Here is a 136893-nt window from a genome sequence, read left to right on the forward strand (position 1 = left end):
ATGATTTCATTGAACAAACGATGCGTCCCTTTCTTTTAAACAGATTATCCATATTACATGGGGAAGGAAGGGTCCGCAGATTTTTCTTGCTGTTGAGAAATCCTTCTTAGTTTAAGGTGATGCTCACTACTTTCCACGTTTCTCCTGCTGCTTTTATTTATTTATTTATTTATTTATTTTTAAAAGATTTTATTTATTTATTTGACAGACAGAGATCACAAGTAGGCAGAGAGGCAGGCAGAGAGAGGGGGGAAGCAAGCTCCTTGCTGAGCAGAGAGCCGGATGCGGGGCTGGATCCCAGGACACTGGGATCACGACCTGAGCCGAAGGCAGAGGCTTAACCCACTGAGCCACCCAGGCACTTCCTGCTTTTATTTTTTAATTGTGGTAAAATACACCCAACATAAAAACGTCCATCTTAATCATTTCTAAGCATTCTGTAGCGTCAAGTATATTCGCAGTGTTGTACAACCGACCTCCAGAGCACTTTGCATCTTGCAAAATCACAGCCCTGTCCCCATTAAACAACTCCCTGTCCTCTTTCCCCAGTCCCTGGCCGCCCCCATGTTACTTTCTGTCTCTATGAACTTGACTCCGTCAGGTCCCGCGTGTGAGGGGAATCATACAGCATTTTGTGGCGGACTTCATTCGGTGCCATGTCCTCAAGGTTTATCCATGTTGTAGCTTGTGTCCGAATTTCCTTCCTTTTGAATAATAATCATTATTGATGGCTGGACAATATTCCATTGTACGTGTGTATCGCATTTTGTTTATCCATTCATCCGCTGATGAACTCTTGGGCTGCTTCCACTTTTTGACTGTTGTGAATAACGCTGCTATGAAAACGGGTGTATCCACGCTTCTTTTAAGAGTAGAGGAGAATTTGTCCTGCTGCACCCCAGATGAGGTCAGAGAGCGATGCCTGGCCCCTCTCACTTCTACCCTGGGGAAAGGTAAGAAAAGAATAAGTTGCCCTTCAGAAGCCCTTCAGAAGTCGGGGAGGTCCAAGGGGTGCCAGAACAGAGCCTGTGCTTGGCCTCTCAAGGCCCAGGGTCCCGTGGAGGGGGAGGCAGGACTGACCACACTGCATTAGCATTGTGCTGAGCTCCAAGCAGGAAAACAGCAGGGGCTGTGAAAGGGGGTGACCCGCGGTTTACACAGGAGCAGGTGCAGGGGAGGGCCAGAGGGCCCTGTGGCTGGAGAGGGACGGATGGTTCCCCAGAGCACGTGGCATCTGGGCCACAGCAAGGGGCATGGATTGGTTCTAAGCGCACTGAGAAGCCACAGCAGAATTTTAAGCTTAAAATGTTAAGTTTCTTTAAAGAGTTAATCCAGTTATTATTTTTTTAATATTTTATTTATTTGAGAGAGAAAGAGCACGAGAAGGGGGAGGGTCAGAGGGAGAAGCAGACTCCCCACTGAGCGGAGAGTCTGATGTGGGGCTTGATCCTGGGACTCTGGGATCATGACCTGAGCTGAAGGCAGACTCCCAACCAACTGAGCCACCCAGGTGCCCCCAATCCAGTTATTTTAAAACACAAATTTAAATTATGAAGCGCATCATTCATACAAGAGCGTATGCAACATCTGTACACAATTCTAAAGGTAATAGGGAAACAGAAGTGTGTTTCACTCTCAGGTTCCCTTTCTCAACCCTACCAGTCCCTCAGAAGTGCCCTCTGTTCCCCTCCCTGGTCGCATTGCCGTGCCTCTATCCTGAATCATGTAAAGAATTCTCTGGTTTCTGTAGTTTCACCATATATGTACGCATCCCCACACACTTTATAGCTTAGCTGTGCCCGGCGGGGGGCCGCATACAAAGGTGTCGCGCGGCAGCGTTCTTCTCTGTGACCTGCTTCTCTCTCTCAGTGTATTTTGAAGTCATCCCCGTCGGGCCAGTCCCCGTGGTTCCTTCATCTTTGCTCCTACGGTCAGAGCACATTCTGGTTGTATGGGCCTGAAGTGTATACCATCTGGGAGGTCCTTTTAAAGATATATAAGATTAGAATACAATATTAGGTAAAAACTATATTTAGAATGAGAAAGGAATTCATAACAATGACAGATTTTTTTTTTTTTAAAGCTGATAAATTGGGGCACCCTGGTGGCTCAGTCGTTAAGCATCTGCCTTCTGCTCAGGCTGTGACACCGGGGTCCTGGGAATGAGCCCCACATGGGGCTCCCTGCTCGGTGGGAAGCCTGCTTCTCTCTGTCCCACTGCCCCTGCTTGTGATTTGACCATCTGAGTCACACTGCTGGTGGCTTTCTCAGGCCTCGCCAGGGACTTGGGGATTCCCTCACAGGGCCTTGCCAAGGAAGGGGCCCTAGGTGTTCAGTGAGATCAGTTGCCCAGGGAATCCGGCCCAGGCTATGCTCTGTTCCACTAGAGGAAAAGACCACAGTTTGTCTCTGTTCTCCTGTGATAGAATATTCCTGAAGACGTCCATGTCCTCATCCCTGGATCCTGTGTATGGGTTCTGTTACATAGCAAGGAGGAAGTAAGGTTGGAGATGGAGTTAAGGTTGTTGACCTTGAGATGGGAACTGGCCTGGATTAGCCGTCACTGCAGACTTTAAGACGGAAAGAGCCCACAAGCCTCCGAGTTTGGAACAATTTTTTTTCTTTTCTTCCTCCCTCCCCCATCTTTCATCTTCCTTCTTTCTTTCTTTTCCAGAGATGAACATCTGTTGAATCCCAGGTGCATACATACACACACACGCTCTCACATTTAACACTCACACAAAAACCTGTATAATGGGTATTATTAGTGATTTGTAAAGGGGGAAGTTCAGGTAGGAACTCAGGTCTGTCCGTCCCCCACACTTGTCGCATCTTCCAAATGTCCAAACCTGACAGAACCCAGGGTGTCTGTGAGCCACGGGTCTTCTGAGCTGCCTCTGTTGGAGTGCTTGGTTCCTGGAGGCTTCTGGAAGCTGGGAAAGGCGACACTCTTCCCCGAGAGCCTCCAAGGAACAGATGCCTGCTGACAGCCCAGTGAGACCCATTCTGGACTTCTGACCTCCAGAACTGTGAGGTAACAAGTTGTGTGGGTTGAAGCCACCACATCTGGGGTAATTTGTTATAGCCGCCTCAAGAAACTCATACGCTACTGTACTGGTCGGAGAGTTGGGTTGTTTCCAGTTTCTTGGGTCTGGCTTTCCAGACAATGTTGTGGTGACTTTTCTAGAGCAAGTGTCCTGGGGCCAACAGGAAGGAGTAGTAATAAGGGGAGCTTCCGCTGTCCCAGCTCGTGCTGGCTGCTTCCCACGGGCTGCAGCATGGATGGTGTGTTGGGGAAGGGCCGAGTGAGGGTGGTCAGGCCATGCAGGGCCATCTCAGCTGGGCAGGGACTGAACTAAAGAGGGGCCTGGAAGGGGAAAGAAGGAGCACGTGTGAGAACTATTTAGGAGAATCAAGCCTGCAGGGTTTGCTAAAGGGGCTGTGGTTAGGGGAGAGGGAAGAACCAGATAGACTCCCAGTTTCCTGAGCAGAAGCAAGGATGGGTCCCGAGAGGGTGGCGGCCAGGGGTGCTGAGACTCGGACCCTTGCTTGGCTGGCCTTCCCTTTTCCCGCCCTGACAGCTCTCCTGCTCCCTCTTTCTGCTGTGGAAGCTGACCTCTCCCTAGCTTCTTCCAAAGGAGGAGAACATGGGCAACCCCACGGGGACTGAGAGCCAAATGACGGCGAAAAAGACAAATATTCACAGGACAAAGGAACAAAAGTGCAGGGGATGGGGTGCCTGCTGGCTCATCAGTCAATCACGCAACTCCCCTCCCCACCCTGCCCTGCCCTTTCTTTCCCCTTCTTCACTTTCTTTCGGGAGGGTAAGGACAGAAGGAGGGACTCTTAAGTGGACCCACGCTGAGTGCAGAGCCCCAACGTGGGGCACAGTCCCACGACCCTGAGACCATGACCTGAGATCCCGACCTGAACGGACATCAAGAGTCACAAACTTAACCAAAGGAGCCACCCAGGAGCCCCAGAGCATAAGACCCTGAATCTCAGGGTGATGATGAGTTCAAGCCTCACACTGGCCATGGAGCCTACTTAAAAAAGAAAAAAAAAAATGCAGGTGACAGCTTCGCAGTCAGACTTTAATTTTCTAAGATGTAATGCAATGGGCGACATCACCAAGGAAAAGACCGAGGCTTTTGACTTCACAGAGATGGTGTAATCCGCTGTGTGGACGCCATCCTTTGGAGGGCTCTGCACCTCTCTCCCGGGAGCAGAGGCTCCCCCATGCAGATATGGGAAGTGCCTACGGTGTGCTTGAGAAAAGCAAGCCAAGAAAAATGGGGTGTGTGTGTCTCTCATTTTTATAGAACAGGGAAATTGGAGAGTTCCCATGTATATTAGGCATAAAATAATAGTTCACACTTATCGAGAGTTTCTGTGTGCCGGGCGCTGTACTAAGGGCTCTATCCATTGGTCCTGGTGCGTTGGATCTTCTGCTGTTGTTCTCACTTCCTTGGACGGATGGGGAAGGAACTTTCCCGAAGCGGGTCTGGCCCCATGCTCTTAACTCCCTTAATCTGGGAATGAGGCTGGCAAATTTGTTGTTGCCCCGGGGGAGCCTCAGGAGGGATGAGCTCTGGTCCCCAAGCTCTCCCTTGAGCAGGTCAGTGGGTCAGATTAGCCACCATCTGAATTGGGACAGTCCTGAGCACTTATACCTCAAAAGAGGGAATTTGCTCTGTGGGAAAAGGGGTGTGGCCAGGTAACTGGAGCCCAGGGCGAGAGGCTGGGCATTTCACAATGCCTCATGGGGGTGGGGTTGGGGGGAGACGCCATGGGTGGCTTGGGCCAGTGGCCACAGCGGACCCACCCATTCTGGCGTCATTCCCACTTCCAAGAGCGAGGACAGACGCTGGTATGAACGAGCGGGCTGTAACCTTGGGGCGCAAGGGCAGGCAGGACTTGGCACCGTGGAAGTGAGACTGGCCTCTGGACTGAGTGATCCCCTGGGACTCTCAGACTATTCTGGAAGAAACCTCAAGAGGGAGGCACTGGGCTTCTTACCAATAAACGCATGCCGGTGCGTGAGAGATTGGTTTAAAAAAAAATGAACCGCGCAGCGTGAACCAGCGTGGTTCTCCAAGCCGGGCAAGTGAGCCAGGAGGTGTGCGCACTTACCCTCATGTTATTACAGACTGTTTCCTCTGACAAGGGGACCTGGGTCAGGGTGGGCTCTTAGTTTTTACTTTTTTTTTTTTTTAAGATTTTATTTATTTATTTGACACAGAGATCACAAGTAGGCAGACAGGCAGGCAGAGAGAGAGGGGGAAGCAGGCTCCCCGCTGAGCAGAGAGCCCGATGCGATGATGCGGGGCTCCATCCCAGGACCCTGAGATCCTGACCTGAGCCGAAGGCAGAGGCTTAACACTCTGAGCCACCCAGACAGCCCTAGTTTTTACTTTTATACAGTTCTATTTTGTTAAACTTGTGATTTAAGATAGTTCTATATTGTTTTAATTTGGCAAATGATAAGCACATATTTTATAATGAAAACAGAACCTTCACAATGTCCAAAAACATACATAAGATGAAAAGACAAAAAATAACATAGGAAAAAACCCTCCAGAGGAAACATGATGAATGGAAACTATCTGTGGCATACAGAAGAGGGCTTACAGGTCTTTTTTTTTTTTTTTTAAGATTTTATTTATTTATTTGAGAGAGAGAGACAGAGTGAGATAGAGCATGAGGGGGAGGGTCAGAGGGAGAAGCAGGCTGCCCATGGAGCTGGGAGCCCAGTGCTGGACTCGATCCTAGGACTCCGGGATCCTGACATGAGTCAAAGGCAGACGCTTAACCAACTGAGACCCCCAGGCACCCCTGGAGCTTGCATTCTAAAAAGAACCAATTCTAAGTGACATCACGGAAACAGGTGGGGAAAATTTGAATGCGGGCTGTGATTTAGAGCCTCTAGTACCTGGGTTCGAGTTCCTACACGAGCCACAGATGGTGATGACGTAGGACAGTGTTGTTTATGTGGAGATGAACTTGGAAGGGTTGAGAGAGAGTGTAATGATGTCCGCAACGCGTATGTATGCGGGCACAGGTGTGACAGAGAGCCACAGGAGAGAAACAAAGGGGACAGACTTTCCACAGCTGGTGAGCTGGGGCAAAGGATGGGGAAGTGTTTGTTGCCCTCTTCTAGTGGCTCATATGGAGGGTGAAAATGTAGAGAGTAAGTTGGAGGACCAATGTTCAAGGCCGAGTCCAGCATGGTGCCTGTTCTCAGCCCTATACCTGCGGGAGAGAGGCAGGGTGCCAGGAAGGCCGCCGCCCCTCCCCACTCTTGCTCTCCCTGGTCCTTAGAGCCCCACCCCGCAGGACCCTCTCTGGGGGTTCCTGCCATGGGCTGCCTCCCCCACCCTAGGGCCCCATTCCGGACCCCTGGAACAGTCCTTTCTAACCACCCCTCATCGCCCACATCAGACTCAGGATGAGGCCAATTTGCAATCCTGTCCTGGAGCTCAGCACTCACACCTGCTTGTGTCAAGGACAGTGGCTCTCCATCGTGGCTCTGCCCGGGGTCTTGCCTGAGCCCCTGCCTTAGCCCAGCTCTGGGGCCATTTCGTTGCTGGACTTGCCCCTCCATCTTCCCTAGTGCTTGGGGTGTGTGTCCTTTCCCACCACGGACAAGCTTTGGCTGGGCAGTCACAGCCCAGAAGGTCATGGAAGGCTCTGGAGGTGGTGGTGGTCGGGGGGGTCCCCTGGAGGAGGCCCTGCTTCTGTCCCTCAGCATGTGGGGCCTGCTGATGATGCCCAGGGACCCATGGAAGGTCCATTTGTGTTTCTCTTTTATTTCCCAAAAAACTGTAATACCAACATCGGCACCAGCTGTTTTCCCAACCTCAGGACACGTGCTCTGCTATCAAAGCAGTCAGCTGAGCTTGACCTTGGGGCCCCTCACAGAAGCAAGAGCCCGCCTGAAGAAGGAGATAAGGAGAGGGGCCTGGGTCGGGGGGGCCTCCGGCATCTGAAAGCAACACACAAAACAAGATCAGAGGTTCCAGGAAAAGATGGCAAAATACACGGTCACGGCTCCTTTCCTCTGAGAGCCCCAAGCCAGCTGTCCCCCGCTGTTTGAGTGTCCTCCAGGCACGCCCACTTCCTGACTGCCTGGAGGAAGGAGCCATGGCCTTCCTTCACCCCAGCTTTTGGGAATAAAAGACAAAGACTCCTAGAATCCCAAGAATACCAGATAATCCAATTATGGAAGCTGGGAAATCTGTACTCCCTTATATTAGAATTCTTTCTTAATACTAGAATTCTAAAATGTAGACTAGTAGAATCACAATCTCTTACAGCCAGAAAGCATGTAGGCAGATAAGCAAATACTGTTTTTCCACCCCGTGCACCACACTCAGATCCACGAACTGGAGCCCTGACCATCACCAGCGGCCAAAGGCATCTGGAGCTGAGGTGGGGATGCCGCGGGTGGAAGCAGGCCCACGCACCAGGCCTGGCGGCTAGCCAGCAAGGGTCACGCCCACTTAGGGCCCTAGCAGCTGGCACCGAGCCCCACAGGTGTTCGTAGAAAGCAAAGCCCTGCTCGCAGGAAGGAGTGGGTGCAAGCTTGGGTCACCGGGGCTTTAGAAAGGTGTAGGCCAATTTCCCATGGGCACTAAGGGGGTTCACACCCTGTGGAAGGCAAGCAGGGTGGGCAAAGCCCCCAGAACTGCTGTGTACCCAAAGCAGCTTTCCTTTTTAATTTTTATTTTTTTAAAGATTTTATTTATTTATGTGACAGAGAGAGACAGTGAGAGCAGGAACATAAGCAGGGGGTGGGAGAGGGAGAAGCAGGCTCCCTGCTGAGCAGAGAGCCCGATTCGGGGCTTGATTCCAGGACCCTGGGATCATGACCCGAGCAGAAGTCAGATGCTTAACAACTGAGCCACCCAGGCGCCCTCCTCCAAAGTAGATTTCTAACCCTCTCTGGGCCCATGTGCTCTCTTAAAAACTCACGGTTTGCTGGATGCCTAGGTGGCTTAGTTGGTGAAGTGTGCTACTCTTGGTTTTTGCTCCGTTCATGATGTCAGGGTGGTGAGATCGAGCTCCGCAGGGGCTCCTCCTCCTCGCACAGCAGGGAGTCTGCTTGAGACTCGCTCCCTCTACCCCTCCCCCACCCCCAGCTCGCACGTGTGCACGTGCACACCCTCCCTTTCTCTCTCTCAAATAAATAGATAGATCTCTAAAAATAAAGAAACAGGAGCGCCTGGGTATGTATACAACATAATGTGTATGATATATATATATAGAGAGAGAGAGATAGATAGGCCTCTCTCTCTATATATATATAGATAGGTCTGTCTATCTCTCTATATATACAAAATGATATATAGGGGCGCCTGGGTGGCTCAGTGGGTTAAAGCCTCTGCCTTCAGCTCAGGTCTTGGTCTCGGGGTCCTGGGATCGAGCCCCATATCGGGCTCTCTGCTCAGCAGGGAGCCTGCTTCCCCCTCTCTCTCTGCCTGCCTGTCTGCCTACTTGTGATTTCTGCCTGTCAAATAAATAAAACCTTTTTAAAAATGATACTATCATATGATGTGTATCACATGTATATCACTTAGAAGAGTGACTGACGCATGGTCAGCATGGTGTAAATGTTAGCTGTTGTTCTCACTCTTGGTATTTCAGACTCCTGGACAGAAACTATGTGTTTACCCAGAAGCAGGCTGTAGAGACTCTCAGACGTGTTGCGTGTCTTTCCGTTTGGCTATGATTTATGTCAATTCCGTGTGGGAGCAGTGGATGTCTCCTGCTGATCCAAAGCTCTGTTCCCTATGGCTTTGCTTAATTTTTTTTTTAAATGTAGGATTTTTTTATTTCTGAAATTGGTTTGTTTGAGAAGCCAAAACTTTTATTTTATTTTACTTTTTTAGATTTTTAAATTTTATTCATTTGACAGACGGAGATCACAAGTAGCAGAGAGAGAGGGGGAAGCAGGCTCCCCGCTGAGCAGAGAGCCTGATTCGGGGCTCGATCCCAGGACCCTGAGATCCTGACCTGAGCCAAAGGCAGAGGCTTAACCCACGGAGCCACCCAGGTGCCCCGAGAGGCCAAAAATTTTAAAACATGGGGAGAGACCCACATACGGGAATCTAACCTAAGGAAATAAGGAGAAATTCACACAATATTTGTGTACAAGGATATCCACCACTGCATTTTTTTCTTTTAAGATTCTCTTTATTTGAGAAAGAGAGAGACCAAGTCGGGGAGGCGCGTGGAGGGGCAGAGGGAGAGGGAGAAGCAGACTCCCGCTGGGCAGGGAACCCAAGGCTGGGGGCTCCATCCTGGGGCTCCCAGACCCTGACTTGAGGCAAAGGCAGACACTTAACTGACTGCACCTCCCAGGTAACCCTCATTTTGAGGTTTTGAAGTAGCCTGTGTGTAGTGCAATCCTGTCAAAAGTATATACATTAAAAGAAGTGTATAAGCGTGAGTAGTTTTGTATATACATAGGGTCGTAAAACAGACTGACACACTATTTGACAAATGAATAATGTTTAGCTCCAGGTGGTGGGTTTTGAATGATTCTTTTTTCTTTTAGCTCATTTGCTCATCTTTACTTTCAAAAAGTCACGTAGCTCACGTGTATAGTAAATAAGTTTTTTAAACTCACAGGGACTATAGTAAAAGTTATAGTAAAGTTATATTATATAATTATATATTGTATTATATATAATTATATTATATATAATATTAAGTTATATTAAAAGTGGCAAAAAAAATTGGTTTCTGCTATACTCTGAGAACTCCAGGACCCGTGGTGGCTGAACCTAAGCCCCACCTCAGTTCCCCAAGATTTGCCTGATCGAGGAGCCCCATTCTGCTCCCCCCAAAGGAATTTTCTGAGGGTCCCCTCAGGGTCTAAGAGCCCTGTGTTCATGACACTACTGCATCTTCACGACCTTCCTTTGAGGAAGAGATGATTCTTTCTGTTTTATAAACGTGGTAGTGGAGGCTCAGAGAAGGTAAGGGATCCAGCCACCGGCACACAGGTGACAGGTGCCAAAGTCAGAATCAAAACATGTTGGGTCCTAAGGAGAGTGTGTTTCGCCATTATCTGGCCCTTCTCACTCTTCCTCTGAGCTCTGGGTAGCAAGAGTTCCTGCCAGCCCCTCCGTGCACAGGCGTATGTGCTGGGCTACCACTAGGCTCCCTCCTTCTTTGACTACTGTTGATGCGTCCCCAGCCTGACAAAGAATTCCCCAGGTGCCCTCTGCATCTCAGACAGCTGAGTTAGCAAATCCTGATAATGGTGGCGCCAGGATCCGTGTCCCCCTCGGAGCACAGCGATACAGCGTTGGAGGTTTATCTTGATGCACGACCACCTAAAGTGGAGACTGCCTTTCCCAGCTTCTTTGCAGTTAGAAGTGGCCATGTGCCCAAGTTCTGACCAAAGGAATGTAAGTGGAAGCGTTGTGCTAGAGCTTCCTTAAGAGAAAGCTGGCTTACGTCCTTTGTCCCTCCTTCATTTCACTTCTATCTGCTGGCTGGGATGCAGATGTATTGAATGGAACCAGAGCAGCCATCTTGGACCATGAGGTGCATTTGTGAAGGGAGGCTTTGCATGACAGAGTCTAAGTCCTAGATGTAAATATAGAAGGAGCCTGGATCCCAGACACTGTGGCTCAGCCTGGGAACCCTCCCTTCAGACTTTTCTGCCTAAAATAAATCTTTCTTTTTTACTGTCATTTCTTCTCACAATCAACTATACCCTAGCTAATCCACTCATTGATGACCACTCTTTGCCAGAAGCTGGTTCTGGGGACAAAGACAAGTCACGCATGAGCCCTATTTTCACAAAACTCACAGCTCCGGAGGTAAGATGAAGATGAAATGGACAATCCCAAGGCAACTCTATTTTCTATAGAGTTCTTGCCACGAGCTAGGCCTCCTGCTCAGCACCAGGAGCTGTGCTGTGTGCAGGGACACCTGTGCTAGCCTTCCAGGGGCTCCTTGGCTAAAACACACCGTTGAATCTGGAGAGTCTTCTCTCCATCCAGAGCAGCAGCCTCTGACCCAGCAGGTCTCAAATGCCATCCCCGGCATCAGTCTGGGTCCGCCCTTCTTAGTGGGTCTGGGAAGGCAGCTGGAACCTGGGGGACTGGCCGGGCTCAGCCTGGGGAAACACGGGGGATGACCTCTCCCACTGCTCTGCGTGGACGTTCAGCTCGGCAGGAGAGGGCGGAGGCAGCGTGAACACATGGAGAGGGTGCATGTGTGCATGCACATATGTGTGTCTGCATGTGTGTGTGTCTGATAGTATGTGTGTGATGGAGTGAGTGTGCACGTGTACACACACTCACGCATGTGGGTGTGCATGAGATGTATGGGGGGTGCATAGAGGCTTTTGTGTGGATAGCTAATACGTGCACACTTGGCATGTGCGTAAGAGAACGTGAACATATACTATGAAACACGAACATACGATGTAGTGATACTACGATATTTTTTTTTTTAAAGATTTGATTTATTTGTCAGAGAGAGAGAGGGAGCGAGAGCGAGCACAAGCAGACAGAATGGCAGGCAGAGACAGAGGGAGAAGCAGGCTCCCTGCCGAGCAAGGAGCCCGATGTGGGACTCGATCCCAGGACGCTGGGATCATGACCTGAGCCGAAGGCAGCTGCTTAACCAACTGAGCCACCCAGGCGTCCCGATACTACGATATTATTAAGTACTTTAAATGTGTTAATAGGAGCCTTAGAAATCAGACCAGTGAACAGCCATGAACCGTAGGGGAACCGCCTCATGGAGACCTCACGATGTCCCTGTGAGGTCGGTACTGTTAGGATCCCCAGGTTAGGGGAGGGAACTGAGGCACAGAGAGGTTAAGTGACATGCTTGCTGTCACACAGGCTGGCTGAAGTCTGTTCCCAGCCCCCGGGATGGCGTGGACCCCACGGTGCCCCGCCCTCCAAGCACAACCTGCTTGCGAGCCCCAGGAGCCCCCGCAGGCCAGTGCAAGGGCCATGTGTGGGACGGGCTGGACGTGCATACAGGTGCTCACAACCACGTGTCCACTCTCTTTGTGTGGTGTGGCTACAGGTGTGTCCAGCCTGTCCCCTCTCCCCCTCCCCACCCCAGCCTGGGAAACACTTCCTCCCTTCTGTCTCCAGATCCTGCCTACTTATCTCTGGAGACCAGGCTCACGTGTGTCGCCTCTGCCTGTGTCCAGTCCTGGCTCCTCCAGCCAGATCAGGAGCGTCATCGGCCCTCCCTGGTGCTGTTGTCCTCAAGCAGGGTAAGGGTGTGTCCCTTCACATCTGTGTTACCTGGTGCCAGGAACAGGCCCGACCATGACGTTCACGGTAATGACAACAGCTGCCAGTCCGTGGGCGTGGTGGCTGTGGCAGCCGTGTGTGCAGGAGTGACACCCTCCCAATCTCCCCGAGTCCCAGTCATCAACCCCATCTCCCGTGTGCAGGAAACAGGATCTCAAAGGCTCAGTGACGGGAGCAGGGACACGCGGAACCAGGCTCCAGCTCTGTTTGCCCCATACAGAGCTCCCTTTGGGGCTGTTTCATATATTTTTTTAAACTTATTTAAAGATTTATTTAGGGGCGTCTAGGTGGCTCAGTGGGTTAAAGCCTCTGCCTTGGCTCAGGTCATGATCTCAGCCCGCATGGGGCTCTATGCTCAGGGGGGAGCTTGCTTTCTCCTTTCTGCCTACTTGTGATCTCTGTCTGTCAAATAAATAAAATCTTAAAAAAAAAAAAAAAAGATTTATTTACATGAGAAAGAGAGAGAAAGCAGGAGTCCAGGGAAGAGGAGCAGAGGGAGAGCAAGAATCTCAAGCAGATGCCGTCAGAGCACAGAGCCCAACCGGGGTGGGGTGGGGGGCTCGACCCCATAGCCCTGAGATCATGACCTGAGCCTCGAGATGAACGCTTAGCCGGCTGAGCCACCCAGGCGCCCCAACTTCTACTGATTTTGGAGTAGGTGTCGCATGCCCCCGAGAAACAATTCAGGATCTATGAAAGCGTGTCATCTTGAAATAAGGGTCCCTCCGCTCCCCTACCCCCGCAGGCAACCGCTATGCCCGTCTCCCGTATGTCTGGGGCCCCCTTCCCAGTGGGTTTGCTCGCCCTGTGTGCGTGTGTGTGTGTGTATGTGTGCCCCCCCCCAGCCCCTAAGAGGTTTTAAACATCTAGAAACACATATGCCCCCCTGCGCCTCCGTCTTTCCCTTCTCACACCCATAGCGCCACATCCCACAGCTGCTGGGCACCTGACTTTGTTTCCCTCACAGTTCATCTTGGAGATCTTGCCGGGTCAGCATCTGAGAGCTTCCTCACAGGCTCGTGACTGCGTGGCTCATGTGGTGGTGAATTTACTTAGAACGCTGCCTCCTTCCAGCGCGCTACTGCGTGTTCTAGTGCAGACGCCGATGGTCACTGAACGAGTGAGGGAAGATGTGACAGGGAGACGTTGGGGCCTGAGTCCTGGGGCACCCCGGGCCTGGGGCTGGAGGAACCTGCCCCCTGTCTCCCTAAGGATGCAGGAGAGCGTGAGGATCTGCCGGGCTAGCTGCCCTCCCCCCCGCCGGCCCTCAGTCCCCTGCGTCACCCTGCTGGTGAGGGGCACCCACTGTTCGGTCTCGCTTGGCCGGCACAGCCAGCTGCCCCACTCCGCAGGTAGGGCCATGCTCTGGAGAGGCTTCGACTCAGGGCACAGGACCAGCGAGGGGTCAGGCCAGGACTCAGGCCCGGGTGACCATCTTTGGGAAGTAGGCTCCTGGTCCTGCGCTGGTAGAGGGGGTGGAGCCCCAGAGATGGCCACCGGCCTTAAGGAGTAACAAGGGAGCTTGGAGAAGGCAATGGGCTGTATCTAGTCACACTACCCTCTACCCAGCTGGGCAGGCCTGGCGTGGGAGAGGAGGGAGCGAGGATAGAGGTCAACCCTGCAGGAGCTTTTTGGCACCCTCCATGGCACCTAGGGTGGGTCCAGAGCTGCAGGATGGCGAGGGCGTGAGAGCCAGCCAATGACGGGACCACCGTGGGAACACCACCCTGCCCTTCCCGGGGGGGTCTCCAGCCTTTCTGGCCCCCATGGGACGAAACTCTTGCTCAGCTTTTCTAGGATAGCCATCCAAGTCAGCCCAGCGGAGGCGCACCCAGACCTGTCCCCACACCTACACCCAAGTAGGGGACCCAAAGCCTCAGGGGTCTGGGCAGTCTCCAAGGAGAAGACCTCGGGCAGATCAGGAAGACCCCGCCCCGTGCAGCGACACCCACAGACCTGACCAGCTCTGTGACCCGGTGACTCATTTTGGTGCTCTGAGTCCCGGTCCCCTTCACTGTAAAGTGGGGACAGTCGTGTCTCGCTGGGCTGTTCTGGAGAAGAAAAGAGATCAGGAAGGCAGAATGTTTGTTGCAGGGCCGGACACACAGCCGAGATCCGCCAGCAGCAGCTGTTACCACTGTTGGGGGGACCGTGTGAGGCAGGAGATTTGGGGGCTGGAGACAGATGTGTCAAGAGGTGAACCACGGAATTACTGACCTTGATGAGTCATGTCCCCTTTCTGAGCCTCAGTTTCCTTATAAAATGGGCACAGCGGTGGGTACTTCAAAGTGTTATCGTGGGCAGGAACGGGGATGCCGTCCAGAGTGTTTGCTCCCGGCAGGAGCTCTGTCAGAGCCGGTCCCTCGAGCCCTGCGGCGGGGGCCCTCGTAAAGTCCAGACGGGACGCTGGCATGACAGGGATGACTCAGAGTTCCGCCCCAGCCCTTTGAGGTACCAGAAGCCGCCATCGGCTCCCAGCCTCTCAGGCTGGCTTCCAGGCTTCCCAGTTGGTTTATGAGGAGACCCAGCCCGTCGCCACTTGGCATGCCGGGGAGGCCGAGGCCATGGCTGTGCCTGGTCTAGAGGGCGCCCGGCTGGGTAGACACTTGTTTCTGATCCGTCGGTCAGTCCATCAGTCAACACACACACAATCAGCAGAGACCCCATGTGCTCCATTCAGGGCACCTGGGGAAACCGAAGAGAATCAGAGCTGGACCCTGGCCTCGGGTGGTCTCACAGTCTGGGAGAGCCAGCGGAGAGAACATATTAAGTGGAGAAGCTGTGGAAGCCAGAGCAGTCATTCAGCCCCCTCTGGGGTATCTGGGAGGGCTTCCCAGAGGTGGCAGATGATGACCAGTCTGAGTCCGGACTCTAGCAGGGGAGGGGCGGGGAGTGGGCAGGCATGTGTGGAGCAGCGAGGACAGCTGGATGCGCGGCTGGGAGTCCTCGGGAGATGGGGGCGGCTTCGTGGGGAAGCCCGGAGCCCAAAGGGGCAGAGAGAGGCGCTGGGGCAGGCTGAGGCGCTCCTGTGCCAAGACTGGAGGGGACTGGGGAGGCCTTCGTGAAGGGAAACAGCAGCCAGCCGGCTCCCTGTTTTAGGAAGACCGTGCTGTGGGGTGTGGGTCGGACAGGAGGGGAAGAGCCAGAGACTGGGGCCCAGCTGCATCCAGGAACGAGGGGCAGGGGCTCAGTGCAGAGGAGGTGTCAGGCACTACCCGCTGGCCAGGCTGGGCTCCCCCCAGACCACCTGAGGCCCCCCACCTGCCAGCGGTCGAGATGGCGCAGAGCGAGCTGTTTTGAGTTTCTTAATAGGACACCCTTCGAGAGGATTTTTTTTGCACTGAAGGGTCTGGCCTTGTACCTGGTAACACATCTCGCCTTGAGAGAAAGGAAGTCTCAGCAAACCCTGAAAAGCAACAGGTGGGAACCGGCCAAAACAGAAGGCAGAGATCTGGATTCTCATGGGCCTTGGAATTGGGGTTTGGACCAAGTTTAACCAGACCTCCTGGGGAGCGCAGGGGCATCCAGCTGGCTTCCGACTAATAACCATAAAATAATAGCTGTTGTTTCTCAAATATCCACTGTGTTCCAAGCCCTGGGCCCTGCATTTTCCCATTATTTTGGTGACTCCTCCTGAACCCCCGTAACGGTGACGACCAGCACGTGAGAGCACTGGGCACCATCTGTCCTGGGCTACGAGGCCCTGTCCCTGTATTAGTTCATTTCAGATCTTCACATAGCTCTGGGAGGTATGCACTACGATCCCCAACTTACTGGTTGGCACAGAAAAGCATGGAGGTGGCACAGAAAAGTTATGGAACTTGCCAGATGTGGCAGCGCTGGGAGTGAGGGGGCGATGGAGCCTGGCTGCCGATGGATGGGGACCTGGATTGAGATCTCACTCCTGCCTCCGGAGGAGGGAGGGGAGTCCAGGCTCGAACAGGGGCAGTTGGGAGGAGAAAGAGGCTGGCGGTGGGAGGGGGCGGGGGGGGCGTTTCGCACCAATAGTGCTTCCTGAGGGGGCCACTGTGGGGTGACATTGTCCCATCAGAGCAGTGGCAAGTCCTTGGGGCTGAGTGTGGATGGAGGTCGCAGGGCCCCGAATGGGGTGTGGCTGGGTGACTATAGCTCCATAAAGGGAGGCAGGGTCTGACTCATTGGCGTCAAGGAAGTGACAAAACTCTGTCTTCCCTGACAGCACCCTGTAGCCCATGCAGCTTCCCACCTTCTGTGGCCCGACAAAATTTCGTGGCCTCTTTGTGGGCCTTGACCTCCAGCCCCTGCTGGCCACTCAGTCCTGGAGTCCTGCATCCTCTGGCTGCTGTGGATCTAGCTTCTGCTCGCCCCAAGAGTCCTGTCCTCCGCGCTGCTCCATGCTACGTACCACCCCCTCGGCCAAACCGCAGCTTTGCTACCCTCCGGATGTGGAGGAAACTCACACCCCCGTCTTTGCCCAGACCTCTGTCTTGAGCCAGGGCACTGCCCGCCTAAATCTCCCCTGTGGCTCCCCACCGGGTTAAGAATCAAGTTAGAGCACCGGACCCCTGGTCCCCACTGTCTTTGCAATCAGATTCGAGCCCTGGCCTGCCCCTCTGGCTTCATTTCGAATCCTTCTATGCATCCTTCTAGCCAAACCACCCGTCCTGCCCCTGAATGGTCTTTACTTTCCTAAGTGCCTTTGAAGATGCTTTCTCCTGACCTGGAACATGCTCTCTGCCCTCCTAGCCTCACTAGTTTCGGCTCAGCTCCAGCACCCTCTCCTCCAAGAAGCCTCCCCTGACCTCTCAGGTCGGGTCTGCTGCATCCTCTGTGCCAACTGTGGCTCCTTGTAACTAACCATAGGGCAGCGGGTTGGAGGGAAGAAAAAGCCTTGACAGTGGCCTTGAGACTGAAGCTGCTCAGGTCTGGAGTTCCTGCGAAAGATCTGGGCTGGAGACAGACAAGAGGCAAGGATTTGCTCATCCGAGAACTGCAGTCAATGTTGTCACAGGAGAACAGGTAGAAGGCAGCAGGAGAACTGGGGACAGACCCCGGGGAACTCCAGAATTACAGGGCTGCACGGAAGAACAGAACTCTATGGAGACGGAGAAGTGGAAGATGGAGAGGGAGGGGGAGAAGTGGGAGGCGGGGAGAAAGATGGAACCCAGTGGGCCACTGCCAGCATTCACGCCCTGGTACTGTCCCCTCCCCTTGAATCTGGGCTGGTCCTGTGACTATTTTTTTTTTTTAAAGATTTTATTTATTTATTTGACAGAGAGAGCACAAGCAGGGGGAGCAGGAGAAGGAGAAGCAGACTCCCTGCTGAGCAGGGAGCCCAAGGTGGGATTCGATCCCAGGATTCTGGGATCATGACCTAAAGAGAAGGCAGCCACTTAACCGACTTAGCCACGCAGGCACCCCTCTATGACCTGTTTTTGGCTAATGTGATAGAAGTGATACCAGAACACTTCCAAGCCTCAGTCATAAGAAGTTTGTAGGTTGCACCCGGGTCTCTTGAAACGCTCTTTCAGAAAAGTCAACTACCGTGTAAGAAATCAGACAGCAGACTGCCTCTGAGGCTGCCATGCTGTGAGGAAGCCCAAGTTAGGCACGTGAAGTGGCCATATGGAGAAAGGGCGAGAGCTGTCAAGTGCCCCCTACCCCACCAGCTGTCCCAGTCGCTCAGCTGAGGCTGTAGACCTATGAGGGAAAAAGCCATCTTGGATGTCCTACCCAAAGGAGCCTTCAAATGACTCCAGCCCAGTCACCGCTGGACACAGCTGCAAAAAAGACACCATGACAACTGCCCGGTTGAGCCCAGTCCATCCCACAGGACCACGAGTGATCATAAAAAAGCTTTTCTAAGCCATGAAGTCTATAGTAACTGGTTAAACCACAATGGATCATTGAAACCTTGGGTAATTTAGTACCGGAACAGCCCTCCAGGGTAGACATTATTGTCCCCATTTAACAGATGGGGAAACAAGGCCCAGAGAGGGATGTGACTCAGTGAGGTTCCCGCAGCCCGCCGGAGGCAGCGGTTGGGGTTTGAAGGGCAGGTTTGTCTAGTACCTCTGCCTCTGCCCTTCCTGCAGCACGTGCCTGGCTGCCAGACACCACACCCGCAGCCCCACCACAAGGTTTGGCCCAAATTCCCTGTGTGACAGGTCACTGGGGTTTTTTCCACTGAGACATGAGCCACACACAGTCAAATGCATGAACTGTTACACATACAGCAGGGGACGCTTTACATGCATCTACGCCCCTGTGACCACCACCCAGATCTAGAACATTCCTGGCACCCCAGAAACGTCCCTTGTGCTCACTGCCAGCCCATGTCCTCCCCTGCCTGGGCCCAGAGGTCCCCAGTGTTCTGATGCCCATTACCACAGTGACTGCTTTGCCCGTTCTTGAATTTCACACAAATGCAATCGGACAGCACGTGCTCCTTTGTGTCTGGCTTCTTCTCAACATGATCTGGAAGATTCATCCCCATATTTCGGGTTCTTTTCTATTACCATGTAGCATCCTGAGGGAGGACTACCGCACAGTCTACTCATTCATTCGGACATTTGCCTGGTTCTCCGACCTGGGCTACTGTGAAGCTGATAGGAATATCATTGTACGAGTCGCTTCGCAGATTCAAGTGCTCCTTTCTCTTGGGGGCATCTGTGCCCCCCTGGCACAGAAATGCCAGGTCACGGGATGTGTGGACGTCTGCGACCCTTCCTGAAGGGACCGCCAGGCTCCCCCAGCCGTCAGACCACCTCCACGGGCAGTGCGGGAGAATTCTGGTTCTCCAATTCTGGTTCTCGACACCCTCACTGACGCTCCGTATGTTTGGGCCCTTGTCATTGCTCTAGTGGAGGGACTGCTGGGCCACTGTTTTTAAATGACTGAGGTGGAATGCCCTTCCCCATGTTGGTCTGATGTTTTAGCTTGTCCGGGCCACGGAGGAGCGGGTGGGTGGGAGGCGGTCACCGAGGGGGATGTGGCCACAGCCCGGGAGGTGTGGGGGAGCGGGAGGCGCGAGTGGGGCTGAGGCAGAGGATGGAAGCCGAGGGACGTCAGGAGGGCTGGTGGGAGGCAACAGAGCATGGCGAGGATGGGCAGGGCTCTGGGGTCAACTGTCTGGATCCTGGGGTGGCCGGTGGCAGATGTCCCCTCTCCGAGTGGCTCAGGGATGCTCCTTCTCTCATCGATACAGGGGGCAATGCCACGCCCGGCCCTTCCTTCTACTTGACCATTTTTTTTTTTTTTTTTAAGATTTGAGAGAGTTCGAGAACATGGGTGAGTGGGGGTAGAGCCAGGAGAGAGAGAGAGAGTTGTAAGCAGACTCTCACCCTGAGTGCAGAGCCCGATGCAGGGCTCAGTATCATGACTTGAGCCGAAATCAAGTTGGACGTTCAACTGACCGAGCTCCCCAGGCGCCCCTTCTACTTGGCCATTTTTAGCAGATCGACAAGGCAGAATGGTAGCAATATGGGAACTTCACCCAAAGGCTGGGAGAGACTGCCTTTCTTGTAAGAGCAAGGAACACTTCCCAGATGACCCCCTCCAGCCCTCCACCCCCACTCAAGGCTTCCCCCAGCATCTCAGTGACTGGAACCACCCCGCAGGCCCATTCATAAACTCATCACTGGCTGGGGGAGGGGTACATTTTCCCCATAGCCTACACAGTTGCTCCCCTGTGGTCTTTCCCTAAACACACTGGGGATGTTCATAGGGCATTTGCTCATGCTGTTCCCCCACTTGAAATGCTCTTCTGGATTTTTCTACCTAGAAAAGATCTTAGAGTCACCTCCTGAAGCCCTCTTCTATCCCCAGCATGGGTCGGGGTCTTCTTGGGGTGCCCACAGCCTCTGGGACCCCACAGAGTGTGGGCCCCAACCTGTGTCTGTGGCCTCGGTGGTGGCAAGGCCAGTCCTTGATCAGCATCCCCAGGGCCCAGCCTGGACTACCAGGAAAGGCAGTGAGGGGCAGGCAAGGCCGGGTCACTCATCATCCCGAATCTTGGCCACAGCCCTGCAGATCGCACCACCTGGCCTGGCCTTGCCGGGGCTCACAACCAGGGCCAAGGTTCTGAAGCAGCACAGCTGGCAGCCCTGGGAGGAGGCTTCCAGCCTGGTGGGCCTGGGGCGGCCACGTCCACCAACCCCCCAACCTTGCCCGGGGCTGGCCGTGACCTCTGAGCACAACCTCAACATAGGACTTGGGCCCGAAAGGCACCCATCTGACACGGAAGCAAATGAAGGCTTAGAGAGGGGGTGTGGCTTGCCCCATCAGGGACAAAGCTGGTTGGTTGGTTCCCGACCTCTCTCTGAGGCCTGGGCCCAGGGCCCACCCTGGGCCTTCTCAGACATAGAGACACACATGAATCACCGCGGGGTCCAGACCTGGTATTTCTAACCGGCTCCCTGGGGACCTGGCTGTGACTGGTGGTCCACGCGGAGAGGACAAACTCGATTCTCGCCTCCGCGCTGGGAGCTCCCACGCCTCCTTTCAGGAAGGGTGGAGCACTGGGGGGGCGTGGGTGGTGGGCCCCCACCTTCATAACCCACCCTGCCCCAGCCAGCCTGGACACCAGAGGTGCAGGAACATTTTATTAAGTTAAGAAGGCTCATGGAGCAGGAGAGAAGCCTTCATGGGGCGGCTCGGGCAGTTCCCTGTCCAGCACCCCACCCCCGGATGAGGAGATGAGAACTTAGGGACAGCTGCCGGCTCCCTCTGCCCGTCTGTCCCTCTGTCCAGAGTCCCACGCTGTGGGGTGCCTCAGGGCAGGAAGTAGTTAGTGGGAGGTAGGGTAGGAAGAGGGCGGCTGGCTCCCTGCCTCTCCCACCAGAGTCCACCCTGCCACGACCGCTGCTGGGCGTTTGCTAGGCCCCTGTCCCTGGGGCAGGCCCGCGGGCCCAGAAGCCCGGGCAGGCGGCTAGAGCCGGAGGGGCCAGTGATGGAGGCACACGGCCTCCAGGAATTGCTTTTCTCAAAGTATAACATGTTTTGGAAAAAAAAAGGGAAAAAAAATCTATATAACAATCTCTTCACATATAAAATCCTGAAGAAGGTGCAAGGTAAGACCCAGTGCGAGGGGCGCGCTCAGATATGCAGAGTGTGTGTGTATGTGTGTGTGCATGTGTGTGTGTGCATGTGTGTGTGTGTGTGTGTGTGGTGGGTATGAGTGCATGTGCGGCCCACAGAGGGTGGCGAGAAAGCTTGGCTTCTGACTTCCATCCAGCAGGAAGGAGGGCGACTGACTGGTCCCCTCAGGCCGGGGGAGGGTGTGCTGGCACCGCTGGGCCACCAGGACCTGGAAGACAAGAGTTGGGGAGCTGCGGGCTCAGGCCGAGCACGGTGGCCCGGAAGGCTGGGCCAGACCTGCTCCTGTTCCTCTGGGCTTCTCCCTCCCGAGCCTGGCCCCCAGGGCAGCCTCTCCCAACTGCCTCAGGAAGTCCACAGGGGTCGATCTGAAAGCAGAAGCCCCGGTGGCAGATCTGGCATCAGGAGAGGCAGCGTAAGAAAGCTCTGGAGTCTAGGACATCAAAGACGGCCGTGAGACTGTCTCTAGGGGGGGCCCAGCCCCGACCGTGACATCGGCGGCGTGGAACTTGGTGGAAGGAACGCCATCATTGATCGGTGACATGGGCCATGCCACCAGCTTGAAAGGTGGGGCCGGCAAGCTGCATTTGCTGGGGTTCCCAGGGGGCCCTGACAAGGGGTATGGGCTCGGCAGGCTGCAGGCGGGGCACTGCGCTAAGTGCCTGCTGTGGCGGGGGGCACATGGCCACAATCGGGCCCCTGGAAATGCCCTCCTCTGAAAAACACGCCCAGGTCCACTTCCCAGCCCCCCGGCCCCCAGCGGCTAGTGCCACCGTCCCCGCTTACAGAGAGGGAAACCCAGGCCACAGCAAGGGAGAGTCCCAGGGGAGATGGCGCCACGAGTCAGGTGAGGGTGAGCCTTGAGCTCCCCCCTCTGGGCCGTGCCCCACCAGGCCTCCCCCCAGCTCGGCCCAGCCTCTCCCCTCCTCTCCCCTCCCCTTAGCACTCACCTCTACTCAGCCAGGCTGTTGCGCATGGACTCCTTCTCCTGCAGCGCGGCTGTGGCGAGGCGCAGGTGCTCCTTCAGCTGCTCGATCTCCCGCTCCGACCGCGTCTTGATGTGGTTCAGCTCCACGTACACATCCTGGTACTTCCCGGAGGTGAAGCGCTTGTCCTGGGAGGGCGTCCAAGGGCCATGAGGGTGCGGAGGCCCCTTTCCTGGCCCTGCCTACCGGGCCCACACCCACCGTGCCCCTGCCAGCCAGCACGAAGCCTCCAGGCTCCTCCACGCCCCGGTGGCCCGGTCCCTCCAGATGCTCCCTCGGCAGCCCCCCGGCCCGGGTGCACCCTCCCGGCATGGCCCAGGGATGGCGTCCAGCATCACTCAAGATCAGTCATCCCTCAAGATGGGAGCTGCGGCTTAGGGAGGGGAAGCTTTTGTCTAAGACCACATGGCAATGAGTGGCCAAGGTGCGAACCTGGTCAGCCTGGCCCGGGGCTGGGGCCCCTTCTTTGAGTGTGACTCACACATCCTCCCAGAGCCACCAACACCCGGGGGTGTCAAACCCACAGGGCCACAGCCCTGGGCCCAAATCCTGGCCCTTCCCACTGCCCGCCGCACGGCTCACTCCTCACTGGAGCGTGGGTGCCCCTGCACGGGGCCTTGGGTCTTTTTCATTCACAGCTGTCTCCCCAGCACTGAGCACGGTGCCCGGCTCACAGTAGATGCTCAATTAAGTATCTGCTGACTAAATAAAGCCAAGTGTGGCCATGGGCAAGTTGCTTACCCTCTCTTAGCCTCAGTGTCTTTGTCTATAAATAGGGGCAAGGACACGTATACATAGGGAAAGGACACCAGGAGAGCCGTGAATGAGAGGGAGCAGGCCAGGTGGCAGAGTGGGTGCTCTAGGGATGGGGCACTGAGGCGGACCGGAGGGCTCCTGTCCACCAGCTCTGAGTCAGACCCTACCTTCTGGAGCATCTGCAGCTCGTCCCGGAGACACTGTACCTCCTTCTTCAGGTACTGGAGCTCGTTCTCCTTCACTCGCAGCAACACCTAGGGTCATGGGGACTGGGCTGACCCAAGGCCACAGCACCCTGAGAGCTGACTTCTCTGCTTCAGGCCCCCAGAATGTAACTCCCAACCTGCACCAAAATGCACCACACCCCAGGGCCAGGCTCCTCCAGGAAGCCCTCTCTGATTTCTCCTTGCTGTCTCACCTCTGTCCATACTAGCAAGTGGGTGTCTCATGATCACTTCTGCTGCTGTCCTAACACAGCACCCCACCCTCAACTTGAGGGCAAAGAGGGTGACCAGAGTGTAGCCCCCCCAGGGAGCCAGAGAGGGCAGGCGTCCCTACAAAATACTTCATTAACCCCTCCCCAAACCCCAAGGGGCAGGGCTTGCTATTCTGACTTGACCAAGTCAGAGACAGGTTCGGCCAGGACTGGGGAGGCTTAAAAGCTTTGACGCCGAAGCCGGACTGCCAGGTTCAAATCACAACTCTGCCGTGACTACCTGCGAGAGATCTGGCAAGGCACTTGACCTCCCTACGTCTCAGTGCCCTCATCTGTAAACAGGGACAGTGATAATATCTGCCTTGTATGACTGTCACAGAGATTCAATGAGTTAACAGATATGAAGGCCTTCCAGACGTTCCAAATACAGAGTAAGGCCATAAATAAATATTCATAAAATAAAGTAAAATAAAATAAAATAAAATACTAGGGGATCCTGGGATCACACACATTTTCTTACTCCAGCTTCTCCTAGTAAGGGGGATGCTAGCCTCCTTTTACAGATGAGCTCCTGGGGCTCAGATTGGTGGGGTGACTTGTCGTGGCCACCAGCAGCTGGGTGGCAGGCCCCGGATGGCAGGGCTGGACTCTGGCAGGAGGGTTTTGTCACAGATGGCCGTCCCAGCAGCAGTGGCTTCTCCCTGGGGCCTGGGCTGGCGGGGCCATGCCATTCCCGGCTGCAGGGCACAGCCAGCCTGCCGGGGGGGCTGAGAAGCAGCCAGGCCGCCTGGCATGCGGGTAGGCTTACCTCCAGCTCACAAGAGCTCCGCTCGCTGCCTCGCCCGCAGCCATCCCCGGTGCCCTGCGAGGCGATGAAGCTGCGCAGCCGGTCGATTTCCTCTGACAGGCGGGCGTGCAGCTCCTGGGGGGCACGGGCGGTCAGTGCAGGGAAGACGGCCGCCGCACCCCCCACCGCGGGCCGGGCTCACCTGGTTGTGGCGCAGCAGCTCCTGGCCCTCCTGCTGGCAGCGTCGCAGCGTGTGCTCCCGCTCCTCAGCCTGCCTTGTCAGGGCCCCGATCTCCAGGCACTTCTGCGAGTACTGCTCCGACAGCACCTGCAGCTCCCGCTTCAGCGCCGCCACGTCGGACCTGTCCCAGGGGCAGAGGAGGGCACGGATGGCGTGAGACTCAGCTCAGGAGAGACGCAAAGCAGCTCCAGACTTCATGTTCCCCGCTCTGGTTTTGCCTTCAGCCTGCTGCAGGGCTGGGAACTGGTGACAGGCTCCTTGGGCAGCAGGTGCCCCCTCCACGAGGTAGGGGTTAAGCCTCAAAGGCCTCAGCAGCCCTAACGTTCCAGAACCATCCTCTGTGGTGGGGACACCTACTGGCTGAGGGTGGTACTGCAGCCCAGCTCTAGGGGACACAACCAGAAGCCGCCTGAGACCAGTTGGACACCAAGGGGCCTAATGAGGGGGCCTAAGGAACTATCTTGGGGCACTGGCAAGGGGGTCTGGCTGAGGGCCCCCTGCCGCTGTTCCCTGTGTCAGGTGACTGGATCAGGAGTCTCAGCTGGGGGCAAAATGTCATGTCCTCTGTCAAGGGACCTCGGCACAGGTTCCTGCCTTGACACCAGGGTGGGCAGCCCCTAGCTCAGAACGAGGACCAGCCCGCAGACCCCGGAGTCCGGGTGCCATCTTACTGGTGCTGCTTGCGAAGGCCATCGGGGCCCTGCTGGAGACTCCGTGTCTTGCTCAGTTCCCGGCTTAGCTCCTCCTGGTAGGCCTTCTTCATGGCTTCGATGGCTAGAAGCAGGGCAAGGGCATGGGGGAGCTTGGGGAGGGGTCAGAAGCAGCAAGCTCCACCTCCTCCAAGCCCCCACCCGGACCATGCAGACAGGGCCAAAGAGCACTGAGCCGGCCTGTATCAGGCACCAAGTGGCTTTGGGGAAGTTGTTTGACCTCTCTGAGCCTGTCTATCGAGGGAAGGTACCAATCACGGTCTGTTGGGATGGGACAGCCCTGGGGAGACACCTCAGTATCTGACCACTGGAACCTCTTGTCACTGACGTCCGGGTGGGGCCCCACACAGCCCACCAGCCCTGCAGAGCCTGGGCTGAGCTCTCCGGCCCAGCCTGCTGATCGTCCTCAACACAAGGACTGCAGCTGGTACAAACGCGGCAACCTTTCACCGGGGACTTAAACCCCCGTGCCTTGGGTCCTTTGTTGGAAAACGGGGTGAACAACAGCACCTTCTCTTGTGGGTTACGGAAGCTGTGCAGAGAGCATTCAGAACAACGCCCGGCCCAGAGCGGATGAGCAGAGAGCTCCCGCTGGCTTATTTTCCAGACTGCCAGCAACCAAGGACCAAGTGTTTTCACACTCACACAGGGTGGTTGGGAGGATTAAACACGCCTCGTCCATAATCTTATCCATAATTCTAAAATCCAAAGGCTCAGAACACTGGAAGTTTTTCATAACTCTTTCGGTGGCAAACCCTGACCTGAACAGACGCAAGGCCATCTGTGGTCATTCACAGCCCACTTAAGCAGGACTCAGAAGTTTCTTGGTGAAAACCTTTGCACTAGATTTCACAGAAAAGCCCAGACTCTGCTGGGAAGGATATCTCATGGTTGTACTAGGTTATCTCCCTAAAGTGCAGAACACACTGGCTCCAGGGTTTGGGATGAGGGGCTGTGGGCCTGAGTGCATGAAGCACGTGGCTCAGTGCTGGCAGGTGGAAAGTTCTAGATCAAGGGACTTCTCTCATCACTGCCGTGGTTCTGGAAACCCCACGGGAGTTCCTGGGATGTGCCAGACCCACAAGGGAGGTATGCAGGGAACACGGGGAGGGAGGGAGATGTTCAACATCTCGGGCGTTCCTGTTTCTGGCTTGGGAGAGCAGAGGGTGGGGTTCAGGGCCCGGCTCTGCAGTCAGGGTGCTCTGAGTTCTGACTCCCGCTCTGCCATCTCCAAGCTGTGCCATCTAGGACAAGTCACTAACCTCTCTGAGTCCCCGTTTTCTCATCTGTGAAATAGGGTCCCTCCGTCAGGCACCGCAAAGAGCTAGGGGTGCTTGCGTGGGGAACATGGCTTAGCAACAGCTCACAGCTTTGCTCCTGCCCTCCCCAGGGTCCAGCCCGCCCCACTCCCAGGGCCCCAGCTGAGCAGTCTGTGCCCCAGCAAATGGTGCGCACCTGGGCATGGAGTTGGCGCCAAGTGTGGGCGTGCACCTTAGGGTGAGATCCCCAGTGGCTGTGGGCCCCTGAGGGAGAGGAGCTACAACCCAGGAGGACGTGGGGGGTTCAGGGGGGCTTTTGCTGCCTCGGTTTCCCCTTCTCATGTAGAAGCAGAGGCCAGTTCTGGGGGCTCCACCCCCTCCTAGACCCCTTCCCCAAGTTTGGCCCTAGACTCCCCCCACCTTATTTAAAGTTCTCCCCGATTTCAACGTGGACCCGCCGCGGGAGGCTGGTGGGGCCCAGGGTCCTAACCTGAGGCCGTGGCTGCGGTCTCCTCGGCCAGGAGCCACTCCTTCTCCTGCTGCAGCCGCTGTAGCTCGCGCTCGTGATGCCGCTGCAGCTCCGCCATGACCTGCTGGTGCGAGGACTCCATCTCGGCCAGGCTGCGCTCGCACGCTTCCTGCGGGCAGGAGTCCAGCTGGGTCCCAGAGCTGCCCCCACTGCCAGGATGGTGGCCATTCCCCAGCCTCAGGGTCACACCCGCCCCAGGCCAGTCCTCTCCACCTCTCCTCTCTGGAGCTGGGCCCCACCTACCACACCTGCCCCTGCTCTAAGAATCTACAAACCTCACCCTGTCACTCTCTTCCCAGTCCTTCAGGGGCTCCTGTCCCACGGGGTCAAATCCCTGCTCCTGTGTCTAACCCTCGTGGCCTCAGGCCAGGCCTTTCCCCAAGGAACTCCAGTTAGAAGAAATCCTTTGTGGCATGGTCACAGCTCTGAGTTTTGGCTAAGGCTAAGCCCTCTGCCTGGAACATTCTTCTGCAACTTTCTCTTCCAGGGTAATGGACTTGGCCTGCAGTCCAGCTTAATGTCCTCCCTGCTCTATCTCTGGACAGCCTCTGCCCTGGCTCCGCCAGACTATACATTCTCCAAAGACAAGGAAGACCTGATCCAGCTCGGAGCCCCGCAGGGTCCGGACCAGAGCCTGACAGGTGACAGGTGCTGAGGGAGCTGACACTGGTGACATCACAGAACAGGGCCTGTAGACAAGGCCGACAAGTGTTTAAAAAACTGATACACACACTGCTTGGGAGAGTCACCTGTGACAGGTGCGTGGAGTGGGGGGGGGCAGTTGGGTGTTGTCACCACATTTTTAGTAACCCCCCATTGACTACAAAGAAGTCACATGTGTACAAAGATTCTCGGACAGGGGTATTCCCTACGGGAAGGTTGGTAAGAGATGAAAACCAGAAACGATACCTAGCAAGGGAGCCCTTAAATAAATGATGGGATCAAACCCTACAAAGGCCCCTGGGCAGATGGGGAAGGGCAGAGCTGCCCACGTGGACAGCTGTGGAAAGGTGTCCCAAAGTTAGGTGACTCAAGCTTGTTTCTTACAACACGTACTGTGTGATCCCATTCACCGAAACAACACAGAGGCACACATCCCAGTCCACACGTGTCAAACACAGTGGAACGTGTGGGGGACGCCATGGGGGTACAGCAGGGGTGCCCAGGGATGCCCATGTCCTACTCCCTAAAACCTCTGAATGTGTCACCTTATGTGGAAGCCGGGCATTAAGGTTGCTAATCAGCTGACTTTAAAATAAGGAGACTATCAGGGATTAGCCTCTGGACCCCGTGGAGTCACGGGGCCTCGGATGCGGAAGTGGAGGCAGGAGGGCAGTGACAGAAAGTTAAGGGGCCTGACTCTCCACTGCGGGCTTTGTAGATGGGGCCAGGAGCCCAGGAATGCGGGGGGTTAGAAGCTGCTGGAAAAGGCGAGGAGACAGGTCCCACCCAGAACCCGTGGAAAGGATTTGAGCCCAGTGAGACCCTGGTTAAGCTACCCCACTTCAAGTCCATGACAAAATACATCCTTGTTATAAGCTGCAGTGATTTGTTCCAGCAGCAACAGGAAACTCCTGGGATGTGCACCGATGGGGAGCAAGTTGACCCCTGGAGGGGGCAGAGCAGGCAGGGGAAGCAGAGCCCCCGTGGTCATTTCTAACCTTTTGATTGGATTGAATTTTTGAAGACATAAATGTATTTTTTATGTAATGAGATTTAAGAGCACTAAGGAAAGGGGAAGAGCCCTGGAGGGAACTGAAGCCGAGAGCCAGATAAGAGAATATATCCCAGGCCACAGCGTACCTCGCGGTGTGGGGGGGACTGACCCCCACCTCTCCAGCAGCCGCACCGGGGGCTACAAGGACCGGTCTGGGGGAAGGGCCAGGTGTTCTGAGTGGGGGGACAGGTGACGTCTGTCCCCCTCCAGTCAGAACAAGGGAACATGGCTTTGGAGTTTCACAGACCGGGTCCTGATCCTCGCTGTACCAGAGTGAACTTGAATGAGCCCCTTCCCCACGGAGCCTCCGTGTCCTCCTCTATAAAACAGGCCCATAAGACCAACTCATGAGGGTCCCTAAGATAAGCCCACCTACAGAGATGGGCCCAATGACGCAGGCCGACCTGGCAGCTAACAGGGGGTCCAGAGGCAGGAACCAGCCCCTGAGGAAGGAGGGGCTCCTAGAAGGCCCAGTGCGGCTCTCTCTGATCTACCTTCAGGAGGGCCCGAGGTGTCCAGCGGCCACCTCTGATAGGGATCCAAGTAGACCAGGAAATGCCCGTTACTCTGCAGGAAGCTGGGGGAGGGGGCATAGAGGAGACACAGGAGCCCTGGCCGGCGAAGCCCCAGAACAGCACCCCCAACCCCAGCTACTGTCCTATGTGGTCAGCTCCACAAGCTGAAAGAGAGGCGCCCACCCAGACAAAGATATCAGGTGCCGAACCCCTCCCCAGCAGTCACCTCTCCAGGGTCCCCTGAATCCCCAGCCACCTCCTCCCGGGTCGGAGGGGATAGAGATGGCTCAGCTCCTCTTCTCCGGTGCCCCCACCTCTGGGGCCCCTCCTCTACCCGTCTTTGGCTCTGTTTTCTTATCCCTTCTCACCTGCACCCCTCAATTCCATCTGCACCCCTGCCCATCCCAACCTAATGGGATGAAATGGCTGACAGCCCTTTGTGTGCCCAGTGGCCCCCTGGGGACCAGGAAGCCTGGACTGCAAACACAGGTCTGCCTCTAGCTTGAAAGTCTCACTTCCTATGCCTCAGTTTCCCCACCCATAAACTGAGCAATCAAAGCAGTGCTTTCCAAACTTCATTTAAGTGAGAAATCTTTTCCCAAAGGAAATCTAATGTAGGTTCCAACGTAAAACAGATAAGGCTGCTCTGATGCCAGATACCGATGGCTGTGAATGGGACCACCCAGAAAGGCAGCTCCTGGGGCGTCCAGGGGCTCCGAGTATACTTTGAAGCCCTCTGGGTGGGGGTCTCTGAGGGTGTCCCAGCTGCCTGGGGCACCAGGGGCATGTGGGGCCTCGCGCAGCCTGAAGAAGCCCCACCCACTCCTCCCGCCTATCCTGCTCCATGCCCCTCTCCACATCAGGTGACCCCCAAAGCTAGCTCCCCTCCCCCAGCCAGGTCCCAATTCCCCTTGACCCTGGTCTCCCTTCACCTGAACACTCCACCCACCACTCAGTCCCATGGGGCTCCCTGGCCTTGCATAGTGGCCCAGACTCAGGGCCCCTGGGAGGCTCCCCACTGTCTTCCTTGGGCTCAGTCACCCAGGCCTCCCTGTACACACCCTCCTGAAGCCCTCTCTCCCCCAGCCCCCGTCCTAGGCCCTGACATCACCTTTGCCCCCTCCCAAACTCCCCTCCACGCCAACACCACTTTCCTGATATCATTGTCAGACCCCAAACCCCCTCAGGTCTGCGGAATGAGATCCCAGCTCCTTGGCTTGCTGGACGTCTTCACTGTAGATACCTACCAGCCCTCCACCTTCTGCCCCGGCCCGTGCCCCCACCCCAAAACCGCTCCGCACAGCCACCTCCAACCCTGAAACTTCTAGAAGGCCCCGCGCTCAGAGCCCAGGACCCCAGCAGCCTCTTCTACTTCAGGCAACGGTGTGCTGACTGGAGGCGACCGACGGTCTACTCTTCACAACTCTGTCACATATTTGTTAAGCGAAGTCGTTTAAAAAATTAAATTATATAAACTTATAATTTACGGAAAACAAAGGTGATACTCAAAATTCATCACTTCTTAATTATTTCACTGCATTTTATTATTGTCTATGCTCTTGAGGTTTTTGTGTTTTGTTTTTGTTTTTGTTTTTGTTTAAGATTTTATTTTTAAGTGATCTCTACACCCAACGTGGGGGCTGTGACTCAAGGACCCCGAGATCAGGAGTCCCGCGCTCCACGGACGGAGCCAGCCAGGGCACCCATGTGCTCTCAGGTTTATTTACATCTTCTGCATCTTGTCTGGTGGAAATGCTCTACGATTCTGTGCACATATCTCTTCCCATATCGGTGTTTGGGGACATCAGCCACAGCGGGAGTATTTACACCATGGAAGTTGGGGAACATCACAAATAAAGGCTTGATATATCGTTTTGTGATTGTCTGGACGTTAGCAAGGGCTGAGAAAATGCTAATAATGCAGACTAAACTCCTATGTCTGCCAAATTTTTAACCATCACACTGGAACTAGAATACAAACCTGAGAACATACTCCTAAACGGAATTTTCTCAAAAGAAAACTATTATCCAGTTCGGTCAAGAAGTTACTCATGACATTGACCAAGTAAAGTTCTGACATATGTCTTCGCATTTTACTTAATGACGTGAACAAAACTGTCAAGCAACATTCACGTTAAAACAATCCTCATTTGCCAATTAGCTGATGATACAAGCATTCGGAAACACTAGTGAAAAGTATTCTGACACGAGTCAGCTCGCTATATATGGAATTCACAAGGAAAGGGATATATTTTGTATTTGTACACTGTATCCTAAATGTCCTTTATATCAGTAAAATTGATAGTAAGCCATGGCCAAATGTCCCCAGAGGAACAAAATCAGCCCTAGCTGAGAACCACTTGTCCCAGGCAGAACAGGTGTCCCCTGGGGGCTACCAGAGGGTCCCACATCCCGCAAGCCACCTGCCGTAGGGTCTTGGCCTGACAGGCACGAGCGGGATCTCTCTGGCCTGAGGCAGCAACCCTGGAGGCCTGCCCGTTGGGGATCCCACTCCCCACTGGGTCTCCTTCCTGGGCGGTATGGGAGAAGGGGTCCAAGTGCAGAGTGTCACGGGGAGCTCACACATGGGCTCTGCAGTCAGCCGGAACCGAACTCACATCCCACCTCTGACCTCTGCCGCTCAGCTGACCTCGGGCAAGTCCCATAACCTCAGTGGCTTGTCTGTAAAATGGGCACAGTCCCATAAGCTCAGTGGCTTGTCTGAAAAATGGGCACAGTGATCACGTCTACCCGAGGGGCACTTTTAATGAGACATTGCAGGTCAAATGACACCCATGGGTTTCAAAACACTCCCAGAACATTGGCTGTTCTCCGAAAGCTCAGCAACCAGAAGCCTGCCCGCAGCCCCCACCAAACAGCCCCTTGGCCTCACCTGCGAGATGTAGCCTGGGGGGATGTGGCCATCTTCCTGGGACCGGGGTGCACCCTGTGGAACTTCTCCCTGAAGACGCCATGCCTCCAGCTGGGCACGAAGAGACTGGACCTATAAGGGGGTGGGGGTGGGGGTTGGTCAGTGAGAAGCCAGAAGCTGGGAAAGGGATGCTGGGAGGCAGTGAGGAGCCCTGGGTTGAGCAGGGGAAGCAGCCGGTGGTGGAAATGCAGGTAAAGGGGACATTTCAGCTGCTTCCTGGATGTCCAGGTCAGTGACCCAGGAGAACTTTGTCCCAGAGAAGACTAAACAGGGTTGGGAGCAGGACACTGTGGTCACAGACACTGATCACATTACATAGGAGGTGGTCTCTGAGCCTCAGTTTCCCACCAGTCCAACCGTGACGAGGTCTACCCTCTGGGACTCTGAGACTGCTCAGGGAGCCAATACAGGTAAAGGAGACCGAGGAGGAGGTATACAGAAGGTGCTTAATAAGTGGTCTCTCCCTCTTCCTTTCTCTGTGGTTGCTGAGGACAAAACGAAGAAGGAAAAAATGCCCCAAAACAAGAAACACCGAGGTCCAGGAAAGAAGACTTCAGTTTCTAAGAGTCTGCGGTCTCAGCGAATCAGGGCTGAGCTCCCCCTCACTAGGTATGCCAGATAAATGCCACAGTGTGACCGCAGGCATCGGTGGGGTGCTGGTGGCACGAGGGGGCTCCCGGAGGCCAGCGATGATGCCTACCTCCTTCTCCAGGGCCTCGTGGCTGTCACCTGGGGGCCCCCGGCGCTCCCCACGGCTCTGGTTGAGTAGGGCGGTGAGAGGCACCCGCTTGTTCTCCCGCAAGGGCAGCTTCTCCAGCTCCTGCCACTTCTTCTCAATCTCCTCACTGAGCCGGTTCTGCTGGTCCTCAGTCAGCGGGGCGCCCAGACCCCGGCGCGGCCCCTCGCCAGCGGCGGTCTCCGGGGGCCGGCCGTCCGTGGCCTCAAACCACTTGCGTCGCTCCTCGGAGCGCTGGGCCAGGTCCCGCTCCAGCTCCTCTTGCTTGGCCGGGCGGTCGAGCGTGCGGGCCGGGCCGCGGACCCGCTGCGGGGCGCCCTGCGTCAGCGGGGACAGCTCCACGTAGTCCAGGGCCTGCCGCTGCCCGTCCGCCTTCCGCGGGCCGCCCCGACCGATGACCTCAGAGCCCCCCCGCTGTTCTCCCGCCTTCAGGGAGCCCTTCTGGGTGCTGTAGCCGTGCAGCGCATTCTCCTTGTTGCAGTCTGAGAGCCTGGGGGGGGTGGGGTGGGCAGCAGAGCCTCGTCAGGGGATGGAGTGAAGCACAGCCCCGCTGCCCACCCCCGGCCAGGGCCGGACCCCCATCTAGAGGTTAGGACCTGGGCTTCGTCACTAACAGACCCTGGCAACCATTCCAGGGCCCACGCTCAGCAGCAGAGGCACCAGGAGAGCTGGGTTCCCTGCTGGGCCCCCAGGGACCTCATCTGTAACATGGGCCCACAAAGCCGCTCACAGAACGGACACGAGGTCCCGGGGAGGGCAAGTGTGCAAAGCAACCAGGGCCCTTGGCCAGTGCTGGTCATAGAATCGTCACCAGAAGTGTGGTTTAAGGCATGGTCCGGGGCCCCAGGGGCTCATGGGAGGAGAGGGAAGACGAGGTGAATGGTGGTGAGGAGCTGGACGGTGACCGGAGCGCTGACTGCGGCAGGCTTCCCCTTGCTCCATTAGTAACAGTGGGGCACATAAGTGAGCCAGCCAACCCCACCCCTAGCACCCCTTGCAGCTGCGGGGCCCCGTGACTACATTCTGGCCAGGGGTGTGGTTCCCTTTAAAGGACGGGCCATGCCCTGGCTGGACTCCAGGCTGGGACTCCGTGAGAACCAAGCCAGACGCAAAGGTGTGAGCTCTGGGCCACGGAGCTGCCCCACCAGGTCTGGATCATGCACCTCTGGATTGTTCTAGAGACAGAAAGCAAGTGCTCCCTTATTTTTGCCTCTTTGTGTGTGTGTGTGTGTGGGGGGCTTCTTTGTTAGAGCCGCCAGGCCTACAGACTAACTGAAAGTCCAGCCACGAAGCCCCCGAGTCCACAGGGGGCTTCTGCGCACATCCCTCCTATGAAGCCGACGTCACACTCAGCACAACAGATGAGAAATCGGACCCTCAGACAAGGAAGTCACTGGCCTGGGGTTGAATAGCTAAAGTTTGGCCCAGGAGTGGGGCTCAGACGTGGGTCCCCCACCACCACACGCCGCTCGTGCTATCCAACTGCTGTGGTTCCCAGCCCCCTGCAGGGAGCGAGCGTTTATACTGTGTGGGGGCTCTCCCAGCAGCCCAGTCCCCCTACCCCCCTGCACGGCGACCTCGGGTGGGGTGAGAACCTCACCCAGATGACCTAACCACACATTCTCCCCAGCACAGGCTTAGACACGGCTCCCACGGCTTCCAGACAGTCGGCTACCTCTCGGGGGCCTTTGACTCACTGGCATCTTCTCCAAAGAGTCAAGGTCCCCTCCCCTCCTTTCAGGATGTGGGGACCACAACGGGATGGCAGGCAAACCTCAGATCCTCCAAGTATTTCCAGGTGAGTGCCAACAATGCTCACTGCCTCTCTCCATTCTGTTGATGGAGGAACTGAGGCCCCGGAGGTACAACCACGGGGCCTTCAGCTGGGTGCCAAAACCCCACTCAGGGACACAGGGGTGGGTGCCTCCCTCAAGGTCCCAGGCCGGCTTGGCACATACTTGGTGACATCCGGGGCCGTGGTGGGTCGCACAGTCTTCCTCAGAGCCTCAATCCAGTTTCTCCGGATACCCGAGGTCATGGCCGACAAGGTGTAGACGGCATCCTTAGTCTGCAAGTCCACCCCGCAGGCAGGTTTGCCACATGGCCAGCCCTGCCCCCCACCCCTGCTCCCTCGCCACTGCGTACCCCACGGAGGGTGGTCCTTTCCCCGCAGGACGGAACCTGAGGTCCTGCCCCAGGGAGGAGCTGGGGGGGCGGTTGCCAAAGCTCCCTCCACCGGTGGCTCCAGGATCTCCCCAACATCCCGCCCTCCCCCGCCACCTGTGATCTCTGGGGCCTCCCCAGACACGCCAGGCATTGGCAGCAGAGCTTCTGACCAGCTCTGAGGACCACCTCCGGGACAGCAGGTGACAGGAGCCAGTCACGAAGCCCGCCCCCTGCCCCCCCATGCCACCCCGGCTGCACGAGGCTCACGTGGATCTGGAAGCCATAGTTGCGTTGCACGGCGTACTCGGTGACATCCGTACAGGAGCGCAGGTCGATCTCACCATCCAGCTCATCGGCCTGCCACAGGGAGGCCCACGATGGTCCACGCCCTCCACTGCCCCGCCCCGGGCCCCCCGCCCCGATCCCCTTCCAGGGCCCCCCAGCACCTGACAGGGGCAGAGAACGCCCCTACTCGGTCTCACCTCCTCAGCGGTGGAGTCCCGGTAGTACTTAAGGCTGGAATCCGTCAGCACAAACCAGTGCTTCTTCCACTGCGAAGGAGAGGGAAAAATGAGCAAGGGGAGAGGGGCTGTGGGGCGGGGGATGACAAAACGGGGGGGGTGTGAGCACCATTCTGCAGCTGTCCTCAGTGCTGCTGGGTTGACGGCACCTTCTTCTGCCCTGCTGATGGCCCAGGGGGCAGGGGACAGAGCAGAGACAGAAACTCCAGATCTGAAGCCTGGCCCCTCCAGGGGCCGCATCTATGAAATGGGTTGGCTTTTCCTCAGTGCCGACACCTTCCCTATCCTTCTGGGAGCCCTTCTCTGATGTGCTGGCAGTCCTGTAGCCCTCCTGACCCTCTCCATCGAGATCACCATGGTTCCTACACGCAATCCCTCCAGTGCAGACGAGGAAGGGGCTGTGACCTGTGTAAGGTCATTCGCCTGGCAAGTCAGGGAGCAGAACTTTACATGTCTCTTCCCCTAGACCCCTCTAGGTCACCTCAGTAGCCAAGGTCAAGTGTCTCAGAGTGAATGGAAGGTGGCCTGGGGGGAGGCGTCTGAACGTGGGTCCTATTCTGTTCGCTGAGCCGGGTGTTGGTTACACACGTGTTCAGCTTGTGAGAGGATATTCTCTGCACATTTATGACTTGGGCCCCTTTCTGCAGTGCCTGTCTGCTCCAGTGGGGTGAGGCCGGCAGGCAGGCCGTGGAGGGCAGGGGAGGGGTGGCAGAACAGCTCATTATTAAATTCTCCAAGCTCAGCCCATCCCTGGGCTTCTGGCCATTGACTGGAATGCCAGTCGAAGTCCGCCCACTCCCAGGGTCAGAACATGCCACCCCGTCCTCGCCCCCCCAGGGGCTCCCCCACACCAACAAACTCTACCCAAGTCTAAGGCTAAATACTTAGTGTTTTTTCCTTAAGAAGATGGCAAGTTTTCAAGGATGTGCCAGAATGACACTTCCGACTTCTTTGCACACAGCCTCTCCTAAGAAATAGGGTTTAGTATCCAAGAGACCTAGGTTACAATTATTTTATCCCTTGCTAGCTGTGTGTCTTTGATCAGGTATCCTGACCTCTCTGAGTTTTATTCTTCTTGGCTTGGCAAGCGGGACTAATAAGAAGTCTCCTAAGCCCTCTTGTGAGGTTAGAAGTATCTATCCCTTCCTTGTATGTCTCTCATGGCACTTAGCATAGCGTCAGGCACTAGGTTACTGGGGACTGTCCTAGCAATGGCCTGAGTTGCCACTCAGGACCTCAACTGCCCCTCTACAAAGCAGGGCAGGGCTTCTGTGCCAAATCGTCTCTTTGGCCCCTGCCTAATTTGGCCTAATTTACAATGGCTGAGATAGGAGTCAGATGGAGTTCCGTGGCCTTAGGCAGCCCTAGTTCTAGGCCTGGCTCTACTGCAGGGGCTACTAGGCCCAGAAGAGCTGGAAGCTCAGATGTGGGCCTGTCCCCTGTCTGTGTACCCAGGGGCTGAGCTGGCTGAACTCCCAGGGCCCTTCCAGCTTGGACATTCCAAAACCCTGCGAAAGAAGATGAGCAGCGGCCAGTTCTGGGTGGGGCCCATCATCTCTGCCCTCCAGAGACCCTGGGTGGGGAGGCTGAAAAGGGTCACTGGCAGGGTGCCAGGCCTTGTGTGATCCTGGAGCACAGCCAGCCGCCGACTGGCGAGCAGGCAGCAGGAACGGAAGGCTGTGGGCTGGAGGGAATAAAACATGTGGGTAGGAAACACAATGAGATTCCCTTTGGCTCTGAGCCCTCCCAGGCATGCGGGCTGCACGCAGGCCGAGCCACGGGCGCATGCAGGACAGGGGCGGGGAGCCGTCCCCTCCCGGGCTGAGTGGGCAGGAAGCCAGTTCCAGCTCCCAGACTCCATCCAGCCTGGCAGCTGAAAGGGCAGAGCCAGCGAGAGGCCGCTGTCCCTCCTCGTTCTAAGGATGGACGCATTAGACAAAGGGAAGGGTTACTGGCTGAGCTCTGTCAGGGACCCTACATGTCTCGACCTCCCTGACCCTGTTGTCCACCCTGGAAAGAATCGTCATTGTCCCTCATGCCCATTCCACAGATGTGGCTCCTGAGGCCAGAGGAAGCTCTGGATCGACCAATGGAGCCCCAGGCTGGTCCTCTGAGGCCCACTTCTGTGGGGAGGGAGAGGCTCCTGCATGGCTGAGGCCTTGGGAATCCGCAGTCTCAGGACAGTTGATCTCTTGGAGCCCTTCCATCCCAGACTCAGCCAGCGTCGTCAAGAGGGGAGAGGGCCCAGGGCCTCTCGATGACACATGGGGATGAGGGGCAAGGAGGTCTCTAGTCCTGAGGCCCTGTAGGCCTGTGGACTGTTCTAGCAGGCCAAGATGACCGCAGCCTCTGCCTTCCCACGCCCCCAGCCCAAGGCCCTCTGGGACTGAACGAGAAACCCCTGCCCTCACAGTGCCCACTCTTGGCCCCCCTGGACCCCCTCCACTCAGAGGCCAGGCTATCCAGAGGTGTGGATAAGCCGTGGAAGCAGCTCAGCCTCCTGGGCTGTCCCCAGGGACCTACTGGGGCCCCGAAGCTGCCCAGGCCACCCCCTCCACTCTCGCTGCAGCCCTCCTACCTCTCCAGGCTCGTCCAAGATCGACATCCATCCCTTCTTGAAGTTGAGCAGATCGGGCTGTGGGAAGATGAGCAGGCAGGTGATTTAGGGCTGGTGGAGAGCCAACCAGAACTGGGGAGGAGTGGGCACCCATCTTGCCCCCCAGAGAGACCAGGAGATGGGGGCGCTGAGGACCCAGGTAACCCCCAATTCCAGGTAGGCTCTCAGCCACTGAGGCAGACCTGGCCCCTTTCCCCAACAGTCTCTGAGAGCCAAGAGGGCAGGCAAGGTGACATCCACCGTAGATGTCCAGGCTCCCCCCTGCAACCAGCCTACCTCCTCACCGAACAGTGAGAGACAGAGTGGCTCTGCCTACAGACGCCAGAGAGCACTGAGAACAGCCTGGACCAGAAGGGCCAAGCCAACTGTCCAGCTGCCCTCACTGAAGAGGCCGGGAGGCCCACGAGGAAAACGCCTTCATGTGTTCATCCCCCACTCACTGACTCTCCCGTGTTCTGACCAGCCTGCCCTTTCCATGCCTCCTGGAGACCCTGAAAGATGGGAGTCAGGCCCAGGCTAGGGTCAGAGATCCTCTGGTGCCCTCCAGATCTCTGGAAGGACCAGGAAGGTGGTACCTCAGTCCTGGCAAGCCCCACCTGGTGGGTGCTGCCCAGCGGGATGCGGGCCCGGGGTCTGGGGGCTCCCAGCTGCAGCATGTTCCACAGAGGGCTGTAGGCTAGGTACCCCCTTTTTCCCCCCCAACACCCAGGGCCTAGATGAAGCAGCCATTCATCCAGGCATTTTCTCTGGCCACGCCCATCTGATGGGCTCCAGCCACCAGACCCTCCTGGCCCAGGCGCAGACTTCTGTAGGTCCTGGTCCGCTCAGCAGAGTGTCAGCCCCTGCTCCCTGGCAGGGCGGAGAGTGGGGCGGGCCAGGCTGCAGGGCAGGAAGGAGGCGGCCACCTGTTGCCATGGCCCTGAGCCCACCTATCAGCACCGGCATCATGGCCTCACCAGGCCAAGGTGTCTGGTTGCTGGTTGCGTGGAAGGAGCCTGCAGCAGGGCTCAGTGGGGTGGGCAGCAGAGACAGCAGCTGGTAACCGGAGCCACCTGACTTGGCTACCTCCCCTGACCCGCCTTCCTCCCCATTCTCCTCTTCTGCAGGTGGAGGAAGTGGCCCACGAGGGGCTTGTGCCAGCAGCCTGGACATCCAGAGCCATCCGGAGCCATCCAGAGCCCAAGCTGTGGGGCCAGAGCCCTTGGATCTCCGCAGGCCCGCATCCCCACCCCTGCAGGGCAGCCCCTCCCTGCCTACCTGTATGAGGGAGAGGACCCGGGCTCTGCTCTCAGGAGCTGGGGAACCCTGGGGCTGTGTTCTTCGTCCTGTCTCTCTCCATCTGCCCTTACCCTGCTCCCCACCAGTGCCAGAGGCTGCTTAGGACAGTCCCAAACTAAGACCGAAGACTGGCAGCTACACTCGGGGCCACCAAATCACCTGGGTGACCTCCATTCAGATGGGGACCTCCAGTGACCCCAAGGCTGGCATGCTGTGACTGGGTGTCAGCAAAAGCCTGCTGAATAAATATTACCCTCCTTTACCTTCCTGGTCTAAACCCCTGTGCTGGTCCAGGGGAAAGCTCCTGGGAAGGGACCAGTGGACCACCCAGCCCATAGACTGGGCCAGGGTTGGGAGGTTGGCCATAGGCTTCCAGGAGAGAGCAACTAGGATGACAGGCTGGGACCCCAAGCGCTGCCTGGAAAGCAGAGGGTGGGGCGAACATCACATCTCTTCCCTGACCCCTGGCTATCTAACACAGCACATATTGGGGGGGCAGGTCCTGCACTCCCCCAAGCTTTGTGAGAGGGCTGAATGAGCTACACATGGAGAAGCTCAGTGACCTTCTGGAAGCTGCTCACCACCCCGGGTGCTAGAAAGCACGCTGACCTTAAGGAGGGGAGGAGGCTGCTAAAATGAGATTTTAAATCCGCTGACAGGGAAGGTCCTGCAGTAACCTGGGAACCCCTGTCCAGGGTCAACAGGTCTGCCAGCCTAGACCTCTCCTGCTGTCCCTTCCCACATGGCCTCTAGGGCCCAGCCACCCTTCCTCCACCTGAGAAAGCTCACCTGCCCTTTGTCCCTCCAGGGGTACCGACCAGCTCTCTCCTCCTTTGGGTCATGGCCACGGCCACAGGTCAGCACAGCCTCCCACCTGCCTGGATCACTGACACGGACCCCTCTAAACACAAGCTTGGCGGGCAGACCCCCTCAAAAAGGTCTAAGTGTCACAAGTCTGCTTCAAACCTCCAGGGGGCTGCAAGACGAGGTCTGGCTGCCTGACAGCGCACAAGCTTCAGCTCACCCGCCTAGCCGGCATCCCCCTTGCACAGGGAACCCCATCTTTATATCGTCACCACATATGCTCTCTGATCGGCAACACATCAGGACTCCAGGCCCTCCACACCAGCCCATGTCCTCTGCTGAAATACCAGGCTTCCTCCTCCACCCGGGACCAGGCAAACCCCTACTCGTGCGTTAAGACCCAGCTTAACTGCCACTTCTGTGGCCCCTTTCCCAGTACACACCACACACCATGCCAGAAAGTGCCCTCCTGCAGCCTCTGCTGTGTTTGTGTTGGTCTCGAAGCCATTCACTTATCCCTCACAGGCCAGAATAGGAGCAACTCACCGTTAGGGACATGCCTGTTCACCCTCCAGTCTAAGGGAATGTTTGTTGAAAAACAATTTTTTTTTAAAGCACCGGGCACTGTTTGAGGCCAGGAAATCAGCTGCGAAGGGGAGATGTGGCCCCTGCCCTGGTGGAACTCAGGAAACAGACAGACAATAAACAAGTGGACAGGTATATAATTTGATGCCAGGCAGTGGCTAAGGCAGGAGGCTCCAAGGGCAGGGTTGCACTGGGCGAAAGCTAAAGGAGGTGGGGCAGATCTGGACTCCAGGCCTGGCTTTACCAGGCAACTTTACCACATGCTCCCTACAGACCTCTGAGCTCAGCGCTGGGGGTCAGGAGAGAGGGAAAGGGTGTGAAGAAGACACAGGAGGGACACCAGGCTGGGGCAGGCTCAGGCATGAAGGCAGCCATGATGAACCCAGCAAACGCTGTCAGCAGAGATCATGAGCCATCTCTCTGCTCCAAAACTTTTCTTGGCTCCCCAGTGCCCCTGATCAAAGCCCAAACTGCTTCTCCTGGCCTTTGAAGCCCTCCTTTCAAGGCCCCTTTTCTATGTTCTCACCTTTCCCCAAACACAACCAAGGTGTCTGTCTACACTCTTCCCTCCCCCAGTCCATTTCCATCTGACAAAATCCTCCAATCACGGGAGGGTGTCTTCCTTTGGAAGCCCCCTCCCACTGCAGGGATATGCTGTCCCTCCAAGTACCCCCCCACAGGCGGCCTGAAGCAGCCCCCTCACCATGCGCTTCCCCTTGAAAGGCAACAGTACATTTCTGTCTAGCCCCAGAAAGAAAACTGGGGCTATCTAACTGGTTATGTCACCCGGGCAGGTTACTTCCCCTCTCTATACCTCAGCGTTCTCATCTGTTAGATGGGAAGTTAAAATCATCGACCTTAAAGGATCAACTCTGGTAACGTGAAAGCACCCACTTCAGGGTCTGGCAGGCACCCCGCAGTAAATGCAAACATCCTTCCCGGGGCCTGGGGGCCTGAGGGTGGGTGGCCAGGACACTGACTCAGCGCCTCCCCCCACATCCCTCTCTGCTCACTGACCAAAGGGAGGCTGCTGACTACAGGAAGAGCCAGCAGGGAGGTGGCAGGATGTGCGGAGGCCGAGGAAGTCCAAGCAGCGGCCAGGTCATCACACTCACAGGGGCAGGGGCCCTTAGGGCCAACCCTCAGCAGCCCAGCCCACTTCTTGTCAGGGTCTCCACTAGCCGAGGAAAGGGGAGGTGCGCATGCGCAAACACACCCAGCTCCACTCCATCACCCCACCCGTCCAGGCTGTCAGAGCCTCCCTAAGGCGCTAGCCAGAAACCAAAAGCAGCCCCGCCCCTCCCTTCCAGAACATCATGGTCAAGGGGCCAGACTGACCTGGAAAGAGGCTACTCCTTCCTTTACGCTCAGGGTAACCCAGGGCAACACCACCCCTCATCCCTCATGCCTCAATTTACCCAAATGTGAAATGGGAATAATGGTGAACTCGGCTGTGGGGCCCGATGTGATCATTAAGGTACAGGTAGTGACTTGGGTAATGTCCATCCCCAAGAGAAAGACGAATCTCTGCCATCGTGTCCCCCACGTCGCTCGTGGACTTGCCCCACCCAAGGCCCCAGCGCCCCTTCAAAAATCCCAGCATGGGCTCCCGGACGGGGCGCAAAGAGGCGGCTCCTTCTCACCCACCCAACCTCGGGCCAGCGCCCACACGGGTAGGCAGCCCTCCCAGACCTCGAATGGTTCTGTGCGACCCATTCGAGCCGGGGAGCGCCTCTCTCCAGCCCCGGACGAGACCCCAGACCCAAACCAGGCCCATCCTCGTTCCCTCCCACTGCCTGGAGCCTTGGGAGTCCCTACCGGTACGGCAGTTCGGGAGAATGCAAGGGAGCTGGAGGGGAGGTGGGAAACGGCCATCCCAAATTGCCCGCGACTGGTCCAGCTAAAGTTGCGGTGGGTCGGGGGGGGGGGGTGTCGGAAGGGGCTGCCCAGGACAGAGAGTTCCCACTGCGTCGAGGTCGCCCTGGCTCCTCGCCGGGAAAGGTGAGGAAGAAATTGGGGGTTAGTTGAGGCAGGTCGGCCGGCCTGTGCTGCTGGGGTCGCCCTGTCTTCCGGCCGAGACCTCCTCTCGCCTCCGGGAAGTGAAGGGGGTGCCCCGGAGGGGAACGGCTCGGCTCTGGCTCGGGCCGTCGCTCTCCGCCCGGCCTGGGGCGCAGAGGGGCTGCCCCGCGGGGGCACTCACCGTCATGGCGGCGCCCCGGGGCGGCGGGAGCAGGAGGCAGGAAGGTGGTAAGGGCTCTCGGGCCGGGCCCAGCAGCGCGGGAATCCCGCCGCCGCCGCCGCCGCCGCCCCTCTCGGCCGCCCGCCGCCGCTCCTCCAGCCCTTCCCTTCCCCGGCGCTGCCCCGGCCCCTTCCATCCGCCCATAAAAAACTTTTTTTTTTTTTTTTTTTTTCAAACTTCCTGGGAGGACCCGGGAGGGCCAATGGGCGGCGAGAAAGCCAGGACAAACAGCGGCGGGGGCCGCGGCCGGACCAATGGGAGCGCGGGCCGGCCCGGGGGCAGGGCCTGCCGCGACGGGACGGGCGCGCGAGGGCGGTCTGGGCGGGCGGATGGGGGCGGAGGGAGCCGGGGGCCGGACTCCCGCCGCGGGCGCGCAGGGAGGAAGGAAGGACTCAACGTGCAGGTGATTCGGCCCGGCCCGGGCGCTGCAGTGCTGGGCGGGGGCAGCCGGGTGTGGCACCCAGTCGCCCTGTTATGGCTCCCGCGAGCCGCCGGACGGAGCGATGGGTCCACTAACGGCTCGGCCCCTCGGTTTGATGGAGACGTGGGCAGTGCACCCAGTCCCAACAGCTCAGCGGGTCCCCCTCGCCCAGCCCCGCTCGTTACCTGTGTCACCTAGTTTCTGCCTCACCAAAGACCTGACAGGGAGGTGTGCCCGTCCCCATTTTAGTAATGAGAAAAGAGAGGCTCAGAGAGGTGGGCCGACTTGCCCAAGGTCACAGTAGGGATTCCTAGCACGTAATCTAAGCACAAAGTGACTTCTGGAACGGTAGGGCATTCCCCAAATGGCTCCTCCTCCCAAGCCGGTCTTTCTGGGCTTAAGAACCCAGTTTTGGGTTCTTGGATGTGGGCTACACCCGTTTCTCACATTCCCAGCACTTGGCAGGTTGTAAGAGGCCTTTTGCCTGCAGGAGCTCCTCTGAGCCTTGCAGCGGGGGAATTTGAATTGTGATTCAAACCCTGTGTTACCTTCAGCAGGGTACTCGGCCTCTCTGGGCCTCAACTTCACCCTCTGTAAAAGGGAATAATGCTCTTATGTCGTGATGTTCCTGTAAGGATGAAGTGTTAATTTAAGTACAGCGCCTAGAACAACCCCTTTAGCTCTAGCTAGCTAACGTTTGGGGGCGGGGTACAGGAGAGCTTGGAATAATTGCCCTTTAAATTTTCTTCCATCTCAGTTTGGAGTTCAAAAATTATTGCTGTCATGACTATACTTACTCTCGGGGCGCCTGGGAGGCTCAGTCGTTAAGCATCTGCCTTGGGCTCAGGTCATGATCCCAGATGGGATCCAGCCCTGCACCAGCCTCCCTGCTCTGCAGGAAACCTGCTTCTCCCTCTCCCACTCCCCCTGCCTGTGTTCCCTCTCTTGCTGCGTTTCTCTCTGTCAAATAAATAAATAAAATCTTTTAAAAAACCCACAAAACTCTAATTACTCTCCCTACTTCACAGATAAAGAAACAGAGGCTCAGGGAGCTGAAGTTTTTTCCCTGCATTTCCCTCTGGGTGCCTCTCCTCCACCCTTGAGGAATGAGGCTGAAAACCAGCCTATCTTCCTTTAGACACGCCTTCCTGCCTCCACATGCTGAGTCTTCCCACTCTGCCCCTGTACCTCACTCAGGCGTCTGGTCCTTGGTAGAGTGAGTGAATAAACAGAAGACCTCCCCAGCCACCAGCACTCTGGCCCAGTGGCCCCTGATAGCACCAGCCTCTTTGCTGCTTTCCTGGCCTCTGGGACTCCTCTTGTAGTACCCTCAACCCAGCGATTGTCAGATCACTTCCCTGCTCCAAGTTCAACACCTCCCAGGTGCTAGTAGATCAGCTCTGCCTACTTGTGCCAAGCAGTCAGCGTCCATCATAATCGGACCCTTACCTGTTGTCTTCCATTATTATACACACATATTGTACATGCCAGGGACACAGAAGATGGAGCCACTGGGAATTCTCAGAATAAGTCAGGTCCTTTGTACCTCGGATGGGACTACACGATGCATTCCCCACCGGGTCTGGAACACTTCTCTTCCTGTCCTCTGTGCCCCAACACACACATACACTCTCCCTCTCTCTCCTGCCCCTCCCTTCCGTCTCTCCAAATGTTTGTTTGCTCAGAAAATGCCTCCTTACCCTCCAGGTCTCAGTCCAAAGGAAGCCGAAGTGCCTCCAGCACAGAGACTCTCCTGGTCCGGTGCTCCCTGCTAGTCTGTATATCCGGCCACTAAAGGGATGACCACGCTGTGTTCTTACCAGTTCCGTGTCAGTGTCCTCATCACACTGAGCTTCTCGTGGGCAGAGACAAGAGTGTTTTTGCCTCTATCTTGGAGACCAGCCCAGGGCCTCAGCCCACAGTAGGTCCTCAGTAAACAGAGGTCCGATGAAGGCACGCACAAACGAAGGAATGACTCCCTTGCCACAGCTTGTCCTGTTCAGACAGAGATGGCACAGACCCGGGGACCCAGGGCCACCACCAAGCTGCAGGGTTATCCATCTCCAACTGTTACTCGATTGAGGATAACACCGTGAGGCTCAGAGAGGGTGCTGATGGCTCAAAGCCATATACGTTAGGGACAGAGACAGAACTCAAGCCTGGGCTTCCTGGCTCTTGACCTGGGACCGATTCACTCTCCAACCCAAGAGATGTTTGAAGCCGCTCTAAGGAACTGTCTGGGAGTCCCTGCTGGCAGTTCCATCCCATCGCTCCTGACTGTTCTCCCTCCCAGATGAGAAACCGGCTGCCAACTCATGAGCCTCCGTAGCCACATCTGTGTAATGGGGAAAATCCGTGAAGATTCTCAGGGCTGCAAGCAGCTCGGAAGAGAGCAGGAAGCACGGAGATGGGAGGGCTCTGCGGTCAAGGCGAGTAGGGACCGAATCTCAGCTCTGCCCCCCTGTGACCTAGAACAGTCTCTCTCCTCACTGAGCGTCATGTTCTCATCTGTAAAATGGACAGTGTGCACCGTACTCAGCGTGCCTGGTGCTGAGGAGTCCACGCGATCCGGCATGGCCACGGCATGTCACATACGGGACGCAGAACTGAGCACAGAGGCACCCAATACATGCTGGTTATCATCTCACCCAGGGCTTGAAGGTCCCACCGTGCCCGGCTAACATGTTTGTCTGATCACCAAAAGCCGCATAGAGGCAATCATGCAGTGGCTGGGAAAGGTAGTGTTTGGACACGCCCCTCCCCCCCCATCTCTGTTCATCCGGATCTCCCTGAGCTCTCTCTGCAGCCTTGAGAGTCGCTATCGACTTTTCCCCTTTACGCAGATGTGGCCACTGAGGCTTGGGGTGGTTCGCGGCAGGCATTCTCTCATCTAAGAAGGAGGAAAATCAGCAAGAGGCTGGCTTCTCTAAGCCCTAGCAATGCAACGCCAGCCAGTCAGCTCACCTCCGTGAGCCTCCGTGCCATCATCTGCAAAATGGGTGTCCTGTCCCTAAGGTGCCCAGCCTAGTGCCAGACCCAGAGCCAACGAGAGTACAAGAGTCGGCCTGTCACTAAGAGAAGAGAGAGCCCTCGAGCCTGCCAGTGGTCCCTGGGGAGGCCCAGGCCGCTTGTCTCTGCTGTGAAGGAGGCAGGAGGGAGTGGGTCACAGCTGCCTCCCCTCCCCGCCCTTGAGGAAACCCTGAACCAGAGGCCCGAGTGTTTACAGGCCTCTCAGGGCAGCGGGTAGCTTACGTAATGCCAGATGTTTGTGAAACAGGCTCGGGCCCAGGTCTGAGACACACTTTGCAATCCCAGAGCCCCCCGCAGGCCATCCCTCTCTCCGTTCCTCCCCCAGCCTGGCTCCTCTTAGCCCAGGTGCTGACTGGGAGCTTTCAGCTGTGTGTTCAATCCCACCTGACCCCGAAAACCAAAAACAGCCCCAGTCCTGTCCAGGAAGTGGGAAATCGCAGTCACTCGTAGAGACCACGGGGGCCTTAGGACTCTGCTTCCATCTCTCCTTGCTCGTGCAGGCGCCTCCAACCCCCCACCCCCTACTCTCCCTCTCTTGACGGGTCCTTTCTCGCCTCCCACTCTCTCCCGCCCTCATCCCTCCCACCCCACTGGAGCCAGCCTACCCTTTGCCACCTGAGGACCCCCAGGGACAGCAGGAACGGATTGAACAGCGTGGGACGGTCCCCGGGCATCCGCCATGAGGTCACCAGTCGGCCCTTGAGTGGGCTCCCAGCCTTGCCCTCCGCTGGCCTCTTGTCTGCCTGTCAAACAGGGTCCAGTGTTGGCCCCCAGGTCCTTTTGGTGGGATGGGGGGCAGGTCCCTGAGTACAGTCTCCCCTGCCTATTCTGCCACGCCCACCTCAAAGGCCCAGGGCCCCCATCTTTCTCGTCTCACAGAGCTGCCAAGGAAAGAGCTTGTTAACTCATTCACACTACGGGGTGTTCGCCTGATAGGGCTCTTGGGGCTCAGCGCCTTTGGACACATGCCCTTCACCACCCTAAAGTCAGACCACCGGTGTCCAGTCAGAGGGGCGTGCAGACCCCTGCCATGTGTTCAGCCTGCATAGGGTTTTCAGATTATTTTGCGTTAGGTTCCAATGTTAAAGAATCAGGAGATTAACATATAATTGCATAGTTCCAGCTTCTCTTGAAATACCTAAAGACGTGGGAACTCCGGGTCCATCTTCCCCACGGTAACCAAGAGGTCACACAAGTACCCCCCCATCTGCCTTCCTCTCCCCCCCAGGAAAGGAATGAGTCACAGACTTTTGCAACCACCCCTGGCAGGCCCCCCAAATGCGGCCCCTTTGCAGACATCCTTGGGGAGACAGGCCACAGAGAAGCAGAGGCGCAGCTTACTGGCAGAGAGGAAGGACAGAGTCCAGGCATCCCCACTTTTCAGAAGCAAGAGATCATCTGGCAATGGGACCTAAAGCATCAGAGCACAGGCCTAGGATGGCTTTGGGGGAGGGGCTTCTCCCCCACCTTGCCACCACATTCCCCCGGCACAGCTCTGGCCACTGGACCAGGAGCTCCATGCATCCAGTTGGCTCCCGGCCCACACTCAGGCATACAGAAGGTGCTGGTTAAGTGTACGTGAATGAATGAATAAATGGATGGATGAATGAATGAATGAACGAATGAGCGAACAAGACAGGCATCGGCTCTGTCCAGTCCTGGTTGCCTGGGGCTATACTGAGAGGTTTCCACGTTGGTGGAGATTATCAGGGGACCCCTAGATGGCTATTTCTTCCTTGTTCACCAAACTCTGGCCCCAGGAAGTATGAAGAAATAACCCAGAAAGAGGAAGAGCAAAGTTGCCGGAGCCCCTGTGAGAGCTAGAAGCACCTTTAGTGACCAGTCCTCTGTCCCCTCTCGTGTCACAGACGGGGAGACGGGCCACCAAGCCATGAAAATCTCGCTGCCATTGGGGGAGGCCACGTGAGGAATCGGGACAGAACCAGCAATCAAAGGGACTGCAGGATGGGGGTCCCGAGCTCCAGCTTCTAGCTGGAGGTCAGCCTCTGCCTCGCTGTGTGACCTGGGATGACTCGTTCCCTCATCTGCACGGGGAGGGACAGAATCCGCCCCCGCCCAGCTCTGATGAGCGCCAGGGCCAGACCAGGGGGTTCCAGGCTGCCAGACAGATGCCTCCCCCACTCCCACCACCACCAATCAGCTTCTCCGGCGGCAGCGAGGAAACAGCGCAACAAGGGCAGGATGAGGAAAGCACAGCCTCAAGCAGTCTGTCTCCTTCGCCCTGCCTCCCGCTGCTCCAGGCTGTCCGCTCTGACCTCACCTCTCTGGAGGCTGAGGGTGATGAGAACAGTCTGTTTGGCAGGTTGTGGGAGGGGCGGGGCGCAGTGATGGGCTCCAGTCGCTTGCCCGGCCTCCCGGCAGGCTCGCTGAGTCCCGCCCCCAGCACACATCTCTCCCAACCGCCCCGGGCCCTGGAGACCATCCAGGCTCAGAGGACAGCAGCACCTCCTAGCCCTCTTCAGTGGTTCTCTGGCTCCAGCTCTTGGAATCTCTACCCCTTCTCCCTGCCTGGCCAGCCCTCCAGAACCAGAAGGGCCTTGCCTTCAGTCATCATCGGGGTCAAACTGCCATTTGCCCAGAAAAGAGGAGTGACTTTTCAGGGCATCCTTGCAAGTCAAAAGCAGAACCTCAGGCCCAAAGATGGCTCTGCGACCCAGAACCTCTGGAGCCCCTTCTCTCAAGGCCCTACCAGGCACACAGATGACCCCATGGTGGAGCCAACCCTGGTCTGGACCATCCCAAAGCTCATCAGAGGACCTCAGCCCTCCAACCTGATTTCCCTTCCCTTTACCTCCCTATGAGCCCACACCCATGACCCAACTACCGAGTCTGCATGCTTCTGGTCGGTCAGTGAGTCTTGGCCTTTGCTTGGTTCTGACTCCTCGGGCTCCTCTGATTGGAACTGGAGATAAGAAAGAACATAGCTTAACCCATGTTATTCCCCAGACTGTATCCACCTTCTTATCCAACCATTCGTCATCCATCCATCCAACACCCATCTAGCATCCAACATCCATAGACCCATGTATAATCCATCCAACCAGCCAAAGTCTACCCCTATATTATCTACTCACTAACCTATTCAACATCCATCATCCTACTCATCCATCCGTCCTCAATCCATGTAGCCTTTCTCAACCCATCCAACATCCAACCATCCATCATCTTCCAACATTCATTCATCTCCCATCATCCATGTGCCACATTTACCCTTCCACACACCATCCATCCATCTATTTTCTACTCACATTCATCCCTCCATCAGTTCATCATCCCATCTGTCATCTAAGCAACATCATCTATCCAACTCCCATTACCTGTTCCACCATCACCCACCCAACTTTCGACCCAACAGCCCTTTATATAGTATATTTACTTATTTATCTGTCCATCGCCCACTTACACAACCACTGTCCACCATTTATCCATCATCTACCCATGATGATGGACCCACCCTCCATTTGTTTCTTGCATGCACTCAAGGTTCATGGATTCCCTGATCAATCATCCATCAAGTTGAGCTCCTCCTTTGTGTCACGTCCTGGGCCAGGGGCCAGAAGGGCAGAGATAAAGTAGACACAGCTCCCGCCCCCATGCAGCCCGTCTTTCTTATGGGGGAAATGGTAACTGAGTGTGGCCAGATGGAGGGGAGCAGAACCACTGAGCCTAGAAGGAAAGCATTACCAATGTAGAGGCGGGGTGGGTACTCAGGGAAGGTATCTCAGAGCAACGCACCTGGTCTAAGACTTGAACAATGAACGAGTGTTTGGTGACTGAAGAGGGAAGGGAAGAGCATTTTAAGCAATGGGAAAAGCCCGTGCAAAGGTAGGGAGATGAGATGGTCCCGCGGAGCTCTGCCAACAGCTCCACAAAGAGAGAGCAAATGAGGGGTGGGAGGAAGGCCAGAGGGAGGTCAGGCCAAGGATTTGCAAAGAGGGGGACCAAATGGCACCCCAGCAACCTGGTAAATACCTCTGCGATGTCATTTGTGAAATGCCCTTAAATACCTGTTGCTCCCGCCCCTCCCTGGAGGCAATGGCTAACTTCCTAAGGCCTCACCACTGAGCAAATGCAAGTGAAGGATCTTTCCAGCAGAGCGGGGCCAGGCAGCCATGTCCCAGCATCCACTGCGACCGAGCACCCCTCCTCCCCGAGCTGCCTGGGGTCCATCTGCCTCCCTGATTAGCCTGACAGCTTCTTGGGGTAGGGGGCTCCAAATTCCCGGAACTCCCTCTGGCCAAGACAGCAGGACCAAGCTGGTTCATCCCTGCAACTCTTTTGTCCATGCACTGAGTCGACTGGAGAGCCAGCAGACAAAAGCCTCAGAGAAATACAGCGAAAGGGGCTCCCGGGCAGGCCCTGTGCTCAGAGGATTTACAACATGGCAGTTAAAAACCGGGGTTTTGGTCACTGGGGACAACTGATACATGCATGACCCCTAGTAAATGCTGGATGAGGCCAAGCCTTCTCTCAGGTGGAGGCATGGGAGGCATAAGGTGTGAAGCACCAGGCTCAGAACCCGGGACAGCATGAATCCTCCCTGTCGTCCAGGAAGGCGGCGGCGTGGGGTGGGACATCAGGAAGTGAGGGAGTTTGGGTGATCAGGCAGAGCCTCCATACCACCCCTGCGAAGGCTAGATGGGAAGCATCTGGTCCCATTTTACAGGGCAAGAGAAGCTCGGTGCCCCAAAGCATGTGCTGTGTTTCCAGGGAGCTGAGGCCCCGTTCTGGCCTCCGAGACCCTCCCTGGCCACCATCTTCAGGTAGAGGCTCCAGGCAATGGCAGAGGGTCCCTGCTGCTGGGGCGAAGGAGGCAGGGAAGGGACCTAGTGAGCTCCCACTCTGTGCCAGGCCCTGGGCCTACCTTGCACACATGCCCTGATTTAAACAGCACGGCTTAGCTCTTGGCTCAACCCAATCAGCATTGGCACAACCTCTTCCCTGTGCCTAAGAGAAGCTGTAGGGGCCAGAGAGGGCTAAGTGATGCTGTCTGGACTTTGAGGAACTTTGAATAGGGCAGTGGGGGAGGGGACTTGACCACACTGGTTGCGGTCCCAGCCAGGGTCAGGTGGGAGCCACCAGAGGCCACAGGAAGCAGAGCCTGAGCAGCATGGAAAGGGGCACGCCCTGGGCAGAGCACCTTGCTTGCCTGCTTGCCCCAGCCCTCACTAGCTGTGTGCTCTCTGGGCCTCAGGTTCCTGATCTGTGAATACACGGTGCCTTTCTCATCAGGTTGCTATGGAGATTAAATGAGGAAAATATCAGAAAACATTCAGACCCGGGCTTAGATGGGAGCTAATGCTGCTCATCAAAGAGTGTGGGTCGTTATCACTGCTGCCCAGTTTGGGGGCTGGGAAAGTGCTGGTCAGGAGGGAGGGTTAGGGCTGAGCCTCGGAGGGTGTGTAGGAGCCGGAGGGAGGCCTTTCGAAGGATACTTTTCTGGGTGGGGCAGATTGTCAGGCTGCCCCTTGCATGGGAGATGAACTTACCTCCCACTCTGGCAAGCTGGGACCCTCTGCAGGGCTCCTGCTCCCCAGCTGGCCCATCTCTTCCAGACCAGCCATAGGTGAGGTCTCTGGTCCCCTCGTCACTCTGGTCTTTGGCCACTGGGTGGAGGTGCAGGCAGGGCTGGGCGGCTGGGCGGAGCTCCCGGGCCACTGCCCAGCGCTCTGGCTCTGTCCGTTGACCAGGGTGGACTCCTCCCAGCCATCAGGCTGGCCCTGTCGCTCTAGCTCCAGGGTGCCATTTGTGCCTGGGGAACCCACTTCTGGCCCTGAAGCCGGGGCCGGGGGACCCCCTGAAGCTGGGGCCGGGGGACCCCAGTGTCCAGCTGGGTCCTTGCGGGGCAGCTGGGCCCGTAGGAGCTCTAGGAGGCCTTCCCAGTCCAACCTGGGAAGGTGGGAGGTGAGCATCGACTCCTCTATCCGGCCCCAGGCCCCTTCTCTGGGCACCCCGAGAAGGCCCACAAGGTCCTTCCAGTCGAGCTCGGATCGCCTCTCAGGACTGTGCAGGGGTGGGCGCGTTCCCTCAGCCCCCCAGCCCATGGTAGTGGGTATCTCAGGCCTCTGGGATTTCAAGAACTCTTCTGGGCCTACCCTGGAGTTCTCTGGGGGGCTCTTAGTCTGGTGGGCACTGGGCAGCTCCTGCAGGCTGGCCCAGCCTCTGAGAGCGGGCCTGTCAGGGGCCTCCCGAAACCTATTCCCGGGGGGCTCCTCCCAGGCCTCTGCCTGCCCCCTGTGGCCAGTCGGGCCACCCTCCTGCTCCCAGCTCTCCTCGGACTCCCTGAGAGGGCCCCTCCAAGTTCCCTCTGGGGCTCTGGCAAGCCCCCGGCTGGGCTCCCCAAGTCCTTGCCAGTCCCCCAGGCCTGGGCCCTCCTGCGGGCTGCTGCACCCTCTCTCCAGATGTCTGTGAGGGCCCTGGGTTCCTGGAGGCCCCTCCTGACTCCGCCACCCCCCCAGAGGCTGTCTTGGGCCTGCCCGGCCACTTTCCAGAGGTCTCTCTGTCCGCCGCTCCCTCTCAGGGGTCCTGGCTGATGTCCTTGGGGGCAGCGAGGTCCCCTGGAGCCGCCGGTCCCCTTCAGGCCGCCTCTCAGGGCTCCTGGGACGACACGGCTCCACTTGACTCCGCCGGGCCGGTTCTGCCTGCTTCGCAAGGGGCTTGGTTACCTGAGGATGAGGTGAGGGGCTCGGTGAGGCTCCAGGACCCTGACCGGGCAGCCCCTCTGTAGGACAGACTGGTCCTCACCAGGCCTGGGGAGAGGCAGTCTGTGTCTCCGCAGCAGCCTGGAGGACAGCAGGTCGCAAAGCACCTAGGGTCCCTGATTTCCCTCCCTGGGGGGGTCAGCTCTTTCCTTTCACCCCGTCTCCTCACTTTCAGAAAGAGATCTTTAAAATGCTGCTTACTTTCCTGCTCCCCCACACCCCCTGGGCCAAGGTACTGATTCCGACCTGCACTATCAGGTTCCGGAATTTTCACCACCAATACCCCACTCCACTGGGTCGGCCTTGCTCTCTAAGAGTTTCTTTAAAAATACGACTCGCCACTTTGGAAGAGAAAGCCCTTAAAGCCGGAATGACGCATCCAGAAACGCCTCAACATAGCAGGTGCCTAAGCCCTTGAAGAAGGGCTATCTTCAAAGGACTAACGTGGGGTCCTTCTCAATTTTGCCAAGAGCTGCTGGCTCTTTGGGAGAATGGGAAGCCGGAAGCCCATGATGGGAACTCTGACCCTTTCATAAAGGACCTCCCCTCCCAAGACCCCTGCCTGGTCCCTGGGGGAGAGGAGAAGCAGTGGCCCATATCTCGGGGGTGCAGGGGCCCCGAGGCAGACTGGCAGTGCTCACCTCCCTGCTGAGGGCAGGGCTGGACTGTCTTCGGAGAAGTTGGCTCTGACCTTGGCTGGGCCGCTGCGACCGCCCCTCGTCCCGGGCCTGGAAGGCCCCCGGTGCCTCGGACTTCCTATGAGCAAACGCAGCCCCCCCTCTGAGGGACCTTGGGGCTGTCCCACTCCCAGCATCCCTGCTCCTCTACTCCCGCCCACAACAGGAGGAGATGTGGGAGACTGGGAAGCCCCACCATGACCACATCGAAGCGCCCCAAGTAAGGGATGATCCTCTCAGGTATTCAGTTTCCCCTTCTGAAAAATGAGGATGGTCGACCACTCTAATCTATCTACCTCGGAGGGCGATGAAGTGGGGAAAAATTTAAGTACAGGTGTGTGTGGGGGGGCGCTTAGCCTTGGCCTCAACTACCTCCTGTCTCACTTAATACTTACTGTTTCTGACCACCACCCCACGAGCAGCCCACCACTCACCCCTAGACAAAGTTTAGACTGGACCTTTTGGGAATTAAGATTTATTGAGCATCTACTGTGTGCCAGGCACTGTGCACACATGATCATAACAGCAAACACTAACTGAGCACTTCCGATGTTCCAGGTGCCAAGCCCTTGACCGTCCCAGTTTGTCCATGCACCCCCTGAGGTGGGAGGGGAGATGTAGAGAGTTACGTGCCACCATATCCCATTCTCACTGCCCTTTTCCTGTCCACATGGTGAGTTTGGGATTTCCCAGGCTCGCCTTTCCTCCCCCTCGCTAACTAAGAGCTTTCTAGCACTTAGCCTTGAACATCCCAGGCCACCGTAGCTGCTGGTAAAAGAGCTCTGAGCAAGATCAGAAGGAAGAAACATCCTCTACATTCCCGGAAAGGCCAACGTAAACTGTCCACGCAAATGTCACTTCTAAGATGCCTGGACTCCAGGCATTGTTGCCACATCCAACCTCTAAGCTGTAAAATGTCCCTCGTTCCAGTTCATTGTCCTGCATACTGGGGTAGCTGTGAATCAGACCCATAGGGGCACCGGGATGGCTCAGTGGGCTAAGCATCTGCCTTCGGCCAGGTCAAGATCTCAGGGTCCTGGGATGGAGCTTCGCTTCGGGCTCTGCGCTCAGCGGGGAGTCCGCTTCTCCCTCTCCCTCTGCATCTCCCCCTGCTCATGCTCGCTCACTCTCGATCTCACATAAATAAATAAAATATTTTTAAAAACAGCAAGTTTTTCTTTTGAGTTCTGAGCAGAAGACTCACAAGAAACCAAATTTCTCTCCTCTGGAGTTAGGGCTTCTGTGTTTGAGTGCTGCCTGATCCGCTTCCATTTTTGATCTATCTGAGACCAGGTGGGTTCCTTGCTCTGCGAGATCTGAGGCCTCAGAGGGAGTTTTCCCCAGAACCAGACGTTGGAGGCTCCACAAAGCGAAAGCCCCAAACGTGACTCGGTTGGTTAGGAGAATAGAGAAAACCACTCGGTGCAGGGCGGACAGGAGAATGGGTGATCTTTTGCGTGGAAGCACTCTCCGTATAAACTCCAGCTTGCCCAACCCTCATCCCTTCTGAGAAGTTTCCCCTATGTGGAATCAAGAGATAGGAAGAAAGGATTCAAGAACATTCTGAGAAGCCAAAGGAGAAGCCCATCCCCTTGGGCTGCCTCTTCCTCAGTGTTGGTGTGGCAAAGGAAACATGTTTCCTCTGGAGGTTTGGATGGGCTCTACTCTACTTAGAGGGGGTATTAAAAAACAGAAGGCAAGGTGCCTGGGTGGCTCAGTGGGTTAAAGCCTCTGCCTTTGGCTCAGGTCATGATCTCAGGGTCCTGGGATCAAGGCCCACATCGGGCTCTCTGCTCAGCAGGGAGTCTGCCCCCCCCCCCCACCTCTCTCTGCCTGCCTCTCTGCCTACTTGTGACTTCTGTCTGTCAAATAAATAAATAAAATCGTTTAAAAAGAACAAAAGTCATCAAGTCTAGCAAATTCCATGAAGGCTCTGTTTTAAATTCAAGAAATTACAAAGTATTTATATGATGCTAAGATAAGGGATTCCAAAGGCATCTAGGGGAGTAAAATGAAGCCTCAAGCCAAAACACCTAATGCTTTAATGTGATAGCCCGTTAAGAGAAATTTTCCAGGCTCAGTTACGCAATGCTTAGACAGAGTAGATGCTCAATAAACACATGCTGAATTGATATATAGGAGAACATAAAAGCATGATCCTCTAGCCACCCACTCAAAACTTTTAGTCCCTTACAGATATTTAAATAGGTTTTAAAATTTTATCTTCAGACAGCAAATGTTTTTCTATTTGGAAAAAGTGCCATACATGAGAAAAAAAAAAAACTTTAAGTCTTCAGTAGAGTTATAAAGCCTTGGTTAAAAAGTAGATAGTTTACTTGACCAAAATGTAGACATGAAATATATGCAATTTTTCTTGTCTATCAATTATACTACCATAATGTTTTAAAAAGGTAAACAACTTTAAAAAGAGTAAAATAAAATGAATATAAGTACCTATGGAAAAATAATTAAGCGGTTAACAAGATTATAAACATATTCCTGACTTCTCTTATAAATGCTTTCTCTCTCTCAAAGTTATCCCCATAAGAAAAAAAAAAAAAAAAAAGAACGAGAAGAAGAAAATATAACTGTGGTTTAAAGACCTTTAGTGTCCCTGCTGAATTATCAGATAAAATCGAAGTTAAGCAAATTGATATTGGATCAAAAATAGTAATCATAAAAGACCAAAGAAATGGGGATTTTTAGGGCAGTTCAATGTTCTGTGTAACAGCATAATGGTAGATACATGTCATTATACATTTGTCCAAACACACAGAATGTGCCCCATCAGAAGGGAGTCCTGCTGTAAAGTACGGACTATGGGTAATAATGATGTATCAATGTAGGTTCAGGGTTTATAAAAAACGCTCCACTCTGGCGGGGGCTATTGTAGTCGGGGTTGGGGAGAGGGATGCTGCATGTACAGGTGGGGTAGGGGCTGAATGGGAAATCTCTGTACTTTCGACTCAATTTTGCTATGAACCTAAAGCTGCCCTAAGAAAATTCAAATGTGTGTGTGTGCACGACAGCCAAACTATGGAATGAATCCAGATGTCCATCAACAGATGAATGGATAAAGAAGATGTGGTAGATACGTACAACGGAATACTACGTAGCCATCAAAAAAACCATGAAATCTTGCCATTTGCGACATGGATGGAACGAGAGGGTATTGTGCTGAGCGAAGTCAGTCAATCAGAGAAAGACAATTATCATATGATCTCTCTGATATGAGGAATTTGAGAGGCAGGGCGGAGGGTCATGGCAGGTAGGGAGGGTAAAAAATGAAACAAGATGGGACCAGGGAGGGAGACAAACCATAAGAGACTCTTAATCTCAGGAAACAAACTGAGGGTTGCTGGAGGCAGGGCGGTAGGGAGAGGGAATGTGCTGTGGTGAGTACTGTGAAATGTGTAAGCCTGATGATTCACAGACCTGTACCCCCGAAGCAAAAAACCCAGTATATATTAACTAAAAAAAAAATTTAAATGTGTGTGTATGTGTGGTTTCTTTTAAGGCCAAAGAGAGAATTACATTAATGATGGAGACCCCACAGGTTTTCACCTGGGTGGTAGTAAATGGATAAAACTTAACTGGAGAAGGAAATTTGAAGAATCAGAGGTCAGGTTGCTCTAGTAGATTCAAATCTAAGAGAAAAGATTGCCCCAAGGAAAACAGAAAAATTCTGGAATGCAAAATACGACCCACTCCTGGGGTGGTGGAAAGTTCTCAAATGAGGTTTTGCGTCTCAGTCAATACACTATAATGCACTGAATTATACACCCGAGGTTTTGAGACTTCCAGACCTACTTTTTCGGGTTCTCTTAACCTTAACTCATGGAATTCCAGCCCCAATTCTGGAAAACTCTTGACGCTGCAACTGCCAGAGAAAGGAATCTCAGCCAGATCAGGAGAAAATGTTTTCCCTCCCCACAGCTATGCCAAAGCCAACGCTCTGGGTCATAAAGCACCTGTGTGTCCCTGCTGACCAAGGTCACTGTGGGACACATGGAAAGGACTTCTGACACTGTTGCCATGTCTCACAAAAGTGACATGTAACTTCTACAAAATTTGTAATTCTGGGAGTTCTCTTATTTAAAATATGTGGTTTTTGCCATTCATTTTAAACTGACATCTCTGTTCTCTGAAGTTCAAGGTGACCCATGAGTTTTCTTGGTTAAAGCAAAAAAAAAAAAAAAAAAGGAATTTAAAAAAATTGTTTTAATTTAAATTTTTTTTTAATTTTTTAAATTTAAAATTTTAAATTTTTTAAAGCAGAAAAAATATCATAAGTACTTCCTTTTCTCTCATGTAAGAAGGAAAAAAAAATAAACCTGTGAGTCTGGATCAAAGAAAGGGTTTGAGAGTTTAACCTTATTGAAATTACTGTACTAGCATTATCCCCATTTTACAGATAAGGAAACTGAGGCTCAGGGAGGTTAAATCACTTCACGAGGTCACATAGTTTGTTGGGGTGGGTTTGACCTAGGATTTGAACTCAGCCCACCTGACCCTGGCCTTTGATCTTAACCACTAGGCTACACACAGTATCACTCCGTTGTCCAAAAAAACCTCCTAAAATGTGGAAACAGAGAGAAGTGACTTGCCCAAGGTTACACAGCCAGTCAGTGGCACGGTGGGGGTCTGAACCCTTTCCATCTGCCACCTAAGCCTGTGAAGCTTCCATCTGTCCTGCCACCGAGCCTCTTCCCCAGCCCACCTGGCTGGCCCCGCCCTGAGCTCACCTGCGCTCTTGCCTGAAGAGGCGCTCCACCTCCGCACGGCCAGGGCTGCGGGTGCGGCCACCGTTGCTGCACTGGGGCCCTGGCTCCCTCTGCGCCAGCCTCCTGGGCGGGGGCAGATCGGCCAGCATGGTGTACTCCTCCCTCTCCAGGTTGTGCCTGGTCTCCCCAGGGGCTGCTGAGCCCCGGGAGCCCCCTGAGCTGCCTGGCGGAGGTGATGGTGCCAGGAGTGCTAGGTCACTGGGGGGGTGGCGGGGTGGGGAGGAGGCTCGGGGTGCATCCCGGTGCCCGATGCACACTTGGGGAGGCAGCACGGGGGAGCCATGCAGAGAGTCAGTGGAGGGGGCCAGGCTCTCCATACTAGTCCCTGGGAGATCCTGAAAAAAGAGGGAGGGCTCCGGGGCCTGGCGTGGTGGGGATGAGAAAGAGGGCGCATCCCGGTGCCCGATGCACACGGGGGTGGGCATGTGGGGGGGCTCGTGCAGAGAGTCTGTGGAGGGGACAAGGCTCTCAGTGCTGGCCCTGGGAAGATCCTGGAATAACAGGAAGGGTTCTGGGGGCTGGCGTGGCGGAGAGGAGGCCCGGGGTGCATCCCGGTACCCAATACACACAGGTGGGGGGAGCTGAGGAGGGTCGTGCTGGGTGGACTGAGTCTCAGTATCAGATGTGTCTGGGAGGAAGGGGAAGGGGTCAAACTGGGTGTGGCGGGGGGGTGAGGAAGCCCGGGGGGCATCCCGGTGTCCGATGCACACGGCTGGAGGTATGTAGGGTGGGGTGTGGTGGGGCAATTCTGTCTCAGATGCGTGGGGTTCTGGGAAGAAGGGGAATGGGTCATGTTGCAAGTAGCGAGGAGGTGAAGAAGCTCGAGGGGCGTCCCGATGCCCAATACAGACCGAGCATGGAGGCTGGGAGGGCTCCGAAGAGGTCTGGGGTGCCCCGCGGGTAGCAGGGTACAGAGGTGAAGAGGTCCGGGAGGCACTGTGGGGGCCCGGGTTATGGAAGGAGGACGCAGCCTGAGATGGCGAGCCGTGCTGGGCAGATCCGGACGAGGACAGAGGTGGGTCGCGCTGAGCTGGCCTAGTGGGAGAGGAGGTCTGAGGAGGCCTGTCCCCTTGGGTTGGCCGAAGGGCAATGGAGGCCCAGGGAACCTCACTTTGCTTGGAGCGAGATGGGGAAGAGGTTCGGGGGCCTTCGCTCTGGGTCGGGCGGAGGGGAAAGGAGGCCCAGGGGATGTCTTTGTTAGTACGATGGGGTGAAGAATTCCTGGCGTTGTTCTGTTGAGCGGAGCGAGGGGGAGGGGACGGTCCAGGGTGGTCCCGTTTCGTGCAGCATCGAGGGGAGGATGCTCCAGGGCTGTCCCGCTGAGAGGAAGACTGTGGATTGTCTCGTTGACTATAAGAGGTCCTAGGGTTGTTCTGTTGAATACAAGAAGCTTTGGGGTTGTCCCGCGGGGTGGTTCTGCTGGGAGAGGCACCTCTGGGATTGTCCCGTTGGGGACAGGGTGTCCGGGGGTTGTCCCGCTGGGTGGTTCTGTTGGGAGAGGAGCCTCTGGGATTGTCCCGTTGGGGACAGGGTGTCCGGGAGTTGTCCCGCTGGGTGCTTCTGTTGGGAGAGGCACCTCTGGGATTGTCCCGTTGGGGACAGGGTGTCCGGGAGTTGTCCCGTGGGGTGGTTCTGCTGGGAGAGGCACCTCTGGGATTGTCCCGTTGGGGACAGGGTGTCCGGGGGTTGTCCCGCAGGGTGCTTCTGTTGGGAGAGGCGCCTCTGGGATTGTCCTGCTGGGGACAGGGTGCCCGGGAGTTGTCCCGCGGGGTGGTTCTGTTGGGAGAGGAACCTCTGGGATTGTCCCGTTGGGGGCAGGGTGTCCGGGAGTTGTCCCGCGGGGTGGTTCTGTTGGGAGAGGCGCCTCTGGGATTGTCCCGTTGGGGGCAGGGTGTCCGGGAGTTGTCCCGCGGGGTGGTTCTGTTGGGAGAGGAGCCTCTGGGATTGTCCCGTTGGGGACAGGGTGTCCGCGGGTTGTCCCGCTGGGTGCTTCTGTTGGGAGAGGCGCCTCTGGGATTGTCTCGCTGGGGACAGGATGCCCGGGAGTTTTCCCGCGGGGTGGTTCTGTTGGGAGAGGGGCCTCTGGGATTGTCCCGTTGCGGACAGGGTGCCCGGGAGTTGTCCCGTGGGGTGGTTCTGTTGGGAGAGGGGCCTCTGGGATTGTCCCGTTGCAGACAGGGTGCCCGGGGGTTGTCCCGCGGGGTGGTTCTGTTGGGAGAGGAGCCTCTGGGATTGTCCCTCTGAGAAGTACACGTGGGAAAAGAAGTCTGAATGTTGTTCTGTTGGACAGAAGAGGTTCTAGAGTTGTCTTGTTTGGTGGTTCTGGTGGGAGAGGAAACTCGAAGGTTGCTCCGTTGGACGGAGGAGGTTCTGGGGTCATCCCGTTGGGCGATTCTTGAGGGAGAGGAGGCTCTGGGGGTGTTGTGCTGTGTGAAGGCAGGCCTGGGGATGTCCTGTTGGGTGGACGAGGTCCTGGGCTTCTCCCGTTGGGCGATTTGTGTGGGAGAGGAGGCTCGGGGGGTATCGACCTGTGTGGAAGCAGTCTGGGCAGCGTCCTTCTGGGCAGAACGATGAAGAGAGGAAGCCTGGGGGCTGGCACCGCGAGGTCCGCCCGGCAGTGTCGCACGGGAAACCTGGGTTAGCACCGACCGGTGCCACTCCAGGAAGTGCCCACTTTCTCCCCGGAGCTTCGCCCAGTGCTGTCCGGCACTTCGGCTCCCACTGCAGGGGTCTGGAGAGAGGAGAGGCTGGTTCAAGGTACGGGGAGGGGCCTCACACACGACCCCTGGGACAGATGAGGAAGGCAGAGCCCAGAGCCCCTTCTTAGAGGATCCGCTGTCCAGGCCAAGTGACTCCACCCCTTGGAGCGAGTTCGATCGGAGAAAGCTCCAAGGCCTCTCTTAAGCTGAGGCTCAGAATTGGAAATGGAAACCCCGCCTGACTGGTCACTGGGACGTAGGCTCTTAGAGCTGGAAGGGCACATAGACTGGGGGTCCCCAGAGCGGTTCAGACAATCACCCACGTGACCCGAGAGCAGGAAAGGTGGGTCTGGTGGCAGCTACCTAGCAACTTCCCTTTCCCTATCCTACTTCCTGCAAAGGGGTTCTGTGACCCCCCCCAATATCTCTTCTAATGAGGCTCCATCATGTGCGATAGCTCTAGAGAGCTCCCATTCCTTCAACCCAGACAGGCTCCTGGCCCAGAGGCTCTCAGGGCTGCCATGAGCCTGGGATGGGCTTTTGTGAACCTGTAGGCCTCACCTGGGAGTTTGCTAGAAATGCAGACTCTCAGGGCCCACCCCTGGAAGCACTGCGCAGAATCTACATTTTAAGAAGCTTCCCTGGTAATTTGCAAGCATATTACAGTGTAAGCAGCCCTGGTCGGAGACATTACTGCAACTGCCCTAAACAGGGACCCCTTCCAACTCCCATCCCCAGGGACGGACCACCATGACCTCAGTCCCCCTCCAGCCCCCTCAGCCCTTGGTCACCCAGCATGGGGTGGCCCCCAGCTGTGTGCATGTCCCTGGGCCAGAGCTTCAGGAGAGGGGTAAAGAGTACAGTGGCCTCCTCCAGAAGGAGCCACGACTGCTTTCATTAAGGGTCTTGCTTAAGGGGCACCCGTGGGGCTCAGTGGGTTAAGCGTCTGCCTTCGGCTCAGATCATGATCTTGGGGTCCTGGGATCAAGCCGGGTGTTGGGCTCCCTGCTTAGTGAGGAGTTTGCCTCTCCCCTTCCCTCTGCCCCTCCCCCACCCCCTCAGCTTGGGCTCGCTCTCTCACACGTTCTCTCTCCCTCGGATAAGTAAATAAAATCTTAATAAAATAAAATAAAGGCCATGCTTAAGATGGCCTCCCTCCTGCTTGGAAAGCTCTGCTTCCTCCCGACTTTCTGAGCTGCTGTCCCCGAAGTCTGAATTTCCAGCACCTAGCAAGGAACCAGAACCAAGCACAGAGTAGCACTTCAGGTTTTCGTTGTTGTCTGATGAACTGACGCCCCATGTTGTTCCAAATCCTGTTCTCCTAGCCGCCCCAATCCCATCAACCACCTGCATCCCTTGACTAGATGGTTGCTCTGGGGGTCCTGGATCATCGTCCCATTTAGGGAGATCCTTTCCAAAAGCAAGCCCAGCTAGATCGCCCCTGCTTACAAGGAAGGACAAGAAAGCTATCAGACTGGAGGAGACTGGGAGACACGGTGTGTCCACGCAGTGGGGGTCCTGGATGGGTGCTCAGGACCACAGAGGGGCATTAGTGGGAAAGACAGGCGAACCCACATAAAGTCTATAGTTTAGACAGCGGTGCTCTATCGATGTTCATTTCTTAATTTTGGTAGTCGGACTTTGCTTTTGTAAGATGTCAACATTAGGCGAACCGGGCAGGCAACAGGTATCATGGAAACTCTCTCTCGAATCTCTGCCACTCTGCTATAAATCCAAAATTATCTCTAAATCAAAGATGGCAAAAACCTCAGGGCCTCCCAGCGGCATTTCAAAGAAAATCCAGGGATTTCCCAAGGCTGGTGAGGCTCTGGCCACCCCTAAGGGCATCCCTGCTCCATCGGGGGAGGGGCCCCGCCTTCTCCCATTTCCACTGCGTCTCCTAGGCTGAGGGAAGTGCTGAGCACGTTGGAAAGGCTCCATCCTCCTGTAGCGTCTGCCTCGCCCTTTGAGGCAGGGCTGGCGGAGCAGGGCTCCCACAGCTCCCAGGGCCTCACCGCTGGGTCACCATCCCCGCCACCCTTCTTCCTTGTCTGCCCATCTCGAGCATCCCTTTTGGCTCAGCGCCCTCCCAGGATCTGACTTCTGTCCCGCAGCGCCCCTATGTGCACAGAGGGCAGGCTCTACAGATGTGCTGGGACTCTGTGCAGCCTGTCCTTCTGAGGCTACCTTTGATCAAGCAGGGCTCAGAGTGACGGGCACCCCCCCCCAGCTGCCCTGCATGAGAAGCAAGAAAGCAGATATGTCATACAAAATCCCGACTGCCTATTAGCCGCTCTCACTCCAGGGAGACATTTGGCTCCCTCTTTCCTCTGTGATCTTACTTCTTCCCACGCACCCTCTCCCCAGGGCCTGAGAGGGCCAGGCGGTGGGGGTGAGGCAGTGATAAGATCTGATTCATGCTTTTTTTGTTTGTTTGTTTGTTTGTTTGTTTTAGAGATAGAGAGAGAGGGAGCACACATGCATGTGAGGGGGGGGGAGGCGCAGAGGGAGAGAGAACCTCAGGCAGGCTCCATACTCAGCACGGAGCCCAATGCAGGGCTCGATCTCATGACCCTGAGAACATGACCTGAGCCAAAATCAAAGCTCAGATGCATAACCAATTGAGCCCCCCAGGTGCCCCTCGCGTTTTTAAAGGTGGCTCCAACTGCTGTGGGGAATGGACCCAGAAGGCCGGGCAGAACCCGGAGGCTTGGAGGGGACTCTGGTGACAATCCCAGCAGGGGCACTGGTGGCTTGGCCAGGGAGTACTTGTATAGATGGCAAAAAGGAGACAGATTTGAGGTGTGCTCTGCAGGTGAAGCTAACCAGAACTGCGGGTTGAATGCAAAGGTGAAAAAATGGAGAAATCAGGAGAACACAAGACTTGGGGCCTAAGTCATCAGAATGGTGGTGACATGGAACAGACAGCAGGAAAAACAGGTTTGGAGGGAGGGTCAGAGTGTGGGTGCCCCCCACATTAGGCTTCTCTCTCCCCCCGGACTCCCATGTTCCATGTGCTCCCATCACCCATACCGGGCTCACATTATGGGTCAAAGGCATCTAGGGGCTTGGCCTGCCCACTGGCCTTTTCCTTTTCTCTTCAAACAATCCCCCTGATTTCCTGTAGGCAATCTCTTCCCCTACTCTCAGGCCATGAGGTGTGCGCTGGGGCCCGACCCCATCCCTGATTACCAGGTTGGGCATAGGACCCACGCTGGGTCCCAGGGAAAACCCTACTGGGAAGACTGTACCCTCTTTCCTGGGAGCTGATCTGTAGGTACGATATGGCCTGGTCCTGCTGGGGCTCATCATGCCAAGACCAGGAGTAAGGTTTGGCTGAGAATGAAGCCAAAGCAGAAGAAAACACAGCAGAGACCCTATTTCTCACGCTATTTGAACACCTGGATCCAGCCATACCTGAAGTCACAGCTGCCTAATTTTTTTACTTCTGTGAGTCATTTCATTTATCTTCAGTTGGTTTCTGTCAGTTGCAACCTGATCCTAACCAACCAGTTGTGAGATGATGTATTTAAAGCAGGTCACATGGCACACTGTGGCTGCTCCATAATTACATGGGGACTGTACTGTTGTTACTCAGGTCACCAAAGTAAGAAGTGCCGGAGGACCCAGATGGCCAGGGAGATCTGGCCAGGCCCCAGGCCATCACCACACCTGTGATCACAGTGACCAAGCTGGCCTAGCCAGGACTTACCTTCCTTTCTCTGGCCTGCAGCATCCCCTCCTACGGGAGACCGGGTGAGGAGAGATGGAGCCTTTCGGGCACTGTCAGCTCTTGGCCCTTCCTGGGGCTTCCTCGGGATCATCACGGTGAGCTCGTCCCAGCTGGGGGCCTCCTCCTGCCTTGCAACAGTGTTCCAGTCCTGCGGGAGGGGGAAGGGAGGAGAAAGCGTGTTTGGAGCCCCTAGGACCTGGGCTCCCAGCAGGAGATAGGTAGATAAGGGGGAAGGCATTGACATTGAGGAGCACCTGCTGTATACTCGGGACCCCGAGGGGCTCTTTGCTGAACTTAGCTAATCTTCCATCAACCCTTGAGGCAGGCATGTACGTCAGAGCTAAGAACTTGCCCAAAGTCATGCAGCTGGGAAATGGTTTAGGCAGGAGGGAACTTGAACCCAGGGCATTTGGACTCCCTGCCGTAGAAAGGCGTCCCCAGAGACATCCCCAGGATGCACACAGAAGTGGGTTCAAAGCCTTGTTTCTCTGCTTCCCAGACACATGGCCTCGGGTAAGCTGCTTCCCTTCTCTGAGCCTCAGTTTTCTTGCCCTGGAATGGGGCCATGAAAATCCCTACCTCAGAGCAGGTGGTGAGCCTTCTCAAGCCCACGCCTGCCATCTCATCACTTTCCCTCGGAGGCCTCACGATAACCTGCCTCTCCTGCCCTGCGACAGCCCTTTGAGGGGCGAATACCCCCAGGAAGTTCCCGAATCTTCTCTTCTCCCAGCCAAATGGCCCCCAGCCTAGGCTCCCCAGCCTGCTCCCTCTCCCCTGTCCCCCAGAGATCTATGCCAGGGCAGGTCATGGAGCTCAGAGGTGTGTGGCCAGAACAAAGCCCAGAACCAGTCTCATCCTCGCTCTGGACAGCACGCCCAACATCCCGGCCCGCTGTATTTGGCAGCCTGACCCCATTCGTGATTGATGCGGATCTCCCTGCCCATTGATACTTTTCATGGACGAGACCCCTGCCCCTCCCAGGCGGTTGGTCCAGGCGGGCTGAGGAGACGGCTAAGTCTCCGAGGGCCGTGGCCCAGTTCCCTGGTGTACGAGGATTGTCTGGAGGTCTGGGCGGGACCCCAGGGCTGGCACGGAGGGGCGATCTTGCCCTCCCCAGCTCACCACGGAGGACGAGTCGCTGGTATCATCAGGGGTGTCGTGGTCAGGGCTGGAGCTGGTGCCAGAGTCAAGGCCTTCGTCAAAGCTGCCACCCAGGCAGGAGGCCAGATCCTCCAGAGAGGGTCCTGCCTCCAATTCCTGGCTCTGGCTCCCGGAGGCAGCGGTGGGGACCTCTGCTGAGGACCCTGCTGACGGACCCCTGGGAGAAGAGACACACCTATGACTTCTTCCCCCAAAAGTCAGGGGAATTAGGGACCAATATCCCCAGCCAGATACACACACACACCTCACACTAGACCAAAGGAGGGAGCAAACACTCAGGCCTCGCTGTGCTGGGCAGCCTCACTCAGTTGGAACAGGGTCCCTTTGAAATACATGTCATGGCACCCATTTTACAGATGAAGACACCGAGGCTCAGAGAGCTCAAGGGACTGGCCAAGGTCACAGAGCTAGGAAGGGGGAGAGCTACATGGTGAACCATACCTGTGATCCCAGAGCTAATCCTCTGTCACTGGAGCAGGAGTGGGACCCTCCACCCCCAGCTCAGTAAAAGTGAGATGACAAGTGTACTGGGCTAAAGCGGGGCTTCAGGAGGTAGCAGAGCTCCGGGGGTAATGACAGGGTCACTAGTCTGGATGCCAAGGGAGGGAGTGGCAATAGAAAGCCCTTTAGAGAGGGCTTTAGAGAAGGCAGTCAGGATGGCCACAGGCCCAGGTAGGCAGATGGCAGTGTCCCCAAAGAGTGACCCACAGGTCAACCTACAAGATGGAAAGGGATGACGGCCCCCAAAAAGAGGTCTGTGATCAGATGAGTTTGCGACGTACGGCACACTTCTACCTCCCTACGCAAAAGCACAAGGCCTGCTAGCAAACTAAAGGTTCCAACAAGTCTTGCAAGAAAGATATTCAAATTAGTTTATCCTGGCCTTTCTGAAACAAACTCAATAGCAGAGCTGGTTTCGTTTTTTTTTTTTTAAGTAATACTTGTCTGTGAGGCATACATGTTCCCAAAGCAAAGCTGATTTGATTCGATTCCTCTTATTTGATAAACAGGGAAACTGAGGCATCAAGGAGGGACTGACTTATTCCCTTAGGCCATCAGGAATGGAGCTGAGGCTGGAACCCAGGTTTTTGGGCCCTCGGCCATGGCCTCCCAAGGCACCGTGACTTCAGCTCAGCTCGGGCCTGGAGTGGAGGGAATCCCAGAGCCCAGAGCACCTCGCGGTCAGGCGCCCACCTGTTTGATCTTTTAAAGCTGTACCAAAGGAACCAGGAAACGTGAGCGGGCCGGGGACCTTACCCACTGAAGGATGGGTGCTGGGCTGCTCCATTTCCCGGGGCAGACTCAGCTAGGGTCTGAGGACCATGCCCACTGCTGGCCCATGCCCAGGCTGCGTGACCCACCCATGTGACCCATGCCCGCGGCCGCCACCATCACGAAAGGGTGAAGGGTGGCGTGGGTGAGGGCATCCTCCTCTAGGGAGCCCCTCCCCAAGCCCTGCGGCTCTACCTACCTCTGCAGCCCTGGCCCAAGGCCCGGGCCCACCACCGACGGGCAGCCGGAGGCTGAGGAACGGGGAGGGTCCTCAGAGGCAGGTGGGCGGCGAGGCAAGTCACAGTAAGGCGGCTCAGCACTGGGAGGGTTCCCTGGCTCCTGGGGCAGAGTTGGAGAGAGGAGGCAGCTCCTGGCCCACGTGGGGGTTCCCCTCCCCCTGGGCAGCCCCTCCCCCCAGCAGGCCACGGAGAAGAGTGTCCGGGCATCTCCTCCTGGGATCTCAGGCTTCTCAAGGAGAGCTGTCCGTCAGGCCGGCAGCGCCTCTGGGGACCCAAGCCGGGGGCTAGCAGAGGCACAGAGTGTGTGCAAGCACACGTGTGTGTACAGGTAGGTATACGTAGAAAGGCCTGTGGGTGTGCAAACGTGCACACGTGCATGTGTCTGCAAGGTGGCGGGGGAGCACATTAATGCATGTGAGCTTATTTCTACATGTGTGTCGGTGCGTGTGCGTGTGTGCCAGAGGGTGTGAAGGAAACAAAGGGGCCCAAACAGGTCTTCTGCGTCTGGAAGACAAGGTCAAGGGCAGAGCATGAGGAGGAGGGGCGAAGCCCACCTGGAGAGCTCAGGAAAGGGTCTGAGGGAGAAAGAGGAAGTCTGAGGGGACGGGAAAGTAAGACCTCAGAAGGGGAGGTTGGCCTTGCTCCAGGGGATGCGGGGGACACAGGGGGCTCAGCGCAGGAGGGTCCAGGACCTGGGGGTGGAGGTGGGGCCCTGAGTCGGTGGCCCTTCTCTCCCCTGCCCGCCCTCGGCCAGGCCACACCTGCAGAGGCACCTGCTGGGCTCACCCGGGGGGAACGGCGGCAGCTCACCTGCGGGAGGGCCCCCCCATTCCTCCCCATGTCGCCGGGGTGGCGGGCCCTCCCTGGTGGTGGGAGCCGGTGGCCGAGGCACCCTGCACCCCGCCTCCTCTCAGGTTACCTGGGCGGCGGGCTCTGGCGGTGGCGGCTGGCGGCTGTCAGCACCCTCGTCCCCGGGGGGCTCCGGCTCAGGCCCCCACGCTGCCGCCCTCCCAGGCCCCGACTCTGGGCCGTGGCGGCGGCAGCCGAGGCAGCGGAAACCTTAGAGGGGGCCGGCAGCGAGCAGGGGCCCCTCATTACTCTTTCATAAGCCGGGGCCCAGCCAAGAACAATGCGGGACATGAAACCGCAGGAACATGATCCCTGCCGCTCACCTGAGAGCCCGGCGTGGGGTGCGGGGGGAGACTGGGCGCGGGCTCTCCAGGGACCCCGGAGCTCAGCGCTCAGGGCTGAGGCCACAGCCCGGCCACAGGGCAGGGTGGGCACCGGCGCCCCGAGTTCCGAGAAAGCCCCTGTGAGCGGACCCCTGGACGGTACCAAGGAGTGGGCCCAGGGTGTCTGCAGGGCCCTCCAAGCCAGAGGAGGCCCGTGCGGGTTCAGTTTCGCCCCCTGCCCTGGAGCCAGATTCTGATCACAGCTCGACAGCGGGAGGTGTCAGATCCACAGCCCAGCCTGGCGCCTTGGCCGCCCTGGGGACCTTGCCACATGAGCGAGGAAGCAGCTGGTTGGGTACCACCAAGGGGTCCAGCCCAGCTGGGCCCAAGCAGGACCCCCAGCCTGTCTCGGCACCTCCTCCCTACTTCCATCCGCAGCCCCCATCGCTGCCTATTGCCCGCCTGGGCCAGCCCCATGGCCAGTCCCTGGCTCTGATTTCCCGTCTGGCGGGTCAGCACGGGCTCTGGCCTCAGACAGACATCGGGCCCAATCCTGGCGCCTCCACTTCCCAGCTGGGTGACCTCAGCCTGGTGGTTTCCCTCTCTGAGCCTGGTTTTCTCATTTCCAAAACTGGAATGATAAGATCCCTCCTAGGGACATCAGGAGGATTAAATAGGTCAGCATTTGTGAAGGACGGAGAACAGTGCCTGGTCTGCACATCTCCAATATAATAAATAATGTGAAGACATTAAATAGAATTTTATTAGTGTTGAATCAATAGAATGTTAAATACGTTTAAGAATAAATACATTGAAAGGGCTCCTGGGTGGTTCGATCCATTGAGCATATCCACCTCTTGGTTTGGGCTCAGGTCATGATCTCAGGGTCCTGGGATCGAACCCCTGGAAGAACCCCATGACAAGCCCCTTGTCGGGCTACCAGCTCAGTGGGGCGTCTGCTTGGGATTCTCTCTCTCCCCCTCCCCCAGCTCATGCTCTCTCTCTCTCTCTCTCTCAAATTAATAAATAAATCTTAAAAAACAAAACAAAACAAAACAATAAATCCATTGAAAAGGGATGTGTGGTGCCTGGCAGACAGCAGGACCCTCCCCCCTAGCCCATCCTCCCTCTACAGATCCTGTCTGTGGTCTGGTCCAGGCTTCCTGATTTCCAGGGATAACCACTCACCACCCTGGCCTGGGGGAGGCTCTGCTGAGAGCAGAGAAGGGAGGCATCCAGCACCCAGACTCCTAGGGGAGCTAGAGAAAGCCTCAGGGAGAGGGCTGCCCTGGGACCTGGGCCCACGTCTGCACATTCCTGGTTAGCACATTTTAGGCACCTGGTCCTTATGTGCGAACACACGAGCTGGCCTAAAGTCTCAGCCCGGACTGACATAGAACTCAGACCTGTCTGAATCCAAATTTCTCCCAGTTCCACACTTGGCGTCTCCCCACCCGCTGCAGAAGGGCACAGGCGTCAGAGACAGACTGGCGGGGCATGTTTCTCTGAACTTGGCACTAAGGGGAGAGAGCTATTCTTGGAGGGATCAGGACGTGTAGAAAATTCTCTCCCAGGTTTATTTTTTGGGTCGGGAAGGAGGAAGAGAGGAAACTAACGTGTATTGAATTAGCCACATGTCCTTGGACTAAACGGTGCCACAGTGAGAAGGCTCTGTTGCCCCACTTAGGAGAGGGAAGCCAGAGACAGTAAGAACCAGGTCACACGGCTGGTAAATGGCAAACCTAGGACTGGGACTCTGGCTTGCCTGGCTCTGAAGCTAACAGGAAGTTCCTTACGAAGGCCACTTCGTGGAGCCTAACATCCTGCGTGGAGCTGCCTGCCAGGCTCAGGAGGAGCCTTGGGACCCGCTGGGAACGAGGGAGCCATGGGCGGGAGGGGGGGTGTCAAGCCTGAAGGGGTCCATGGAGACTCACACTCCCATGCTTCTTGTAGCTTCTGTACCAGGAGTTCTGGGTTTACACACAGCGGGGCTTGGCCTAAGACCACGAGGATGGCAAAGTGAGAAAACCTCTCCCCTTTCACTCGTTCAGTACCTCTAGGGACAAGTCTCCCGTAGATGCTGGGGTACCTTTAATGCCTCCCTAACACCTACCAATCTCTCTTTTTATTTTTTTAAAGATTTTATTTATTTATTTGAGAGAGAGACAATGAGAGAGAGCATGAGAGAGGAGAAGGTCAGAGGGAGAAGCAGACTCCCCGTGGAAACACAAGCCCGATGAGGGACTCGATCCCAGGACTCCAGGACCATGACCAGAGCTGAAGGCAGTTGCTTAACCCACTGAGCCACCCAGGTGCCCCCAGTCTCTCTTTTTAAAGAGAGACAGTGGGGTGCCTGGGTGGCTCAGTGGGTTAAAGCTTCTGCCTTTGGCTCAGGTCATGATCCCAGGGTCCTGGGATCGAGAGCCCCACATCGGGCTCTCTGCTTAGCAGGAACCTGCTTCTTCCTCTCTCTCTCTCTCTGCCTACCTCTTTGCCTACTTGTGATCTCTGTCTGTCAAATAAATAAATAAAATCTTAAAAAAAAAATAAAGACAGACAGCAAGACTCAGGCTTAAAGCCTTCAGCTGACAATACTCTCTAGTTAGAATTTAAGGACCTTTCTGATTTTCTTCCTTTTCTTTCTTCCCTTTTCACCTTCTATATAAAGGATATACTTCTAGTCTCCTATTTATGGTGATGACATAAAGTTTTATTTTAGTATAAATTTTTTTAAAGGGTGTTTATTGAGGCGCCTGGGTAGCTCAGTGGGTTAAAGCCTCTGCCTTCAGCTCAGGTCATGATCCCAGGGTCCTGGGATCAAGCCCAGCATCAGGCTCCCTGCTCACTGGGGAGCCTGCTTCCCTTCCTCTCTCTCTGCCTGCCTCTCTGCCTACTTGTGGTCTCTGTCAAATAAATAGATAAAATCTCAAAAAAAAAAAAAAAAGGAGTAGTGTTTATTTTAAGAATAATGAAATAAGGGGCGCCTGGGTGACTCAGTTGGTTAAACGATGGCCTTCAGCTCAGGTCATGATCCTGGAGTCCTGAGATCAAGTCCCACATCAGGCTCCCTGCTCAGCAGGGAGTCTGCTTCTCCCTCTGACATTTCCCCTCTCATGCTCTCTCTCTCTCTCTCTCATTCTCTCTCTCTCAAATAAATAAATAAAAATAAAATCTAAAAAAAAAAAAAAGAAGGAGATTACATGAGGGGCTTACATGAGGCCATGGCAAAAAAATTGCAAAAGCAGAAGGAGAATGACTTGCACTTGGGAAACACAACGTGGTCTCACCAGCTCATTGTACGAGGGCAGAACCTCTTGGTTTGGTGTCTGTGTTCGGCGACAAGTTAGTGGCCCACAAGGCACAGCCTGTCACGGACACCCCCATCCCAGACCACCACAACTTCTCAGGAAAGCTGGCCTACCTCCTGCCTTAGTCTGTGGGCCTCCTCGGGGTGGAAGCAGCTTTGACAGCAGCTCTGGGCAAGCACGTTGACCTCAGAGTATTCACACGGGGCATTCCCAGTGTCTTCCTGCATATTGGTTAAGTCAGGCTTAAGTAGCTCCTGCGATCCTATGGGGGGACCTAGGAAGAATGGGGCGGGGGGAGAGGGCAAGGCCCAGGTAACTGGCTGGCAGCGTCCCCCAGAACCCAGCCTTAGCTGCCCCCAGACAGATAAGGACTAAGGAAATAAGGTTATCCATCCATTCATGTAGCTGTTCATCCATTCACTTGGTAAACACTCATTAAGCACCTACTATGCACCAGGCACTCTGCCAAGCACTTGTCCCGAGATTTCTAGTCATCACTGCAGTGCTATTCAGAGTGTGTTCCAAGGACACTGCATTAGACTCAGCTGAGCTGCTCATAAAATGCTCATTCCTAGAGCTCCTGGCGGGCTCAGTCAGTGGAGCATGCGACTCTTGATCTGGGGGTTGTGAGTTTGAGCCCCAAGTTGGGCAAAGAGATTACCCAATTCCCTCCCCAGAGCCACTCAGTGAGAATCTCTTGAAGGAGATCTGCAGTTGTGCATTTACAAGTTTCCCAGGCGATGTAATGCACCCCAAAGTTTGAGGACCCTGGCCTCAAAGTTACCACATTGTAGATGAATTCAATGCCAATTTCAGACGAAGCAACTAAGGCTCACCGAGAGTCCACACCTTGCTCTAGGTCCCAGGGGCTGATCTGGATTCCAGCCCAGGTCTGTGCCCCTCCCCACCCTCTCGGAGGTGGAAATGAGGGGCACTGGATCACACCGCCAGTTCACACAAGTTCCTTGGGCAACGCTGGGAGTGAAGCAAAAGACCAGCAGGTATTTTCAGAGTTGAGGACAAAGTCATGGCCAAAAGTGAACCACCTCAGGTCACACAGCAAGGAGGCAGCCTGGTTTAGCCAAAAAGAAGCCCTGGTGCTCTGACTTGAGCACGGGGCCCTCCCATCTGGGTGAGGCCACTGAGGGCTCTGAGATGGGGGAGAAGAGGTAGACCCCAATAAGAGTGACTTGAAGATGCCTTCCTTGCTCACAGAGAGCCCCAGGAGGCAAGTGGCACAGAAGATGAACCCATATTCCCAAACCCCAAGCACCCTGCGGTGCCCCCAGGTCATCTGCCCACACACTGGTCCTCACCTGGTGAGTTTCCTCCAAAGCATACCAGGACATAAGGCCTTGGTGGCCAATCTCAGCTGAGACCTGCGGAATTTCACATCCTCCCCTGGGGCAGCCAGGGCGAAGGTTCCCAGCTTCTCCACCATCAGACCTGGGGAGGTGGCAGGAGCCAGTGTGTGTGTGTGTGTGTGTGAGAGAGAGAGGGGTACCCACTGGCCCCTTAATCCTCCCTGGGCCATCATCTCCCCGCAACGACCCTGCCCCATCGGTGGAACGGGGCGCGCACCGGTTCCGCCCAGCTTGGGCGGTTCTTTCCTGCTCTGACCACAAAAAGGACCATCGCCTGAGACAGAGAGGGCGGCTCATTTCCCTGGGGGATGTTGGGGGCTCTATTTCACGTGCCCCTCACTGCTCCCGCTTCCTCCTCCTCCTTTTCCCCAGACAATTGGCAGAATCCTCTAAAATGCACATTAGGTGTGGCTGTAACAATGAAAAACCTTCGGCGGACACTCATGCCCCACCCGGAGAATGGACTCCTGGACCTCTCCAGAGGGTCACCCAGTCCCTCTCCGTATGCCTCGCCCCTCTACCTTACCCCAGTAGCGTCTTCTCCCCGCCCCCGTCCCCCCTTTCCGCCGCGCAGTACTACTGACCTCGGCTCCGGTTTCCACGCACAGGGGGTACCGGGGTGGGGTGCTGGGGGTCACAGCTTCTATTTTAACAATGAATCAGAACGTCGCCCGGGAGGTGGACGAAGACCACTCCCCTGCCGCTCTTGCATAGGCTCGATCTAGGAGCCTCATTTACATAAAGGCTGCGGGATTGGACAACCCGAGGGCAAGGGGGCGGGGCGGAGGCGGGCGGCGCCCAGATGCCTCTGAGCGCGGGACCGACCGCACGTCTAGCTTGAGCCGCTGCTGGGTCAGGGCTCCCAAGGGACCCTTTAGAGGGCTGGCAGTGATGGGTCTGGCTCCCTCTGATCTCTTTCCCGCCGGTGCATTCTCGATACAGTTCCCTGCACTGGCCTTACTCCAAATGTTGGGCTAGAGACTTAAATTCTCTGTGCCTCAGTTTTCCTATCTATAAAATGGGAAGAGTAGTAGTACCTGCCGGGATGAAACGAAATGCCCAGGGGTTTTCAGCCTCCATTCGCTCGCTTCCACTGATGCAGAACTCACTCACAAAATGTGCAACTCTCCTTTTTTTTTTTAATAATATTTTTTAAGATAACATTTATTCTGTACTATGTACTGGCCCCTGTTCCAAAGTCTTCACATTCATTGGGATACAGTAACCCAAAGAGTTAAGTACCAAGATCTTCATTTCACTACAGCTAAGGACAATTAACTTGCCAGGGTCATACAGCTAGTACAAGACAGAGCGGAGACTAAAACCCTGGTGTGTCTGACTCCACTAGCCCCACAGAACATCTTCATTCACTAATTCAAACTTTCACACGTATATCTGCTGGGCATTGGGGAGATGGCAACATGGATAAAATGTGCCTCCTGAGATGAGAACCCCACTGACCGGTGGAAGAGATAGCCCCTGGACAGGTCATCCTGGCCCAGGATGGAATGGGTTTAGTAGCAAGTTTAGTAGCAAGGATAATGAGCTTTTAGCTTGATCCCAGTTATTGTGAGCAAAACAGGAAGTTGTGAGACTGAGATTTGGCATCTGGATCTAGCTAGCACTTCTTGGCTGTGAGATCTTGAGAAAGTTACTTGACCTCTCTGAGCCTGGTGTGAGTTAGACATTTGGTTTGAGTTTGAGGGTCAGGACACGGCTGGGGCACTTTAGCCACATCCCCCCACCCTCTTGCCCCCACCAATCAGTAAAACCTGGAGCTAACCTAGGGTGGCCCTCTTGACGTTTCAATTCATTAAATACTTATGGAGCTCCTACTTAGATGTGTACTGAGGATACTTAGTGAACAAAAGACGGAATCTCGTGATTCCGTGGTGCTTACATTCTAGTGGAGACAGACCCCAAAAAAGATAAAGATTTATTTATTTATTAGAGAGAGGGAGGGGGAGGAGGGGCTGAGGGAGAGAAAGAATCCCAAGCAGACTTCCCGCTCAGCAGGGAGCCCAGTACAATGTGGGGCTCTTCTCGGGGCTCCATCCCACAACCCTGAGATCAGGGCCCAAGCCGAGATCAAGAGTCAGGAACTCAACCCACTGAGCCGCCCAGGCGCCCCGATGCCAAACAAGATTAAATAAGCAAGATATGGAGTATGAAGGCTGGTAGAGGTGCTAAGGAGAACCAGGAAGCCAGGAAGGGGGTGGAAGTGGCTGGGTGGGGCGGGTATTACACTTGAAATAAGGGGGTCAGGGAAGGCCACGCTGAGATGGTGACATCCGAGCAAAGCCCTGGGGGAGAGGGAGTGAGGCTGCCGGCCCCGGGAGATAAACAGTCTGGTGGAGGGGGACCAAGTGGTGAGGTTGAGGAGGGGGAGAGGGGAAGGGAAAAGTCAAGGGGCAAGCCAGGGGTTGTCCCGAGGGCTGCCCCTAGCTCTGGAGCCGCCTGGCTGGGCCCTGAGGGCAGGAGGAGACAGCAGGGAGGTGGGCAGCAGCCAGCAGAGTGGAGGAGAGATGACTGGAAGGAGGCAGGAGGAGGGGGCCAGGGAGCTCCGGGGACTACTGGAAGAGGTCGCCCTCTCGGGGGTGGGGGGACAGTGGCTCTAAGACTGGTTGAGGGTAACAGTCCCTCCTTTTCCCCCCGAGGGGGCAAAGCCGGCCTCTCTGCGTACACAGTCGGGTTTCTCCCAACACTTCCCTGTGAAGAGAAGGACAGCTGTCACCATCCGCGTCATGCAGCAGTGAAACTCACGCCGGCTGAAGCAAGTTGCCCAAAGCTGCTCAGTTACTTGTTGACAGAGCCTGGTCTAAAAAACACACTCCCGGAGTCCTGTGGGGTGGCTCAGATGACTCAGGGTTAAGGACGCAAGGCAGCCAGGGCAGTGTGTCACCCTTGTCACCATTTATTCTGGTGACGCCACCCCCCTTCTGCTCCCTGCAGGGTCTGCGCCTGCTCACCTCCACCTTTTCTCATGCTCTTCCCCGTGGCCAGGATTCGCGGGTGGGATGGTGGTGGCTGAACCATCACGAACACTTCTAGCCCCACTCCACCCCTCTGACCTCAGTTTCCTCCCAGCCCACCATGTCCACAGGCCTGTCGGAGGATCCCACGCTGTGTGCAGGCCAGGTAGACATGCGGCGGGGGGGGGGCGGTGGCCCCACGGAGCAGAAGCAGAAAGGCCCAAGTGTCTCACAGGGTCACCAGGGCTGACTCCAGCGCACGGTGACACTGGGAAGTGGTGATTGGGTGCAGCCAGGCCTACTTTTACTGAAGAAGCCAGAAACCCGAACTTCCGCATGAAATCGCAACATCTGAAAATATGGCAAAGTCAACCTATTTTGGTTTTGGTTTTCACCTCAAAAAATTGGGTAAACATTCAGAATCGTTGCTTTTCACAGAATTCTTCTTCTTCTTCTTCTTTTTTAAAGATTTTATTTATGTATTTGAGGAGAAATAGAGAGAGAACATGAGTAGGGGAAGGGGCAGAGGGAAAGGGAGAAGCAGATTCTCCACTGAGCAGGCAGCCTGACATGGGGCTCAATCCCAGGACCCCAAGATCATGACCTGAGCCAAAGGCAGATGCTCGATGGACTGAGCCACCCAGGTGCCTCTAGTCAAGCTGTTTTTAAATACTCTGTGAGTCAAACCAAACTAATGTTCAGGCCTTCTATCCTATGCAATGTTTCTGAAATGGTAAATCACAGATTTTTCATTCCCTTAGTGATAACTTAAATGCCACCCCCTCCAGGAAGCCCTCCCTGGTTTCCCCAGCCTTAAGTAAGGTCTCACTGCACTGAGCAGAGATCCTGTGCAGGACCCACATGGCTCCTGGGGTGTCTTTCCCATTCTGGACCTTGTGAGGGCGCCCCTCGAAGGTAAAACTCAGCTTGTTCGCCAGACAGTATTAATGTCTGTATCTAGGGAATGACCTGCTTCCTGAGGGGGCCACCTCCATGTACCTCAACTGCAAAATGGGCTTAATGGAGTTGCGTAGCCTGTGGGGTTACTGTGAGAATTCAGAGTTAAACCCTGTAAAGAGTGACTGGTATACTGGGATGCTTGGGTGGCTCAGTCGGTTAAGCTGCTGCCTTCAGCTCAGGTCATAATCCCAGGGTCCTGGGATTGAGTCCTGCCTCGGGCTCCTTGCTCAGCGGGGAGCCTGCTTCTCTCTCTGCCTCTGCCTGCCACTCTGCTTGGTTGCGTGCGCTTTTCTCTCTCTCTCTCTCTCTCTCTCCCCCCATGTCCCCGCAACAAATAAATAAAGTCTTTAAAAAAAAAAAAAAAGTGGCTGGTATACAGTAAATGCTCAATAAATGCTACCATTATCCTCTCTCCTCCACTGAGTCCCTACAGCTACAGCTCATGAAATATAAGTGGCTGGAGGGCAGGGACCACCCCTTCTTGCTCATCAATGTACCCCAGTGACTGGGACTTCAGAGGTGCTCAATAAATACTTGGCAAGAGAGTGAATGGCTGCCTGCATGAAAGGAGGGCCTCCCAGCCTCTCCTGGAATAACTACAACCGTGTCTTGGAGCCTCCACACTGTGACCAGGGAGATCTCTCTAAATCAATCACTGACCCTGACTTGCCCCTGGCGACTCCCCTGGCGACTCCCCAGCCCCACCTCAGGGGCTCCCACTGCCCACAGAATAAGGGTCTAGGTCCTCAGCTCAAGTCTGAGGCCTTTCAGGGTCTGGGGCCCATGGGCCTCTGCAGCTGCTTCCCCACCTTTGGCTTCCCCACCTTTGGCTACTCCCCACCTTTGCTCACCAGGGCCTTCTACCTGCCCATCCCCTCCCTCAGCTGCCTGGCCAACCCAGATCATCTTTCAACATTCAGATCAAGGCTCACCTCCTCTCGGAAGCCTTCTTGGATGCCTTCCTCTCTGCCTCTGGGTTGTAAGGATGCCTGCTCTCTGACACTTTGTTGAACCCCTGACCTCCAGAGGGACGTCCATGTGTCTGTCCCTCCGTGGGATGCAAGGACCATGTCTTATTAGCTGTGACAGATAACTTCTGACATTATGTAAGTGGAGACTCAGTTTTCTCACCTGTCAAATGGAGGTAATTTCCACTTTGCAATGCTTCTGAGTTAATAATATGACCGGCACATGAGAAGTGCTTGATAAATTACTTTCCCATCTGCTTTCTCTTGGTTGTTCTTTGGCAATCGTGCTAACTAGGGTGCAAGGGAGAGGGCAAAGTTCGCCCAGGACAGGTGGATGTGGTGAAGGGAAGGGGAAAAACAAAAAGAAAAAACAGATTCAGAAGCTTGCAGACAGGCAAACATGGCAGTGCAGCCAAGAAAATTCTAGAACAGATTATTCCAAGGGTTATTGGGAGCACCTGTGGGGTGGGGGACTGGGTCCCATGTCACTCAGCCAGGACCAGCTCAGGAACATCTAAAGGGTGTCTCCGTCTCCAACATCTGCAAGGTGTCAGCTTGAGACCTGGGAGACTTTTGTCATGCTGGCGCCGCTCACAACAGAACAGGCAGCAAGGTCTCCAGCTCAGGACGAACTGTCCTACCGGGAGGGTCTTTCCTCTACGAGTTGAGAGGCCCTGCTCCTTCTAGTAGCATCGGGGAAGTTCACCACAGTAACCAAGGAACAGAAAAGCGAGTGTCTGCTGTGGCTTTGGTTCCGTAAAGCTGGGTCATGACAGTCCTTTCCTTATGTATCAGGCTTCTGCGGGAGACTCTGCTGCTTGTATCCAAGATTTTTATTTGAGAGGCAGAGAGAGAGTGCCAGTGAGAGGGAGAGCACGGGCAGTGGGGAAGGGCAGAGGGAGAGGAAGCAGATTCCCTAGGGCTCCATCCCAGGACTCAGGGGGTCATGACCAGAGCCATCCAAGTGCCCCACACAACCCTCAATTCTTATTTGGGAACATGGTTCCCCAGAATGAACCACAGGACCCAGCCTTCCCCATAGCCAGGAGCTCCCTCTTCCTCCTACCCCTTGTCTTTGCCTCTGCCCAATCCATGGCACAAGACAAGCGTCAAATGTTCTTTAAAGGAGGGAGGGACATGTTCTTCAACCCTTCCTCCTTCCTGCTGGCTGAAAGGCAAGTATGACGGCTGGAGCTCAAGCAGCCATCTTGGACCATGAGGTGGAAGCCACAGGTTGAAAATGGCACAAAACAAAGAGCTAAAAGCCTGCCATCCCAGCCTCCCAAGTCCCCATGCCCCCAGCTCCAGGCTAGTTATTTCCCTGTTAACCTCTGATATAAGCCTGTTGTTTTTAAAATTTGTTTTCTATTGTATACAGCTAAACTGAATCCTTCTTTACACTGCTCCTAGAAGCCCCAAGGCCAGGAGGCCCACCAGATGGGAGAGCAGCGAGGAAAGAATCCTGGTGTGGAGCACAGAGAGAGAGGCTCCGGGGAGAAAGGGCAAGTCCTCCAGAGGGCTCTGATTCTGCCACTTCCGATCGCAAGATGGACAAAATCGCAGACTCAGTCTCCTTGGGCTGTTGTGAGAATTGACGGTGCACACAGAAGAGCGCGAATGAGAATTTAATATTTTTAAACATCACAACGTGTAGATCTAAATGGTACATGACCCTGTGGCACTGGGGATGGGAGAAGAGCTGTGGGTCAGCCATCGCAGGGGTCAGCAGAGGCCAGGATGCCAGGGGCTGCAGGAGGTGGCTCATGCTCAGGGCTCCTGGCAGCCTTGGGGCAGCCCTAGGAGGGGGGTGTCTTGACTTCTTACTTGTGGGGATATGCCCAGAGAGGTCAGCACAGCAAAGTGCCCACACAGAGAGGCCAAGTGGCAGAATGAGGATTCAAACCCACGCCCACCCCTGTGCACTAATCCCTTGGGCCCAGGATGTATTCTGCTCCCGGGGGGCGGGTGAGGGCAAGGCTCACACTCCCCACCCCGGGTTGAGCACTAGAAGCACCAGGCGAGCTTGCTAGCAGGCCCCAGCCTCTGCCCAGGATGGATGCAGCCCAGCAGAGCGAGTCACCCCACCCCAAGAAGAGGGAAACTAGCAGGAAGAGCCAGTGGAAGAGCCAAAGGGCCAGGTCACAGTGTCTCCCACCCATACGCCCTGAGCTTCACGTTCCCATGTCCAGGTGTGGCCTTCACACAGGCACCAGATGTCGGGTCTGGATGGTGACACGGGAGAGTGCCAGTCCCCCCGAGACACAGCCTACGGAGCCCCTGTTCCTGAGCCTCCCCAACGGCAGCCCTGCTGGGCTGAGCAGAAAGAAGCCCGGTTTGGGACTTCAGCTCCCCTCCTGCCAGCAGCCCCACCCCCACCCCGGGGCCAGGTGGGACATGTAGCTTCTCCTGTCACCTTCCTGTCTCTCACTGGTCCCCAGCTGGGTGGGGACCAGTGAGAACTCCTGGAACTCACCTGCTCCCACCACTTCAGTTCCGGCTGAAGAGACAGTGAGGCCAGGAAGGGACAAACCCAGAGTCGCAGCCAGTAAAAGGTGGAGTCTGGCACCGCGCCCCCTGCCCCCGGCCCAGCAGCGGCTTCTCGCAGCGGTGGGGTGACTGGATTCTACCACTTTCTCACACCCACACGGACACTGCTGGACCGTGAGGGTGGACCCCCTCGCCTGACCATTTCATCCACCTCAGAAGCCGGCCCCTGGCACGTGGCGTCAGGGTCAGGGACAAACAAGACCAAGAGCGCGCTCAGCTTCACAAATCTGATGACGGCTCCGTGCGGACACAGAAGGGAAGATGCCCACGATTCGGCTCTGAAGGCTCCTCCCGCCGGGAGCCACCTCTCAGCTGCCTGCCCCCTCCCGAGTCCCAGCTCCGGGCCACAGGTGCTGGCCTCCCAGGCCTGGGCCGCAGAATCGCCCCCTCGGGGCTGGGTTCCTGGGACAGCCAAGCTTTCAGCCCGGGCTGGGCACGGCCTGGTTCTCGGGGCTCACTCTGCGCCGTGCCGGGCCATGCCTGTCAGCCGGCGGCGCTGGGTCTTGCTCGTACGGGTGGCACTTGGGGGCTTCTTGGTGGAGTCCGGGGCCCGTCGGGGACGTTTCCTCTTGGTCTTCTTGCGGCTGTGTGCGTGCAGTGACGCCGTGAGAGCGGAGATCCTGTAGGAGGTGCGAGGCTGGTGAGGCTGGGGCCGCATTTACTCTCGGGGCGTGCGGGGAAGATTGGCCGGGGAGGACGACGGACCGCCTGACTCGCGGAGGAAGTCATACAGGCCTGGAATGCCGGGAACACCAAACCCATGCCAAAGGCGGCCGCTCGGATCCCAGAGGGCCTGCCAGTTCCTCGGCTCATAAAAAGCGCACTTACCACAGGCACTAAGGACACCCATGGATGGCCACTGTTGGGGAGGAGGGACACTCGACAGGCAGAGCAGAGTCGCTGCCCCATGCCACCCGCCACCGGCCAGCCAGAGGTGGCTCCACCGGCCCCGTCACCACTGTCAGGCACGAGGAAGCAGAAGCCTAGGGGAGGACAGGCCAGGGCTCACCGCTGGGACAGGAGGGGATCTCTGGATTTCCGGGGTAAGGCTCTGGTCGGCTTTTCCGTGGAGGACACCTCTTCCTCGGGCCTGTGGCCAGTCCCTTGCTAAAAAAGCAGAGAACAAGGACTGTCACACAGAGCGGTAGATCAAAGGACCTGACACCAGCTGTCCCGGCTCTGCCAGGGAGGGGCACGTCCTGCTGCCTGGAGGCCTGGCTCAGGGCTCAGAGAAGACCACGGTGGACAAGCCACACACAGCCCTGCAGCAGAGATGACGCAGGAAGAGCCGAGTTTCCCAGCCTCGTGCCCTTCCTTCAGCTGTGAGCGTCCGCACGTCCGCTGCAGAGGCCAGGAGGACTCAGAAGAATGAGTGTGAGATAGAGAAGGAGCGGGAGCGCAGTAGGGACGCCAGAAGCACTGGCTCCGGGCTCCCCCGTGGCAGGAGACGTGCTCTGCCGTGGACTGGGGATGGACAGGGACTGAAGGGCCCACCCCACCCAGATGGACGCTGCTCCAACGCTGCTCTCTCCCGTTTCGAGAGACAGTACTTCACTGGGAGGCTTTCTGATTATTTTAGTGACATTCTGCTCTATTTCTTTCCTTTTTTCTTTTTAACTTTTAAGACCTTTTAATTTTTTTGTTGTTGTTGTTGCTGTTTTGAGAGCTTATTAGGCAGTGCTGACTCTGTTAACATTTCCCTCGCGCTCCCAAAGCCTCTCCCTCGCTCATGCTCCCCAGCAGCTCGTCCCCGCCACCGAGGGGGAACACCGGGTCACACCAACTCAAGCAAAACAACACAACACGCTGCTGCTTCACCTGAAAGCAGTGCTTTCCTCTGCCCTTTCTGGAAGGCTCCGTGACTCCCAATCAGGGCCCACCGAGCGCTTTTAAAAAGGGGATCCTGGGGCACCTGGGTGGCATAGTCAGTTAAGCGTCTGCCTTCGGCGCAGGTCATGATCCCAGGGTCCGGGGATTGAGCCCTGCATTGGGCTCCCTGCTTGCCAGGAAGCCCGTTTTTCCCTCTCCCACTCTGCCTCCGGTGTTCCCTCTCTCGCTGTGTTTCTCCCTATCAAATAAATAAATAAAATCTTAAAAAATAAATAAATAAAAGGGGGATCCTTTTTTTCTTTTTTAAATGTTGGTTGCAGGGGCACCTGGGTGGCTCAGTGGGTTAAAACCTCTGCCTTCGACTCAGGTCATGATCTCAGGGTCCTGGGATCGAGCCTCACATCAGGCTCTCTGCTCTGTGGGGAGCCTGCTTCCTCCCTCTCTCTCTGCCTACTTAAGTAAATAAATGTTGGTTGCAATTTGTGAGTCTCTCCCTATTCACAGCTGCAAACTCACCGTTCGTGTGCGTGGCTGGGCCATGTTACTGCTGTGCCCACGTACTGGAGTGACCACCACACACCACTATCACCAGTGCTTCCCTTGGATGGACCACTTTTACACTCTCAGCAATGCCACGAGACAGGTGTTATCACCCAGGACTCCACTGCTGCACCCCCTCCCAACTTACTGGCGAAGATACCTGCCCATGTGCCCAAAGCCGCTGAGTCATAGAACCGGCTTCGACAAGCCCCAGGGTCAGGGAGTGCCCAGGAGGGAAAGAGCCCCTGCACTGGAATCCCCGTAACGGGGAGCAGCACTCAGCACTGCCGACAGGCCGTCTGCACCTGGGACCCATCTTCCCGAGGGCTGGAAGTTATACCCACCTCCAGTGGAGGCAGTCCCAGCAGGCGGGCCCCCGAGAGGTCTAGGTCGCTGATGGTGGTCACGGTGACTGTGTGGTTGGGGTGGTCATACTGCACCGACTCTGTCTTTGCCGTCACCAGCCTGTCCAGTTCATCTGCCTCCTCTGCGCAAGGTGGGCACAGAACCGGGTCTCAGCCTCAGAGCGCACGTAACCGGACTCTCACCCCCTGCCCAGCCCTAGAGTGCAGTGGCCCCTCTCCTCTATGGGAGACTGTCCAGGAAGTCACCAGCTCCAGAGTCCGGCCTGCAGACAAATGTAAATGATTCAACTCCTCCCTTGATGCTTCGGGGAGACCTCAGACCATCTGGTTCTCATCTAGGAAAAACCTGGTGTGACCCCAGCAGCTGCTGCTGCCCCCTCCCCTCTATCCCTAGTCCGTCCAGGCCTCCGGAACTGGGCTTTCTGTTCAGGGTCACTTCACCAAGAGGCTGGTCCTCCCTGTGTCTGTCTGATCCACTCACTTTTAGAGGTCAGTGAAGACCACCCCTGGCCCTTGCCTCACCACCAAGACCCCTAGAGCTAGGGAAGTTAGCTTCTGACCAGCCCCCACACCTCTCCGCTTCCACCCAACAAAAGAATAAATAAGCCTAGGCCTGTTGGCCTGACCCCCAAGGTCAGGGGACTTACCCAGGGCCTCCTCTCTCTCTGCCAGCATCTTCAAGTATTCCTGATGCCGCTGAAACCAAAAGGGAAGGGAACACAGTTGAGTGTGGCCTCTCCTGCCAACCCCAGGCAGGAGCGCTGCTCGTCTCCAGGGTGAGTGAGACCATGACGGACTGACTCCTGGTGAAACACCAGAAGATTCCATCCTCAACCTTCCCCAGACCAGGGCCCAACATGATTCTACCTATACAGACTGTTCCCCACGCCTTCCCTCATTCCTGCAGATGCCCCTATTAAGGCCATCCAAGGATGCAAACCCCTTATGAGTCAGATTTTATACACACACTCTCTCTCCCTCCCTACCCCCATTCCCGCACCCTTCCCCGCCCTTTGCACCTCCTCCCGGAGCTTCTTCTGCTCCTCCTTGAGCTGGTGCTTGATCTCCTCAATGGCTGCCTTCTTCCGCTCTACCTTCCTCTTATGGAAGCCAGTCAGGTACTCCCTGCAGGAGAGAAGCATGAAGAGTCAGGAGGAGACACAAGGAAAGAAAGGCTCATGCCAGGAAGAGAAAAACCCCTAATACCGTACGCTACAAAAATGTACACAGGGGTGCCTGGATGCCTCAGTCGTTTAAGCGTCTGCCTTTGGGCAGGTCAAGGTCCCAGGGTCCTGGGATCAAGTCCCATATCGGGCTCCCTGCTCAGCAAGGAGTCAGCTTCTCTCTCTCCCTCTGCTCGTCCTCACCCCCACCCGTGCTGCTTCTGTGTGCTCGCTCTCTCTCTCAAATAAATTTTTTTTAAAAAAGTGTGTGTCTTACCTCAAGTATTCCTCACAACAACCTATGTGGTAGGTAATCGATCCCCGTTTCACGCATGGGGCCACTGAGGCACAGAGAAGCGAGGCTGTTTGCCGAAACTCATAGAGTGTAAGGTCAGGAGAAAGAGGGAGATGCTGCCTCTTCCACCCACCTCCCTCCAGGGCTCTCAGCCTCAGGTAACAGGGCCAGGTACGTGAGCAGGACAGGTGGGGCCCCTTCTATGTTGCCAGATTCCTTGACCCAATCAATTAAGCCACTTCTAGTAGGCTCTTAAGGACACCCTCACACGGGGTGCCTAGGTGGCTCAGTGGGTTAAAGCCTCTGCCTTCTGCTCGGGTCATGGATGATTTCAGGGTCCTGGGATGGAGTCCCGCATCAGGCTCTCTGCTCAGCGGGGAGCCGCTTCCCCCTCTACCTCTGCCTGCCTCTCTGCCTACTTGTGATCTCTCTGTGTCAAATAAATAAATAAAATTAAAAAAAAAAAAAAAAAGAGCACACCCTCACCCCGTCGTCCACAAACTTTCCACTGGACTGGCACCCCATTTCCCCAGGACACCTGCCCCCCGACCCATCGCACCCCGCATTCCCCTCCCCTATCTGATCGGGGCTCCTCATCTCTCTAGTGCTGGCCGCACCATTTCCAAAGGTTCTGGGGCCCCAACACGAGGCTTTTCGCTGACTACCACATGGCAAAGTGGCGCTCTGAGCGGGAAACATCTGATGGACCGGACGCTGAGGCTTAGGGGTGCAGCTCGGGCGTCCTGAGATCTCGCACCCACACACCGAAGGAACTCGGGACACGTGTGATGCGGGCATAAATCAACTTAAGCGACGCTCGTCTCACTCCCTCCTCATTCATCAACAACAGCTGAGTCTACCGCGTGGGGCGCCGCCGGGCTGGGTCCGGGACGTCGACGCCTCAGCTCCGGGTCCCCAACCCCGCCCTCCCGCTGCGCACGCAGCAGGAGCCAGGCCAGCCCGAGCGCGGACCGAGCAAAGGGAGGGTGGGGCGGACGATTCCATCCCCTGGGCGCGGGGGCCGAGCGCGGCCGCTTCCATTCCGCAGGGGAGGGGGATGCCGGAGGGGAGCCGGGCCACGCCGGGAGGGAGGGGCCGGAAGGGACCTCTGCGTGAGCATCAGCCGCCCGCCCCGGCCAGCGGCCCCAAGGAAATCCGCTCCAGCCTTGACACTCACCGCCGCTTCTCTTCATCAAAGCTGAGAACGAGCCGCGGCCGCCGGTCGTCGCCATCTCGCTTCTTCTTCTTGTTGCGGCCCATAGCGGCGAGGCCTCCGGCGGCGCGGTTCCAGCACGCCTCAGAGACTTCCGGGTGTATCCTTCTTAGCCTCTCGGGCACGTGTCGTACTTACGCTCCTCAGTTCCGTTGCTCAGGCCCCGCCTTTTAAAGGGGCCGCGGAGCCCGCCTCCCGGTGCCTACTTTCTGAGTGTAACAATCAGATACCTACCCCTCCTCGGTGATTCCTAACCCCAGTACCCCTCCTAGGCCAGCAACGGAGAAAGAGACGTCCCAGAGTTTAGCACGGTGCCTGGGCACGCTGTAGCCGCTCCATACGGAATTAGCAAATGGCCAAATATTGTTGATTGTACTTCTGATTCTGATGTCAAATCGTTAGTGGTCTCCATGAACCCATTTCTGGCGCCACACTCCCTGGATTAGAATCCTGGTACTCCCAATTACAGCTGTGGTTCTGCACTGATTGCCTTCGCTTGGCCACAATTACCCTATTTGTAAAATAGGGATAATTATAGTGACTTTGGTAGGGTTGTGCAAGACAATGGTTTTCAAACTTCGGCGTTTATCAGGATCCCCTGGAGGGCTTGCTGAAACCCAGACCGCTCAGCCCCACCCTAGAGTTTCTGATTCCGCGGGTCTACAGTGAACCCCGTAATCTGCAACGCTAACAAGCTGTCAGGGGATGTTGGAACTCCTGGCCCACGGACCACACTGTGAGAACCAGGATGAGGAGGACACGTGAGTTGTGTAACATTGTGTGTAAGTAACACGTGCCACACTTGTGTTTGCTACACAAGCCATCTCCCCTCTCTGTGCCTCCGTTTCCCCCGGTGTGGCCTGGGGGTGTCATAATAACACAACCTTTACGGGAGATGAGCGCGGGTGTGTGAAGGCATTCAGTAAACCACCACCTGAAGGGGAATCTTAGTAACTGGGATCGTATGCCTGAACGCCCCACTCTCAATTTTCATCCCTGCAGCGGCGCTGCGGCGGGACGGCTGCCCTCGCCTTGAAAGACTGGCCAGTCTGGCAGAGCTGGTGATCATTACTGCGCAGGGGTTGGTACCTCTCCCGCGGGAAGCCCAGGAGGCTGCCGGAGGGCCACCAGAGGAAGTGACCCCAGAACGGGCTGAGAGTAGGAATATCTGAAGATTATCAGACTCTTAAAGCACCCCCCCCCTTCTCCTTGGACAAGTGAATGGGGCCGGGAGATAAGTAAGTATACATGTATTGAGCACCTACTGTGTGCCAGGCACCCAGAGAAGGGACCTACCTGTTCTCTCAGAAAGTGGAGGCAACTTGTCAGGGGTTACAGGACTAGTCTGTCTCCTCCTGTGCTGAGGAATGTTCTCAGGGTCTCCCGTGGATTATTCCAGTGAATCCTCACAAGGGCCCTGTGAGGTCGGTGCTTGTGCCTTCCCTCCTCCCCTCCCTTCCTTCCTCTCTCTCTCTTTTTTTTTTTTTTAAGGTATTTATTTATTTATTTGAGAAAGTGTGAGCAAGAAAGAAAGAGGGAGTGTGCAGGCAGGAGCTGGGGGAGAAGCAGAGGGAGAGGCAGAAGCGGGCTCCCCGCTGAGCGGGGAGTCCCATGTAGGGCTCGATCCTACGACCCTGAGATCATGACCTGAGCTGAAGGCAGAGGCTTAACCTACTGAGCCACCCAGGCGGCCCTCTTTCTTTTGTTTTAAAGATTTTATTTTTTTTTAGCTATCTCTACACCCAAGGTGGGGCTTGAACTTACCATCTAGAGATCAAGAGTGTCGTGCTGCCCCGAGCCAGCCAACTGACCCTCCTGGTGCTGTTTCCAAGCCCGTTATACAGGTGAGGAAAGGGAGGCTCAGGCGGGGAAGTCGCCCAGTAGGTAAGCGGTGTATGGAGCCGTTCTCCGGCTGCTGCCCTCGCTGAGCTTCCAGGCTAGGGAGATCGGGGAGCTCTGGGCGGTTGGTTGGCCTTGTAGCCCACCTAGCCCTCCCTGCCTGCCTGCCCTCCCCCCGGGGTGGGTGTGGCAGAGCGCTCCGGGAGGCCTCCTGTGCAAAAGCCCCCACCCAGTGCAGCGTGAAGCCCTCCACCTCAGGCAGGGACCATTGCTTCACACTTCCCAGGGGATTTCAGATCCCCTTGCCCCAGGAGAGGAGCCAAGGGACTGGGACCACACCCAGACTCCAGACTCCAGAAAGACACTGCAGCTCCTGGTCTGAAACACCCACCACTCTTTGGGGGCGCCTGGGTGGCTCAGTCTGTCAAGTGTCTGACTCTTGGTTTGGGCTCAGGTCATGAGAGGGAGCCCCAGTTGAGCCCTGGGTCAGACCCCTGCCCAGTCAGGAATCTGCTTCTGTCCCTGGCTCTCTGCCCCTCCCCCTACTTGGGCACACGGGCATCTCTGTCAAATAAATTAATAAATCTTAATAATAATTCTTTGAATTGGTTTCACCTTGAATCACTTTTTTGTTTATTGAGCATCTACTTGATGTGGAAGATAAAGGCACAAGAAAAAAATTACTAAATTTGCTGACTAGGTACAGCCCATTGACAAGTCCTTGGAACAGGCAGAGTGACAGTTCCTAGGGACTCAATGTTAATACTTTGCTAAGGACAAAATCTTAGCCCAACTCTTTCCCCCACCTATAAGTCTACTTTAACATACAAAAATTCCTTTAGAAATTTCTTTTATCTTGGGCGCCTGGGTGGCTCAGTTGGTTAAGCAACTGCCTTCGGCTCAGGTCACCGTCCCCAGAGTTCTGCATCAGGCTCCCAGCTCCACGGGGAGTCTGCTTCTCCCTCTGACCTTCTCGCCTCTCATGCTCTCTCTCACTGTCTCTCTCTCAAATAAATAAATAAAATCTTTAAAAAAAAAAAAAAAAAGAAAGAAAAAAAATTTATTTTATCTCTAAACCCCCAAGATATGTGTTGGCAATCATCCCCAAGCATATGGCCCACCGGTATACATCTGGAGGGTCTCATGACTAAGGTTTTACTAGACAGTAAAATGACCTTTTTCCTAATAATAGCTAGCACCCTCAAGGTCCTGGAAACCTTGCTTCCAAGTTCCTTAGAGACTTAAGCTTTCCCTAACCCCCTACCAACTAGAAAGTATATAGTGGGCCACTTTTTATGACTCCGGTGCAGGTCTTTCTGCCCCCAGGTCCTGTTGCTGTGCTTCAATAAAACCACCGTTTTGGGGGCACCTGGGTGGCTCAGTGGGTTAAGCCTTTGCCTTCAGCTCAGGTCAGGATCCCAGGGTCCTGGGATCAAGCCCTGCTTCAGGCTCTCTGCTCAACGGGGAGCCTGCTTCCTCCTCTCTCTCTGCCTGCCTCTCTGCCTACTTATGATCTCTGTCTGTCAAATAAAAAAGTAAAATCTTTTAAAAAAAAACAAAAAAACACCTTTTTTGCACTAAAGACATCTCAAGAATTCTTGTCCGTTGGCTTCAAACTCTAACGTCTTTCCTACTTCACTACTGTGTGCTAGGAACTGGGCATTTCTCCACCTTATCTCAGCTAATCCTTGCAACAGCCCCATGGGGTAGATAAGAGTATTCATGCAACATGATGTTGAGGCAACTGAGGTTCAGAGAGTTCTCTCCTAACTGATCCAGGGGCACACAGGGATGGAGCTGGGGTTTGAACACAAGATTGTTTGACTCCGAGCCCAGATACGGTGGTTTCCTTTCCTCTCCGCCCCAGGACTTTCCTCTGCCAGGTTGTAGTCCCTCCCAGTCCTGGAGTATTGTGGGAGTTCAGCGGGTCTGTCCAGAATCTGTGGCGCTGAACCAAGAGGACCAGAGAAAGGAGGTCCAAGAGACACTTTCTCCGACGTCCAGCAGAGGGCGCTCCGTCACAGCCAGACTTCCAAAGCCGTTTCTCTGGCTGGCCCTGGGAGAGCCTGGAGATTGCCTGAGGCTCGGGGTAGCTCCTAGCGTGTACACTCCATCCTCCTGGGCTCTCCTCTAGAGATGTGCTTCCCCCTGAGATGGGGATTATCCACCCAAAAGGGCTCAGGTGCAAATAACGACCCCCATTTTACAGATGAGGAAACTAAGGCTGGGGGGTGGGTGGAGGTGCGCCACCCTGGATCCCACAGGTCCCACACTAGGTCCCACCTAGTGCTGGCTCTCCTGGAGACCGAAATTGGCCAGGCTCCCACCCTCCACACATCAGGTGACAGCGCCCTGTGGTTTGGGGGGAGCCCGTGGGACGTTTTCATACTAAGTCATCCTGAACATTGGCTCAGGTCTAGGGGCTGCTTCCCAGGGAGGTAGGGGCCCTGGAACAGGGAGCAGGAAGCAAAAAGGAGCCAGGGGATGGTCAGTCTGCCGGGTTGCCTGGCCCTCATCCCAGGTCCCATCACTTATGATAAATGAGTATGCTGGGCTGGGTTAAACATTGCCCTCTGGGGCGCCTGGGTGGATTGGTTGTTGAGCATCTGCCTTTGGCTCAGGTCATGATCCCAGGGTCCGGGGATTGATCCCAGGGTCCGGGGATTTAGCCCCGCGTCTGGCTCCCTGCTCTTCAGGAAGCCTGCTTCTCCCTTTCTCTCTGCCCCTGCTCATGTTCCCTCTCTTGTCTCGCTCTCTGTCAAATAAATAAATAAAAATATTTAATAAAATAAAATAATAATCAATGCCCTCTGGGGGAGTAGAGCCTGGTGGGTCTTGCAAGACATGTCCTCTTTGGAATCCAAGAGAGGAGGGGCTCCTGGAGACCTCCTCCCAGGCCAACTGAGTTTCCCTGAACTCCTCTGCTCTGCACGAAAGGGACCTCTGGGAGCAGGGAGACTGCCTGCCTCTACCCAGTTCCTTGTGGTGGGGGGGGGGTTGGCATGTCCCCCCCACACCCCATGCCCCAGTTCCTCCTATACAGAACCTGGCCAACAGGGGTGCCCGGCTGGCTTAGTCCACAGAGCATGTGACTCTGGATCTTGGGGTCATGAGTTCAAGCCCCAGGTTGGGTACAGCGATTATAAGCAAATGAACAAACTTCTGGGTGGGTGGGGGAACGGGCCAGGAGTTGAGCCAGCATCATTGCCTGAGCCCCTCTCCCCAGTGTCAGGATGAGGGTTCTGCCATGGTCACAGAACCAGCAGCTTCCAGACCTGGTCGCCCTTGGGCTCCAGTGTGGTGGCATGTGGCCTGGAACCACAAGGCTGGGCTGTCTGGGCCGCCTCGCAGCTCTCAGCGGGGCTGGTGCAGACCAGGCAGCCATGCCATCCTGCAGAGCGGTTTTCCTTCCCTTCAAACTGGGCTGATCGATGAGGGAGCAGAAGCCTGGCTGAAGACACAGGAGCTGACACTCTACAACCTTCCCCCCCCAACTCCCACGCCTGGGTGGAACTAGTGTGACATTCCTCCAGAAAGCTCCCAATTATCTTAATGTTAATACCTTTGTAGAGGGGCAAACAACCTTGACAGTGGCAAGGCCTCTTTAGCAGTATCTTGTAGGTTCCCTTTAGCGTTATCTTGTAGGTCCTCTTTGATGTGAGGAACAAAGGCAGAAGAAAAAATAATTTCTTTACTACCGGGGCACCTGGGTGGCTCAGTGGGTTAAAGCCTCTGCCTTTGGCTCAGTCATGGTCTCAGGGGCCTGAGATCAAGCCCCACATCATCGGGCTCTCTGCTCAGAAGGAGCCTGCTTCCCCCTCTCTCTCTGCCTGCCTCTGCCTACTTGTGATCTCTGTCAAATAAATAAATAAATAAAATCTTTAAAAAAAAATTCCTTTCTAACTACAGCCCACTGACAAGTCCTTGAAATAGGCGGAGTGACATTCCTCCAGGGACAGAACTGCCTCAATGTTAAAACTCTGCTAAGGGCAAAAGGCAAACCTAGCCTGACTGACACACATCCCACCCCCAGGTCTACTTTACCATATAAAAATTCCTTTGGTGGGGCGCCTGAGTGGCTCAGTGGGTTAAAGCCTCTGCCTTCAGCTCAGGTCATGATCCCAGAGTCCTGGGATCCAGCCCAGCATCGGGCTCTCTGCTCAGCGGGGAGCCTGCTTCCCTTCCTCTCTCTCTGCCTACTTGTGATCTCTGTCAACTAAATAAATAAAATCTTAAAAAAAAAATTCCTTTGGAAACTTCCTTTTATCTCTAACCCCTCCAAGATACGTGTTGACAATCATCCCCAAGCATATGGCCCACTGATATACATCTGAAGGGTCTTATGACTAAGACTTTAACCCCCTCCCAACTTGAAAGGATCCTGGGCCACTCCTCACAACCCCAGGGCATCTCTTTCTGCTCATGGGACCGTGCTTTTCACACCAAATACGTCTTTAGAATTTTCTTGGGGGCCAGCTCCATGCCCCACCCCACCAACTTCACTTATATTCCAAAACCACATCGATAACATCGTGTGCTAATGCAGCAGGGACAGGAAGCCAACATCCATCATCGGGCATTTGCCCTGTGCCAGGCATTGAACTTGAATTGCTTCTCAGGTCTCATGTAATCTTCTCAGACAGCCCTCTGATAGGCTACGTGCTCTCAACCCTGCCTTGTATAGGTACATAAACCAAAGGCTCAGAGAGGTCAGTTAACACGCACCAGGACACACAGCTCTGAACCCCATCTCTTTCTAGCTCCTGAAAGCCATCAAGGAGCCCATGATTCTTCCCTCCACCTCCCTCTCTGCCGCCAGCTACCACGGCACCCATCAGTCCTCCCTTGCCTCTTTCCCCCTGGTTTCGTTGATTTCTCCTCTTCTGAGTACCTAGTGTGTGCTGGGGCTCCCTGGGTTGGGAGCCGTTGGGAGGGCTGTGACTGGGTTTCTTTCATCAGCCTCCAGCTCCCTCCCATGCAAATGGAGGGAAAGGAGGGGGAGCCTGCGGGAGTTGGTGGCAACCTCCCCTTCCACCGCGCCCCTCCCCACCAACACACACACAGAAGGCTGGTCCAGAGGCAGCAGAGGCAGCTGCCTTTATTAGGGGCCACGTCCGGGCTGCCCTTAGTCGAAAGCCAGACACTTAATTTTCATGTCCCCATCAGCCGACAGGTACTCGATGGCCTCCAGGTTGAGGCGGTTGGGGAACTTGAAGGAGTATCCATCCGGCAGCTTGATGGTCAGGTCGGCATTATCGAAGGAGACGCACACCTGGAGGATGGAGAGGGGCAGGGAGTGGCAGGGGCCCTGAATCGGGAGCCTGGGCTCTGCGGTCACAGCTGGCCTGCAGGTCCCAGGACACAGGCTCCCTGGGAGAGGGGCTGGTGCTCACCGGCCTGATCACAGCAGGGGAGGGGAGAGAGGGGACAGGGGATGGGAGGGAGGGCAGGGTGGGACCTAGGTCTGTAGCTGCTAAGGCCTGCTCTGCCAGCCACCCCGCCCCTGGCCCCAGGCCCCAGCCCACCTCCATGGGGCTCCCAGGCAGGAAGGGGAAGTTAGACTCTCGAAGCTCCTCGCCCCAGGACCCTTCGCTTCTGCTGTTACACACGATGGTGTTGACGTCCCCGTGCGCTTCGAAGCGGGGATTGAAGTGCAGGCACAGGTTGTTGCCATCTTTGCCCAGGTTCAGGGCGAAGCTGCGGGGAGCAGGGACCACTGAGACCTTTGCAGCCGACCGCAGTCCCCCCTCGGACTGCCCAGTCCAGGCCACCAGCTCGGGGACTCACTGAGCAGGGAGGAGGCTCTAGTTCTGGCCCTGCTGCCTCCTGGCTGTGTGACCTTGAGCAAGTCCCTGCCCTTCTCTGGGCCTCAGTCTCCTCATCTGCCCCATGGGGGCTGTCCAGGAGGAATCGCTAAGGGTCTGACTGTGCGGATGGCCAAGCCCAGACTCTTACAGACATGACTTTGTGTCCCTCTGGTCACGGACTGACAGACCTCCTCCGCACGGTGACCTCTGGGAGGGCGCATGTCCTGTCTGCCTTGTGTATCTCTGTGCTCCTGGTGCCCAGCAGGACGGCCCGCGGTAGGTGCTCAAGAGCGGGGGTGGGGTGGGAGGTGGGGGGGGTGGCTAGCAAACCCATCATCATCATCCAAAACGCATTTGCTAAGTGGAGAGAAGAGCGGTATGTCCCTCGGAGGGTTTGGTAGGCATGAAAAGCATAAAGCACAAAGCATAAAGCTCTTTCTAAGATCAGCTGGTCAGCGTCACGGTCACTGAGCGACCCAGCATCTCACTTTCTCCACACAACCACCTCCCCAAGCAGGGAACTGACAACTGATTGGAGCGCCGTGCAGTGCAGTGCGGTGGGTTGACGGGTCCAAGGTCACACGGCTGCGGAGAGACTAGGCAGCTTGGAAGAAGGGCTGAAGGAGTGAAAGTTTGAGTGAGTGAAGAGGGTGGGGGCAAGAGGAGAGGACCTCCTAGAACCAGCAGGGGAGCGGACCAGCAGGGGAGCGGCGCCCCCATTCCCTCTCCCAGGCCCCCAGGGACCTCGGCTCCAGCCCACAGTGGGGGCGGGGCAGGCAAGGTAGAGGCCGAGGCTGCAGCTGGTTTAGCTTAGGAGGCTCCAGCGGGGAGGGATGGGGGCGACTGTAGTGGGGGCATCCAGACCCCGCGCGGAGGAAGTGACTCACCCAGAGAACGCGGCTGCCGTTAACCCCCTCGCCGCTGGAGGGAGGTGCGGGGCCTCCGTCACACAGCCAGGAGGCGGCAGGGCCAGAACTAGAGTCTCCCGGCTCAGTGAGTCCCCCAGCTGGTGGTCTGGACTGGGCAGTCTGACCCGGGACTCCACGCCCCTCCCAGAGCGGGGCCCGCTCCGCCGCCCGGCTCCGCCCGGTTCCGCAGCCCGGGCCCCTGCGGCCTGCTACCCCAACCTTCACCCTCTCACCTCTTGGCTTCGGGGGCCACCTCGCCCTGCACTCTGAGGCACTGCCCAGGTTTGAGATTCAGGTTGCTGGCGATCAGACCCTGCAACGAGGAGACCCACCCAGCGGGGTTAGAGGACACAGTGCGGGAGGGGGAGGGCCGGGGGCGTGCCCGCCCTGGATCCTCTGGCCCCGCCCGCGGGAAGCCTGGGGAATCAGGAGCAAGTTCTAGACTCTCTTTCTCCGTGTGGTCCCAGATAAGTCCCTGCTCCCAGCCGGGTCCATTTCCTGTCTGTTACCACTGCCGAGGTTGTGGAAGGCAAGATCTAGAAGTTTTTGCGATTCAGCTTGGGGATTTTAGATTCAGAGCGGCTTGGGAGGTGAGATGATATGTTCCATTCCTTCATTTAATAGATGGATGGAGAGAATCGGACTCAGAATGAGTGACACTGCGACTGGGTGGCAAAGAAAGGCACCTGGGTCGGCCCCCCTGCTGGAGAAGAGGCAACCCGGGGCTGGGAGATCCCCCACCATCCCCTTCAAGCCCCTCCGTACAGAAAGGCGCAGGGGTTGGAGAGGAGACCCCTAAGGGGCGCAGCCAGGCTCCTGTGAAGAAGGAAGAGTGAGCGGCCAAGGGCCAGACTCGGTAGCCCGACCAGCTCAGCAATATCAAGATTGACCGCACAGGCTAACTGGTGTGAGTGGTTCCTTCTGCTACAAACTTGAACCCCCTTCCTTGGGGCCTGCAGAAGATTCTAGCCTCCTTCTCTTCCCTTTAGCACCCCATCTGCAGGCATGGGGAATGTATGTGTGGAGGGGGATGGGAATTACCCAGCCCCCACCTGACTACCCTGCACAGAACCACCCTCCACCCACTAACCCAAGCAGGCGCCCTCTCGGGCAGCCGGTCAAATCTTGGCGACTTTTCAGAGCTCTCTAGAGCAGAGGATGACTCTGCCCTGGCCCAGTGACTGGGGACAGCTGCAGGGGGGGAAGGGACAGGAGGCTCTCCGGGGTGAAGGAGGGGGAAGGGACAGGAGGCTGGGTGTCATCAAAGTCAACACCCCACCAGTTTGCCACACCCTTCTCTCTCCCAGTATCGGAGTGCTGCAGACTGTCAAACCCAGGCGGAAATAACTGTGCTGTCAGACCCCGGAGGAACTCAGATAATTCTTAGGCCAGGAAGGGCCTTTAGGGGCCATGGCGCCCACCCCCATTTTACAGACGCGGCCACTGAGGCACAGCAAAGAGAAGGTACTCGGTCAAAGCCACACCCCAGGGACTAAAACTCAGATCTTCATCTACACCCCCCCTCTCCCCCAGCTGTCTGCCCCCCCCCCCCATCCCTGGGCATTGGGACGGGATCCCCACACTCACACAAGCCATGACTGAGGACCAGAGGATGTTCCCGCGGAATGCCTGCCACACCAGCTGTCTCAAGACTCAAGGGGAGAGGTGGGACCCTGGGCCGCTCCCACCCTTTTAACGGGACCGGGCTCCGGTAAGTCCCGCCCCCTAGAATCCCAGCCAATTGTAAGGCAGGACAGGGATGGGGGCCCACTGGAGGCGGGGTCAATGGAATTTTGAAGACTTTCTGGAGCAGAGGTGACCAATCAGAGTGGCAAGCCCCCCCCCACCGTCTTCCTTAACCACTCCCCCAGGGTCCAGGCTCCACCTTCCATTCCCCTTCATCCCTCCCCACCCCCACCAAAAAAATTGTGCTGTGGCAGGGATTGGGAGTGGGGGGGAGCCAGTGGAAAATAGTTTGAGGATGAGTTAGGCACTAGAGTTGGCGGGAAGGGGGCCTAGGGCCAGCAGGCCGAGCTCAGGGGCTACCCAGAGAAGATGGCTGAAGGGATCCAGGGTCCCTCAGCGGATTAGAACTGGGGTTCATCTGGCTGCTCCCTGCAGGGACCAGGGCGTGGCCTGCACTGCAGGCCTCTGCAGAGGGCCCGGGACCTTGAACCACAAGGCCCTGGCCCCACCCGGGCCTCCCCGGAAGCTGGGATTGTGGCTGCTGCTGGCGCTCCTCATTTAGCGCTAAAGAAAGCCTGGGCCGGGTGCCAGGCCTCAGGCTTCATGCCTCAGCCCTCCTGAGGGGCCTGCTGCGGAGCCTCCAAGGGCTCCTGCCTGACAGCGTCAGGCCTGAGTCAGGCCTGAGAGGGGGCCCCGGGGTGGGCCAGGCCAGGAGGGGTTGGGTGTCTGGCTCTTGCCCCCTTCCCTTCCACTCCTCTTCACATCTCTCTCTCCAAGGCTAGGCCCGGGCTTTCCCTTCTCTGTTCATTTTTTTTTTTTTAAGATTTTTAATTTATTTATTTGACACAGAGAGAGAGATCACAAGTAGTCAGAGAGGTAGGCAGAGAGAGAGGGGGAAGCAGGCTCCCCGCTGTGCAGAGAGCCCCATGCGGGGCTCGATCCCAGGACCCTGGGATCATGACCAGAGCTGAAGTCAGACGCTCAACCAACGGAGCCACCCAGGTGCCCCCGAGGTGGGTCTTGCAGGATGGGTGAAGAAGGAGAGCTGGCATTCCAGCATGAGCAAAGGCTCAGACGTGAGAAAGCGCACGTCCGGGGAACAGGGAGCATCTGGGCACGGCTGAAGTTTCGGGTATGCTGGGGAAGTCGGGGCATGAGATGGGAGGCCGACAGCATCTGGATCAGGAAGGGCCTCATTCCAGGGGCTGGGCCATTATTTTAACGGAGGGTGCTGGGGAGCCATGTGTAACTGTCCCTCAGAATAATGTATTACTTAAAATAGGACCTGATGAAGTCCCAGAACCTAAGTCAGGTTCGGTGGGGTGAGGAGGTTCGGAGCCGACGACTAAAGAAAGAATTCTTAAGACGTTGTTGGTGCAAAATGGTGGTTTATTAAAGCACGGGGACAGGACCCGTGGGCAGGAAGAGCTGCTGCCCCGGGTTGTGAGGGTCAGCATGTTATATACCCCACGGTTGGGGGGAGGTGGTGAAGGGATGGGAGATTTCAACAGAGTTCTCACATGTTAGGGAGGGCCTACAAGGTGCTGGGTGGGGGAGGCCTTGCCCTTATGGCTTGATCAATGTCGTCCTTAGGTCAGCCATTAACATCAAGATAATTGGGAGATTCTTGGTGGGGTGTTATGATCCGGCTATCATTTACATTCCCTTCTACCTCAGCCTCCTCCGGTTTACGGTGGGGAGGGAGACATTAGGGCTTCAGGAACCAAGAGTTCTTTGCCTCTGGAAATTTGTGCTATTGATAAGGTAACCTCCCTGTTTAGGTCTCTAGGACATCTGTAGAGCAAGGGAGATTCCTGTTCTGCAGGATTGCGATCCCTGCAAGTGAACTATTTATCGTTTTATGGCAGTCAGGGGTGCCTGAGGAACGCTACACATATGGAGGGGAGCGGGTGAAGAGGGGGTGCAAGACGCCAGCTTTTGCTCTGTCCTCAGCCAGCCTCCTGCTCCCTCATCAGGACCCATGAGAAATTATACTAGTTACGAGCATGTTTAGATATGGCCTTAAGAAAACCATGGACAGGCAACAGGCCTTTGGGAGAGAGGACAATATCCATCCTTGAGGCCGAGCGGCCGGGGATGCCCGACCTGCTCAGGGCGGAATGCCGCCTGCTGCATTTTTCCGTTAGAGCACCTGTGGCTAATCAGCTGCTCCCTCTGAATGTGCTGCTCAAATACAAACTTTATGCTGCTTGGCCAGATATATTTTGCCTTCCTTCTTATTTATCTATGAGGCAGATGATTAATGTACACCCTTCTTCGGCTCCTTTGTGGGAGCTGTCTCTGTCTAATAAATACGGGACTGAGGAGTTGTTCCGGGCCTGTCGCCCCCTGCTCCCTCTCTCTTTTTCTTTTTTCAGATTTATTTATTTATTTGACAGACAGAGATCCCAAGTAGGCAGAGAGGCAGGCAGAGAGAGGAGGGGGAAGCAGGCTCCCTACCGAGCAGAGAGCCCCATGCGGGGCTTGATCCCAGGACCCCAGGACCATGATCTGAGCTGAAGGCAGAGGCTTTAACCCACTGAGCTACCCAGGCGCCTCCCCTCTCTCTTGTACCCGACTTGTTCATGCCTCGTTCTTCTCCCGTGTGCCGTCAGGAAGCGGCAGCCATGGAAGGTTGTAGGGAAGGTAAGTACTGAGAGCAGACGTGGGGTGCGGGGAAGATCGCTGGAGCAACAGAACTGAGCGTGGGTGGGTTAGAGGGGTGCTCACCTCATAGCCAGGAACTAGGAGAGAGAGGTGTGGGGAGCACTGGGCAAGGGGGGGGGCGCTTGTTAGGAGACTTGACACCGGGACCTCCTTCTGCACATTGCCCTCTCCCTTCCGAAACTGCCAGCACTGAAGAGGGAGGAAGATGTGGACCAGGAGGGACTCACATCTGGAAGCCAGGTCCTCCACTGCCCTCTCCCCTGCCCCCCACGCCCCCACAGATGACTAATCCCCACCCTGGCACAGGAGGAGTGGTGGGGAGTGCCCTAGGCCTTGAGGCAGGCTCTCATCCCTCCTCCAAGACCAAGCCTCAGAAACCAAGCCCAGCTCTTTCATTTTTTCCTCTGGGGCCTCCCCTCAACCTCAGCACAGGGAGGGATGCGTGGAGCCGAGCTGCTGGGCTGCTTTTCCTCTGTGTTTCCCCTCCAAGTGCCACAGGCACTCTCTGCCTGAATCAGGGAATGCGGGCATCTGGGGAGCTCTGACCGAGGAGCGGAGGTGGTGTGGGCACGGTCCTAGCCTGGCTGCTGTGACGTGGGGCTGGCAGGCTGCTCTGGTCCAGGTCCAGTCCTGAGCTCTCAGGGCCTCGGGAGCTGCTCCCATGCTTCCTCCAACCTGGAGGATGGGCCCAGTGTCAGGAAGTGCATGCTGCTGGACGATGGGCAGTTTTGGCTGGCTCTGGGCCGGTAGAGGGGTGCCATGGCATGAACAGGCCTCCGGAAAAGCCCCTTGCGGAGTCCCGAGAGTTGGATTCGGGTTCTAGCCCTGCCACGCCGTTCCCAAGGTGGCCTCCCTATCTGGAAACTGGGGGAGGTGAAACCCTGCTCCCCGCACAAAGCTAGTCCAGGGTGGAGTTCATGGCTGTTGAACGAAATAGTGATTTTTTTTTTCCCCACAGTCTCAGAAGAGTTTGGCTTCCCTCTTGTCTCTTCTCCTAGGCTGAGATTACCTTCCTGGGGTCCACACTGCCGGGAGGTCTCCCCCTCACCCCTCGCTACCTCATCCCCAACAGTGCCCTCCTGCCTACTCTGGGGCAGCAAGTCTCCCCAGCTTCCTGTAATAGGGACCATGGTTTTCCTGGGTGACAGGGGCCCCTGTGCACCCCACCCCCACCCAGTCCTCAGGGCTTCTTAGAGGTGGCACCCTCTTAATCTGCCAGGCCCTGCGCGGATAAATGGGCACCTTATCTCCTTGCTTTCAAACATTACCTCTTTCCATCTACGCCTCCCCCCACCACCACCATCCTAGGCCTCGTGCCTGTCAACTGGAATGGACCGCACAGTGAAGCTGCTCTGGGCCCTGAAATGAACCTGAAATGAATCAGAAGGGAAGGCAAGTCCTAATTTGGGGGCTGCCTGGCTGTGACGGTGGCCAAGGTCCTTGAACTCTTTGAATCTGTTTCCAGGCCTGGAAAGTGGGAACATTACCATTCCCTAGCGGTTGGATTACAGAGGTGATGTTGGGGGGGCTCAGCATTTGTCCTCTCTTCTGCTCCCCCAAGGTCAAGGGTCCCCCGTCCTGGGACTCCTCCTCCCTCGTTGCCCTGCAGTGGAGGCAGAGAACTCTGTGGAATTCCTCCATCCTACAGGCTGGACTTTGGCTGCTGTGGTGAGATTCGAGCTCCGTACCCATGGACAGGGGATCCAGGCCAGCATGGCCCTTCCCAGCCTGCCCACTCCTGCCTGCCCTGCCCACGGGAAGGCTGTGCCTCCTCCTCCAGTGGGCAGTGGCTGGGAGGGCTGCCAGGCCCACGGAAACACCATCCACACCCCTCAGCCAACCTGGCTGGCCCAGCCAGGGATGGTGGGGCTGATCAGAGCCAGCTCCAGAGTCCTACAAGTCAGAGCGGGAATGGGCCCCAGAGATTCTGCACCGGACCCACTCCCTCATTTAATGATGCAGAAACCACCCTAAGAGGCTGGCCACTTGGCCAAGGTCACGCAGGGAGCCAGGGCTGACCTGCTTTCCATCTCCTGAGCTAAGGAGAGAAGAACACTGTGGTCCTGGGATATCTGGATCTCAAAAAAAAAAAAAAAAAAAAAATTTTTTTCCACTTGCTCCATGAAGTATAGAAAGAACTGGGGCGGGGGAGGGAGATGGCCCCCAACCTTAGGGGCTCTTCCAACCCCCACTTACCTTGAGTGTCTGTTTTTACCTCCCGGCCTTTGCTGTGCTCTTCTACCTGCCCAGACAGCCATCTCCCCAAACACAGTGGCATTCTTTTGCCTTCCCACCTGCTGTCTGCCCCCCTTCTGATTACAGACCCTCAGTCATCTTTGGGGAGCCATCCCTTCTCTCATACGAGGTCTGGGTGGGATCGTACCATTCATCAGCCCACTAGGGCTCTGGCAGGAGTCGTTTAATTTTTTTCATGTTTCTCTTTTGACATACTTATAGACTCACAGGAAGCTGAGAGCTTTTTGAGAGCTTATAAAATATTTGAGACCTGAAGAAAAAAAAAATACATTGGCTCCAAAAGGTTAAAACTGCAACGCTGAAGCCAATCAGCATTTACGGTGCTCAGACGTAAACCCTGCTCATCATAAAAGTGGAAACATTGGAGACCAGTTCTCCAGGGTTGAATTTTCTTATTTCCAAAGTGTGTCCAAGTCTTCCTAGAGGTTGGGCACGCCTACCTTAGATCCCCCAAGTCACATAATGTTTAAAACAAACATACAGGGGTGCATGGGTGGCTCAGTCAGTTAAATGAGCGGCTCTCGAGCTCAGCTCAGGTCTCGATCTCAGGGTCGTGAGTTCAAGCCCTGTGTTGGGCTCCTGGCTCGTTGTGGAGCCTACTTTAAAAAATAAATAAATAAAATAAAAAATAAACGTCGAAAAATAGTTTGAAACTGTATAGCCAAAAAAGCCCACATATATTTAACTTTCCGGGAAGTGGGTGCATTTTACTGTTTTATATAAGGTGCCTGAGGCCTGCATATCAGGAGAGTTTTGGGCAGCAAGCCACAGAAAATGCAAAGGAAATTGCTTTAAAATGAACAAATTTGGAAGGAGGAGATTTCCACGGCTGTTTATTTGACAGACAGAGATCACAAGTAGGCAGAGAAGCAGGCAGAGAGAGGAGGAAGCAGGCTCCCTGCTGAGCAGAGAGCCCAATGTGGGGGCGGGGGGAAGAGCCTGAGGCAGGGCTCGATCCCAGGACCCTGGGATCATGACCTGAGCCAAAGGCAGAGGCTTTAACCCACTGAGCCACCCAGGCGCCCCTCCATAGCTGTTAATTCAGTGGCTCTGATGCTGAGTAGGGGCTGAAGATTGAACTATGATTGATCATATCTATGTGATGAAGGTTCCATAAAAAAACCTCCCTAAGCTATAGGGTTTGGAGCTTGTGGGCTGGTGAACCATGTCCATGCTGGGAGGGCGACACACCCTAACTCCATGGGGACAGACATTCCTGCACTAGGCACCCTTCTGGAACTTGCCCTTCTAGATCGTCTCTGCATTCAGCTCTTCATCTGTATCATTCCATATCCCGTTTGTTACTGGTTTGTTACCAGTAAACACAAATGTTTCCCTGAGTTTCCTGAGCTGTAACAGCAAATGACTGAATCTGAGAAGGGGGCTTTGGGAATCTCCAATTTATAGCTAGTTGGTCAGAGGCACAAGTGATGCCTGGGGACTTAGGGATGGCATCTGAAGGGGGATGGGCAGGGAGTCTTGTGGGATTGAACCCTTAAGCTGGGGGGCCTGCATGAACTTGACTTAATGCCAGAGTTGAATTGAATTCTAGGACACGTAGCGGGGGTCTGCCTAAAACTACAGACTTGCTTGGTGCAGAAAACCCACACCTTTGGTGGCAGAAGTGTTCTGTGGGTAGAGGAAAGTTTTCCGTTTTAGTTGGCATCAGAAGAGTGGGATTTGCTAGAACTGCCCAGGCTCATGGAAAGATGTGGTTTGGGAAGAGAAAGGCAGGGCTGGGAAGGGGAACCTCTGATTCCCGGGTGGCCACAGAGCTGCGTGGCATCGGTGCTGAACTGTTACTCATGGTATAAGTGACCAATGGAATTTAGAGATGGCTCCGACTCCCCATTCGGTGTACCGGACATGTAAGGAAATGTGAAAAAGAGCCCCATAGATCATCCCCTGGTCATGGTTATCCGTAGTAGCTAAAATGAAATCAAGGGAGTGCTGGGCAGGACGCTGGTGCTCGACCAAGCTGATTTCAACAAATTTGCATTTCAGCCCCTAGCCTCAAAGCCACCTCCATAGGAAAAATGTATGCAGTCAACAGAAATTCCCTCTAAGGCCTCTGGTCACCAAGAGGCGAGTCAATAGGGGGATGGCAAAACCAGGAAAACAATTGAGACCAGGGAGTGGAGTGGGAAGGAGTTCTTTCCTTTTGTGGACTGGTGTCATCAGCTTCCTGAAATATTAACTGGGAATCCACGGGAAGGGCATACGGGTGTTGTACTGTTCTTGCACTTTTTCTACCTGTTTGAAGTTTTCCGAATTAAAAGTTGGGGAAGGACCACTGGCTGACTCGGTGGGTAGAGCATGGGACCCTTGCCCTCGGGGTTGTGAGTTGGAGCTCCGTATCGGGTGTAGAGATTCCTTAAAAATAAAATCTTGTAAAAGAATAAAAAAAAGTTTTGGTCCCCACCATGCTCTTCCCATCTTCCTGCTCTGCCACCTGAAGCAGAGGCGTGAGGGGAGAAGTATGTGGGGTTGGCCTCACGATCACAGAATGGCTGCAACAGCTTCCACACCCAAAGCCCAGAAGAATGCTTCCTTCCTCCATCCAGGCACTTCTTTAAAAGTGAGGGAAACATTTACAGAACCATTTCCCGTCAGTCCAGGCGGAGTGGGAGCTGCCCCCTCATGGATCAGCCGACTCCAGTTCAAATCCTGCCTCGGGAGATCAGGCTTTCTAGATATGTGCCACTGTGTAAGTTAACCTCACATTCTTAGAGTATCCTCATCATTTTTAAGTAGCAGGGCTTGAACTCATGACCCTGAGATCAAGACCCGAGCCTAGATCATGGACTGAGCCTCCCAGGCGCCCCCTAACGCCGCCATTTCTAATCCTCCTTCCCCAAGTGATAAAATGAGCCCAGTAAGACAAGCTCGCTGTCTTCTGAAGGCCTGAAACACATTGGTATCTAAAGCCCCCATGAGGCCCAGAGTGCCGTGGGGTTAGGGCAGTAAGTACTACACACAGAAAAATGCTCTGGGCCTGCGGTGGGTCATTTCCTGCAGGAGAAAGGAGCACTCACTGGGCCAGGTCTGTGCAGACCGGTCATGGGGAGCGGGTCCTCCTCCTACAGTGCTGCTCTCTCTCACACACACACACACACACACACACAAGCCCACACGGACATTCCGCTCGCACTTTATTAAGTACGGGAGGACGAGTTACAACGGGTGGAAGCAGTGGGAAGGCCCAGCCCCCACTCCCACCATCACTGGCACACGATAATAAACAAACAAATAAATAAATAAATAGGGGGGTGGGCATTAGGGGCAGGTGGCACAGCAAACACGGATGGCACAGGGAGGGACACAGAAGCCCCGCCCTCTGGAGCCATGGCCACCGTCTACGCTGGACCGGTACCATCATCAGGGAAAGGCGGGGCGCTCCACTACAGACCCCCGCAGAGCCACTGTGTGGACCCCATGATCACCGCCTTTGCGGAGGGGTGTCTTCAGCCCTTGGACCCTTACAGACGGAAATCTGGACCCATAGCTGGTCCAGTGAGATCCGGATTGTCAAGGGACCACGATGTCTCCGTTTCTGAATGGTTCTCTTCAGGATCTAAGAGACCAACAGGTCATTATTACCTGGTGTTCTGCTTGGTCCAACTCAGGACCAGGGACATTAAAGGCGCATTGTCACTTAGCCTTCTGACGGGTTTCAAAGAGTCATTGTCACTTGGGTTCCCAATGAAACCCTTCAGGACAGACCCATCGATGGGTCACTCTCACTTAGCCTTCTGATTGGTCCATTCAGGGAGCAGGTTGGTTACCTAGGCCTCTGATTGGTCAACAGGAACCCAAGGCCGCTGGAGGGGCAGGTACAGCTCTAGAGGCAAACCCCGCCCCCCTCACCCCAGTCTGGGAGGGCGTAGGGGGTTAAGTGCTCAGGGTTGGGGGAAATCTTCAGTGAGCATCAAGGCCCAGATTTCCAAGGGGGGAGGTCACAAGGGAGGAAATAAGGCCACCTGGCTGGGTCAGGCCAGTGCGAACTGGTGGATGATGGGGCAGACAGCTTCTGGAACAGCAGAGTGCCCACCCACCACGGGGAGGGGATGCGAGGGCCCTAACTCCTTCCCTGGGTCCCCACCCCACCAGGCTGCAGTAAACGGGGCCCAGGAGCCGGCAGCTCTTGGCCTCTTGCCTCCATCTACAGGATCAGGGTCGGGGAGGGATGGGGCTGCAGTGCCGGTCACATGGGCTCAGTCCTCCAACCCCTCCATCAAGTCCGCGATGCTCTCCACATAGTAATGGGGCACGAGATCGTGCTGGCCGGATGCCAGGTAGGCCTGGGCCTCCTCTAGGCGGGAGACGCCTGTGAGCGTGAGCAGAGTGGTCATGCCACAGCGGTGGCCGAAGAGGATGTCGGTCTCGAGGCGGTCGCCCACCATAAGCGTGCGTGCGGGGTCCACGCTGAAGTGCTCGGTGATACACTCGAACATGTAAGGGCTGGGCTTGCCCACCACCAGGGCCTGGCGGCCCGAGGCCGTCTCCACTGCAGCAGCCAGGCTCCCGGTGCCTGCAGGGAGATGGAGACGTGGTCAGTGCCCAGTGGCAGAGGGGAGGGGGGGGGTCGTGGGGGAGGGGCAGTCAGGCTCAGACGCTGGACTTCCAGGGAGGTCGCTTGGCATGGGGGGTTAGAGGAGGCACCGAAATGAGTTAAAAGTCTTCTAAGGCTTAGCATAGCGCTAAGTATAGGTACAGACCCTGCAACCAACTGCCTGAGTTCAGACCTCATCATCTCCACCCTTCTTGGGCCAGCCATTGTGCCTCTCCGTGCCTCAGTTTCCCCATTTCTAATATGGCCCTGCAGGGGCTGAATGAGCCATATGGTATGTAACTGGGCTTGGCTCAGTCAGTCCTTGCTTGGAACAGGGGGATCCAAGTCAGGCCTACGTTCAAAGAGGAGCTGTGGGCATTGAAGGGGCAAGTGCTTGGGAAACAGGAGCTGTGGTTGCTGTTGCGAGAATGGGGGCTCCTGGCTGCAGAGACGGGCACAGCCCTTTTAGAACGTGGCAGGGCACAGGAATGCTCATCCCCTGGCCCCAGTCAGCCTCGGTGGCCGGGAAAGTGATCACAGGGAGAGAATTCAAGCTGGAGACAAAAAGCGACATGCTTGAGGATGTCCGTGGCCCCAGTAGCTATAATAAGCAAAACTGTGAACACGCCCAAGTGTTTAACAATAGGAAGACTGTTTAGAAAAGGACAGTCCTGACTCTCAGCCCAGGACCATGCGGCCCCCTGCACAATAAGTCCACTGTGTCCGTCCCACAGGCCCGTCCTTGTGCTGCAAGTTTCAGCCTTCACATTAATGTCCCTGAACCAATGATGATGAGGATCGCAATTTACTGAGCACATTCTAACGCGCCAGGGGCTGTGCTGGCTGCTCACGGAAGCCCATTATACAGATGGGAAAGCTGACCGCTCATTGCCATTAAGTAACTTATCCAGGGTTGCACAGCCTCATAATGGGAGACAGGGTACGTGCTCAGATGCGTCCGACCCAGTCATGTGCTGGGACAGTTTGTCCTGGCTTGGGAGCGCCGAATGTTTCATTTTCAGGGATTTCATGAGCTCGCTGTGAAAGCCACTATGAAAAGTCAACTTATATAAACTGATGGTCTAATTATGTTTAAAATAAAGAGAATAAAGTCTCAAAGCTCATTACTTCCTAAGTATTTTGCCATTATCTATGCTCTGGAGATTCTTTACATCTATAATGATGGAAATACTATATAATGCTGTGCAGAGATCTTCCCAACTCCACATTCAGTGACTTAATGTTGCAGACTTGAACCTGGCTATCACCACAGAGATTGGGAAATGGTATAGATCAAGTCCCCCCCCCGCCCAGTTATCAAACGTTCATCGGTACAACACGGGGCAGACCCCCCGAACGCTCTGGGTCTTGTCTCCCTTCACAGGGGAGGACATTCCGTGGCATTAAGTCAAAGTTACAGAACAGAAGAGTGGGCACAAATAGCAAGAATCCTCGGCCCGCCCAGCCCCCACACGAGGAGGGGGAAATTCCCCAGTGTCACGAGATCAGGACATGACCTGACTCAGGTCACGAGCTGGCCCAGGGCAACTCTGCTCGGAGGTTCTGCCTGACATCTGACCTAGAGCTTGCTTGTTTGTTTTCTCGGGTAAGTGGGTAGGGAAGAAAAGCCTTTTGCCCTGTTGGTTAGAAATTCCTTCCAGGATGGGTAGGGCTCAAGTGAGTCACCCCAAAGTGTTTTTCTCACCTCCAGAATGGTCTCAGCTGCATCAGCAATGCCCTCTCCCACCACCATGGAGCTGATCACCCTGGGCGCCCCCCATGTCCCACTTTATCCGCTCAGCTAATATTTACTGAGGCCCAACTACCCGCCAGGCACTCTGCTAGGCACTGGGCATAGAGCAGCGTGAGGGACACGGTGTCTACCCTAGGGGAGTGAGCGTCCTAGTAGAAGCATCTAAGAACATAGCTCTGTCCTCAGACCACCATTATGCTACTTCACTGAACATGCTGTAATGTGGGGCGCCTGCGTGGCTCACTTGTGTCTGACTCTTGGTTTCAGCTCGGGTCATGATCTCAGGGTTGTGAGGTCAAGCCCCATGTCCAGCTCTGTGCTCAACCGAGAGTCTGGTCTCCCTTTCCCCCTGCTTCTGCCCCTCCCCCTCTGCCCCATTCCCTGCTCTTATGCTCTCTAAAATAAAATCTTTTTTTTTTTTTTTTAAGATTTTCTTTATATATTTGATACAGAGAAATTACAAGTAGGCAGAGAGGCAGACAGGGGGGTCGGGGGGAGCAGGCTCCCTGCTGAGCAGAGAGCCTGATGCAGGGCTCGATCCCAGGACCCTGACTGAGATCATGACCCAAGCCGAAGGCAGAGACTTCACCGAGCCCCCCAAGCGCCCCTAAAATATAATCTTTAAACAACAACAACAACATCCTGTAATCCAAGGCTGACACGTTTTGGTGGTGACATCTTTCTAAGACAGCAGGCACTTCTATTTGCCAGTTCAAGTGGCTGCCATGCAGCAAGAGGGTAAACACACAATTTAGGAGACCCACAGGGGATGGGGATGGAGGCACTGGGGTGACAGACTTGCATTCTTTCAGATTTTATACATATTGGGGCCTTTATTAATATTTTTATACCACTGTTTCAAAGCCACATCACTCAGCTATGTACAAACAGGACATCCGTGTTATAGCCAAGCTTCTACCACCCCCTCTAGGTCGTGGGAGAGATCAACTGGGCCTGTGCGACACAGCAGGTGGGGACCGAGATGAAAGGGGCGGAGCCATATGGGCAGGGCCTGGCTGGTCTCCAGCTCCTCCAACCCACCTTTCCTGAGTCGGGGGCCTCTTAACCCACAGTCTTAACCCGAACTTTGAAGCCTTCAGGGAGTAACTCGCTTTTCACAGCATGGCCCAGGACAGGCAGCAGCTGCGACAGCAGAAAGCCCTGACCAGAGCCCTCAGCTTGGATTTTTGGGGAGACCGGAATATGCAGCAAGTAGGTCTGCAACAAAGCGAGGACAGAACTAGCCTAGCATTATAGATTCTGGGCCTGGAATCAGTTCTGCCATGGCCCACGCCCGGCTCCACATTTCATCCCCGACTGCCCTGCCCTGGAGGATGCCTCCTCCAGGAACCCTTCCCAGATCCGCCTGACTCTAGGCCCTCCTTGCCACCCCATCACAATACCATGTCTATTCCTCTGTCAATGCCAGACCCACTCCCCCAGGATTTGGTATCAGTGACAGTCTAAATCAGTGGCCAGCAAGCAGGGCGTGATGGAAATCGTCCCCACCCTCAGCCTACTGGCTGGGGCACTGACTTGTCCACACACACTTACCCCTGGCAGTTAGCTGCTGCTACCATCTGTTCTTGACTAACTCAAACCCTCCAAAATGTGGGAGCCTCCACCTGCTCTTGCCTCCTCTGAAGGCCTGAATACCCAGATGACAGCAGTAAAGGGTGCCTTGGATGGGGGTGGGGTGGCCACAAGAGCCAAGTTCAGGTCCTCCTGTTTTGGGGCAGCTCAATTCCCCTCTCTTGGCCTCAGTTTCTTTAACCGAGAAATGGGACACTTCCGGAGTAATTTGGAACTAAGAACAAACCCCAAGGTACTTCACAAAACTCTGTAATACTAGGAGAGGGGTCTGGGTACAACCCACACCTACTATGTGCCTGGCAGTCACCCTGATCACTCTTCTCTGGGAGGAAACTGGCATGGAGAGCCTTCCCATTTTACACCCAGGACAGCGATGCTCCGAGGTTATGTAACTTCAGATTACTGAGCCCTGGAGCTCGAACTGGAACTCAGGTCAAACTCCATCCACCTCCCTATGCTCATCACACACTCCCCTACAATCAGCGGCTGCCAGTGGTGTTCCAACAGCTCAACGGGGCGGGGGGACACAGTCCTTTCAGGCTGTTTCCAACACTCCGGCCTCAACCCCTGACTGGTGAGGGGGACAAAATGACAGGGGTCCCTGAGACAGGTTCAGGAAAGCAAGGGCTGGGTATCCGCCTGCAACCCCCTGAACCACAACAGGCCTCAGTTTTCTCAGCTGCCGTATAGGGGCCCTTCTGCTGCCCCTCCAGTGGTGGCAGTTTGAAGAATTAACAGACGTGGCCATGACAAAGCTCGCCCGGGCTCTTGCAGGGTGGGACCGGCCCTCACGTCTCTCCAGGTCCCCACCTGTCACCTGTAGACACCCCCTCCCCGCCCCTCTCCCCAGGCGTGGAAGGGAGAGCGCAGGTCGCCACCCCACCTCGGTTTCCCCGCCAGCCCCGCGCTCACCGGGGGTTCGGCTGCCATCGCTGAGCGGGTGCCACGGGTCGCGGTCGGTGGCCACGAGGAGGCAGTCGGGATCACGCAGGTGCGCACACGCCTCGCTCAGCTTGGCGAAGGTGAAGTGCTCGTCGTAGCCCACGAGCACGGCGCGCACGCGCGGGGCCTCGCCCGGGTCCTCGCGGGGGTCCCCCGCGAGGCGCAGCCCCGCGGCTCGCAGCTCAGCGCGGAGCCCCTCGCCGCCCAGCACGAACACGGCGCCCGGCGCGCCCGGCGGCCCGAGCAGGCGCTGGCGCAGCAAGCGCGCGGCGCACAGCGCGGAGCTGAACACCTGCTCGGCGCGCAGCCCCCCGAAGCCGAGGCGCGCGAAGCGGAGGGCCAGCTCGGGCCGCGCGCGCCGACTGTTGTTGCTCACGAACAGCGCCGCCTTGCCGGCCCGCGCCAGCCGCTCCAGCAGCTCCGGGGCGCCCGGCACGGCGCGCTCGCCGTTCCACAGCACCCCGTCGCAGTCGAACAGGACCCCCTGCGTCCGGCCCAGCACGTCGCGCAGGGCCGCGCCGCGCAGCCGCTCGCAGCGCGCCATGCAGCCGGCTGGCCGCCCGCACGCCCGCGCCGCGCCGCGCCGCTCTCCCTCCGCGGGCACGGAGCGCCGACCCGCAGCCCGCCCCGTGCCCCGCAGCGGCCAATCGGCGCGCCGGAAGGGCCTGGGGGGCGGAGTTACGGCCTGGCCCGTGGGCCAATGGGGGCAAGTACCTCGGAGAGGAGCGCGGCCTCGACCTAACGGGACCTGGAATAAAGGGTAAATCTCGGCCGCCGCCGAGGGGAGGGGACCAATGAAGACCTAGCCCTCGCCTCGTCCCCAAACTCGGCTAGGCCAGTCGCCGCCGAGTTTCGACCCCGACTGGCCAATTACAGGACGGACTAACGTTCCTCTTGGCCAATAAAGAGTTACGAATAGAAAATCTGGAGCGATTAGCCGCCCTTGCGTTCCCCAGCCAATCAGAAGCTTCAGAGAGCTGGTTGCTAGGGAGGAAGCAGAGATGCTAAGGGAGCTGTTGCCTTTGGGTCAAATCTCGTTGCCCTCTGAACCCTGGATGCTCCAGTTCTGAGCAAAGTCCAGAGAAGCGTGTTGGTATGACGATAGGAAAGAGGCACGTAGTGTCTTCTCAAACTCCAGGGTCCTTGGCCTAGACCAGTCGTTCTCTGCGCTGGCTGGTAGAGTCCCCCTGGGGAACTTGTATTTTCAGATATAATTTACATACAAGTAGGATGCGCAGATCTTAAATGCACGGCTGGATGACTTTGACAAATGCGTTTTAAAAATACCAAAGCGTGGGGACGCCTCGGTGGTTCAATTGGTTAAGCTTCGGCCTTCAGCTCGGGTCATGATTCCAGGGTTCTGGAATTGAGTCCTGCATCAGGCTCCCTGCTGAGCAGGGAGCCCGCTTCTCCCTTTGCCTGGTGTTCCCCCTGCTTGTGTGCGCTCTCTCTCTCTCTGACAAGTAAATAAACAAAATATATTTTTTTAAAGATTTTATTTATTTGACAGAGAGCGATCACAAGTAGACAGAGAGGCAGGCAGAGAGAGAGAGAGGGAAGCAGGCTCCCCGCTGAGCAGAGAGCCCGATGCGGGGCTCGATCCCAGGACCCTGAGATCATGACCTGAGCCGAAAGCAGCGGCTTAACCCACTGAGCCACCCAGGCGCCCCTAAACAAAATATTTTTTTAAAAAACACTAAAGCGTAGCTGCACCCCAGAGATTCTGATTTGTTTTGGGTGGGGCCGAGATATTTTGGGCTTTTTTAAAAACACCCCAGGCCAGGGTGGAGAGGCACTAGGTCACCAAGCTGCTAGAGGCAGCCTGTCACTCAGCACCCTGGGGATGGGAGGGAATGGAGGGGGACAGAAGACCCAGTTGCCCAGGACAGTGATTGGGGTGACTTGGTTGCCTTGGTCCCCATCTGGGGAGGCTTGTGTCACAATTCCAAGTTGTCAGCCAACCTCTGAGAAGGCGCTGAAAACCTGGCCTCCAGGAGCAATCAGAGCTCCAAAGACCTGCAAAAAGCCATCCTGTCCCCCCTCTCTGAGGCTCAGATAATTCCTGCGCCCCCATGCCCTGGCCTTTTGCTCCTGTCTCAGGTGCTTTCCTTAGCTTGGATTGTTCTTCCTTCTTCCCTGACTTTTTCACCTGGACAACTCCTAAAAGACTTTTTTTTTTTTCTTTTCCTTAAAGTTTTTACTTATTTGACAGAGAGAAAGCAAGAGAGGGAACCCAAGGAGGGAGAGGAGAGGGAGAAGCAGGCTTCCCGCCGAGCAGGGAGCCTGATGATGCGGGACTCGATCCCAGAACCCTGAGATCACGACCTGAGCTGACGGCAGACGCTTAACAGCTGAGCCCCCCAGGTGCCCCTAAAAGACTCTTTGAACCACCTCTTCCATGAAGCCTTCCTGTGCCCTCCACACACAGTCTGGGTTAGCCGGTGGGCCCCTAACTGGCTTGACGTGGGCTCCCAGTGCCATCATACTTAATTCTGACTGTCAGCTCTCCTGCATGTCTGTTCCCAGGAGCTCCTTGGGCATAGGGCTGAGCTGGGGGCCTGGCCCAGGTTCCCACACCGAGCAGCCACCGTGGTCTGCACACAGATCCAGCTCTACTACTTGAGGGAGCCCTACCTGTCCCCACTCTGGGAACAGCAGAAGTTGGGGGCACCGACATCCACAGCGGCCAGCGTTTACAGGGCACTTGTGTGTGCAATGTTGGTGCTCGGGCCTTTACGGGAATGTCTCGTGTAATCCTCAAGACACTTCTGGGGTAGAGACTGCTGTCCTGTTTCCCGGAGCACCAAGAAGTGAATTGCTCGGGCTGTGAGGGATGGACCCAGGCTCTGGAATCAGGGAGACACGGGTCCTGATTCCACGTCCGTGCCTCATCTACTGTGTGCCTGGCAGGTCGCTTTCTGAGCCTCAGTCTCTACTCAACCAGTCAAAGGTGATGGGATTCACTTGCCCGGGAGAGGGTTCTATGGAAAAACCACGCACAGAAAAGCACAGGGGAAGAGCACAGAGTAAGCGCTGAAAACGCTGGCCCTTTTTATTTCAGACAAGAAAGATGGAAGACAGCAAAGAAGAGGGAATATCTTCCCTTTCACGCAAGTGGTTTCTTTATTTTGAGGGCAGAAAGGAAAAAACCGACGATCATGGGGGCAGCTGCTCCAGTTTTGTCCAAAATAATTTATTTGCCAGCCTTAAAAACAATACGTTGGCAAGAGAAAAATAACAGTCCTGTTATCTGGAACAGGCAAGCCCCTCCTTCCTTCTGGCGGCTCCCCGGGGACCCTGCCAGAGAGCTGGGAGTCGGGTGAGGGCCCCCCCGCCAAGCCTAGGGCAGCTACAGAGAAAAGGGTCTGGAAGTGGAGGACTGTCCTGAGTCCTCCTTGCCATGGGGGCCGACCCAGCGGGCACCGAGGCACTTGTATGCAAAGGCTGAAGGCCCCCAGCCCGGGAAAGGGCGAGGGCCGTGTCCTGGGGGGACAGGTGGGAGGGAGGAAATGCTGAGAGGCTGTTGGCGAGGGGCGGCAGGCTCAGTCGGTCTCCGAGGCGAGACTCCTGGGCCGGGGTTGAGGGGGGATAGCGGGGGGAGTAGAGGCCCTGCCTACAGCCTCAGGGGCCCCTCCATCCTCTGGGGCCACCCCCAGGTCCACCTGCACATTTGCACCGGGGCTGGGGGAGGCCGGCCCAGGGGAGGCTGGGCTGGGGGAGGCTGGTGAACGCCGGCTCTGGCGCCGGGCGGGCTGGGGAGGATTGGGGGGCAATGGGGGTGGCACTGTGGGGGCCCGGAGGTTGCCGCCCACCAGACGGCGGGGCAGAGCCTGGGGGGTCACAGGGCTGCTCGAGCCGGGGGGCGCGAGTGGAGCTGGAGGGGAGGAGCGTGTGCTGGAGACCTGGGGGGGCGGCATGGTGGGCCGGGCCGGCGCTGGGCGCTTGGCTGTGGAGGAAGGATGGGGTGGGGAGATGATTAGGCATCCACCTCAGGACCTTTGTATCTGCCATTCCTTCTGCCAGGAACTCTATTCCATGGTTGACTCCTCCTCACTTAGGCCTCCCTCCATGGGTCTCACCCTCGCTAGAGTTCCCCTTCGCCCGTCCCACTCTAGGTACTGTCATAGTTTCCTGTTGTACATTCTTCATAGGCCTCGCTGCCCTCCGAAGGGAGCATGTCCGCTTTAATTTTGCTTGACTCCCTGAGGAGCAGGTAAACGGGAAGAGGCCGTCCTGTGTGGGGTCACCCAGCCCAGTGTTGGGGGCACAGAGTGGATATCCATACGTCTTTGTTGAACAAAGAAGTGCTGGCAGTCCCCCCTGACTCTGGGGTCTCGCTCGCCTCTTGGGAGCCCACCAGAAGGCCTCCAGCCCAGTTTTCAGAGATCCCACTGCACGGTTCCAACCTCATGAGATGGCTGAGGCCAGGAGGCCCGGACTCTGGTTCCAGCCTCACCTCCTCCCACTCCCACTGTGGGTTTGGGGCAGATCATGCCCCCCGGGTCTTCAGTTTCCTCATCGGTGAGATGGGAAGCAAGCCTGGACTTCCCAGGGCTGGCATGAGAACCTTCGGGCCCCTGAAGTGCAGTGCCCCAGTGCACACGTATCCTTAGACACCCCATCCTGCAGGACAGTCCCTCTGTGACTTGTCAACTCCTGCTGGTCCAGAGGCCCTGACGGCTGCTCCTGGCTCTACACTGTACCCCCAGGTAGAAAACTCCAGGGCCTCATGGGCTGGTTGGGCCCTCCCAAGGGTCCTGGTCCCTGGCAGTGACTCCCCATCGGAACCCTGGGCCTTGGCGTTAGGCCAAGTCAACAGGTGTGGGCACCACAGGGATGCAGAGGAACTCCAGAATTCTTCTCACCACCACTGCCTCCCCCCACTTCGTTGCCCTTGGAAGCCTCCACCCCATGTTCCCTCGTATTGGCTCCACTCTCTGGACTTCTTGACAGACTGGACCCCTCAGCCGCCCACCCCGAGATGGCTAAGCTTCACGGAGCGAGAGCTGTGTGCCGGGTAGGGTTAGGCAGCAGCGTTTAACAAACAGCCCTACAAGGCAGGTGTGGGTCTTGTTCCATGACGCAGGGGAGGAGGGGCAGGCCTGTGAAGTCACCTGCCCAGGGTCACAGAGCTGGAATCTGAACCCAGAGTGCCAGGCAGCAAACCTGAGCTCTTGGCTGCCTGGACTCCTGGCCTCGCCAGCTGTCTGAAAACACAGCCCCGCTCCCTGCCCGCCTTTCCCCTCGCCCTCCCCAAGCCAACTTACTCTTCCGAGCCATGTCCTCCGTTGGAGTGGCTGCCTCTGAGGGACTCCTACTGACCTTGGGGGAGGCTGGTCTGGGGGGCACCTCAGACTCTGCCCTAGGAAGGAAGAACAGGGTCAGGGTCAGGCCTGGCCACCTCCCAGGAGGTCTCCTGGAATCGTGGGGAGACTCCCAGCCAACAGGCTGAGTTTGGGTTCTCCCAAGACTTGTCCCCCACCACCTTGTGGCTGGGCCTGGGATCTGTCCCCAGGCTGCCCCCCTCTCCCCCAGAGGATGCTTCTGGCTTTGGCCAGGGTTTGCATCTAGGGAAGCCCTGGTTTCTGTGTGACACTGTGACAGGGTCCTTGGATTCCCGTGGGCCAGGAAGGTGGGTGGAGCGCAGGGCCTGTATGGGCTTTTAAGCCCCATCTGAATGAACATCACTGGATGCTTTAGCCACTAGAAGTCAGAGAGCGGCTGAGAAGCGGAAGGGGAGGCCACGGCTCATTCCTGGCTCCCTCCAGTTCTCTGCTCACTGGCTCCTCTTAGGGATCCTGTGTTAAAGCAGCCGCCCAGTCCAGCTCCCCAACCTGCTCCCCTCTCCTATGAGGGCACGAGTCACTGCCCGGCATGACAGCATCCATCTGTCGGTGGGCTCGGTGACTCTCTCTCCCCTGCCCCGGGAAAGCAAGTGCTAAGGGCCACCTTTGTCTGCCTTGCTCATCTAGGGAAGGTCTCCGTTTGGGCCCCCACTGTGCGATAACAAGCCATGCCTGCTTGGCACAGAGCCAGGGTACTTCCAGGGGACCATGCAGCCCTTCCAGATCGAAAGGCTCAAAGAGAAGACTGGAAGGTATTTATAAGTTCCAGCTAACCAGCACCCTTGTTCCCTAAATCCCCAGGACCCCAAACAGTGCCCGGCACACAGTAGGTGCTCAGTAAAGAGCCATATGATGAACAAGGGAACACATCAGAGGCGGGGAGGAATATCGCTCCCGAGTCTCCATCCCACCCCCTCCAATTGGGGAAACCTGGTATTTGGGATTAAAACACAATAATTACATTTCCTAAGGTATTGTTGGAAGCCCTGAGATGATGCCTCAGGCTGATGTCTTCGGGCAAAGACGGGGTCATTCCTATTTGTCAGTCCTTACCTTTCCTTGGTAGCCACTGAGACTGGGGCTGGGGCCGAGGCCGGAGCTGGGGCAGGAGCAGGGGCAGGGGCCGGGGGCGGAGCAGGGCCTGGGGTGGCCACAGCAATCGTTGGAAGCTCCTCAGCCTCTGGCCTGTGGCTGACTTTGTCCTGGGAATCAGGGGCTGAGAACAGGCCTGACACGTTGAAGTTGATGTCTGCGGACAGAAGGAAGCCATGTCTTAAATTCCAGGACCTCAGCCAGTGTCAGGCCCTCCCTTCCCTTTCCCCTGACACTCCGTGGCCCACGTTTCACCTTCCCGCTCCCACACGAGCCTCACAATAATCCCGCAAGGTAGGCAGGATCATGCCCATTTTACAGATGAGACACTGAGGCTCGGAACAGAGAAGCAATTTGCTCCAGGTCTCGTAGTGAGTTCATGGAGCTGCCAGGGACTGAGCTGAGTCTGGAGGGCACCGAGCTGGGCAGAGGAGGGCGCAGAGGGACACGTTCACAAAGGCAGGCACTTCAGGGCGCCTGGGTGGCTCCGTGGGCGAAGTGTTGCCTTTGGCTGAGGCCATGATCCCAGGGTCCTGGGACTGGAGCCCTGTATCTGGCTCCCTGCTCAGCAGGGAAGGTCTACTTCACCCTCTCCCTCTGCCCCTCTGCCCCAGCTCTGCTTTCTCAAGCTCTCTCTCTTTCAAATAAACAAAGTCTTAAAACAAAACCAAACAAAGGCAGGAGCTTTACCTCCAGGGAAGAGGGTGTCCGCCTTTTGTATCAGAGCCTCCACCACGCCCACCACCTGGATGGAGGACACGGAGGCGGCATCTAGCTGGGCCTGGTCCCTGGAGCAAAAGGGAACAAAAGCGAGCGGTCCATTTCGTAAGTAAAGTCTTCATGAGCCCAATTCTCTTTCTGGCCCAATGAGATCAAGTGCCTGTTCTCACCAAGCTCGCAGACGGGCACCTGGGTGGCTCAGGGGTGAAGCATCTGCCTTCAACTCAGGTCGTGCTCCCTGCTCAGCGGGGAGTCTGCTTCTCCCTCTCCCTCCGCTGCTCCCTCCCCACCGCTCGTGCTCTGTCTCTCACACACCTTCTCTCTCTCACATAAATAAATCTTCAGAAAAAAAAGAAAACTCGCAGACCACCAGTGGGCGGCCAGTGTGTCGCTCATAGGCCCGTTCCCCCTCCTTCTCCCGTGACAGGCTTCACTAGGCAGGATGGTTCCCTTTCCCTCACAGTTCTGGGATCTAGGGAGCCTCTACCGAGTAACCATCCTCAGCAAATGAATGAAATCTTTCTGCCCTCTGTGGCCAGGTGCATTGAAACGACCCCTCCCATAGCACACACGGCACTTCACAGCTTGGAAACCATTTCTCCATTCATTGTCTAATTCCCAAAGCAAAACCCCTTCAGAGTCGGTATAATTTCTCTCCAATTTACAGATAAAGAAATGGAGAGCCAGAGAGTGATGTCTGAAGGCATTTCTGGAAGGGCGAGGGGGTGGGGCTACAACCAGATCTCCGGGCACCCCACACTCCAAGCTCCCCATTATCACTCTCACCCGGGACGCCTCGCTCCAAAACCCTGTGGGGTCCACGTTCCCTTTGGGCCGCTGCTCACGGCAAGCCTTGAGATGGGGAACTCAACCCACTGCAAGGATGGGGAAGCTGAGGCCCAGGGGAGAAGTAAGCAGCAGACGGCTGTGGTCGGCGGGGGGACTGCCCTCTTCCCCTCACCCTTCTTTCTCTGGGGGCCACAGCAGGTTGGGCCCCAGGACGATGGCGATGTTGCTGGGGGTCATCTTATTCACCTCCTGCTCCTCGGCCAGCCGTGCCAGGAACTTCAGCAGGTACCTGGGGAGGCAGAAGGTAGGTACGGTCACGGACAGGGCCACGAACACCCAGTGATGCCCCTGAGGCCCGAGACTTTCTCAGCCTGGGGTTTCCAAAGAGTGGCAAAGGTCCCCCTCAGGATGCCTTATTTTTTCTTTTTAAAGATTTTATTTATTATTTGACGGAGAGAAACACAGCGAGAGAAGGACACAAGCAAGAGGAGTGGGAGAGGGAGAAGCAGGCTCCCTGCTGAGCAAGGAGCCCAATGTGGGACTCAATCCCAGGATCCTGGAATCATAACCTGAGCTGAAGGCTGACGCTTAACTGACTGAGCCACCCATGTGTCCCTAAAATTTTTTAATAGCTAAATGATTTGACCTGCTGAGTGCCACACATGTGTGGGGCGCGGAGCTAAGCTGAGAATCTTCCTCCCTGCCCTGTGAGGTAGGAACAGGTGTGCTCTGTGTTTTCCTGATGAGGGCACGGAGGCACAGAGAGGTCAGACCACCTGCCCAAGGCCACACAGCAGCAGAGGTGGGAACTTCAAGCCAAGTGGCATGGCTTCAAAGGTTTTAGGAGTGCGTTTAGCTCAGTGTCTAGTAGGAAAAACATGACTAGCCCGTCTTGGCTGTGGTTTCCGAATATTGCCTAGGATGAGGGGCCAGGCTTGGGCTCACCTGAGGTTGTTGAAGCTCTCCCAGGGCAGGCGGCCGCACACCTGTTGGAGGGCCTCCAGCCGGGCCCCTGACTCCTTCAGGCTGGGGATGGGGAGAGACCTGGTGAGCCAGTCCAGGAACCCACCTCCACAGGCCCACCGTTTCCAGCATCCCCATCTGCCTCCCACCTCACCTGGCTGCCTTCAACCAATCATCATAGAGGTCAAAGGTCATCAGGGGCTCTGGCAGCTCCCGCAGATAGGACTTGAGGGCACCTGAAGTGGTGGCAAGAGTTTCAGACACGGTTCCCGAGGCCCCCACCTCCACCCCGGTGCCCGGCACTCGGCATCTGTTAGGAACCAGGCCCTGTTCACACTGACGTGACCAGGTCTGATCATTTCTTTGGGCCCTGGGCCTTTTGGAGAAAATGATGACGTCTGGCAGACTTGTTCCCAGCCAGATGTCCACGCATGCAAGGGAGTTCATCACCAAGCCCTCCCCTCCCCCTCCACGGACCCCTGTGTGTCCTGAGGTGTCGATCACCAGGCCTTCAGCCAAACTACCACGGGTGGGAGTGCTCCAGGCAGCTGAGAGGAAGGGATTCGGGGGGGAAAGCCCTCTTCCCGGGGCTCCAGGGAGCAGGCACCTGCCACGGCATGGGGGTCAGAGCAGAACTCCTGCAGGCTGCAGGGGTCCGAGGCCATGGTCTGCTTGAGACGCTTCAGCACTGAGGCTCCCGCGGCCAGACGGAAAAGGCCCTGGGGTACGAGAGGAAATGGACAGGGGGTCACGGACGGGTGGGCAGGGGAGGATGCCCTGGCTCACTTGGGGTGGGCCCCCGGCAGTCACGGGGCACATGTCCCCCCCAGTCTGATGGGCGCTGTGGGGCCCACGGTGTGTACAGCTGCCCTTGCTCTCAAGGTCTAGGATTTGGCCCAAAGTGGGAGATCTGGGAGAAGCTGGCGAAGAGGTGGGGAGACAGGGGTCTGGTTAGTAGTGGGAGGGAGAGAAGAGGCCAGGCAGCGCCGTCAAGAAGCCTAAGCTAAGGGGCGCCTGGGTGGCTCAGTTGGTTAAGCAACTGCCTTTGGCTCAGGTCATGATCGTGGAGGCTGGGATCGAGTCCCACATCGGGCTTCCTGCTCGGCAGGGAGTCTGCTTCCCCCACTGACCTCTCTCCTCTCATGCTCTCTCTCTCTCAAATAAATAAATAAAATCTTAAAAAAAAAAAAAAAAAAGAAGCCTAAGTTGGCCTTCGAGCAGGTTCTACCCCCTAAGGGTCTGGGCTCAGGAATGGAGCTGACACACTAGGGACCGCCTGATGCAGGCGGATGGACGCGGCGGCCTGCAGCAGGGGCCGCACGGTGGGGCCCAGGCCTTCCTGACACCCTCCCCTGTGCCGCGGGCACAGGTTCCTCGTGGCCTCCGTCTCCCCCTTGTAGAAGGCAGCCAGTGAAGGCTTCCTGCAGGGGTTTCTGGGATTACTAAACAGAGCAAGAAACGTAAAGGCCTTAGGGCACAGCGGCTGCCTCACGGGCATCCCCAAGTGGGTGGTGGTGTCAGCCTGGCAGCAGGAGGCTGTGGCCTCACGGGACCTGGGCTCTAACGGTGGGGTCACAGCACCAGCACAGGGCAGCCTGAGGGGGCTGTGGACAGAGGGAGGGCCCCAGGGCTCCGGCCCGACCTGCCCCCGTGGGTCCCACCTCTTCCTTCATGCCGTCAGAAAGCAGCATCATGACACAGGCCTCGATGGGCAGGGCGATGTCCCGGCCCAGATTTTGCAGGTGGGTCTCCAGGGGCACCCCATACACCCCGAGGGCGGTGGCCGTCATCAAGGGGGAGGGGTCTGCAGGGATGAGACAGATCAGCGGCCCAGGGTCCTCCCCTCCCTGGCAGCCAGGGTACCCCTAGACATCCGCAAAGCCTACTGCTTTGGCCAATGGTACCACCTCCCGCCCAATCACCCACACCACAGATCCTGAAATCATCCAACATCTCTCCCGAACCCCCCCAACTCCACCGATGCCACCCCAGTCCAGGCCACCATTCCCTCCCTCTGCCTCCTAAAGTTCTCCTGACTCCAGTCCTGCCCCTTCACTCCATCCTCTACGTAGCAGACGACCTCTCTATCACAAATCTCATCGGAACTAATCTGCCAGCTTCTTAACAGGCCCAGAGTAGGGCCGGGGTTGGGGGTGTGGGGCCGGGCCCTGCCTCTGTCTGTACCTGCTTGGCTGTGGTTCTCCCTCAGCTCAGCCAGGGCTGTGTCCAGCGAGCTCAAAGACTTGCGATGGTAATCAGCTTGAATCTCCATGAGCTGCGGAGACAGGGGGGCACCCCCAGAGGGAGTGAGGGAAGTTACTCCACCTTGGAGTCCCTAAGAACACACTCCTCCCTCCCACATCTGGAAGGGTGTCCCAGTGGCCCCTGGTGTCCACCCCTGAGTTCCAGTGGCTGGAGCCCCGTCTAGGGACTCACGTGGATGAAGTAGTTGGCATACGTGTCCTCCTTGGTGGCGAAGTGGTAGAGGTCGGCCAAATACTCGTCCTTGGAGACAGAAAGGGGGGGGCTCGCACCGGTGAGGCTGGGGCCCAGAGGGGAAACTGAGACCCAGAGGGGTGAATGACTTGTCCAAGCTCTCTGTGGAGGGCCCTGGTCACGTCTCTTCTCTCGGGTATAGTCTGCACTTGGGGACGGCCCACAGGAACCCCCTGGAACCCCCAAGGGACGTTGACAGCTTCTAGCCCTCATCTCTGTGCCACACCCTTCGCGAGGTGCTTATGTCCTTGACCATTCGCTCCTCGACTCACTCAGCAAGCCTGCGGGGATGGCGGCCAGGACACCAGGTCCCTGCCTCCCAGGAACCGAGTATGCGGCATAGACAGGAGGCTAAGAGCTCGGAGGCTCACTCCCTGGGATCAAATCCCGGCTCTGCCGCTTGCCAGCAGTGTGGCCCTGAGTGAGGCAGATCACCTCCCAGAGCTTCCCCTCCCTGAAATGGGGACAGGACCCACCCTTGCCGCCCCTCACCCCCATCCTGGGAACCCACAAGCGCCACTCACCTTGCTGGTCTCCACCCTCTTCTTCAGCTCCTCCTCCTCCTCCTTCAGCGTCTCCATCTTGGTGGCCGTGGCAGTATGGCCGTAACTGCCAGTGCCGCCGCCCAGGCCCTGACCGCCGCCTGAGTTCTTAGCTGCCTGAGTGAGCCTGGCAACAACGATCCCGAGGTGGGGTGGTCAGTGTCCCCCACACTGCCTGTCCAGAGCCAAGGGTCCCTTCCATATGCCTGACCGCCCAGGATTCTGGGATTTATGGATTAACATCCCAGAGCCCCACTTGCCCTGAGCCTCCTTTTCAGCCTGGGGGGCCATGAGTGCTCGAGGCCGCCCCCTGGTGGCGGGCTTGGTGATCGCAGCCAGCCAGCCCCAGGTGGGCGGGGCCTTCCTGCAGTCCAGGCCTCTTGGAGGATCATTTCTGGCTCTCCTAGGCTCTGGGGGGTCACCCTCAGCTAGCATGAGCACGTGCACACACATGTTCACAGAGACTAGGTGTGTACACGAGGGCACACACTGTCACCAGCGGGCCCTGCCACAGCCTCCAAGTGTGGGTTCTGCGGCTGCCTATGGGGGCTGACCAAGGTGTGGAGCCCACCTAGGGGCTCTGGCTCCCACCTGCTTTTCAGGGTGTTCCAGTCTGACACCAGCTTCTGCAGGCTCTTCTTGTGCTTAAGAATGATTGGCAGCTCTTCCTAGGGGGGAGGCACGGGGAGGGTGGAGGTCAGCGGGCAGAGGAGGCTGGGGAGGGGGTGGGGCTGGGGGGGGGTAGTCGGGAGGATCACCTCGCTCAGCTTGCTGAGCGGCTGCAGGACATCCCTCTCCAGAGTCATCTCAAACTCAGCCAGAATGCGGGCCAGCTGGTTCTGAATGGCGCAGCTCATCTCTAAGGCCTTCCTGTGGACACAGCACCCATTGGGCCCAGCTCCTCACACCCACGCAGAAACACTGGGTGAGGCCTCCTCCCTCCCCATCACCCCCTGTCCCTTCTAGCTCTCCTTCATCTGTCAGCTAAGCACCCCCCCTCCCAGGCCTGGCAGCCTTCTCTGACCTGGACACTGACCACCCCCCTATCCCTAGCACAGATGCTAACTGACCCTCAGCCTGGTCATCCTTCCACGGGGGATGCCCTTCCTCACCTGGACCCCCTCCCAGCCCAGATCTGCCCCCCTTGGCACCTCTGGGTGAGGGCTGGGGCCCGGTCCATGCTCACCCCATGCTGGAATCAGGGTCCAGCTCCTTGAAGCTCTCAGCCATCGTGGTGGACAGAGCCATGAGGGGAAGCTTCTTCTGCAGGAAGGCCAGGGTCTGGCTGTGAGCATGAATGTGCTCACTTGCCGGGTCTCCCTCCACCCCACCTAAGCACACAAAGGGCTCCTTGGGGACAGGGCCCCTGCTGAGACTCTTGGTATGGCCAGGGGAGGAGGGAAGCCAAGAGGGCCACAGTCTTAAGTGGGAGTGGAGAAGGAGGATGGCCAGGCAGGGCAGAGTGGCATCTCCCTGTGACCACGTCACCCCACCCCATCTTTACCCTCTCCCAGAAACCAATCAACTGGGCCTGAAGAAACCATGGAGTACTCTCGCACAGAGGGGGCAGGCAGCCGGCCCAAGGTCACACAGCTGGACGGAGGACGAATGGAGGCCCTGGGAGCAGTCTGGGGGTGGGGCTCTTCCCCTGCCCCAGGGCATCGGTGGCTCTGCACTTAGTCACTGCTAAACTCAAAACACTCCCATCTAGAGTTAGGAAGAGCCCCAGCTTGAGTCAGAAAGACCAGGGATCAAGCCTCGGTTTTGCCACTAACGCACTGTGTGACCTTAAGACTTTACCTCTCTGTTTCCTCGTCTGTACAAAGTACTAATAAAGGCAGCCTCCTCCTAGGGGTGTCGTCAGCGGGACATGAGGCAATATGCTAACAGAGCTTAGCAACAGACTCGTTGATTAATACCAGTGAGTATTAGTATCAGCTTAAATGCCACTTCCTTCAGGAAGTCCTCAGGCACTGCCTCAGTTCAGAGGGCCTGCTCTGCTCCGCTCTGGGGGCTGACAGGACAGAGAAGTTTGGGAGCTGTCAGAGGCCTGGCCTTGTCTCAGGGGATCCGTGCTGCGGGGGCCAGGGTGGAGAAGGGATGGGGTAAAAACAGAGCCTCGTGAGTGGGGTGCCCGAGGGGTCTTGGGACAGCGCAGGCTTCACCCTCTCGGTGTGCCAGAGGCTCAAACTAGCAGGGAGACCCCAGCCCTGACCTCACTCTCCCACTGGGTAGAGGTGTCCTGTGTGGGCCCCAACTTCCTGGGACCCCCACTCACCACCCGCTTGTCCATGTCCGCCCCGCTCTGGCCCTGCAGACAGGCCTGCAGCCGCTTGTGGACATTGTGGGCTGCTCGCTTGGCCGGCTCCAGCCGCTGTTCCACCTGGGTGGGGGGGGGGTGCTCAGAGTTGGTGGCTTGTGGGAGGTTGCTGTCCCCCCCCCCCCCCGTTCATTCCCAGAGCAGGAACCACCTTTCCCTTCCCTCCTCCTGGAGACCCCATGGCCAACAGCTTGGGGAATGACTCAGCCCGGCCCCCCCCAGGTGGCGTCCTGGCCGGGTCCTCCGCTGACAGCTTGCGCGGGCCTGCCTTGCCACCCGCTGCCAGCCCAGGCTTGTACCTGCTGCAGGTCCTCCCCCAGGAACTCGGCGGTCTCCGGGGTGCTGTGAGGGAGGGAAGAGCTTCTGCTGAGGCTGCCCAGGTTAGGAAACCCCCTGCCTCCCCCTGGCCCCTCAAGAGGGCACCTGGACCCTGGTCGCTTCCAGTGCCCCTCCTCTCCTTGAGGGGCCCGCCCTGGGTGGCCGGCCTGTCTGCCTCATCCCAGTCGGAGCACATTCCATGGGGGCGGGAATAGGATACTCTGGCTTTTTCCTCCTCCACCCAGGGCTGTGTCCTGAGAGAGGGCGGATGAAACCCTAAGCGGCGGGCTTGGGAAGCCACCCCAGCCTCTGTTGCGCTGACCCTAGGGAGAGGAGGCCCGGCCGGCCCCAAGAACGGGAAGTGTGAGATCTCAGACTCCTGGGCTGTCAGACACACAGGACTCTGGACTGGAGTGGTGTGCAGGCCCTGGCACAGATGCCTATGTGAGCCTGGACACTCGGTCCCCAATTCGGGGCCCAGAGAATGGGAAACTCCCAATGCAGGGGGAAGAGGAGAGATGATGGGCCCTGGGAGCTCCCCAAACTTCTGGCCTCCACCCCATAGGCTCTGGGGGCCCCCCCGGGGGGGGGGTAGGTGAGAGCAAAGAGGCCCAGGGATGTTTCCACCTGAGGCTGGGAAAAGCAGAAGCAAGATAGAGAAGCTGGAGGCCTCCAGGCTGCGGGGTGGGGGAGAGGCACAAAGCTGGACAAGCAGGCCCCTCCTCCCACCACACCACTCCGGGACCTTGTCTCCTCCCCTCCCCCAAAGTCTAGGGCACTGACCGCTGCCCCTTCCCCCCAGGCAACCAGAGATGGTTAGCTGTCCCCATTGTACAGAGGGGACAAGTAAGGCCAGGGAAGACCGTTCGCTCCAGAGGCTCATGGAGGCCGAGAAGACCCAGCATCCTAGATCCTCCCTGGCAGGCAAAGGAGTGGGAGTGCCCCCTTCCCCAAAGGACCTTGCCCCTCCTGCCCTGGCCGAGAGGTGGGGGTGGCATTCAGAGGCGTGGGAATGAGAGTAGACCTCTGGCCAGTTCGAGGTTGGCTGTCCCCGACCTCTCCCACCCCTCCACGTCCCCGAGGATCCGGCGGGGGAGAGCGTGGGGCTGGGAGGGAGCGGGTTGACACTCACCGTCCCAAGCTGCCCGTCTGGGCCAGCTGCCGCATGCGATGCAGCTGCCTCTTCATCATCTTGGGCGCGGGCTGGGGGCCGCGGGGTCACGGGGGGGGAAGGGGGCGAGGGCCCGGCAGCCCCCGGCCCAGCCTGCCTGCGCCCGCAGCGCCGCTCTCGCCCCGGATGGGTGGGCGGCGCTCTCCGCTTCCTGGGCCAGCCGCGCTCCGGCGGCCGCTCGCTCCCTCCTCCTCCGCGCGCGACTCCGCCCCCGGCCCCCAGGTCACTCCTCTCTCCAAGTTTGTTTTCTCGTTCGCCCCCGGCTTCCGGGCGCCCCGCAGGCCCCCGGCCGGTCCCCGCGACGGTCGCGCCGGCGGCCGCCTGGCGGTCCACAGGTTGTGTGGCGGCCCCGCCCCCCGGTCCCGCCCCGCCCAACCCGGGTGGCGGGAAGCAGGTAAGCCGGCTCCAGCCACCGCGCGGCCGCACTCCGGGCTCCACCCCTCCCGCCGGCCCGAGGGCCCTGGGTTTCAGTAACTTCTGCACCCCTCTTAAAGGCAAGGAGGGTTCCATGCTTGGGAGCCAGAGGCCAAGGACCGGCCTCTCCAGCCCGTACTGGCCCATCTGGGCTTGCCCAAGGATGCTGCCTTGGACTCCCTCTCCAGAGGACCTCTTGGCCAACCTGAGCTAAAGATTACCCCTCCCTCCTCCCCTGCTGGAGACGGCTGGGGGACTTTGGCTTCCTGGGGCCACCTTGCTGCTTTGTGCCCTTGGACAAGTCCCTGGAACTCTGGACTTGCTGCCTTTAATGGTCTGATGGGCCGGACAGCTGCCCATCCTGGAGAGTGAACCATGACCCTGCCTATTCCTGTCTCCCTTTAAGGAGGGTGGCCCACCCTCCTTCCCAGCGCCCTGACACCCGGCTCCCTCCCAGCCCCAGCAGTTGCCTCCACCATCTGTAGAGCCTCTCCTTTCAGCGAACTTTGGGAGTCCTTGCCGGAGTCCTTGCCGTTCCTCTTGTAAGGCAGTGATGGGGGCGCTGCTTTCATCCCCCAGACTCAGTAGTAGTTCTTTCTTTGGCCCTCCACCCGAATCACAGTTGGGCATACAGTAGGTGCTCCATATCTGTTCAAACAAGATGAGGGACCACACACAGTAGTCTTTGCTTACTCTGAACCCCCGTACCCTCCAGGCCCCAGGGGTGGGGGGAGAGGGACATCCGTGTGGTCTGCCATGCCCCCCCCCGCCCTTTGCTTTGAGTTTTAACTCAGTTTGAGGATTACTTGAGCACCTACTGTGTGTGGGTGGGCAGACTTCGTACTGCACGAGGGCAGGACCAGTGGCCTCAGACAAGGGATCTGGCACACAGTGAGCACTTACGGGATGCTGGCTGCTCTTCGCCACCCCCTGCGCAAGGGACACCCAGCCCAGTGGGAGTCGGGAGGGGCTGAGAAGGGAACCCCCCCAGCTGCTGCTGCTGAGTCAGAGCCTCCCAGCTGGGAGGCCACCTGAGCGTGGAGTCCACTGGAGTGAAGGCTCAAGCTTGCATAAGGAGACCCCAGACAAGGTTTCCTAACCCACCTCTTTTTCCCCAACTGGAAGTCCCCTGGAGGGGATTCTAGAAAAAGGGCAGGGCTTGAGGAATGCCTTGATGGAAGGAGCAATCAGAGTCCAGTGTAGACCTGGCTTCTTAAAACGTGGGGCTGGGGTTTGCAAGGCCTGGGTGTTACTCCTGGCCTTTCCGCCTTCCTCACTGGCCAGATCCCAGAACACCAGGGTGGCTTAAGTTTCCCCCATCTCTGCAAAGGGCAGAGCCTACTGTGTACACAATTAGGAAGCTGAAGGCTCCTAAGCCAGCAGCTTGACACCAGGTGCCGCTGCCTTGCTGTCTGGGAAATCCTGGGTTACAGGGTGTCCCCACCCTGTTTCAGCCCTGCCTCCAGCCTGGAACACTCTGGGTCTGGGCTTGTCCACTTCCCTAGCTGCTGTGAAGGTCCCTGAGGGCATGGTCTGGCTTCTACCTTTATCCCCTCTAGGCTTGCCCAGGCCTAAACCCAAGCTCACAAGGGTCAGGACACCCGACCTGGAGAAGCAGCGGCTGGAAACCACCAGGAAGGGCCGTCTGATCAGCCCAGTGGAGCTCTGGGCCTCTCACCCAGGATCCGGGCTCCCCTCCAGCCTGACCCAAGAGCTCTTCTCTGACTGGCCTGGGTGGGGCTGCTGTGCCTCTTGGCTTGGGTGAGGGGTATGTTTTAGGTTATATTTAAGCTTGAGCACACTTGGATGCTGAATCATAAAGGGTTGGAAAGCCCCAAAGGTTGGATCATAGGCTTCGAAGGATGTTGTAATCAGAGACTTTTGGACTATGAGGTTTTATCGGGAAATGTCAAGATCACAGTTTGAGAGCTGCAGGTGCAGGAAGGGGGCATCAGAGATCACCGGCCAACACCATCTCCGATCAGGAGACCTCTCCACTGGGCGTTGGGAGGGCTCTTTGGCTTGGCTGGCTCTCCTCTGCTTGTGCCGAATCCTGCATGGTCTAGCGACGTGCCAGGGTCACAGGAGCTCAACAGACAGGGCTGACTTGAATGCAAGTGAAGGCATTGCATCAATGGACGCTTATTTCCAGCCCAGAGACAGCTAGAACAGAGCTTGAGTGTGTGTGGAAGAAGCCGGCCAGCTGGGCTCAGCCTCTAGCTAGCTGGGTGACCTTGGGCTGGGGAGTTCACCTGTCTGAGCCTCAGTGTCCTGGGTCGGATGAGAAGAATGAGAACCGGGACCTGACCTGCTCTGTAGACCAGAGTTTCTATGTAAAATACTTAGAACAGGGGTACCTGGGTGGCTCAGTGGGTTAAAGCCTCTGCCTTTGGCTCAGGTCATGGTCCCAGGGTCCTGGGTTCGAGCCCCGCATTGGGCTCTCTTCTCAGCAGGGAGCCTGCTTCCTCCTGCCTATGCCTGCCTCTCTGCCTACTTGTGCTGTTTGTGGAATGAATAAATAAAATCTTAAACAAAAACAAAAACAAGAGTAGAACAGGCTCTGCTTCTTCTTATCCAGCCTGTACTATCTGGCCTGAAAAGAACCTTGCCCCTGGGCCTGCCTAGTTGCCCCCTCCAGGTGTCCTGCTGCCTTCTGGGGACAGTAGGCTGCTTTGTCACCTACTTGAGCACACCCCCTCTGACAGCAAGGTTGGAGTCATTATTACCATTTTTAGGTGAATACACCAAGGCTCAGGGTGCCAGGGCCCTCGCTGGTTAAGGGGTAGGGGCCAAGTTAGAAAGCTGATCTGACAGGCTTCTAAGCTCCTACGTGCTCTCCTGCTGTGTGGGGTGGCGCAGTCTGGAGGCTCCCGAAAGGCTGCCCCCTGCCCTTTCCTTCATCCCCAGGGCTGGGGCCGACCAGGGACAGTCTGGGAAGTGCCCGCAGGTGAAGCTCAAGCAGGACTCGGGCTGGGAGGCCCGGTGGCTGGTGCAGAGGCTGGGGGGTGGGGTGGGTGGGAGCAGGGGTCAGCTGCGCAGCCACAGGACTGAGCAAGAATGTGGCACTGTGGACGCGTCACTGGTTTGTGGTCTAGTCCTCTCGGTGCCCAGCTCTGAGCAGAGGCTGCTGCCCAGGGCAGCCAGTTATGGGGGTGCGATTTCTGGGGCTCTGAGAACTTGCCTGTCTCCTCCTCAAGGCAGAAGGGCTCTCCTAGAAGGAAACCCTGGGTGGGGTGGAGCCAGGACATCCCAGTCCTGACAGCCCTTGAGAGCCCATGCCCTCAAGCCTTAACCCTGGCTCCAAGGGAAGGCAGCCCATGGAGGGCCAAGGAGAGGGGGCTCGGGAGATGGGGGGGGCAACATGCCGCCACAGGGGCACCTGGCGGGACTGCTGGTTGGCCTCAGCCTTAGCATGTGTCCTTGGGCACTTGGCAAGCTCCAAGAGCCTCCATTTCTCATCGCTGCAGGCCTTTGAGGACAGAAGGGGAGGGTTCGAGCAGCAGGCCTGCCACAGGGCTAGGCCGGGCCTTGGTCAGGCTCCAGCTCCTATGGTCTCCGCCTGGCCTGAGACTGGGGGCAGGGGCAGCAGGATGGCGGTGGAGACAGGCTCTCCGGCGGGTGGCGGCCCCTCCGTGGCCAGTGGCGGCCACCAACAGAGGAGCAGTGTGCTGCGGTTGTCAAAAGAGAAACCCAAACGAGCGGCAGCTTCTAGCCACAGGAATAGAAGTGGAAGTGTGACTTTGGGGTCCGGGAAGTCCCACTGCCCCTGGCGTGGGGGTTGGGGGTCACCCTTTGAGAGACAAGAGAATGCGTCTTCCCTGTTCTGAGTTCCAGCCTGAGGGCTCCAGAGGCTCTGGGTCTCCTGTGTGCTGCTCGGTGCCCCCGACCGTGGGCCAAGCTGACACGTGTTATTTGGTTAGGACTCCTCCACAAGTGGAGCCTGAGGACCATCACCCATCATCAGACCCCAGCCCCTCGGACAGAAGCAGGGCTCCCGTGGTGGGTCCCTTGGGTCCACGTCCCTCCGGGCTGTGTGACATGCTGAGCTCCCGGCTCATGGGTTCCATGCTGGCCTCTGAGCTAACCATGGGGCCTGCTTCCCATGCGGGCCACTCAGAGGCCCCTGCAGCATGGCAGATGGCCGGACCGACTAGGGAAAAGGGAAGGGGGTAGGTCGGGAAGATGAAAAAGATATCCCTGTCTCTGTCACCTTTGGGTCACTCTAGGCCAACACCTTGGGGAACCAGTTTGCTCAAGGGCTCTTTGAGAAGGCCTCAGGGGGCCTTACAGCTCCCTGGGTCCCTCCCCACTACAGACAAGGAACCAAAAGGCGAGAAAAGGCAGCCCCTCGCTCAAAGTCACATAGTGCGCCAGGGCCCCCACTGGGAGCAGAGAGACTCCCAGCCCAAGGCTGTGCACAGGCCCATCTCACTCTGCAGCCCTAGCACGGTTTGCACGAGACCGCCCCCCGCCCCAGGTACTCCGGGACCCTGGGACTCCGGGACCCCGGGGCAGGAGCGCCAGGAGCAGGGTTTCATCTGGGTTACAAGAGCCCTCCTACTAGTCTTTCGGGGACATCACAGGTGTCCGCGCGGAGTCTGGCCTGTTGGGGAAGGGAACAGGAAGCAGCCACGCGGCTGGGGGGGTGCAGGGGTCAGGGCACCCGGAAGTCCCACTGCAGGAGGCCTGTGTCTGGGGTGGGGGTGGGGGTTCTGCGGGGACGTGAAGCTCTCCCACGCGCACCCAGCAAGACCTGGGGCAGACAGGCAGCCCTCCTCACCTGCTGGATGGAAAAGTGAGCATGCTGGGCTCTGGGAAGACGTCCCAGTGGCGTCTGCCGGAAGGGGTTCAGCCCGGGAAACAACAAGTAAGGCAAAGTGAAACTGGTTTTTTGAAGTATAGGACTCCCCATCATGTGCTTGGGAGGGGAAATGGTGGGCGGCCTTGCCCAGGCTCGAGGGGAAGCCTTGCCTGCAGAACAGCACGGGAGGGCTGGCCCCACACGGCTCAGCAACCCCCCCAGTGAACCGCCCCTTACTCCGATCCTTGCTGGCTGAGAAGCTGAGTCGTTCCCGGGGACGGGACTGGAGCCTCCGAGGGAAGAGAGGACTCTGGTAGCACTGGGGGGGGGGGGGGGGTGGGGGTGAGCCAGCCGCAGCTGGGCCTGGCAGGGGGCCCAGTGCAGCATCCCCAGGCCTCTCTAGAACTGAGCTGCCATTAGCACCCTGCTTCCTGGGAGCGGCCTCTGGGGAAAGCGAGAAGAGAAGGCGAGGCAGGGCCCTCTGGGGCCTCCACGAAGTCGTGTTTGGAGGGCTGAGAGCAGCAGGAGGAAGTTGTGAGCAGCCGGGGGGGGGGGGGGGGGGCTCGGCTCCCACTCAGCATCTGCAGCAGCTGGGGCTCCTGGCAGGCCTGAGCGGCCACTCACTTCCAGCTGGGACGGCTCTGGGCCCGCCGCAGCCCTGGGCCCTCTCTGGTGACTCAGCACCACCACAGGCCCCCACGCAGGGCCTCTTCCGGTGAAGGGCTCAGGGATGATGGGGGGCGGGGAGACGGGGGGGGGGGCTGGAGCTCCAAACACTGAGCCAGAGAAGCCTGCGGGGCAGCCCCAGGGCCCTCCAGCTCCTGGACCCTCATCTCCCTCCACCTCAGAAAGGCCAGGAGGGCAGCCGGTACAGGAAAAAAGGACGTTTTTATTTCCATAAATACTCCTGCTCTCACTCACACACCCACCCCACTCAGCCCCCCGACAGATGGATGGGCAGAGGGGAGGCACCCATGGGAGGCCCCAGCAGAGGCTGGCGACCGAAGGAGATGCACTGAGGAGCTCCAGTGCAGGGCCTCCCTCGGCCAGGAGCCCTGGAGCCCAGGAGCCCTGGGGCACCCGGCTCCGCCACAACCTCTGCGCCAGCAGCCACAGCCCCCACAGCTCCTCAGGAGGCCTGACGGCAAAGGGGGCAGGTGAGTGGAGTGAAACCCCCATGAGAAGTGGGGGGCACATGAGGCTCCCCCAACTGGGCCTCCTGAGATGGTGACCACAGGGCCACGGAGAAAGAAAAGCAAAGAGTCAAACCACACACCACAGAGTGCAAAGAGCTGGGGGAGCAGGAGTCACCCCCCCAGTCACCCGGTTCCTATGGAGGAGACCTGAGCTGGTTCCTGCACCAGCATGGCCCCCCGAGTTATGGCTGGGCCTTCCCATAAGGCATAAGAGAAAGGTGGGGATGACCCCACCCCGGGCTGAGGTCGGGGCTGGGCCTGACGTCCTGGCCTCTGCCTGACAGCCATGCTTCTCCCCCATGACCCCAGGTCCTTCCAGGGCCACCCTGCTGCTCCCTGCTCCACGCTCCCCCCTGTGGCGAAGGTCCCCAGCAGTGAAAACCCAGGCCCAGCCTCCTGCTGGGTTCAGCTCCGCAGGGGAGGGGGACCAGGAAGGAGGGGGGCCACAGGGGTGAGGGGAGAAGCACCAGGCCCAAGGGATCTCACCATGGGAATAAAGGGTGTCCGAGGCCACCACAGCCTCCCACCCAGGCTAGACGGTGCCCGGTCCCGCTGCCCTCTCCTCTCCCCGCCCCCTCCCTGTTCTAGAGGCTCCCCCAGGTCTCGGGTGGGGGGAACTGGTCCACATCCCCCATCTCGTTGTAGGTCTGGTCGCCCATGGTGAAGAGAAGCTTGTAGCGGAGCCGAACCTTCTCCTGAGGCAGAGATGAAGGCAGAGTCAGGGGGAGAGAAGAGGCCGCCCCACCCCCACAGCGGTGCGCGGTCACAGCCAGGCCCCTCACCTTCTGGGGGTTGGCAAGGAGCAGGACCTGGGTGATGGCTGAGGGGTGGACGATGGGGTTAAATGCTGGCAGCTCCGTGCCTGAGGGCGGCTGCAGCTTCACTTTCATGACCTGCAGACCGTAGGGCAGGACGGCACCCGGCTAGCCCGGCTTCCTGGCCCCATCCTGGTGGGCCGGGCCCAGTCCGCCTGCCAGCTCCTCCTCTGGGGGTCCCGGGGCTCTGTCCTTTGGTTCTCTTCTATCCCCTAATTCCCAGAGGGACCCTGTCCCCTGCCCACCCCCCCGCCCCGCCAGCTGGCTCCCTTCCAGCCCCAAGTCACCCTGCCTCCAAAGGAGGGAGGCATGCGTGTGTCACCTTGGGAACAGCTGACTGGAAAACGATGTTGCGGATGGGCTGGGGGGCGGTGCTCAGCATGGAAACCACCACCACCAGCACGTCCGAGCGCCCGGGCAGCGGGTCTCGGGCAAAGTGGAAGAGGACCCGGAAGCCATGCTGGTCATACACCGTCACTGGCAAGATGCTGCCTGGCAGGGGGAAAGGGAGGGCTGATGGGTGGTGCTAGGCCCGAGCCCGGGCCAGACCAGCCCACTCCTCACACCCAGCTCCCCGCAGGCACTCGCCGAGCTGCTGGGAAGGGGTGGATGGGTCCGGGAGCTCAGGTCCCTGGGTAGCAGGGCGGCCAGGGGCTGCAGGCTGGCACCCAGATGGGGCAGGGACACTTTCACTGTGTTGGTGGTGGCAGGACACCCACCCCAGACGGGGTCGCAGCTAGGACTCCCGGAGTGCTGGAGCGCAGGCCAAGGGGTTAGCTGGGGTCACGCTCTCGCCACGCGACCCTAGGATGGTCACCCTGCTGTTCAGGGTGCTCCCACTCCCCACTTCTTGGGGGCACTGGGGGAGAGGCCCTTGGTGACAGAGTCGTCACGAGAGGGACAAAGCCGAGAAGACCTGCCCGTCTTCATCGGTCTGTTCACGGCCTGGGCTAGGCTGGCCTCCCTCTTGCTCCTGGGCAGGGGCAGCTCAGGCTTGGGCCTCCAGCTTGAGCCTCATTTAGTTTCACGATCTTGGAGAGACCCTGAACCTCTCTGTCCTGGCCCTGCCTTTCTGGGGAAGGCGCACATAGCAAAAAATGTCCTCCTGCCTATGGGAGCCCGGGCTCTGCGCAGTGCTCTGCCCTCACTCTGGCAGAGGCCCCAAAAGGGCAAGGGCCTTGCCCAGAGCTCCTAAGTGGACGGCGAGGGGGTCCCGGCCCAGCCCGTACCCGCTGGCGCCCCCAGCCCACTCACTGGGTTTGATGGACTCCAGGGGCACAGTGATGCTGGCCAGTGAGAAATCAGTCGTCGTGGGCTGTTGCAGAGGCCCGGGGGGCTCGGGGGAGGCGGCGTGGAGGAGGCTGGGGGCGCTGGAGCTGGGCGAGCTGCAGTTGCTTTTATTCTGCAGGTCCCGAAGTGTGAGCCGGGGGGCCGGCTGCTGCTTCTCCCTTGTTGGGGGATGTGGCATTGGGGTGTGAATCTTGGGGGGCTGAGAGATCAGGGGCACAGGAAAGGCTGTGCTTCCTGACCATCCCCAATAGCCAGCTCAGATGCCTCCTGTCTCTTGGGCCTTGGTCTCCTTACCTTGGAACAGGCAGCTCTTGCTCTCCTGCCCACCACCCCTGCCCTGTAGGGCGCAGATCCCCCTTCTCCCATAACCTCTGTGCTCCACGGGACAGGGGCCCTGCACCTGCCCTGGGCACCACCACCTCCTCTAGCCCAGCACAGAGCCAGGCACATGGTGGTCCTCCAGCAGCTGCTGCTCACAGGAGCACACAGGCACCGGGTCTCTCCCTGCTGGGCCTGGGAGAGCCCCGAAGCTGCCACCCATGGGGATGGGTGGGGGACAGGATGGGCGTGACTCCCACCCCACGTCAGCCCGGGGGGGTGGGGGTGGCACTCACCACCGCACTTGCTGGGACTCTGGGGGCAGTGACTGCTGCAGGAGGGTCTTCCCCAGGAGATCCAGGTCGTCCAGACCACTGCTCGCTGGCAGGGGCGTCTGGCTGTCCGTGTTGGGGACCCGAGGCGGGGCTGGGGGTTCTGCGCCATCGGAGGACTGTTGGGCATATACAAAGCGTGCAGACGGGTAGAGCTGTGCTGGAGAAGGAGCAGTCACTGGAACTGCCCTGAGGCCCCTTCTCCACCTGGCAGGTGACATCTGGGGAAGCAGCAGCACGGAAGGGGACAACATTCCTGCTGGCCCACACCCCTCTCGTGGGCTGGCCTGATCCGGGGTTCTAGTCTAGAAACCATCATATTCCAAGGACCTTAAAGTCGCCCTCAAGAGAAAAAGAATGGGGAACCCCATCACAACTGAACACGGAGACACAGGGAGAGGGTGCGGGGGTGAGGAAGCACGCCGGCCCTCCACCATCCGCGCACGGTGCCTTAGCCCAGGGCCCTCACGTGGTCCTCCCTCCTCACTGAGCCCTGCAGGCTGCCTGGCCCAGTCATCCCCCCCCTGGGACGGCTCAGGCTGCTTCCTGGCCCTCCTACCTGGAAGCTGTTCCATCCGGCACCGTCCAAGCTTGGGCCTGGAGGAGGTGTGGGGTCGCTGAGTCCTGCGAGGAAGCGAGACGGAGGTGAAGGAGACAGATTCCTGAGCAGAAGCACAGGAGCTGGGGGTGCTGCGTGCTGGCCTGGGGGTCGCTGGCGCCTGCCCGCCTGCATTCCCCCCGAGAGGCTTAGCTCAAAGGGGAGAACCCACTTTTAGAGGGAACCAGTGGCACAGCAGAAGCAGAAACCAGAGAGCCCAAAGGCCCATTCCCCGCAACCCTTCATGCTTCCGTGCCTGCCACTCTAAAGCCATCTCCACCACTGGACCCCAGAATTCTGTCTTCAAAGTGCGCTGGCGGCTGGCCAGCGCAGGGGTGGTGGGGAGGGAGGGAGGGAGGGTGGGAGACACCAGGTGAGGAGCTACGAACAGGAGGCACCATTCTGCACTCCCCCACCCCCCACAATGGCCTCTGAGCGTCCGGGTTGGGGGGCAGGTGGTGCCCCAGACTCTGAACAAGCTCCCCTGGCTGGGCTGGGGTGTCCCCACGTGCACGCTGGCCGGCGGAGCTGGCGCAGACCCTACAGGCCCTCTCTGCCCTGGCCCATGCCCACAGCGCGGGCTGGCTGGGGCTGAGGGGAGCCGGCGGCCCTCCGCATGGCTCTGCTCGCCGGCTTGCCGTACAGCAGGTCACCAACCAGTCTAACCCCTGCCAAGTTCACCACAGGCTTTACCTAGGGAAGACAAGTCATCCTGTTTCTAGCAAATCCTGCAGGAGCAAGCTGCAGCCT

General features: G+C 56.9%; 5 protein-coding genes and 1 long non-coding RNA gene across 16 annotated transcripts in view; 1 reads left to right on the top strand and 5 right to left on the bottom strand.

Annotated features, from left to right (window-relative positions):
• Window positions 1–20865: 20865 nt before the first annotated feature.
• LOC101678724 (TRIO and F-actin binding protein) lies at window positions 20866–72663 on the bottom strand. Of its 3 annotated transcripts, XM_045083892.1 has the most exons (22): window positions 72517–72663; window positions 67884–68023; window positions 66374–66569; window positions 65231–65399; window positions 58781–61550; window positions 54000–54114; window positions 52147–53322; window positions 49482–49559; window positions 47242–47379; window positions 38241–38297; window positions 35624–35692; window positions 35409–35498; window positions 34934–35043; window positions 32940–33465; window positions 32201–32311; window positions 27037–27184; window positions 25249–25351; window positions 24539–24698; window positions 24358–24471; window positions 23281–23367; window positions 22322–22485; window positions 20866–21582 (listed from the first exon to the last, which is right to left on the bottom strand). In XM_045083892.1, exons 1-21 carry the CDS (start codon window positions 72628–72630, stop codon window positions 22324–22326), a joined length of 6633 nt encoding a protein of 2210 aa, XP_044939827.1. In that variant the 5' UTR covers window positions 72631–72663; the 3' UTR covers window positions 20866–21582; window positions 22322–22323. The 3 variants fall into 3 exon arrangements, with proteins under 3 accessions (XP_044939827.1, XP_012907060.1, XP_044939826.1); XM_013051606.2 differs by lacking the exons at window positions 47242–47379; window positions 49482–49559; window positions 52147–53322; ... (4 more) ...; window positions 67884–68023; window positions 72517–72663 and adding an exon at window positions 45056–45189; XM_045083891.1 differs by lacking the exons at window positions 47242–47379; window positions 49482–49559; window positions 52147–53322; ... (4 more) ...; window positions 67884–68023; window positions 72517–72663 and adding an exon at window positions 43147–43344.
• A 7613-nt stretch (window positions 72664–80276) lies between these two features.
• On the bottom strand, window positions 80277–86742 carry NOL12 (nucleolar protein 12). The gene is made up of 6 exons (XM_004743196.3): window positions 86585–86742; window positions 84969–85074; window positions 84597–84645; window positions 83929–84071; window positions 82224–82321; window positions 80277–81834 (listed from the first exon to the last, which is right to left on the bottom strand). Exons 1-6 carry the CDS (start codon window positions 86665–86667, stop codon window positions 81669–81671), a joined length of 645 nt encoding a protein of 214 aa, XP_004743253.1. The 5' UTR covers window positions 86668–86742; the 3' UTR covers window positions 80277–81668.
• A 6784-nt stretch (window positions 86743–93526) lies between these two features.
• On the bottom strand, window positions 93527–96897 carry LGALS1 (galectin 1). The gene is made up of 4 exons (XM_004743195.3): window positions 96762–96897; window positions 95408–95487; window positions 93985–94156; window positions 93527–93731 (listed from the first exon to the last, which is right to left on the bottom strand). Exons 1-4 carry the CDS (start codon window positions 96768–96770, stop codon window positions 93585–93587), a joined length of 408 nt encoding a protein of 135 aa, XP_004743252.1. The 5' UTR covers window positions 96771–96897; the 3' UTR covers window positions 93527–93584.
• Window positions 94795–102344, top strand: LOC106004902. 2 transcript variants are annotated; one of them, XR_006607815.1, is made up of 3 exons: window positions 94795–94903; window positions 95799–96885; window positions 101089–102344. It is a non-coding gene; the product is annotated as an uncharacterized LOC106004902 (long non-coding RNA). The 2 variants fall into 2 exon arrangements; XR_006607816.1 differs by lacking the exon at window positions 94795–94903 and adding an exon at window positions 95486–95693.
• Window positions 102345–104918: 2574 nt separating this feature from the next.
• LOC101681572 (chronophin) lies at window positions 104919–126720 on the bottom strand. Of its 3 annotated transcripts, none has more exons than XM_045083893.1 (18): window positions 126341–126720; window positions 125190–125232; window positions 124849–124953; window positions 123757–123833; window positions 123329–123440; window positions 123162–123238; window positions 122553–122697; window positions 121969–122037; window positions 121717–121807; window positions 121194–121336; window positions 120140–120251; window positions 119687–119768; window positions 119515–119595; window positions 118742–118858; window positions 117751–117848; window positions 117022–117217; window positions 115891–115985; window positions 104919–106314 (listed from the first exon to the last, which is right to left on the bottom strand). In XM_045083893.1, exons 1-18 carry the CDS (start codon window positions 126397–126399, stop codon window positions 105998–106000), a joined length of 2019 nt encoding a protein of 672 aa, XP_044939828.1. In that variant the 5' UTR covers window positions 126400–126720; the 3' UTR covers window positions 104919–105997. The 3 variants fall into 3 exon arrangements, with proteins under 3 accessions (XP_044939828.1, XP_004743512.2, XP_004743251.1); XM_004743194.3 differs by lacking the exon at window positions 104919–106314 and adding an exon at window positions 113651–114569 and having other exon boundaries at window positions 126341–126717; XM_004743455.2 differs by lacking the exons at window positions 115891–115985; window positions 117022–117217; window positions 117751–117848; ... (12 more) ...; window positions 125190–125232; window positions 126341–126720 and adding an exon at window positions 110594–111217.
• Window positions 126721–132463: 5743 nt separating this feature from the next.
• Window positions 132464–136893, bottom strand: part of GGA1 (golgi associated, gamma adaptin ear containing, ARF binding protein 1) — an 18616-nt gene continuing 14186 nt past the window's right edge. For 3 of the 6 annotated variants that reach the window (XM_004743188.3, XM_013051601.2, XM_045083894.1), the window contains 6 exons: window positions 136105–136169; window positions 135510–135700; window positions 134860–135053; window positions 133928–134097; window positions 133573–133683; window positions 132464–133485 (listed from right to left, as the gene is read on the bottom strand). In XM_004743188.3, the coding sequence (XP_004743245.1) occupies window positions 133375–133485; window positions 133573–133683; window positions 133928–134097; window positions 134860–135053; window positions 135510–135700; window positions 136105–136169 (842 nt within the window). In that variant the 3' untranslated portion in view covers window positions 132464–133374. Of the gene's footprint in view, window positions 133486–133572; window positions 133684–133927; window positions 134098–134859; window positions 135054–135509; window positions 135706–136104; window positions 136170–136893 lie in introns of those variants that run through there. The other 3 variants (XM_004743190.3, XM_045083895.1, XM_045083896.1) reach the window with 3 other exon arrangements.

This window comes from Mustela putorius, unplaced genomic scaffold (assembly GCF_011764305.1).
Source record: "Mustela putorius furo isolate JIRA1106 unplaced genomic scaffold, ASM1176430v1.1 tig00000738_pilon_pilon_pilon, whole genome shotgun sequence".
In the NCBI taxonomy this organism is placed as follows: Eukaryota; Metazoa; Chordata; class Mammalia; order Carnivora; family Mustelidae; genus Mustela; species Mustela putorius.

Excerpts from the sequence above, each read along its gene's own strand:
- NOL12 (XM_004743196.3), bottom strand. The coding sequence starts at position 86,667 with ATGGGCCGCAACAAGAAGAAGAAGCGAGATGGCGACGACCGGCGGCCG. Across the intron at positions 85,075-86,584 it reads TTTGATGAAGAGAAGCGGCG|GGAGTACCTGACTGGCTTCC; the intron begins GTGAGTGTCAAG and ends TCTCTCCTGCAG. Across the intron at positions 82,322-83,928 it reads TGGGACTGCCTCCACTGGAG|CAAGGGACTGGCCACAGGCC; the intron begins GTGGGTATAACT and ends CTGCTTTTTTAG.
- LOC101678724 (XM_045083892.1), bottom strand. The coding sequence starts at position 72,630 with ATGCAGGAAGACACTGGGAATGCCCCGTGTGAATACTCTGAGGTCAAC. Across the intron at positions 68,024-72,516 it reads CCCACAGACTAAGGCAGGAG|GAGCCAGGGAACCCTCCCAG; the intron begins GTAGGCCAGCTT and ends ACTCTGCCCCAG. Across the intron at positions 47,380-49,481 it reads ACCAGAAGCATGCAGACTCG|GCAGACAAGAGGCCAGCGGA; the intron begins GTAGTTGGGTCA and ends CCTGTTTGACAG.
- LOC101681572 (XM_004743194.3), bottom strand. The coding sequence starts at position 126,399 with ATGATGAAGAGGCAGCTGCATCGCATGCGGCAGCTGGCCCAGACGGGC. Across the intron at positions 123,834-124,848 it reads CGGACATGGACAAGCGGGTG|AAGAAGCTTCCCCTCATGGC; the intron begins GTGAGTGGGGGT and ends GCCTTCCTGCAG. Across the intron at positions 118,859-119,514 it reads GAGAGCTTCAACAACCTCAG|GTACCTGCTGAAGTTCCTGG; the intron begins GTGAGCCCAAGC and ends CTGCCTCCCCAG.
- LGALS1 (XM_004743195.3), bottom strand. Across the intron at positions 94,157-95,407 it reads GTGGCCCCCGAAGCCAAGAG|CTTCGCCCTGAACCTGGGCA; the intron begins GTGAGAGGGTGA and ends TGCTCCCCGCAG. Across the intron at positions 93,732-93,984 it reads TGCCTGGGAGCCCCATGGAG|GTGTGCGTCTCCTTCGATAA; the intron begins GTGGGCTGGGGC and ends TCCATCCTCCAG.